The sequence below is a fragment of the Peromyscus californicus genome, unplaced genomic scaffold (assembly GCF_007827085.1).
Source record: "Peromyscus californicus insignis strain IS unplaced genomic scaffold, ASM782708v3 Scaffold_9__1_contigs__length_137607984, whole genome shotgun sequence".
Classification (NCBI taxonomy): domain Eukaryota; kingdom Metazoa; phylum Chordata; class Mammalia; order Rodentia; family Cricetidae; genus Peromyscus; species Peromyscus californicus.
In genome coordinates, this window is record NW_026294617.1 from 38,958,140 (window position 1) to 39,102,318 (window position 144,179).

Here is a 144,179-nt window from a genome sequence, read left to right on the forward strand (position 1 = left end):
AATATAAGGAGAAGTGGGTGGGGGTGGTAAGGGTAGAGGGGAAGCAGGGGGAGGGGATGGGAAGAGAGGAGAGAGAAGAAACTGATCAGGATAAAAAAATTAAGGAAAATTTTTAATTAATTAAATTAAAAAAGGAAATTGAAATCTACTCAGACAGTGATCTTTAGAGGCAATTACAAATGAAATTACTATTCTTTTCCAAACTGAAAATGAACTCATCTAAAAGCTGACTTTTGTATGTGGCTTACCATTTATTAAACTTAAAATTTGTAGATTCATATAGTCACTGTATAATCATGGGAAAACTATATACCGATTAAACAAACACTTGTTGCATCCTGGTATTCCATATAATCAGATTAGATAAAAGATTTTAAAAATTGATTATAACTTGGCATTTGTCAGTTCCTTTGTGAAAGTTCTTCACTTAACCATATTTTACCAGTTCTGCCATAGAGTACTTTCCTCCTAAGAGGGCCCTCCCACCTTCCTCAATAACTGGTAGGCAGAAGCTGTTCCTGGCACTCTTAATTGTTGCATGTGTCAATCTTTACTCAACCCTGCTTTGATCACTGTCTTTATACCAGACTATAGGTAAAAAGTCACTCTCCAATTCTGGGAACTAAAACTCCATGGATAATGGATGGAAGAGGGCTAAGGAGGCTGCGGACAAGCTGAAGGGAACGATCCCATTGCATCCTGGAAACATCAACCCACTATCTACAATATTAGCTTCCTTTTGCATGTTGTCCTTCCCTCTCTCCTCTGAACTGCACAGAACTCACAAGGAATTTGATGGACCTTATCCTCCCTCCATCCAGTCAGGTAAGTGCCATTTACCCTCAAATTTTCAAAAACAGAATTTATAATTAATAAAAAATAAAAAAAAAGTTTTCACTCTCTGGCTTCTGAAATGCCATTTTTTTCCTAATAGGAAAGAATATTTTAAAAAAAACTATAAAATTAAGGACTTGTTCAATGGTTTTCATGGAAACATAAACATGAAGGGCATGCCAATAAACCTTGTCTCAAGAGAATCAGAGGAAAAAAATAGAGGTAAAAGGTAACAAACCATTGTCCATTGTTCTTTATTCATTGTCTATGCCCGGTTGACTCTTACAAACCCAAGAGAAAAGAAGCAAGGGAGGAGCTGGAAGAGATTGAGGATGACTTGGGTATAAACTGACAGAAGAAACAGCCCCACACTCCAATACCTCAGTGAACCACAAGCAGTATAAATGTAGAAGAATCCACAACAGCCTCACAACTGCAGACAGAACAAAGACAAAACCCTTGTAGCAAGCAGAATTCCAAGATGGCTCCTCAAGATTCCCAGTCACTGGGAGACTCATCTAGTCTAGTCAGACAATAATCTTAGTACTCTCTGAAGAAATTTTGTAGGTGGAATGAAGTTTTCAAACAAGGGCCTTCAGACAAAATGATTAGATGGGTTAGCCTCATTGACCCCATGATCCCTTGAAGCAATGTGTTTTCTCCACTTAGGCACATGAGACAAGTCTGAGAGGAGAAAAAGGGAGACCATGTAAGAAGCTCTCAATTGCCCCTTGAATTAGAGAGGGTCACATGGCAACCTTTAAGGGAGATGTTCCCACTCAAATAACTGAAAGAAACAAAACAAAATAAACAAAACAAAGTGTAGTGGGTAGCCATTCCAGCTTTAATCTGGAAGTTCCAACCCCCATTGACTTCAGCAACTGTCAGGCCTACAAGCAGGGGCCAAGGGAGGCGCCTGGAGACCCGAGATCTGAATGAGCCAGCGCTCTCTCTCTGTTCTGAGACCGTGGACTGTGGAGGTGGGCCAAGCAGAGCTCCAGAGAACACCGCTGGACTGTGATACACCTTCCCCAGACCCCGCGACCTACCTATCCCTTAATTTGTAAGTTACATCATTAAATAAATCTCCTTTTAACTATGTGGAGTGGCCTTAACAATTTCACCAATACAAAGCTAAGTCAGGCCTGGTGGGGCACAGCTGAAATCCCAGCAACAGGGAGTTGAAGGGAAGAATCCTGAGTTCACAATGAACCTGACCAGAAAGCTCCAGGGCAGTCTGACTATGGGACAAGACCTTTCCCTAAAATATAAATGAAGCAAGGAAGGAAGAAGGAGCAGAGGGAACTGGGGAAGGAAGAGCATGATGGGGAGAGGGAGGAGTGATAGGAAAGAGGAAGAGAGATTGAGGAGGGGCAGGGGAAGAAGAGGGAAATGGTCAATGTCTTTAGACATCAGGATGCCTTAGTTCTACAGCCATAGGAAACTACAGAGGCCCAGCACAACCTCCAAAGGTCTGCACCTAGCAGCCCTTCTGCTGGTTGATTTTTACTCTCCATCATTCTCTAGATTCCATTGCTACTAGAAATACTGGGATGATATTATTGGGGATTTGAGTATTTTAAGCCCAGACTGAAGCTGCATGGCTCCAATTTTTCTATAGGGTTTGGGAGGACATCCCAGCTGCTGATGTAAATCGTTTATCACTGACAGGAGTTTTCATGCAGTTTCACTTGCCACCCAGTTGATAAAGTGTACTGGGCACCAGGCACTGTCAAGGTATAAAATGGGAATAATACATTCACTGATACAGAATAAGGAAGATGCTGTTCCTGATCCTGCTGCTCCAGCTACTGCTGTCCTGTCCTTCTACCCCAGGGAAGAATGGGGACCAACTGCAAGCTGCTGTGGGTGCTTTACCCGGTCCTGGCCACCCAAGTCAGCACAGGACTCCTCTTTCTCTGCTCTTAAAGGGATCACATACTTAGACAAAGCCATGCCCTAGGGCTTATACCACAAAGCCATTGGCTGAATGGAATGAATTCCCACAGCACTTCCCCTTTTTGTCTAAGAAGTTCTAAACCTAACGTGAAACCATAAACATTAAGAACAATTAGCATGTATTATCCAGAAGAAAGAAAGGGTAATAACAAACAAAAATGGAATTACCACCAACAAGAACAACATCAAGCAAGAAACACATACTAAATGCCCAGACCATAAATAATTGGAAAATTACAGAGATTACACCAATATCTATTCTATTCTGAAGAATCTAAATCTTGTAACCGATATGCTCTTAGATAAGATACAAGAGGATTGTAACTATAACTATCTATTCTTCAACCCCATAAAAGATGTGAGAAGGAAAATGATATTACCTAAGTAAGCAGGAAGTGCAAGCAAACAACTTTCTAAGTATGCAAGAAATGACAGAAACAGCTGGCTGCCTGGACAGTCACCATATGCTTCTCTGTAACATTGGGGCATCCATTTTTGGTTACAGGCCTAGAATATCTGACAGACCATTTTCAGAAGTAAGAAAATTTGAAAGACTGTCCTATCCTGTCTTGGCAAGGTTCAGCAGTCACTTTCCCTTATATCCTGCTCATTCAGATTAGACAGCATGTTTACTGTCAGCAGTAGAGGCAAGGGCAGTTCTTTCCCCAGCAGGTCAGTTTTGCCAAGAAGAATACAAACTCCATATACTTGGTGCTGCCAGGAGCAATTGTGTCTCATGTCAATAATATTTCTAAATTATGAAAACATTGAAATGGATATTTTCTGGGTCTTTGAAGTGTTTGAAGATTACCTATCCATCTGAAAAGTATCTCTGTTTATCTAGAAAACCTAACTAATATGACTGTAAGTTTGACAAGCATGGGTCACTGTAGTAGGTATTTGCTATGCCCATTACTTTGGGCTATCTGGCCTGATAAAGGTGGTGTTCCTTGCCTGTAATGGAGTTTGGTTATAGAAGGAACAAATAGGACTTTTTTATTACTTATTTTTACAATTTCCTTAACTTGTTGCCAAGTGGTGGAGAAATCCATTTTTAAACCTTTGCTATTAACATGGTGGGTTTTTTTTAATGAAATTGTGAGGTCTCCAGCACATTTCCTATTAATAACTGATCAATTTCTTCACTACCTTGTGCTAGAGAACCTGGCAGACACATATGGGATATGATATGTGTATATAGGATGATTACTATTTCTGATTATTTCATGCAATTGTATAAATAGCTAATTTAATTCTGTTTTATCAGGAATAAATTCAACAGTTTCAACATGTAAAACAACTCTTTCTGCATATTAAGAGTCAGTAACTATATTGAGAAGTTTTGTAAAGTCCATTAGTACCATAAGAATTGCATACAATTCTAACTTTTGTACAGAATTGTAAGGGCTTTGAACCACTTTACTTAAGTTTCCTGGTTTATATCCTGCCTCTCCTGATTTATTTGCATCAGTATAGAATGTAGGGTCTCTAGAGATTGGTGATCTTTGTACAATCTTAGAAAGGATCCAACTGGTTCTTCCTCCCCCACAGGGTTGAATGCCTTACAGATCAGAGAAATAGGAATAGCCACCACTAACCTTGGCTCACCATACCAACTTAGCTTCCGAAGAGAACCAACTTCTTTCTGTCTAACCTGTGCCTTTATTGCCTTACTGTTGTGCCTTCTCATAGGCTCTTAGCCCAGCCACCTCACTTCCTCATCAATGCCTGCCTGTACAGACTTCCAGGTCTCTATGGTTGGTACTGGGATTAAAGGCATATGTCACCATGCTTGGCTGTGTCTTTGAACACACAGAGACTCTGCCTCCCATGTGATCATAATAAGGGCATGTGCTACCACCGCCTAACTTTTGTTTATGGCTGGCTCTCTATGTCCTCTGATCTCCAGGCAAACCTTATTTATTAACATAGAAATAAAATATCACCACATTTCAGCACAAATAAAATATTACATTTCCCCTTTTTTTTCTAATAAAAATAAAAAATAATTAAACAAGTTATAACTAATATAAGAAAAATTATATACAATAAATACAATAAGTATATACAATATATACAAGCAATAAACATATCAACAATGTCTAGTCCATTTGCATTTGACAAACTCAGAGAAAAATATCCCATTATCTATCCTATTTTGGTAAGTTGAAAATGTACCTGATTCTCTTTCTATCCTAACTTACATTACCAACAGAAAACTATCTTATAATGTCTTTCAAATCTATACACTTTATACTTCCTTAGTGAGTTTCTTTTCTGAAATTCTTAAAAAGGAAAACTATAACTATAACTAGCTAATCTTCAACTCCCTCAGAGACCTAAGAAGGAAATAATATTACCTAGTGAAACAGGAAGTGCAAACAAGCAGCTTCCAAAAAAATGCAAGTTGACAGAAACAGCCAGCTGCCTGGACAATCACTCAATTATTCTCTGGAATGTTGAGGCATCATCTTCAGCCTATAGACTTAGCATATCTAACAGACTGGCTCTTTTTATAAATTTTTTTCTTGCTTTTGAGATAGCTATTGTTAATTTCTCCAAAAAGAATTACTGCTAGCTATTTGCCAATATTCATTATCTTTTCATAGAGAGAAAACTTCCTCATCAAAGGTACTACAGTTTCTGCTGGGTCCATTCCTGTCAATCGATGAAGTCTTAATTTACCTTTTAAAATCAAATCAGGAATCTTTTCACATATGTCTTTGATTTCTTACTCTGTTTATGTGGTAGAAATATCTATTCCAATGTAATATCTTCCTTCTGCATCAAAATCCCTGTAGGGGATTGCCTAGAGGATTATATAACCAGAATGCAGTTAAACTCTGGATTCACATGCTCCACATGTGCCTCTTGTATTATCTTTTCAACTAGAGCCAATTCCTTTTCAGCTTCAACTGAATATTCACCTCAGACTATTTAGGTCCTTGTCATCTTCTAGGATACAAGGCAAATTTATCCATTCATCAGGACTTATCCCAATAATGGGCCATAAATTGGAAATGTCTCCTAGCAATCCTTAAAAGACATTGGGAGTCAATAATCAATCTCTCCTGATTTGAACTTTTTGGGGTCTAATTTTTTGTAGACCTATTTCATATCCTAAATAAGTAATAGGATCTACTCTTAGTATTATTTCTCAGTGAGGCAAAACTTTGCTTCTTTGAACATGTTTTGTAAATATCGACTTTTGAATCAGCTAATAAGATATCCATATAATGGTAAATTATAGATTGTGAAAATTGTACATGAGTTATTTCCAATTGTTTATGCAGAAATATTGGCACAGGGTGCAGCTATTTAACATTCCCTATGAGAAAACCTTCTATTGATATCTCTTAACAGGCTGAGAATTATAAGTAGGTATTGTGAAGGCAATTGTTTTGCTATCCTTTTCTTATAGAGGTGTAGTGAAAAAACAGTTTTTTAAGTCAATAACTATAATAAGCCATTCTTTAGGCAATAGAGAAGGCAAAGTCATCCCAGGTTGTAGAGAGTCCATCAACTGAATTACTTTACTTATGGTTCTCAGCATTCTCCATAATAACAAATACAGGAGAATTCCAAGGGCGGGTTGATTCTTCAATATGTCGAGCATTTAGCTGCTACTGAACATACTGTTCTAAGACCTGTAGCTTCTGTGATGTCATAGGCCACTGCCCAACCCAGACATGTTCGTCAGTTAGTGTTTTAAAGATAGGGTAATTGGTACCTCTTAAAGTTCAATGGCTATTATGCCCTTTTTTGTACAGCCTGAATAGTTGGTGACTGCTTTTTTATAACGTCTTATAATAGCATTTCCCAGAAACATGAATTGGTCTATGGTCTGCTTCTGAGATTGGAGTATTAATCTGGGTATTCCATTGCTGTAACAGATCATGACCCCATAGATTCACTGCTACATTAGCCACATATGGCCTCAGCCTTCCTTTCTGTCCTTCTGACCCTATGCATTCAACCCACCTCATGCTTTGTTTTACCTGAGATAGGGTTCCAATCCCTAGGAGCTGAACATCTACCTTCTGAAGTAGCCAATTTGAATGCCATGATTCTGGTGTAATTATAGTCACATCTACTCCTGTCTCTAGAAAGCCTTCAATTATAATGTTATTTATTGATACCCTTAGCTTTGGTCTTTGCTCACTTATAGAAGTCTGCTAAAATATTTGTTTTATGGTTGGGCACCAGATAATGTAAGAAATCCATGGATATCTGGGAAGAAGACTTATTGATTATGGGATGAAGGGGGATCATACACTCACAAATATAAAATGAAGTGATGCAGTTGCCTCTTTGTCTCCCAGGGAAAGATGTAGAAAAACTCCAAAACAGTTCACTGAACCATGCATCAGGAAGCCTTCCACATTCAAGAGAGATTGTGACCCCCTCCATTTTCCCTTTTAAGAGGTCATGTAGGCAGGCAAGAAGCACTGCCTCTATCAGGCCAGATAGCCCAAGGTAATGGGCAGTGTGAATTAACCTGCAATTCTTACCAACCTATATAGCTTAAACACTAAAGCTTCACATTACAAAAATAGATAATCTGTAAAAAGATGTGCAGCTTAAGGACAATGACATCAAAATTATAACATTATAGAAAAATACCTTAATCAGAGGTAGAAATGTATATGCTTAATTTGCATCAATATGCAAAATAATACACTAAACAGAAGTAGAAACATACATACAATATGGCAAAATAATTTCACATTTGTATCAATATACAAAAGTGTTTTAAACAGAAGTTGGAAAACATATATAATATGACAAATACAGTTTTGACTTTGTATCAGTATACAAATTATCTTAAACAGGAATAGGAAAATAATTTTATATTTGTATCAAAATACAAGAACCCATACTAATGCAAATTATCTAAAATTGACAATTGCTATTTTAGTTTACAGGTAGATATAACAATCTACCATATTATCCTATTTATCCCCTTTTTTTTCTGTTCCAAAAGAGATTCCTGAGTCTAAACTTTATTGTTCTACCCCCAACCCTATAACAACTTATAAACAAACCCTAACTCAGTACTGGATCAAGCAGCATGGGACAGCTTACAGTTGGTCTCCATTGCTACCCTGGGCAGAAGGACAAGACAGTGACAGCTGGACCAGCAGGATCAGCAGTGGCATCTTCCTTATTCTGTATCAGTGAATGTATTATTTCCATTTTATACCTTAATAAATTCTTGAGAGCCTTGAACAGACTCTTGTGGATTCTCATAACAAGTGGGGCTCAACATTGTGTTTGTGCCCCACATTGGGTGCTAGATAATGCAACAATCCACAGAGGTCTATTATTAATTTATTGAGGGGGTGCAATATGGATACAGACTCACTAATACAGAACAAAGAAGACACCGCTGATAATCCTTCCTCTGGTGGGGTAGGGACCCGCAAACTGCTCCACGCTGCTTGCCCTGGTCCTGGCCTCTCAAGAGCACAAATGATGACTCTTCCTTAGCACTTCAGAGGTCACATATTCAGACAAAGCTACACACTAGGGCTTGTACCCCAAAGTCATTGATGAACAGAACAAAGTCCCACAACAGAGTATAGTGTAGAATTCTCTCTTATGGTAACTTTTGAATGCATGAGGAGTCATTGAAAGCTGCTGAGGTTCAACACGATGTGGCAGATTCAGAGTCTCTCTGCAAAGGTCAGGACAGTCATAGGTGAGGATGAAGCCTTTGTTGCAGTGGAGACCACAGGATACTGGGAATTCCAGGTTCCAAAAGTGTTGGTTATCTGTATAACAATCATTCTGCTGTTGTGCCAGTATGCATATCTTACTATACCAGTGATGACTGTAGCTCACAAGTTTCTTTCCAGTAGTGTACATGGAACCCTGATGCATGGTGGAATCTAGCTAGCAGTGCAGAAGCTTGTAGATCGGCTCTAGCTTGATTTCACCATGCCCTATGACTCAAATTTCTTCAGCAATAGAGTCTCACCATCAAGTTCTGGAGTGTATCCAAGAGCAATTGCAATAGCCTGTAAGGTTTAGGGTGAACTATAGGAGCCACTGACTACCACTTTGTAAAGAGTCCTCCCTTACCTGGCACTGATTTTTTGCATTGATAGATGATGGTGTCTGGAAGGAACATTGTTTCCCTGATATATAACAACTCCATTTAAATTCTTTTCATAATAAATACATATTTTAGGAAGCTTTTAAAATAGTAGATTTCTATAAGGCATATGAAAGGTTTTGTTTGTTATCCCTCCTCATACTCCCTTCTTAGGCTGCCTGTCAATCCTTCACTCTGTAAACCCTTCCTATTCCATTATTACTTTCCCTCTTCATACCATTAGTTTTCTGGAAATCCTTCCATAGCCATATCAGTTTTCTGATTTCTATGTGTACACCAGTTTAAACACATTTACTAAAGATTAAAAAAAAGCATGCACATGTGAGTGCAAACATGCAGAAGTGTGTTTCTGGGCCTGAGTTACTTCACTCAGAACCATTATTCCAGGAATCATCCACTTACTTATGGATTTCATAATTCTATTTTTTTAATGGAGTGATATTCCTTTATGTATATTTCATTATCAATTGATCAGTTAATGACTATCTCTGCTTATTCCATTTTTTTATTGAGTATAGAGTAGCAATGAAAATGGATAAAGAAGTGTATTTTGGGTAGGATATAGAGTCTTTTGGGAATATGTCCAGGAATGGTATAGATGGAACATATGGTAGATATATTTTTAGATTTTTGAGGAAACTTCATACTGATTTCCATAGTGGTTGTACCAGTCGGTGGTTGCTCCAACAGTAAATAAGTATTTCCCTTTCTCCATTCCCACTCTAGCATTTCCTTTTGTTTGTTTGCTGCTCTTAGTCATTCTTATTGAGATAATGTGAAGTCTCAAATTATTTTTTGTTTTGAGTATTCCTCACAGACAAGGATGTTCAAAAAAAAGTTCTCTGCCATTTTCCAGTTGTGTTTTTTCTCTTGAGAACTCTATTTAGTTACAGGCCCAGGTAGTAAGTGGGTTGTTTGTGTTCTTATTTTGTTTTGTTTTGCTTTGTTTTCATTTGCATAGGCTAGAACATGTACTAATCATAATGGTTCCTTTTACTAATTGGGATTTGACTTGCTCTCTCTTTTCTTTTTTTTTTTTTGTTCTGGTTTCTTGTGACAGGGGTTCTTTCAGTTTAACCAGTATTCCTGGTTATACTGAAACTCACCCTGTAGTCCAGGCTGGCCTCAAATTCAGAGATCTACCTGCCTCTGCCTCCTAAATGCTGGGACTACTTGCTCTTAATTCAGGTTTCAACAGTACATCATTAAATAGTTTCTGAATGTATGAACTTAAAGCAATTTATAACTATCTTTGATTTGTACAATAAGTTTCCTTTTGTTTTGTTTTTAATTTCATTTGATTTTATGAAAATTTATTTTGTTAGTGAATTAAATTTTTTTCAGATTATGAGTTAATTGTTGCAACATTTCTTCTCCTTCCAACCCTTCCCATAAACCCCTTCCCACTATCTTTCAATGCACTGGCCTCCAGATAATCTGAGTCTGATTGAAGAGAAAGTAGAGAATATTCTTAATCTGATTAACACAAGAAGAGACTGTCTAAACAGTACACCAATAGCACAGGCACTAAGCCCAACAATTAAAAATGGGACTTCATGAAACTGAAAAGCTTTTCTATGACAGAGAACACAATCATTTGGAAAAAGTGACCGGCTACATAATTGGAAATGATCTTAAACAATTGCACATCTGATAGAGTGTTAATATCCAAAATATATAAAGAATTGAAAATGACCTCAAGAAGACAAATATTCAAATTAAAAAATTGAGTACAGTTTTGTGTCCAAAACTGTCTTTCAAGTAGAAAGAAATGGGCTACAGCCATCAGATGAACAATTGTCTCCTGCTCTGTGGAGCCCCATTTTACTTTCATAGTCTCCCATTTACCCAAATTCCCAGAGAAAGAGACCAAGTCTGGGGACATCAATAGTGTGGAGTTTTCTGTAAAAGATCCACTTAGAAACAAACCTACATCACTCCTCTTAGGGGAAGTATTTGCATTCTCAGCATATGAACAGTTTGAGTCCCCTTTCCAATCATGGACCTACTTCAGTTTAGTGGCCATGAGCTTTTTTAGTTATGTTTAGCATAGAGAGTTTTTCTCTCTCTTCCAGGTTCAAAAGGATAATTTTGCTAGAGATGGTAATCAGAGTTGGCAGTTACTATCTTTCAGATGGAATATCTCATTCCAGCTTCCCTTGAAGCTTAGTTTCTGATGAGAAGTCTGCTCTTCTGTTGGGTTTCATTTTACACATAAGTTTATTCTATTGTTTGTTCTGTATACTTGGTGTCCCTATTATAATTTGATGTAAGGAGGTTCTTGTCCCATTGAGACTGGTTCAAACTTGTTAAACCAGTTTGTGAGCAGGCAGTATCTTCTTATTCCAACAGACTGCTTGTTGGGTTGTTTTCTGCCTGGGCATCAGCAGGGGTCAGTCTTCCCTCATGAATTTCCTAGCTATTGTGTGCATTGCTTCTCCAGGACATCTCCTTCCTCCCAGCACTAATCTCCACTGTTTTCACCATGTATTGGCTAGACTGGATTCCAGGTACAGATTTCAATGTCTGAGGTCCTGACATGGCCAGACCCACATCTAGAATAGATCGAGAATTCTCCCCCTCTTTTCTATTGTTGGTGCTTTGAGTTTGAATCTATTGTTTCCCTTATAAATCTCATGTTCAGGATTTTCCTATTTTATCTAGTCTGTCATGTCTCTTGATTACCATGAGCATACATGGCCTTTTCAGGTCTCTTATCTTTTCTTAGAAAGACTCATCAGATAAGTCTGTTTTGTTCACATTTGTGCCTATGTAGAAGAATGTCATTTCTCCCTACTGGCCACATTCCCTCACACAGGCAACTCTTATATATGAGTGAACCATAGTTGAGATGAACGAAAATGTTCAAGCTGAAGAAAAGCCCTAATGAAAATGTGTTTGGAGATGAAAGTCACATTTCCAGCTAAATCCATATAACACACTTAGCTTCCATTTCAGAAGGTTTATTTGGCATTAAAAAAAAAAAAGCACAGGCAAGTTCAAACAACCATGCACAAGAAGTAGAAGCCCTAGGACATAAGAGAATTAAACATTAATTTTAATACTTCCCAGCCAAAATGCAGATATTTATGAGTTGATTTGTGCTGACAAGAGCATGGGTCCCATCATCATAGGGAAGCAAACAGCTCTGGAAATCACCAACAACTCAGATAACTCCCTGGATATGCAGCCTCTGTGTGCACAATGATTCACTACAGAAATTCAAGAGGATACTATAAATAACTCCACCTGCAATCTACAGTTGGCTGTGTACTATCATGTATCAAGAGACAATCTTTGTCAGTGAATGCAATCCACATACGCACCTTCAAGTTTGATATTACAAAAGTGTAAGCAATTATTTAAGCTTTAGGAATAATTTACAATCCAAATATTAATCTTTTCCTCCAATACACAAAACATTTTTTTTAAAAAGCAGTATACAATTTTCATGGGAAGTATGTGAAAAGAACAATTAACTTAGTTTACCTAGAGCAGACCAAAATAATGTATGGACAAAACATGACTGGAAAAAACATGGCAGAAGTACAGTATAAAGCTTAGTCCATAAGAATGTCATTGTAATTGTTCTTTATCAGATTTTCTCCTCATTCACGGTTTCTTTTGTTTACTCTTTTTGAAGTTTTTTTTTTTTTTTTTTTTTTTTTTTGAGACTGCATGCCTCTGTATAGCAATGAGTAGAGGAGAATTAGCTATAAAGACCAGCCTGGTCTTGATCTCACAGATTATTGCCTCTAAAATGCTGGAGAGTAATATGCCAATCCACCTAGTCCTCATGACTCCTTTCATAACACATCCTTGAATCTCATCACATCTTTTCATTATCCTACCATTTTTGAATACTCAGTCCTAACAAACAATAATTAATGGGAATAATGACATGAATATTCTCATTTTAGCAAAATTTTTAAGATTAAAAAGATGAAGTAATTTCCTCAAACATACACAATAATCTTCAATCAAATTGAAACACAGCTTTATCCATTCATCATATGGACTGCCTAGCTACATGTAATATTTGTTTATAAATTTTCTTCTAACCAACTAATATACCTATCTCTCATTCTTAATCCTAGATGTAAAAACACTGGAGCTCTAGTAAATGACATGGCTCCATGGATTCCTTCCTCTATGTGGTCATGAGTAACTGGAACCCCAACATTTCTAAGCCGTGTGACGTACATGAGACCATCATCTCTTATAAGGTCATGTTCACAAGTGAGGATGTAAGTCAGGGGCAAACTCTGTAACTGGGAGTCACTGGCCAGCAAAGGGAACATCCTGCCTTCCACAAGTGCTGGATAGGAATCATTCAGTTTTCCAAGAACGGGCTCAGTGTAAACATGGTTCTTTTTAAACTTCTCAGGAAGGAAGTCACTTCAGTTAACAAACTTGAACAGGTGTCTTGATCTTTCAGGCATATGTTCATTTCTCAGTGCAGCCTGGAACAGAGCTTTGTCTTCACTCACATACAGGCATGCCAACTTAATTGTCATCTCTCTGGACAGAATTGGGCCATGTTCCTACTCTCGATGAGATGGCAGAAGGGTGTCAATCAACTGTAGGCCAGGGTATATCAAGGCTTGTGCCTTAATTCTGTCTTTGTATTCTGGATCATTCTGTAGCTAGACATATAATAAGTACTCATGAGTCAATAGCTTTCAAACAAAAGGATTGGTAGATTCATTTTAATATTCTGTGGTAAAATAAATTTATTAAGCTGAAATATTATTGGTGATTTTTCCTATAAAATTTACTCTAATTTAGAGACACAAGAGTGTGTCATCCCACTTTCATTTGTTGCAGAAATAATGCATATTCTGTTGCTCACATGTTTATTTACATATGACAACCAAACAGGAATATGATCAGGAAGATCAGGAGCACCCTAGTAAAAATGATAAAATAACTATAATGTGTAGCTTGAGTTTTCCTGCCTGGCCCACAGTCAGGACAAATCTCTCTCACCCGCCAGTCCCACAGCCTCTCAGACCTGACCAAGTAAACACAGAGACTTATATTGGTTACAAACTGTATGGCCATGGCAGGCTTCTTGCTAACTGTTCTTATAGCTTAAATTAATCCATTTCTATTAATCTATACCTTGCCACATGGCTCGTGGCTTACCGACATCTTCACATGCTGGTTCTCATCATGGCGGCTGGCAGTGTCTCTCCGACTCAGCCTTCCACTTCCCAGTTTTTTCTCCTCCTTGTCCCGCCTACACTTCCTGCCTGGCCACTGACCAATCAGTGATTTATTTATTGACCAATCAGCAACACATTTGACATACAGACCATCCCACAGCACTTCTCCTTTTCTTTTCTTAAAAAGGAAGGTTTTAACCTTTACGCATCTCCAAAGTCAGCTTGGTATATTTGGGAATTTGGGCGTAGCTTCTCTTACTACTTCCTGCTGGAGGGGGGCGCTGTATCTTCTGGGGAAACAAAGAAAATTTTAGGATCATGGAGTAGTCCGTGAGGCTGTATCGTCTGAGCCAGTTGCCTTGAAACCATTCTGGATGTTGGATCATCTGGGCCTTGGTGTCACCTTTCAGGGGGTCTTGGCTGGTCAAACCTGATGTATCTTAATCTGGAACAAATCCATAGCCTCTGGCTTTCTGTGGGAACAAAAGCAGAATCTCCTTTCCAAAGCAACATATCCTTATATCCAAATTTTGAAGTCAAGGTATCTTTAAAATATACATTTTGGCATAACTCAACAGCTTTTACAATCAAATGTTTTTCTGCAGTTAAAAATCCCAAAGACAACACAATCCAGATTCTCTGTGTAATATTCATCTTCACGTGGCTTATTTTTATACTACCTTTACTGTCTCTTTAAAGACTTTATCTTTTAAAACTATGTATTTGTTTCTATAACTGTATATATCACCTTTTTTGTCTCTTTCAGTATCTTTTACACACATTGTAAACTATTACATCTGAATCTGTCTTATTGTGAATCTATTGCCTTAAACTGCAGCAGCTGTGGCTACTGGCTCTGCCCACCTCAGCTTCCCAACATGGCGGCGGTAGATTACCACCAGCTCTGGGAGCTATCGTGGGTCTCTATGCTTTTATCCAAGCAGCGTGTAGCCCAGAAACCTCTTTTTTTGTTTTGTACTAGCAAAGGCTAAATCCACCATGCAGCTTAATGTGCCACTTGCAGAGGCCTCATTCCCGCCATACTGCAGGTCGAGTGCACACGCTAGGAACCCACCAGTAGCTCAAACCGGCAGCTGCCGCTCATGACAATTAGGAATTGTTTTTAGCTCCGTTTTAGAATCTTTTTTTTAGTTTTTAGGTGGAAACTCTTGCCCCATGTTGGGCGCCAGATATTGGTGAAATTATTAAGGCCACTCCACATAGTGAAAAGGAGATTTATTTAATGGAGTAACTTACAAATTAAGGGATAGGTAGATCGCGGGGTCTGGGGAAGGTGTATCGCAGTCCAGCAGTGTTCTCTGGAGCTCTGCTTGGTCCACCTCTCCCATCCAGGGTCCTGGAACCGAGGTATAAGATATTATGGTAGATTATTGTATGTACTAGTAAACAAATTTAGTAGAATATCAGCCTTAGATAATTTGCACTGTTATGGATTCTTATATGTTGATACAAATGTAAACTATTTTTATATTCCTGTTTAAGATAATTTGTATATTGATACAAATACAGAACTATATTTGTTATAATGTACATATATTTCTACTCTTATATGAAATATTTATATATTCATACAAATGTAAATTTATATCTGTCATACTTTATGTATGTTCTACTTCTGTTTAGGATATTCGGTATATTGATATATATTTAAGATTATTGTCATATTGCATATCGCACTATATACTCCTACCTCTGTTATAAATATCTTGTGTTTGTCACAATTTTGAAGTCATTGTTCTTTACCATACATTTGCTTATAGACTGTTTACCTTGTTTACATGAAGCCTTAGTCCTTAGGTTATTTCAGTAGATAAGACTTATAGATTTATAGTCACCTATGCTTGTCATCTCTATAGTTATGTTAGTTAGGTTATCCAGATATACAGATACATAGGTCAGATGGACAGGTAATCTTCAAACACTTCATAGACCTAGAGAATATGGCATTTAAACAACTTAGAATTCTGTTGACGTGGGACACAATTGCTCCTGGCTTTACCAATTTGATCCCGAGAGAACGTTGGGCTTCTAAGACATTTCCATTTGGAAGTTTGTCTTCTTGGCACAAAATGGTCTACTGGGCAAAGAACTGCCCTTACCTTGATGGCTGACAGTACGAATGCAATGCTGTCCTTTCTGGACAAGCGGGACACAAAGAAAGCGACCACTGTACTCTGCCAAGACAGGGTAAGATGGTCTTTCAGAATTCCTGCTTCTGAAAATGGTCTGTCAGATACTTTAGGCCTGTAGCCAATTTGAATGCACCAACAATGCTGAGAAACATTAGGTGACTGTCCAGGCTGCCAGCTGTCTTGGTCTACTCTCGCAAGATTCCCGAAAGTTGCTTGCATCCATCTACCATTTCTCAGGTACCATTATATTCCTTCTCAGGTCTTTGATGGGATTGAAGACTAGCAGTTATAGTTACAACTTAGTAGATAGAACATATTAAGTATTAGATTCAGGTTCTTTAGGATAGGACAACTTTTGGAATGATCTTTGTAACATGCCATTTACCTATACTCTATACTTCTCTGGATTTTAGTATGTGTTTCTTGCTTGATATTGTTTGCATTGGTTGTAGTTCCATCTTATCTAGGTCATTATCCCTCATTATTCCTGGACAATATTTGATAACCATTCCTTTGTATATAGTCTTGTATTAGGTTAGAACTTTCTTATTTAGACAAAAAGGGGGAGATGTAGATATAGCCATTCCAGCTTTGATCTGGAAGTTCCAACCCCCATTGAGACTTCAGCAACTGTCACGCCTACAAGGCGGGGCCAAGGGAGGCGCCTGGAGACTGGAGAGCGGGATCAGCGGGCTCGGGCTTGGTTCCGGGACCCTGGACAGGAGAGGTGGACCAAGCAGAGCTCCAGAGAACACCGCTGGACTGCGATACACCTTCCCCAGAACCCGCGACCTACCTATCCCTTAATTTGTAAGTTACGCCATTAAATAAATCTCCTTTTAACTACATGGAGTGGCCTTAATAATTTCACCAATAATAATGAATTTTTTTTTGTTTCTTTTAATAAATTTAGCTTTTGTTGTTTTTGAAAGGGTTATGTTGTGCATCTCAAGTTGTGTGAGAACATATTGTCCCCATGTCTCAGTCCCAGAAATGTTCTACAAATAAGCATTTATTACTATGTTTAATTTCCCTAAAATAATTTTGACCCAAGTACTATAATGAGCCAAAACTACCAATATGATGTAATACAAATGCCAAAACCCACATATAAAGTCTGATGGAACTTAGCATGCTTAAGGAAACACCTAATATTTGTCTAAGTAGAGTGACATGATAGAAGTGACAGAAGATATAGAAAATAATTTATGGAAACCAGAAGAACAGAGAAGGAGGTGGAATGCTGCATGTGTAGCCTTGGTTTCTTATCAGAAATAAGAGGAGTCCTGAGTCTGTAGCTACATTCTTTTCTTCTTGTGCACTCCACAGCAGTGAATCTAGCTTTCACTTGTAAGCATGAGAATACTTAACCAGCACCAGCCTGTAGTTGTGCATCAGTGACTGTATATACTGCCATTCTTTGGGTATCTAAAGGTATGCAAAATGTTTTCAAGACCATGACTCATAAAAGCAAATGAAATGAAAGAATTCCATGAAACTCATTAGCTCATCACAAGGTTAACCATCTGACTAACTTAAAATTCCAGGAGAGTATAAAAGGACTCTTGTAAATTTAGGATGGAAATGAAGAAATAAAAATTTCCCTTAGAGACTCTTTCCAGGGTCTGTGTTCCTTCCCATTAGTTTTGCAATGGGAATTTTCTAGATAAAATGCAACCTCTCAGAAGAGTGGGAAAAAAAGTTCTGCCTTGAGCACAGCTTACAAACTGAGGCCCAGTTGTGATAACTCTTTCAGGAGCAGCAGGAGTGCTGCCCCCAAGGGAGTTAGCACATATGCTTGTACTTGAAGAACACTTACGTTATAATGTAGTTTTATCTTAATTTTATATTGAAATACAAAATGAAATGAATAAAAAATGAAATTGCTCTGTCAGTAAATTATTTGTTGATACCAGTTTGAAGGCCTCACTACAGATGGTCAGAACCAAGAAAGCTGGTCATAGCAGCATATGCCTCTTACCCATCTCTATGTGGATAGGATGGACACAAGGGGATCCCTGAAATTAATTGGACAGCCAATCCAGCTGACTCAGTGATCTTGGACCAAGTAACGGACCTAGTTCAAAAATTAGGTAGAGAAATATAGAGAAAGACATACCTCTGAGTTCTACATGCATGACCATACACATGAACAAACACTTGCAAATACATCCTTTTTTTGTATGTGTATACTCACATAAACACATGCACACACAAACACACAGACATTAAAAGAAAACTAATGCATTTAAAGTGGAGAAAATGAGAGAACTCTAGTTCTCTAGGTAGTAGTTGAAAACTCCACATGCTTTAAATCAAAAGAAGCTGGAATAAATGCTATGATATATTGACCATGGAGGAGGGTGTCTGGGATTCAAATTTCACTAGTCCTATGCTGCTGTGAGCCACTGGATCTCTTCTTCCTTCAATACTCACTGTGCTAAAACTAGTAAAATTTCATGGTGGAAATACTGTCTTTACCTCTAAGTTCTCAGTTTTAAACTTTTTTATAAAAAGTTTTTAAATAAAAACCATCACAAATACTCATTTATACCAAAAGCCACCAGGAGTGCCAAGGTGAGGGGAGGGCTGGAGACACAGGCGGAGGTGAACTGAGATGCCCATAGCAGGAAAAGAAGACAGATGTTCAAAAAGAAGTAAGCATTTCTTTCGGTAGGATTTCTCAGTCCCCCAGATGTCTCTGAAGTCCAGGATATTCATAGGATTTCCAGATCATGGAAGAGTGTTCCCATTCCATAGGTCTGGTACTGAATGAGTTAACTGGAAGTTCTTGTACTTGGTCAAGATTTTTGTAAATTACCAAGAACTTCATAGTAATAGTCAACCCAGAAAGAGAAAAAGAGAGAAAAAGACATGATTTTAATACAGCCTTAGGAGAGCCGGGAGTTGCCATTAGTTTTTAAAGCAGCTCTGTTACTTATATGAGAGCTGCTGGAACCAAGCTCCTAGCTAGCTGCAGGGCAGTTTGGAAGGTTTATGGCTCAAGTTAGCTTTTAGACTCCAGTGAGTCATAGCACAAAAAAGCTGTTTGTAGCAGGACACTGCTGCTACTGAGAACTTAGTGAACTTCATCAGCTCTAGTTTACGCTCTCAAAATTCTTGTAGTGTGATAATATTGTGTTATCTCTTTGTAAGATCTCAAATGAAATAATGGCACATTTCTCCCTTGAAGGGAAGGGTTAAAATCTTTGACTCTTATAGGCTGCCAGTGAAACCATCCTACAAGGTCAGCAGCCCTTAGGAATCCTCTAAATCTTTCTTACGTTTTTTAGGCGGCTTTTTGGGATTAAGATAGTTTGTTGCTTCCTTAGCTAAGCCTGTTTAAGTCAGTTTATGATTAGAGCTGACTAAAATGTCTTTTATTTTAAGCCCGTGTCCTGTAACTTCTATCAAAAGCTGTTTCTCTTTAGAATCCTTTTGACTCATGGTGCAAGAAATATTCTTAGAAAAGGGGGTTCATATCTACTCACTACTACAAGAGGTATTGGGTCCTCCAGGTCTGCAGCATCTTTTGGTGAAGTCTGTTAGTAGCCAGAAATTCAGGGGTCACCTTTATTACTCCCTGGGGAAATGGCCTCTACTCTGGACAGCCTCTGCCAAGCAACACCTCTCCTTTTTGAGTGTGCTCAGTTGATTACTCTTCTGAGTCTGGGTACCCAAGGACGCCAGGTCTCAAATATTATTAAGGACCAGCCTTAAGAATATTCTTTCCAGGGGCCCAGAAAAGAAGCTACAAACATTGAGAATTATTTTCAGATAAAGAATATAAATACATTGAGCTATTTGTCCATCTACTTTATTTCTCTGGGATAAAATTCAGTCTTCACAGCTTCAATTCTGTTCTCATGCCTAGGTCCTTTTTTTTTTTTATCTGATTTCTCTCTACATTTATCTGCTGTCCCCTCTAAGATCTATCTTAATTCTCTCATCTTAGTTCTACTCCATTTTGGTCTTTCTCATCTCATTCTTCCCCATCTGGCCCTTCCTCATCTTCCATCTCATTCTTCTAGTTCTCCATCTAGTTCCCCAGTCAAAAATCCTTTTTATCCTCTCCAAGTCTCTGAGGTACAGTTATATACCCATATAATAGCAATGTTCTAGCTAAAGCAAGTTCACCAGGCTTGAATTCTTACAGAGTCATAAAGGCAGACAAGAATTTTCCTCAGGCAGTGACCATCAGGCTTTCTTTTACAACCCAAAAGAGGAGTGGTAAAGGAGGAGGTCAACTAAGAACCAAAATTGGATAATAGATCAGAAAAAGGGAATTTATGTGCTCAAACTGCATTCCTAGGTTTGGTTAGGTAAATGTTAGGAGTCTATAATGTTTGTATAAACACCACTAGTGCTATATAAGAAAGGAGGGTCTGAGATTTATTTACCTTAATTCAGGAGATCATTTGGTCTTGGATGCTTGATAGGTATTTCAGATAAAATACACTGTTATGAGTTCTTAGAAGCATACATAGTATACAAGTTAAATCATTACAGGAATCAGTTAATAAATATATAAAAGCTAATATAGCACCAAAACTTCTTAAGCCATGGTTTGACCTTTGGAAATGTCCTTGACCTTTCCAAGTAGTAGCTTTTGTGATAGTAGCTGACTTCCATTATATTTTCTTGTGCCTTGCAGCATTTGAGTCTCTATCAGTTTTCTACAGGGAATCATGATCACACCTGACAGCAAATTTGAAGTCTCCAAAAAGATGATGGGGCCCCCTAATGATGATTCTATCAGGATGACGATAATATCACTAAGCTCACAAACACTACCCAAAGATTGGCTTTGGACTACAAACTGCTCAGGACAATTTCAAGATGGCTAGCAGAGATGATCCAGCTTCACAGACTACTTGAGTAAGGACTTGAGACAAGCCCTGCACTTTCACATTATGTAGAGACTAGACAAATGATACAGCTACCTCTCCCAGAACTTGACAATAAACTCAATATTTTTTTCTTTTCAGAATCTCCTAAAGATGCCTTCACCCCCAGACAGCAGGAAGTAATTTTAAGAATACAATGTCTATATTCCCAAGACGTGGGATGGATCATTTTTTGGTCTTTCGATGGGTTTTGGATAATTGTCATTGTTTAGGATGGTTGGTTATAAATTGTTATTGTTAATGGACAGGAAAAAAGCTAAACAAAGAAGATTAGATTTAAGGTTCTTGTTCTTGTTTGAAAAGAAAAAAGAGGTCTGTACAGACAGACAGTAAGTGGTCCAGCTGGGCAGAAAGAGGAAGTGAAATAGCTGGGATGAGAGAGGAAGTGAGATGGCAGGGCACAGAAAGGATATAGGCATGAGTATAAAGGAAGTAGCTCTCTCTGGAGGCTTAGGAGTTGGTAAGGTGAGGTTGGCTGTGGCTTATTCTATTCCTCTGATCTTTCAGTTTTCACCCCAATATCTGGCTCTGGGTTTTTAATTAATAAGACCATTCAGCAATTCATCTTACAAAGTGGAGGCTCATGAGCTGAAAATTCTTCAAGTTACTGGTATTGGGTTTTGGCCCTGTCTGACCAAAATATTTGCCAATGGTCTTATTCATCTCATAAGAAATTAAGAAAACTTTTACAAAAAAGTTACCTGATATGAAAGAAACAGATGTTATAGAAAGCCTTGCAAATACTATAGCATCATTTCACCAAGTAAATCACTTTAATTGATTTGTTATTTTAGTGTATATTATTCTTGTGCTAACAATCGTAACCTTAATGGCTTTAAAATATGCTTTGGCTTACTTACATAAGATAGTAAAACAAAGATAAGAAAAAAGGTATATATGTTGTGAGGATGCATAACCTCCAAGATAATTAATTTTTATAAAAAAGAAAGGGGGATCTGTGGGAGAACTCCTACTGGAATACATCTGGTCTGGCTCCAGAGTTGCTAGCACTGGGCTTAATTCATCTTTAGTTTCTCTATTACCTTTTGTTTCTCTTGTTGCTCTAGTCTGAGAGTTCCCAAGGGCGCAAAACTTGTTTTTGAAAAATCCAGCAAACTGTGATATTCCTTGATTGAGTATTTGTATTTGGCATTGGCCTTTTGGAGACCCAGTTATCACGTTTTGCGGATATGGAAATCAACCTCCTAAAAATGTAAATATGGAGAACAACAAAAATGGCCTTAGCTAAGGGAAGATGTCCTAACAGAGGCTGATTCCTCCTGCAGCTGGAAAGGCTAGAGACATCCTTAAGGTGTGCTGTATCTTCATTCCATAGACCGACATAAACTCACACTCATACAACAACACTTTCTTTTTTCAGCCTTCCAGTACATGCTCCTAATCCTCTGATATTCTTTGCTGATGTGTCAATTTTATAATACTCATTTTTCAGAGAGAGAGAGAGAGAGACAGAGAGAGACAGAGACAGAGACAGATAGAGACAGAGACAGAGACAGAGACAGACAGAGAGACTGAGGTGTGTGAAAATTGCCTTTGTGCATGTGGCAGTCAGAGGACATCTTGCAGGAGTAACACTCTCCCTCCAAAATGTTAGACCCAGTGATGGAACTCAGAATGTCAGGGTTGGTATCCAGCATCTTTACACAGTAAATCAACTTTTCAGTGACTCATAACTCATTTTGTCACAGATATCTCAATCCTAATGTTCCCATGTGATATTTGCTTATCTAGTATGCAGTGCTTTTACCTATCTTATTTCAAGTTACAAGCCAAATTTAATTTTCAAAAATGAACTGAAGAATTAAAGTGTACCAAGTTAATGATTCTGTACTAGCCAGAACCACAGGCTAACAGTCTAGCAACAACTATTCCATTTATTTGAGTATGTATTAATTAGTTTGACCATAAACATGCACACTTGTGTTTGCACATACTAACACCTAGGCAAGACAATCATTTCTTAAACTCACAAGGCAATTTGCCTTGATTTCAATGATATTTTCCCACCTTATGTTGAACACTGTATTCATGATGCCTAAAAGCTTTTTCAGTTGGGGAGAAGGTGGTCTGTCTTTATTCTTCACTTAGTTTTTTTAAAATTTCTTCATTTCTGACACTTTCTGAGCCATCACAAATCTGCCTATTTATCCATATGTCTTTATTGAATTAATCCATTCATCATCATTTCATCTTTCTAAAAGATTTGGTGGAACCTTCTGAACTTCAAGATTCATATGAAGACATCACAGTGCTGCTCCCTACTGAAGTGACACATTTTAAATCTCTAACTCTTTATGTTAGTTTTGGGCCACACAGTTTAGAATAGTGTCAGGTCTTTGTTTTTTCTGATTGTATATTAGAGAATAATACACCACCACCTGAAGATCACAACTTTTAGGATTTGGTTAATTTTTGTTCCTACCACGTGGGTCCCTGAGGTGAAATCAAGCCTTCCAGCTTCGCACCAGGTGCCTTTACCTTCTCAACCATCTCATCAGGCTGCCATGTTTCCTTAAAGCATGAGAAAACATGTCTTTCGTACTTTAGTCCATCTATATTTTGTTTTTCTACTAGAAAAACTATGACTTGCTTTAGAAGTTTCTTTTAAAAAAAAATCTGTTATACTGAGACCCTGTTCACACACTGATTACTTCACCAAACAGAATGTCAAAGTGATTCAAGAAAAATTTGAGTATTTCATGGGCTTATATGAGATGGCATTTCATAATGGTTGAATAATCAAAGGGATAGTTGTTTTAAAACGAATTAACTAGTCTTGAAAAAGCAAACATATTATTGATTGAAGTAAATTTCAAATAAAAATAGAAGTATTCAGTAAAATTCAATAAATACAAACTTTGGGACTTCATCTACTTTATAAGAGGAAGCTAATCTATGCAGTATAACTGATACAAAATAGTAATTTCGGAGTTGGGCGGTGGTGGCACACACCTTTAAACCCAGCACTCTTGAGGCAGAGCCAGGTGCATCTCTGTGAGTTCAAGGCCAGCCTAGTCTACAGAGCAAGATCCAGGACAGGCAGCCAAAGGCAAATCCCACTGTCACACCTTCCAGGCCATGATGCACTGAAAGTTCCAAACCAGGAGCTGTTATATCCTCTCTTCCCTTAAATTGTTTCTTGTCAGATATTTAGTCTCAGAGAAAAAAAAGTAACCAAACACTCATCAATGACAGTGATACAAAAATATTGAAAATTTTAGTAGTTTATCTATAGAAAATCAGTAAATTATGAACCCAGAATCCCTTATTGTAATGAATAGAGTGGTTCATAGATGATGTTGAACCTTGTCCTAACATTGGCAAGGTAAGCCTGGTTGAGCCATGGTCAGCATGACAGTTTTCTAATACCAGGTTCTTGAGTTGCTGAGGCAGGGTGCTCACAAGTTCAAGGCCTGCACAAACTACAGAGAACCTCAGGGAATCTTATCAAATACCTATTTCGAAACAGTAAGTTTAAAAGGGAAGGTTTCATAGTGCTGTGGTAGAGTCCTTGCCTGGCAAGCACACATCCCTGGATTCAATGTCCATGCTCCTCCTCCCTAAAAATAAGTAGGGTTTTACAATCCTCCCTTAGCACTAGACAATGATAGACACATCTAAAGCAATGTTCAAAATGGATAATCCTGTTTAGTTTAAATTTCACAGATAACAGTTTAAAAGTACTGCAAATACACATAAAACACTGCTTCTTTTATGTTAGAATTAAAACATATATAATACATACAACGTACCAGTTGAACCACTGTTGCTGCCAAGGTTCCCCCAGAACTGTCTCCCATAATGCAGATTCGAGTGGTATCCACTCCATATTCTGCAAGCACTTTATCCTGGAGAAAGAACTTGATCACAAAAATACAATCTTCAAGGGCAGCTGGGAATGGATACTGAGGAGCAAGTCTGTAGCTTTAGAGGAAAATCAAACAAAAACACAACAAAGCCCTTGTTAAAATTGGACAATTAGATAGCTCTCATTCTTGCCAACAGATACACTGATATCTTGGCCTCACTTTGAATCATAAATCTCACCATTTACCCCCAAGCTCATTGGAAACTTCTTTCTTAAAGTGAGGCATAGATTCGGGTTCAGGGTTTCAGGTAATGGTTCTTAGGAGAAATGAGTGAGACAGGTGTGTTCATCCTGTGAAGCCTTTATGCTTCAGTGGCCCTCAATGTGCTGGTGACTCAAAAGCAGTTCAGAGTTATCAATAGGATTCCCCAGAATTTTTAAATACAGATAATATCAGAGTAAATTATTGACAGATGACTTCAATTATAAATGTATGTAGGACCATTATTTATAAAATTGTAGAATTTCATATCACAAATTGAACATCAGAATTTAAGCCAACATAGTCATTATGAAATATGAACATTCTAAGTATACCAATGGAATTTACTCAAATTTTTGAAGTGTTTCGTAAGACTAAGTACTGCTATGTATTTTCATTTTTGCTTTGTGTGTGTGTGTGTGTGTGTGTGTGTGTGTGTGTGTTCTCTTTGAGGGACACCTCAATTGGGCTATCACATTTTTATTTCTATCACCTTAATATCTATTAGAATTTGTGAATTATTCACATGCTTATATTAAACAATATCCATCACATGGTCCTTGCAGATATTTATATTTTAATCTGTGTCTTAAATATTTGAAAGTTAGCATATTATGAACAATGACATACAAATATCATTACTCTTCACAATAAAGAACAACAAGTACTTAAAATCATGTAGAATTCTTAAGCATTGTACAATATATCACACCATTTAAAAATCTTATTAAAAATGATTATGTGTTAAATTTGGCTAAAATTATTGCAGGAAAGGCATACTGTTCTTACTATTATAATATAGATATTTCTCAAAACTTAAGCAATTTGTCTGGTTCCATTAACAAGTAATTATGAGCAGGACAGAACTAATCTTTCTAGTATGTCCTACCTGCCCCCAATGTACTCTGAACTATGAAATTCCTTGAGGTGATTCTTGTCTGAAGTCTAGAATTCTGTAAATCTATTTCTATACTATTTCACTATTGAATTGTCTAGATGTGCAATAATCTTTTCATCCTCCTGATAGGAGTCTCAGTAGTTTAGAGGACACAATAGTTCATAAAATAAGAAGCACTTGCTCATATTTTTGTGTGTTATTGGAAATATTGGTAAAATTCATGAGATAATAAGACATTAATTACATAATGTCTTAAAATATTCAAATTTACCAACATTTTCACCAAAAAAAATTGCTAGAACCAAGAGCAGCACTAAATTTACACTGTTTTATAACCATGTCAAAACCCAATATCCCAAGCATATAATGAGTATGCATTCTATATATGTTACTTGCAGATAAAATAAGCTACTTGTGAAACTTAGGTGGGTGTGTAGTCCTGAGAAAACTAAGCTTATGTTGTCAGAGCTAGGGCTGTGATAAAAAATATTATTATTCTCTTACTCTATTCCCACAACAACAGCATTAAGCTTGTTTGCTGTCCATCTGTTCAGGTCGTCATAGGCTGACACCTCTGAAACAGTAGAAATAAATATAAATTATTGCACTGTAAAGAGAAAACAATGGAATCCCACCAACATATATGAATGTGAATGAAATGTAGATTGTGATTTTTTTGAGAGAAATCCTGCAATACCCACTTTTGTTGTCATATAGAACAACAGTCTGTCAGAGTTCAGGAAAATAAGATTGTCTACAACTCAATACCACATTATTTCACAAAAATCTTAGTAGAAGTATTAGGAAATCTGAAATTAAGTGAAAAATCATTGTAGCAAGTATTATAATTTTCGCAAATTCAGAGATTTTCTATGGTTAATTTTTTAGGAAACTTTTCAATGAATGGATGTCAACTTACATAAAGCAAGATGTACTATTAGTTTAATTATAGCAAATGAGTTTTTCCTTTATTTAATGCTTACATATTTACATAAAGTCATGCATATTTAATTAATTTATAAGTAAAGTTCATCTTACCTTTCTGTATCAAAGAGACAATTTAATTTTTATAAAAATCAAGTAATAGCAGGTTTTTACATTTTTATCTCTTTAAAAAAGTTAACTATGGATGGAATAGAGTTATAATCAACTTAAAAGAATTAGAAAGGATAAAAAGGAAAACGTTTTTATTAAACTTTTAATAGGTAGCAATGTCAAGATTCTCTTAATAGAAATATGTATTAGTTCACCCAAAATGCATATATTGGCATCCATCATGTTAAATATAAATATGTAAGAAATATGTAAGAACCACCAGCAAATAAACTAGAGAAAATAATAATTTTTAGTAAGAAAAATAGTAAGTTTATGAGAATTTTCAAAGTTCAAGGAAATATATGTAATCAAATATAGTTGCAATATAAAGTTAGACAGAAAGTGGGCAATATAAGAAAATAAGAATGGAGGGTCTATACTTCAATGTTTGACAAAAGATTTACCAGTAGTAGGTCAATATATCAATAATTCATGTGGCCATATTTTCTCATTATGAAAGATAGAGAAAGAAGGAAAGATAAAGGAAAAAACAGTGATGAACAACCAGGAATGAAAGGACAGGAATCTACATAGTTGGACAGGAACAAGAAGATGCTCACAATTTTGTGGCCAGAATATGTCATGAAGTGTAGGATCTGAAAGACAGTGTAAAGTAGAGCATGGTGGTCACTACTGGGGGACATTTGCCTTTCTTGTGTTGTTAGGGTTTTATTTATTTCCTTGGATACTCTGTAAGAGGAGACTATGTTGTATCTGTTACAGAATTCACATGATCCACTAATGGCCAGTTATGCAGCTCATTTCACAGTTGAGTTTATTGAACTTAAGTTCAGCAACAATGTTAGAGATGGAAAACAGGATGGCATGGGGGCTAAGGGTGGAAACAAGTAAACAACAAAGAAGAAGAAAAACATGGAACCAACAAATAAAGGATGACATATTAAAATGTGGGAATATTAATATTTGTAACATCTAAACAATCTTATCTTACATGGTTTCAGCTTTTCTTTTGTTTTACAGTTGTAGTTGCAAATGAAGGGATAAAGCAAAGAAGAAAAAAATTTATTCATACAAGCTAACAGTAAAGAATACTAATGTAGCAAAGGGCATTGCTTTCAGATTACACAGCTCAAAGACAGAATCCAAAGGAGAGAAAGAGACAGACATGTCTCTGATAATAAAGCACACTTAGCTAATAACTAGAAGACCAACCAGGGTCAACAGAAGTCAAGGCAGAAAGGACAGTACATTCTTAGGAGTCTGTAAATGGTGTACAATTGAAGGTGGAAGAAACACAAACCAGATGATTTGGAAGGAACTATCCCAAGGTAAGCAGAGAGACACATGTTGGACAAAAGATAAACACATTTTCCCCAGGATACGGGTAGAGAGTAGTGAAGAAGGGATCAGTAAGATGCCGGTAAGTTTCAGACAGTGCAAGATGGGTAAGGGAAAAGTAGACTAGGAGATGTCAAACATATGGACTTCTGTGCTCCAAGGAGCAGGTAAGGTTGGAAACAGGATGGAAATTTAGAAATATCATTGGAATAAAATAGAGGGACTAACTGCTTTTGAGAGGGGGCATTTTCTAGAAACAGTGAGAGCATGGATGGCCTGCTCAGCAGTAGTATGAGACTGAATCCCCTGGTTTCTGCTAATAAGACTGATACTTCCTCCCCTTTCTAACTGTGTGACTTTGCAAGCATTCTTTAATCCATTTATTTCTTTACCACTAAAACACTGATGATAACTATCTGAAAAATGCTCACTCAGTTGGCAGCTCAGCTGAACACAGTAGTATTTTTATTTATTTTATTTTTAGTTTTCATTTACTCTTCTTTCATATCTTACATACTGACCACAGTTTCCACTCCCTCTTCTCCTTGTGGGAGGCCAGCTTGGAGACTGGCTCCCACATTTTACCCCAGGGTACTCTTGAGGAGTGAGGGATATGTGATTTAGGTAGAAGGATAGAGGGGAGAGAAACAGAAACACAGGATAGCCTTAGGAGGGCCTAGATCCTAGTCCACCAGCCTCTTCTGGCTCTTCTGAAAGGCTATTTATAGAAATGCCAAGGGGTGGAGCAAAAGACCTCCCCCCAGCACAGCCAAGTGCAGACCCTTTCCAATCACCTAGTAACCATGCACATGGTTAAGCAATCCTCTGAGCAGCCCTGCTGAGTATAGCAAGCTCAGATCTCACTAGGAAATCTTTGTGGGCCTCCACATCTCCTTCCATTCCCTCCCCTCCCTCCTCTCTCTTCCAGATCCACTCCTATTCCTTTCCCTTCAGGAAAGAGTAGGCCTCCCAGGTATATCACCAAACATGATACATCTAGTTATAATAAGACTAAGCATATCCCCTCATTTTTGCTTATCTTGAAATGCCCACAGTTCATGAAAACAAAATACTGGATATATAATAAATAAATAATATATATATATATATATAATAAAGGTTCATTGAAGAAAAGGGTGTTATCACTTGTTAAGTACACAGTATGAAATCCCAACACTTTGCTACATAGTGAATCCATAAGACATCAAAAGTCTAAAATGGTCTCTCTCTCTGTCTTTCTGTCTCTGTCTCTGTCTCTTTGTGTGTGTGTGTGTGTGTGTGTGTGTGTGTGTGTGTCTACGCCTGTGTGTGCCTGTCTGTCTAAGCTACTTTCCTCTGGCTTAAGTAAGAAACTGATTACTCAGCATTATTTCATTTCATCACTTTGATACAACGTTATGCTTTGTATTCTAAGCAATTCTATATCATTGTTGTATCACAATCTATAACTTGAACAAATTAATTGTAGTATGGCAGTGATTATATTATTTCAGATCCAACAATTAAAGTGCCTGGTTCATATCAGTGTGTTATATAATTTATGTGACTAGATTATTTTAGTCTGAATTCAGAGTTTATTGTTTATAATTTCAAATCTTGGCTATCTATATGTTTATTTAAAATGAAGTTTTCTTAATGGACAATTTTTCCCCATGATTGTGGTGGTATTGTATTTCCCAAAATATTGTGTACCCTAATAAATTTATCTGGGGTCAGAGAACAGACAGCCACTAGATACAGAGGCTAGAAAATGGTGGCACTCACGCCTTTAATCCTAGCATTCCAGAGACAGAAATCCCTCTGGATCTCTGTGAGTTCAAGGCCACTTTGGAAACAGCCAGGCATGGTGACTCACACCTTTAATCCCAGAAAGCGAGCCTTTAATCCCAGAGAGTGGTAGTAGAAAGCAGAAAGGCATATAAGGCATGAGGACCAGAAACTAGAAGCACTTGGCTAGTTAAGCTTTTAGCTGGTTAAGTTTCAGGCTTTCGAGCAACAGTTCAGCTGAGAGCGATTAGGATGAGGACACAGAAGCTTCCAATCTGAGGAAACAAGACCAGCTAAGAAGTTGGCCAGGTGAGGTTAGCTGTGGCTTGTTCGGGTTCTCTGATCTTCCAGTTCACCCCAATAACTGGCTCAGGTTTGATTTTACTAATAAAGACTCTTTAAGATTCCTACTACACATGATGTTTTACTTACTAATATGAAATGCATGTGAGGCATTACCCATAAATTCCAATGTATCTCTCTTAAGAAGCACACATTACTCAAGTCATCATTATATTGATAAGAACTCTGTCAATCCACAGCACTTATTGGAATATGAATATATGAACAACACACACATCAGAAATACACTTACTGCAGCTTCCTGTGATGAAGCCACCACCATGAATGTGAATGACAGCTGGTCTCTGTCTTTCAGATTTCCTTTTTGGCAAGTACAGACGAACAGGAATGTCATTAAAGTTTGTGTCAATCACTGTAACGTTTTCATCTGAAACTGGTTTTGTGAAGTGCATTGTTGCTATAATTGAAAATAGTCCTTCATATTTCATGAGACCTATGTTTTCAAATAATGTAGCCTATAAAAAGAAGACAAAATTTTAAACATTAACATTTTTCAATAACAAAAATTGCACACACTCATGCAATGATAAAAATAAACAGTGTGATATACTTAGAGGACCCATTTTTATCTCTCACAGTGGTTTGGTAGTATAAAATTCTCAATGTGTTTATCTGCTCCAGACCAGCATAAGATTAGGTTCACGAACAATTCATAATGAATGACAGATGCGTCAATAAAATCCCATCCCTTTGAGAAAATATTGTTGGTTATAGGTTAATAAGAAGGAAGAGTCATTTTCTTGCATAGCAACAAAGAAAGAGACTTACAGACCAGTTTCCCTTATGAACATAGATGGAAATACTCAACAAAATACTTAAAAACACAATCCAAGATCACATAAAAAAATCATGCACCGTGGTCAAGTAGGCTTCATCCCAGAGATGCAGGGATGGTTTAACATAAGGAAATCAGTCAATGTAATCCACCACATACACAAACTGAATGAAAAAACTAACAAAAATGATCATGTCATTAGATGCCGAAAAAGTCTTTGAAAAAAATCCAACACCACTATATAACAAAATTCTTGGAAAGATTAGGTATACAAGGGACATACCTCAACATAATAAAGGTAATTTACAGCAAGTCTATAGTCAACATCAAATTAAATGTACAGAAACTCAAAGTAAATCTCATCAAAATGAGGAACAAGACAAGGCTGTCCACTCTCTCCATATTTATTCAATATAGTGTTTGAAATTCTAACTAGAGAAATCAGACAACTGAAGGAGATCAAGGGGATATAAATTGGAAAGGAAGAGGTCAAAATATCATTATTTGCAGATGATATGATAGTATACATAAGCAATACCAAAAATTCTATTAGTGAGCTCCTACAGCTGATAAATACCTATGAGTAAAGCAGAGAACCATCAGGAATTCTTTCTTTTTGTCAGTTGTGTTTGGTTCTACCCTATTTCTCTGAGCTATCCATCTTCTATAACCAGACAAGGCTTCTAGTAGTGGGACAGGGACACCAACCCAGCCACAAAACTGTCAACCCAAAACCTGTCCTGCCTGAAAGATGTGCTAGGGCAATGGCTCTGAGCTTGTGGGAGCTGCCAACAAATAACTGATCTACATTATACCCAAGCTCAGGTCCAAAACTGCCTAGATGGCCAGGAACTGGCAGCTGTGTAGCTCAGAGAAATAGGATAGAACCAAACTCAACTGACAAGGAAAACTAATGAAATGATTCCTAATGATACTTGTGGGAGAACAGCGCTGATCTGATTGAGGAATGCTGGTAGCAAAAGGCCATTGGAGTATGCAGCAGGTGACAACTAGTGTTCAAAAGTTCCATCTAACAGAACCAAGGGTTTTGGTAGAGGACTAAGCTCTCATGTAAGGCATGTTGGAGTTATTGCCTTTATTGGCTGTTTCTTGTTGCAAACTTCTTATGCAAGTACAGCTATGATATTCCCATTACCATGCATTTTCATAAAATGTATGAATGTAATCTCACTTCAGTCTTATGGGCACATATATCTGTTGGTGGTCAAGAAGATGTTTTTCATTTAGTTGTATAATTTTGAAATATAGAATGTATACTAGGATATGTGGTGATATATTGTGTACCTCAATATATTGTGTACCCTAAAAACTTATTTTGGGACCAGAGGACTGAATCAGCAACTTAATTAGACATAGAGGCCAGACAGTGGTGGCACATACCTTTAATCCTATCACTTGGGAGGCAGAAATATGTCTGGATCTCTGTGAGCTCGAGGCTACATTAGGAACAGAGCCATGCATGGTGGCACACACCTTTAATCCCAGCACTTGAGATCTCATGTCTTTGCTTGGGAAGGATACATACATTTAATCCCAGGAAGTGATGGCAGGAAGCAGAAAGGTATATAAGGACCAGGAACTAGAGGCTTTGTAGGATTTGCTTGGGAAGTACATATGCCTTTAATCCCATGGCTGGGTGGATAACAGTATATAAGGCATGAGGAGATAGGAACTAAGCAGCAGTTAAACTAAGACCCATTTGTGGAAACATGATGGGCTGAGCGGTTGGCAAGGTGAGATTGGCTGTGGCTGTTCTATTTCATTGATCTTTCAGCTTTCACCCCAATATCTGGCTCCAGGGTTTCTATTAATAAGACCTTTTAGCAATTTGTATTACAGATATACTTCATAGCCAGATCCATTGTCCCATGAGACTGTTGACACTTAAACACAGCTTTGATCCTTTTGCTCAGACTAATAGAGAAAATAATAATCTTGTCTCAGTCTAACACAAACTGCAAGCATTTAGCTCATTTTTACCTCAGAGCAAGTTCAAACTAGACTAAAGTCCTTTGTATATCAATCATAAGTTTAAAACTTACAGGTATGATCAAGGTTAGAGTTGCAAAAGTGTTACAGAAAAACTTAGGGTAACTGTCCAGGTAGGCATATGTCCCTGTCATTGGTAATATTTCATCTTTCTCGGGTCTTTGATGGAGTTGAAGACTAGGTAGCGATAGTCAAAGTGTTCCTTAGTTACGATAAGAGATAAATTAAGTATAAACTTTAGAGTCACAAAGATAAAATAGATAGTAGAATATTTTCTCTAATTTTGACAAATACAAATGAACTAGATATTCTTACTTGATAACTGTTTTTGTTGTGTGTAATTTTGCTATGTTAAAGTTAAAACCTTTTTAATTAGACAAGCAGGGGGAAATTTGGAATATTCCTATACACTGTAGGAATATATTTTTCTGTGATTGGTTCAATAAAGAAGCTGACTGGCCAATAGCTGAACAGAATAAGGTTAGGTGGGAAAGCCAAACTGAGAATGTGGGGAAGGAGAAGGGTGGAGTGTGGAGTCTCCAGCATATTCAGCTAGAGAAGCAAGATGAATATGCTGAACTGAGAAAAGGTACCAAGCCATATGGCAAAAAGTAGATAAAAATATGAGTTAATTGAAAATGTAAGAGTTAATTAGTAACAACCATAAGCTATTGGCTGAACATTTATAATTATATTGTGTCTCTGTGTCAGTTATTTGGGAACTGGCGAGCGAGAAAGGAAGTTCTGCCTAGGTGCATTTGACAGAGAACTGCATTCAACACCCCAGGCCTGGAATGCCTGTGCCCATGCTGCAGTAGGTGTTCTTCCTTAACTTGCTGTTCCTAATGTGAAAAAGGCTGTTTAATTTAAGTGCTCTGCTGTATGGCAGAGACTCTTAGGCTTATTAGTTTTGAATGCTCAGCCTAGTTTAGGCATGCTGGCTAGCTCTTTTAACTTAAATTAACCTGTGTCTCATTACCTACCTTTTGCTTCGGGCCTTATTACCTTTCTCACTGCTGTATATCTTATTTTCACTGCTTTTCTATGTCTGGCTGGCTAGCATCTGTCTGGCTTCTTGCCCTGGGTGTGCACCTCATTCTCTCCTCCTTCTTATTTCATTCATCTCCTTCTTCTTTTCAAGCTTATATTTCTTTTCCTATTTATTCTGTCTGCCAGCCCCACCTATCCTTTCTCTGCCTAGCTGTTGGCTGTCGAGCTTTTCATTAGACCAATCAGGTGCCTTAGGCAGGCAAAGTGAAACAGATGCAGCAAATCTTTACATAATTAAACACACATCGTTACATTGTTAAACAAATGCATCACAAACAAAAATAACACACCTTTATACAGTTAAAGTAATATTTTGGAGCATAAACAAATGTAACATACCTTTGCATAGTTAAAATAATGTTATACAACAGGATAATTGAGGTGATTGAGACATCTTGATATCTGGTCTTGTTATTGTTGAGTAGATGTTTCATTCCTTGATTTTTGTTGCTCCCTCTGGATCTTAGGAAAGTGTGGTAGTTGTGGATTGTCCAGTAGATGATGTTTCTGCATGTTATTAGGAGACAGAGAGGATTAAATGTGGGCTAGGAGAAAAGGCTAAGTGGGACTTCAGGAAAGAGGCAAAGGGATCTTGTCTACATGACAAAATGAAGCCCCAGGGCATATGTATGGTAGGAGGAGGGGATTCTACCAGTAGATTATATTATGGTAAAGTAATCTGAAGAAACAAGGGTGAGCATGATGAGGGGATCTTCCGTCTGAACTGAGAGCTGAGGTCTCCAATGAATGGATTTGAGGTGAGAGGAGGGGCATGTGTAAGCAGGTTGTTATCTGGCAGAAGGTGAGAATGTAAATATCATAACGGAGGAGAAGAAGGACACAATGAGTCATCTATCTGAGTCCCTGCCACGTGTCTGCACTGGGAATCCTGGGTGGAGAGTGTTTCTAAGTGTCAGGGGCTGACACAAAGGAATGTCCATGGCTTAATAGGAATGGCTGATAGGGTCCATAAGAAAGAGTGAATCCGAGTCTATACCAAGATTTATTGGCATCCCCTGGGATTAGAGACAGGGTAGGAGTAAAGGTATTTGCAGACAGGCTGATAGAGGGATGAAGGTGAGTCCAGAATGATTGCAGTGCAGTATATCAAGGAGAGTGAAAATTATCTGCCTGAGTTCAAGTCTATAATGTTGGTAAGGTTAGGAGAAGGATTTAAAAAGGTGGAGGGATAAGTGTGACTGGATTGTACTATAAACTTATCCAACTGTTAAAAATAAATTAATGTTAACAAAATCACCCAAAAATTATAGATGAAAACAGAGACATCACAACAGAAACTAAGGAAAGTCATGGAATCACAAGGACGTACTGGAAATATATGTGCTCCACCAAACTGAAAATCTAAAATAAATGAATAATTTCTTGATATATACAACCATCCAAAGCTAAACCAAGATCACATAAGCAATTTAAACATACCCATAACTCTTAGTGAAATAGAATATGTAATTAAATGTCTTTCAACCCTACCTTCCCACAAAAATCCTGAGGTCAGGTGGAATCAGCATAGAATTTTACCAACCTTCAAAGAAGAATTAATGCCAATATTCCTTAAATTATTCCACAACATAAAACAGAAGAGAGATAACCTAATTCTTTTTACAGGGCCACAATTACCCTGACACCCAAGCCACAGAAAGATCCAACAAAGGAAGAAAATTACAGACCAATTTCCCTTATAAACCTGGATATAAAAATTCTCAATAAAACTTTGCAAACTAAATACAAAAAACACATTAGAAAATCATCCTCTAGGTAGGCTTTCTTACAGAGATGTGTGGATAGTTCAACATATAGAAATCAATAAATGTAATCTACCATATCAACAGGCTGAAGGACAAAATCCACAAAATTATTTTATTAGATACAGAAAATGCCTTGGACAAAATCTAAGACCCCTTCAAAATAAAAGTCCAGGAAAGACTAGAGATATAAGCAATATATCTCAACATAATGAAGGCATTTTTTCATGCCCACAGCCAACAATAACTGAAAAGGAAAAATAAAATAAAATCATTTTCACTAAAATCAGGAACAAGACAATGATGTCTACTGTCTCTAAATCTATTCAATATAGTACTTGAAGGTTTAGCAAGAGCAATAAGACAACTGAAGGAGATCAAGCGGATACAAGTATTAAAAAGAAGTAAAAGTGTCTTTATTTGCAGATCATATGATTGTGTACATAAATGATCCTAAAAACTCCACCAGGGAGCTTCTGCAATAGATAAATACTTTCAACAAAGTAACAGGATAAAACAATAACTCACAAAAATCAGTAGCCTTCCTGTACAAATGAAGAAGAGTTTGTGGAAAAAATCAGGAAAATGATATTTTTCACAGAGCCTCAAAAAATTGAAATATCTTAGAGTAAGTATAACCAAGCAAATGAAAGACTTTTATGATAAAAGTTTTAAGACATTGAAGATATCAGAAGATGAAAAAATCTCCCATGCTCATGGATCAATTGAATTAATACAGTAAAAATGCCAACCATACCAAAAGCAATCTAATGATTCAATGTAATCCTCATCAAAATTCCAACACAGTTCTTCATAGAAATTGGAATGATAATTATCAGCTTCATATGAAAACACAAAATAATCATGATAGCTAAAACAATCCTCAGCACTAAAAACTTGCTATAGGTATCACCATCCCCAATCTCATATTGCATGACAGAGCTTCAAAAATAAAAACAGCATGGTATTGGCACAAAAACTTACACACTGAACAATGGAATCAAATTGAAGACCCAAGCATAAATCCACACACCTGTAGCAATCTGACTTTTGACAAAGAAGACAGAAATATACATTGGAAAAAATATAGCACCTTCAGCAAATGGTACTGGTCAAAATGGTTAGTGGCATATAGAAAAATTTAGATAGCTCCATATTTATCATCCTGCATAAAACTCAGTTCCAGATGGATCAAGAATCACTGCATAATGCTAGATACCCTGAATCTGATGGAAGAGAAAGTGGGGAATAGTCTTGAACTTATTCTGGAGGAAGAGGAATTCTGAACAAGACACCATTAACACAGACACTAAGAACAACAATTAATAAATATGAACTCATGAAACTGAAAGAGTTCTGTAAGGCAAAGAACAATGTCATTTGGACAAAGTACTGGACAACAGAATGGGAAAAGATCTTTATGGAATATATGTTCAATGGAGAGCTAATATCTAAACTATATTAAGAATTAAAAATCTGAACATCAAGAAAAAAACTCCACTTAATTTGGGGTATATAACTAAAAAAAGTTCTCAAAGGATGAAACACATATGGCTGAGAAACACTTGAAGAAATGTTCCCATGTTTAGTCATCAGGGAAATGCAAATTAAACTACTTTGAGATTCCATCTTACATCAGTCAGAATGGCTAAAGTCAATAAAAGAAATGGCAGCTCGTGCTGGTGAGGGTATGGGGAAAGAGACACACTTATGCTTTAATGATGGGAATGCAAAAATGAAGAGTCGCTATGGAAATCAGTGTAGTAGTTCCTCGGGAGCTGAACATTTTTCCAACTCCAAATCTAGCTAAACAACTCTTGGGCATATACCTGAAGAACTCTACATCCTACTACAGAGACACTTAATCATTTTCATGACTTCTTTCTTCTTTTTTTTAATAATTTAATTTAATTCTACATATCAGCCATGGATTCCCTTGTTCTCCCCCCTCCTCCCCTCCTTCCTCCCAGCCCACCCCATTCCCATCTCCTCCAGGGTAAAGACTCCCCTGAGGATTGAGTTCAACCTGATAGATTCAGTCCAGGCAGGTCCAGTCCCCTCCTCCCAGGCTGAGCCAAGTGTCCCTGTATAAGCCCCAGGTTTCAATCAGCCAAATCAGGCACTGAGTACAGGACCCGGAAAGCCAAGTGGTGGTGAATACCTTTTATCACAGGAGAGAGAGGAAAACAAATATCTGAGTTCAAAGCCAGTCTTGACTACAGAGCCAGTTCCAGGACAAACAGGATTACACAGAGAAATTCTGCCTTGAAAAACCAAAACCCAAACCAAACCAAAACAATCAACCAAACAACTAACCCCCCCAAAAAAAAAAGAAAAAGAAAAAAAAGAAAACTGAAATCTCTTTCAAACATTTTAAGTAAAAGAAGTTTCAAATATACTTATAGCATGGCATCCCAATTCCCCAGTAAAAAACATATTACCACAAGTGAAGTCATTTTTATAAGAGCATCTGCCAATCTCACTCTCCAAGGTTCTTCAATATTTTCTGGAAGAGGTGAATAAACACAATAAGCAAATAGAATACAGGAGAATCCAAAGCACAGAGTTTTGTACCCCATGATAAATCTTTACCAAACTTGTGTGTGGTGACAGTCAACAGCATCTCATATATAGACTAGGGAGTGGTAGGAAAAAGGTAGGTGTACTATCTGAGATAAAATGATAAGGTTAGCAATAGTGACTTGACATTCACTTCTCAGATCAAGCCACAGATGAAACTGGTTATTCAACCGCACACCTTTGTGAAATAGAAATTAAGACAGAATGAATGCCTAATAAAGTGTGTAGCAATGGCAGAAACTTGTGAGATCAGTGAGCTCCTCTTTCATCACATAACACCAGCAGAGCAGAAGCATTTAGGTCCCTGATTAGAGCACACCAAAAAAAGGACCAAATGACCCCGGTGTTCTCTCGCTATTTTGCAAAGATTAGTGATTAGTTTAAAAACAAGGTAAAATGATAGGTATCATTTATTCAACCTTAAGGCAAACACCTGCACCACAGGTCATCAAGACACAGCTATACCAATCTTGGGCATATATCATAATGATGCTGAATCATACCACAAGGACACTTGCCCAACTTTGTTCATAGCAGTGTTATTTGTAATAGCCAAAACCTGGAAGCAACCTAGATGTTCCTCAACCAAAGAATGGATAAAGAAAATGTTGTACAATACACAATGGAGTATTACTCAGCTGAAAAAAACAGTGGCATCATGAAATTTGCAGGCAAATGGATGGAACTAAAAAATATCATCCTGAATGACATAATCCAGACCCAGAAAGCAAAACGTGCTGTGTACTTCCTCATAAGTGGGTATTAGGTGTAAAGCAAAGGATAACCAGGCTACAATCCACAGCTCCAGGGAGGCTAGGTAATAAGGAAGGCTCAAAGGACAAGGAAATAGAAGAGATCTCCTGGGTAAACTGGGCAAACCGGTGGGGGCTCCGGAAGGGATTGAGGGATGGGAACATGAGGGATTGAGTTGAGCAGGTAGGGGGCAGAGCAGATGGGGAGAGTAATGAAAGAGATGTGTCTATGGGGCAGGGGCATTTCAGGGTTAGGGAGAAACCTGGTGCCAGGGAAACTCAGAGGAATCCACAAGGATGACCCCAGCTATGACTCCTAGCAATAGTGGAGAGGGTACCTGAGCTGACCATCTCCTGTAATCAGATTGGTGACTACTCTAACTATCATTAGAAACTTTTATCCAGTAACTGATGGAATCAGATGCAGAGATCCACAGCTAAGCCCTGCACTGAGCTCCTGGAGGAAGTCCTGTTGAAAAGAGGGAGGAGGGATTGTAAGAGCCAGAGGGGTCAAGACCATGATGGGGGAACCCATGGTGGGGACAAGTGATCTGAGCTCTTGGGAGATCAAGAGCACTGGACCAACAGCTAGGGAGCACACCTTGGACCTTGCTAGGCCCTCTTCACGTGTGTGACAGTCGTACAGCTTGAGCTCTGTGTGGGGCTCCTAGCAGTGGCATCCAGATCTGGCCCCTGGTGCTTGAGCTGGCTTTTGGAAGCCTATTCCTCATGCTAGATTGCCTTGCTCAGTCTTGATGCAGTGGGAGGAGCTTGGTCCTGCCTCAACTTGAAGTGCCAAACTTTGTTGATGCCCATGGGAGGCCTGTCCCTTTCTGAAATAAGGAGAAGTGGGTGGGGGTGGTAAGGGTAGAGGGGAAGCAGGGGGAGGGTATGGGAAGAGAGGAGAGAGAAGAAACTGATCAGGATAAAAAAATTATGGAAATTTTTTAATTAATTAAATTAAAAAAGGAAATTGAAATCTACTCAGACAGTGATCTTTAGAGGCAATTACAAATGAAATTACTATTCTTTTCCAAACTGAAAATGAACTCATCTAAAAGCTGACTTTTTTATGTGGCTTACCATTTATTAAACTTAAAATTTGTAGATTCATATAGTCACTGTATAATCATGGGAAAACTATATACCGATTAAACAAACACTTGTTGCATCCTGGGATTCCATATAATCAGATTAGATAAAAGATTTTAAAAATTGATTATAACTTGGCATTTGTCCGTTCCTTTGTGAAAGTTCTTCACTTATCCATATTTTACCAGTTCTGCCATAGAGTACTTTCCTCCTAAGAGGGCCCTCCCACCTTCCTCAATAACTGGTAGGCAGAAGCTGTTCCTGGCACTCTTAATTGTTGCATGTGTCAATCTTTACTCAACCCTGCTTTGATAACTGTCTTTAAACCAGAATATAGGTGAATAGCCACTCTCCAATTCTGGGAACTAGAACTCCATGGATAATGGATGGAAGAGGGCTAAGGAGGCTGCGGACAAGCTGAAGGGAACGATCCCATTGCATCCTGGAAACATCAACCCACTATCTACAATATTAGCTTCCTTTTGCATGTTGTCCTTCCCTCTCTCCTCTGAACTGCAAAGAACTCACAGGGAATTTGATGGACCTTATCCTCCCTCCATCCAGTCAGGTAAGTGCCATTAACCCTCAAATTTTTTAAAACAGAATTTATAATCAATTAAAAAATAAAAGAAGTTTTCACTCTCTGGCTTCTGAAATGCCATTTTTTTCCTAATAGGAAAGAATATAAAAAAAAAACTATAAAATTAAGAACTTGTTCAATGGTTTTCATGGAAACATAAACATGAAGAGCATACCAATGAATCTTGTCTCAAGAGAATCAGAGAAAAAAATAAAGGTAAAGGTAACAAACCATTGTCCATTGTTCATTATTCATGGTCCATGCCCGGTTGACTCTTACAAGCCCAAGAGAGAAGAAGCAAGGGAGGAGCTGGAAGAGACTGAGGATGACTTGGGTCTAAATTGACAGAAGACACAAGCCCACACTCCAATATCTCAGTGAACCACAAGCAGTATAAATGTAGAAGAATCCACAACAGCCTCACAACTGCAGACAGAACAAGGACAAAACCCTTGTAGCAAGCAGAATTCCAAGATGGCTCCTCAAAATTCCTAGTCACTGGGAGACTGATCTAGTCTAGTCAGACAATAATCTTAGTACTCTCTGAAGAAATTTTGTAGGTGGAATGAAGATTTCAAACAAGGATCTTCAGACAAAATGATTAGATGGGTTAGCCTCACTGACCCGGTGATCCCTTAAAGCAAGGCATTTTCTCCACTTAGTAACATGAGACAAACCTAAGAGGAGAAAAAGGGAGAGCATGTGAGAAGCTCTCAATTGCCCCTTGAATTAGAGAGGGTCACATGGCAACCTTTAAGGGAGATGTTCCCACTCAAATAACTGAGAGAAACAAAACAAAACAAAGTTAAGTCAGGCATGGTGAGGCACAGCTGAAACCCACCAACAGGGAGTTGAAGGGATGAATCCTGAGTTCACAGTGAACCTGACCAGAAATCTCCAGGGCAGTCTGACTATGGGACAAGACCTTTCCCCAAAATATAAATGAGGCAAGGAAGGAAGAAGGAGCAGAGGGAAATGGGGAAGGAAGAGCAGGAGGGGGAGAGGGAGGAGTGATAGGAAAGAGGAAGAGAGATTGAGGAGGGGCAGGGGAAGAAGAGGGAAATGGTCAATGTCTTTAGACATCAGGATGCCTTAGTTCTACAGCCATAGGAAACTACAGAGGCCCAGCACAACCTCCAAAGGTCTGCACCTAGCAGCCCTTCTGCTGGTTGATTTTTACTCTCCATCATTCTCCAGATTACATTGCTACTAGAAATACTGGAATGATATTATTGGGGATTTGAGCATTTTAAACCCAGACTGAAGCTGCATGGCTCCAATTTTTCTATAGGGTTTGGGAGGACATCCCAGCTGCTGATGTAAATCGTTTATCACTGACAGGAGTTTTCATGCAGTTTTCCTTGCCACCCAGTTGATAAAGTGTACTGGGCACCAGGCACTGTCAGGGGACAGTCAGTTCCTTTTAATACCATGCAAAATGGGACGAGGGGTGTGGTAGAAATTCAGATCTCCCACTCTCTCACTATCTTTCCTCTTATGTGTATTTCTGGGATGTTTGTCTACAGTCAGTGGGATGTAGTAACATGGATTTATTTTCATGGCTTCTATTGTAATATTTGAATACTTTTATCTACATGGATGTTTTTCTAGTCTGTATCATGCTTATTTTATTCCTATGGCCCTAACCTATGCAAAATCTAGCATGGGGATTCATCAAGGAGTGTTCTTTTTGCTAGGATTGTTTTAGCTATGCTGGGTATTTTGTACTTCTTAAAAACTTAAGATGATTTTTATCTATTTCAGTGGAGAATGACAGACAGTTTTAATAATCTGCATTGAATCTACATTTGGCCTTTGTAAAATGGACCTTTCCCAGTAGCAATTATTGATATCCTTAGCCATATTTTTTTTTCTTTAGTTTCTCGGTTTCTTTAAAGTTTTAGTTGTTTATTGTAAAAGTCTCTCAATTTCACTGTTAAATGAATCACAAGGTATTAATTTCTCAAACTATTGATGATGAGATTATTTCACTGATTTATTTCTCAAAACGATTGCCAGTTGTAGAGGAAGGCTACTGATTATTGTACTCTAATTTTGTCTCCTTCCATTTAATTGTATATACTTATCAGTTCTCAGTGTTTTCTGGTAGAGCATTAGGATCACTTACATGTCAAATCATGTCCCCTGCAAATAAGGAGGCTTTGACTTCTCATTACTACTCACATCTCTTTTATTTGTTTATCTTGTCTTATTTGTCTAGTGAAGACTGTAACACTAAATTAAATAAAAATATAGAAATTTCATGCTCTTCTAATTTTTTCACAAATGTCTTTTTTATATATCCTTTATTATGTTGAGATATGTTTCTTCCCATTTAAATAATTTTATCATGAATGGTGTTATGTTTCATCAAAATCTATTCTTATACCTACTAAGAAAATCCTATGATTTCTTCCCTTGAATTCATTCGCATTATTTACAACATGTATTGATATATGTATATTGAAACATACCTTCACCTCTACAATGAAGTCCTTTTATGGTAAGTGAACTTTTGCACGTGTCCTTGAATTTGGTTTACAAGTATTTTGTAAATATTTAATCATGGACATTAGTTTAAAATTTTCTTTTTTTTTGGCCATGGAATCTTTAACTGATTTTGGAATTGTATGCTACTAGTTTTTGTCAACTTGACACAAAGAAGAGCCACCTTGGAATAGGATACCTAAGTTGAGGAATTGGCTCCATAACATTAGCCTGTGGCCATGTCTGTGAGACACTATCTGAATTAATTATTGGTGGAGAGGCAGACTACTGTGGGCAAGCTATCCCTGGGCAGGTAGTCTTGAGTTATATAAGAAAACAAAATGAGCAAATCATGGAAAGCACTCCAGTAGGAAGTATGCCTCCATGGTTTCTCATTCAACTGAAGCCTCCAGGTTCCTGTGTAGAGTGCTTAGTGTGGCTTCCTTCAGTGATAACACACACAGACACAGACGACACACAGACGCACACAAACACACACACAGACACGCACACAGAGTGAGTGAGAGAGAGAGAGAGAGAGAGAGAGAGAGAGAGAGAGAGAGAGAGAGAGAGATGCACACATGCACACACAAACACATAGTTAGGTTGGTTTTTTTTATCAATTTATTTTTCATAGCAATAGGAAGCAAACTAGAACAGAAATTTCTACCTGTGAGTGGGATATTTCTGTAGTGTTATTTGGGGAATGGGGCGGGAAGTTTTGGAGCTATGGGCTAAACTATGCCATTGATTGCTCAGGGATCAATAATCTGTTATGACAGGAAGATAGGAGTGTTGATTGAGGTCCAGATGAAGGAGGCTTGCCTTGTGATGTTTCTGAACAAAGCAAATAGTATATCACAGTCAGTTATATGATATTTTGATCAGCAATCTGTGGGAGTGAAAGCTTTCCTATATTGGATAGCTGGTGCTTGGATGTCTGAGGTAAAATGTAATCATCTGTGATTAATAAGAGACCAGCAGCACTGTGCTGAGATCTGGGTGTCAGCAAAGAGAAGCTGTGGTACAGTGAGGAGCAAAGGATGTATTTCAAGCTTCCAACAGAACTTGTCAAATACAGTATTGCTATGAGAATCCACGAGAGTCGGTGAAAGAGTCTCAAGAATTTATTAAGGTATAAAATGGGAATAATACATTCACTGATACAGAATAAGGAAGATGCTGTTCCTGATCCTACTGGTCCAGCTACCGCTGTCCTGTCCTTCTTCCCCAGGGAGGAATGGGGACCAACTGCAAGCTGCTGTGGGTGCTTTACCCGGTCCTGGCCACCCAAGTCAGCACAGGACTCCTCTTTCTCTGCTCTTAAAGGGATCACATACTTAGACAAAGCCATGCCCTAGGGCTTATACCCCAAAGCCATTGGCTGAATGGAATGAATTCCCACAGCACTTTCCCTTTTTGTCTAAGAAAGTTCTAAACCTAATATGAAACTATAAACAATAAGAACAATTAGCATGTATTATCCAGAAGAAAGAAAGGACAATAACAAACAAAAATGGAATTACCACCAACAAGAACAACATCAAGCAAGAAACACATACTAAATGCCCAGACCATAAATAATTGGCAAATTACAGAGATTACACCAATATCAATTCTATCCTGAAAAATCTAAATCTTGTAACTGATATGCCCTTAGATAAGATACAAGAGGATTGTAACTGTAACTATCTATTCTTCAACCCCATAAAAGATGTGAGAAGGAAAATGATATTACCTAAGTAAGCAGGAAGTGCAAGCAAGCAACTTTCTAAGTATGCAAGTAATGACAGAAACAGCTGGCTGCCTGGACAGTCACCCAATATCTCTCTGTAACATTGGGGCATTCATTTTTGGTTACAGGCCTAGAATATCTGACAGACCATTTTCAGAAGTAAGAAAATTTGAAAGACTGTGCTAGCCTGTCTTGGCAAGGTTCAGCAGTCACTTCACTTGTATCCTGCTCATTCAGATTAGACAGCATGTTTACTGTCAGCAGTAGAGGCAAGGGCAGTTCTTTCCCCAGCAGGTCAGTTTTGCCAAGAAGAATACAAACTCCATATGCTCAGTGCTGCCAGGATCAACTGTGTCTCATGTCAATAAATTCTAAATTATGAAAACATTTAAATGGATATTTTCTGGATCTTTGAAGTGTTTGAAGATTACCTATCCATTTGAAAAGTATCTCTGTTTATCTAGAAAACCTAACTAATATGACTGTAAGTTTGACAAGCATGGGTCACTGTAGTAGGTATTTGCTATGCCCATTACTTTGGGCTATCTGGCCTGATAAAGGTGGTGTTCCTTGCCTGTAATGGAGTTTGGTTATAGAAGGAACAAATAAGACTTTTTTTTTTTTTTTTTTTTTTTTACAATTTCCTTAACTTGTTGCCAAGTGATGGAGAAATCCAATTTTAAACCTTTGCTATTAACATGGTGGGGTTTTTTTTTATGAAATTGTGAGGTCTCCAGCACATTTACTATTAATAACTGACCAATTTCTTCACTACCTTGTGCTAGAGAACCTGGCAGACACATATGTGATATGATATGTGTTGTATCTATAGGATGATCCCTATTTCTGATTATTTCATGCAATTGTATAAATAGCTAATTTAATTCTGTTTTATCAGGAACAAATTCAGCAGTTTCAATATGTAAAACAGCTCTTTCTGCATATTAAGAGTCAGTAACTATATTGAGAGGTTTTGTAAAGTCCATTAGTACCATAAGGATTGCATACAATTCTAACTTTTGTACAGAATTGTAAGGGCTTTGAACCACTTAAGTTTCCTGATTTATATCCTGCCTCTCCTGATTTATTTGCATCAGTATAGAATGTAGGGTCTCCAGAGATTGGTGTTCTTTGTACAATGTGAGGAAGAATCCAACTCGTTCTTTTTTCCCCTCAGGGGTGAAAGCCTTAGAGATCAGAGAAATAGGAATAGCCGCCAACTAATCTTGGCTCACCACACCACCGTAGCTTCCCAAGAGAACCAACTTCTTTCTGTCTAACCTGTGCCTTTATTGCCTTGCTGTTCTGCATTCTCATAGGCTCTTAGCCCAGACACCTCACTTCTGTATCACTGCCTGCCTGTACAGACCTCCAGGTTTCTATGGTTGGTACTGGGATTAAAGGCATGTGTCACCATGCTTGGTTGTGTCCTTGAACACACAGAGACTCTGCCTGCCATGTGATCAGAGTAAGGGCGTGTGCTACCACCGCCTGACTTTTGTTTATGGCTGACTATCTATGTCCTCTGATCTCTAGGCTAACTTTATTTATTAACATAGAAACAAAATGTCACCACCTTTCCCCTTTTTTTCTAATAAAAATAAAAAATAATTTTGAAAGTTATAACTAATATAAGAAAAACTATATACAATAAGTATAATAACTATATATAATATATACAAGCTATAAACACATCAACAATGTCTAGTCCATTTGCATTTGACAAACTCAGAGAAAAATATTCCATTATCTATCCTATTTTGGTAAGTCCGAAATGTACCTGATTCACTTTCTATCCTAACTTATATTGCCAACAGAAAACTATCTTATAATGTCTTTCAAATCTATACACTACACTTCCTTAGTGAGTTTCTTTTCTGAAATTCTTAACAAGGAAAACTATAACTTTAACTATCCAATCTTCAACTCCCTCAGAGACCTAAGAAGGAAATAATATTACCTAGTAAAACAGGAAGTGCAAACAAGCAACTTCCAAAAAAAATGGGAGTTGACAGAAACAGCCAGCTGCCTGGACAATAACCCAAGTTTTCTCCGGAATGTTGGAGCATCATCTTCAGCCTGTAGTCTTAGCGTATCTAACAGACTGGCTCTTTTTTTGAATTTTTTTCTTGCTTGTGAGATAGCTATTGTTAATTTCTCCAAAAAAATTACTGCTAGTTCTTTGCCAATATTCATTTTCTTTTCATAGACAGAAAATTTACTCATCAAGGTACTACAATTTCTGCTGGGTTCATTCCTGTCGATCAATGAAGTCTTAATTTTCCTTTTAAAATCAAAACAGAAATCTTTTCCACATATGTCTTTGATTTCTTACTCTGTTTATGTGGTAGAAATATCCATTCCAATATAATATCTTCCTTCTGCATCAAAATTCCTGTAGGGGATTGCCTAGAGGATTATATAACAAGAATGCAGTTAAGCTCTGGATTCACATGCTCCACATGTGCCTCTTGTATTTTCTTTTCAACTAGAGCCAATTCTTTTTCAGCTTCAACTGAATATTCACCTCAGACTATTTAGATCCTTGTCCCCTTCTAGGATACAAGGCAAATTTATCAGTTCATCAGGACTTACCCCAATAGTGGGCCATAAATTGGAAATGTCTTCTAGCAATCTTTGAAAGACATTGAGAGTCAAATATCAATCTTTGGTGATTTGAACTTTTGGGGGTCTAATTTTTTTGTAGGCTTATTTTATAACCTAAATAATTAATAGGATCTACTCTTTGTATTTTTTCAAGAGCAATTTGTAATCCTCAGCAAGGCAAAACTTTGCTTCTTTGAACATGTTTTGTAAAGTATCTACTTTTGAATCAGCTAATAAGATATCATCCATATAATGGTAAATTATAGATTGTGGAAACTTTATGTGAATTATTTCCAATTGTTTTGCATAAATATTCACACAGGGTGTAGCTATTTAACATTCCCTATGAGAGAATCTTCTATTGATATCTCTTAACAGGCTGAGCATTATTATAAATAGGTATTGTGAAGGCAAAGTTTTCGCTATCCTTTTCTTGTAGAGGTATACTGAAAAAACAGTCTTTTAAGTCAAAAACTATAATAGGCCATTATTTAGGCAATAGAAAAGGCAAAGTCATCCCAGGTTGTAGAGAGTCCATCAGCTGAATTACTTTATTTATGGCTCTCAGCATTCTCCATAATAACCAATATTGGAGAATTCCAAAGGCTGGTTGATTCTTCAATATGTCAAGCATTTAGCTGCTCCTGAACAAACTGTTCTAAGACCTGTAGTTTCTGTGATGTCATAGGCCACTACTCAACCCAGGCATGTTTGTTAGTTAGCCATTTTAAAGATAGGGTCATTGGTACCTCTTAAAATTTCAATGGCTATTATGCCCCGTTTTTGTACAGCCTGAATGGTTGATGACTGCTTTTTTATAATGTCTTATAATATTATTCCCAAACACACGAATTGGTCTTTGGTCTGCTTCTGAGATTGGAGGAGTATTGATATGGGTATTCCATTGCTGTAACAGATCATGACCCCATAGATTCACTGCTACATTAGCCATATATGGCCTCAACCTTCCTTTCTGTCCTTTTGACCCTATGCATTCAACCCACCTCATGCTTTGTTTTACCTGAGATAGGGTTCCAATCCCTAGGAGCTGAACATCTACCTCCTGAAGTAGCCAATTTGAATGCCATGATTCTGGTGTAATTATAGTCACATCTACTCCTGTCTCTAGAAAGCCTTCAATTATAATGTTATTTATTGATACCCTTAGCTTTGGTCTTTGTTAATTTATGGAAGTCTGCTAAAATATTTGTTTTATGGTTGGGCATCTGATAATGTAAGAAATCCATGGATATCTGAGAAGATTTATTTATTAAGGGATGAAAGGGGGATCACACACTCACAAATATAAAATGAAGTGATGCAGTTGCCTCTTTGTCTCCCAGGGAAAGATGTAGAAAAACTCCAAAACAGTTCACTGAACCATGCATCAGGAAGCCTTCCATATGCAAGAGAGATTGTGACCCCCATCCATTTTCTCTTTTAAGAGGTCATGTAGGCAGGCAAGAAGCACTGCCTCTATCAGGCCAGACAGCCCAAGGTCATGGGCAGAGCGAATTAACCTGCTATTCTTACCAACCTATATAGCTTAAACACTAAAGCTTCACATTATAGAAATAGATAATCTGTAAAAAGATGTGCAGCTTAAGGACAATGACATCAAAGTTGTAACATTATAGAAAAATACCTTAATCAGAGGTAGAAATGTATAGTGCAATATGACAAACATATGCTTAATTTGCATCAATATACAAAATAATATCCTAAACAGAAGTAGAAACATACATACAGTATGGCAAAATAATTTCACATTTGTATCAATATACAAAAATGTTTTAAACAGAAGTTGGAAAACATGTACAATATGACAAATACAGTTTTGACTTTGTATCAGTATACAAATTATCTTAAACAGGAATAGGAAAATAATTTTATATTTGTATCAATATACAAGAACTCATACTAATGCAAATTATCTAAAATTGACAATTGCTATTTTAGTTTACAGGTAGATATAATAATCTATCTTATTATCCTATTTATCCCCCTTTTTTCTATTCCAAAAGAGATTCCTGAGTCTAAACTTTATTGTTCCACCCCCAATCCTATAACAACTTATAAACAAACCCTAACTCAGTACTGGGTCAAGCAGCATGGAACAGCTTGGTTCCCATTGCCACCCTGGGCAGATGGACAAGACAGTGGCAGCTGGACCATCAAGATCAGCAGTGGCATCTTCCTTATTCTGTATCAATGAATGTGTTATTTCCATTTTATACCTTAATAAATTCTTGAGAGCCTTGAACAGACTCTCGTGGATTCTCATAACAAGTGGGGCTCAACATTGTATTTGTGCCCCACATTGGGCACTAGATATTGCAACAATCCACAGAGGTCTATTATTAATTTATTGAGGGGGTACAATGTGGATACAGACTCACTATAGAGAACAAGGAAGACACCGCTGATAATCCTGCTGGTCCAGCTACCATTGTACTGTCCTTCTGCTTCTTGTGGGGTGGGGACCAACTACAAGCTGCTCCATGCTGCTTGACTTAGTCCTGACCACTCAAGAGCACAAATGATGACTCTCCCTCAGCACTTCAGAGGTCACATATACAGACAAAGCTACACACTAGGGCTTGTACCCCAAAGCCATTAATGAGCAGAACAAATTCCCCCAACAGAGTATAGTGTAGAAGTCTCTCACATGGTAACTTTTGAATGCATGAGGGGTCATGAAGAGCTGCTGAGGTTCAACACGATGTGGCAGGTTCAGAGTCTCTCTGCAAAGGTCAGGACAGCCGTAGGTGAGGATAAAGCCTTAGTTGCAGTGGAGACCACAGGATACTGGAAATGCCAGGTTCCAAAAGTATTGGTTATCTGTATAACAATCATTCTGCTGTTGTGCCAGTATGCATATCTTACTATACCAGTGATGACTGTAGCTCACAAGTTTCTTTCCAGTAGTGTATATGGAACCCTGAAGCATGGTGAAATCTAGCTAGCAGTGCTGAAGGTTCCAGATCAGCACTAGCTTGATTTCTTCATGCCCTGACTGAAATGTCTTCAGCATTAGTCTCACCATCAAGTTCTGGAGTGTATCCAAGAGCAATTGCAATAGTCTGTAAGGTTTGGGGGTGAACTATAGGAGCTACTGACTACCACTTTGGAAAGAGTCCTCCCTTACCTGGCACTGATTCTTTTCATTGATAGATGATGGCGTCTGGAAGGAGCATTGTTTCCCTGATATATGACAACTCCATTTAAATTCTTTTCATAATAGGTATATATTTTAGGAAGCTTCTAATATAGTAGATTTCTATAAGGCATATGAAAGGTTTTATTTATTATCCCTTCTCATACTCCCTTCTTAGGCTGCCTGTCAATCCTTCACTCTGTAAACCCTTCCTATTCCATTATTACTTTCCCGCTTCATACCACCTGTTTTCTGGAAATCCTCCCATAGCCATATCAGTTTTCTGATTTCTATGTGTACACCAGTTTAAACACATTTACTAAAGATTAAAAAAAAGCATGCACATGTGAGTGCAAACATGCAGAAGTGTGTTTCTGGGCCTGAGTTACTTCACTCAGAATCATTATTCCAGGAATCATCCACTTACTTATGGATTTCATAATTCTATTTTTTTAAATGGAGTGATATTCCTTTATGTATATTTCATTATCAATTGATCAGTTAATGACTATCTATGCTGATTCCATTTTTTTTGTATTGAGAATAGAGCAGTAATGAAAATGGATAAACAAGTGTATTTTGGGTAGGATAGAGAGTCCATTTGGAATATGTCCAGGAATGGTATAGATGGATTGTATGGTAGATATATTTTTAGATTTTTGAGGAAACTTCATACTTATTTCCATAGTAGTTGTACCAGTTGGCAGTTGCTCCAACAGTGAATAAGTATTTCCCTCTTTCCATTCCCACTCTAGCATTTCCTTTTGTTTGTTTGCTGCTCTTAGTCATTCTTATTGAGATAATGTGAAGTCTCAAAGTATTTTTTGTTTTGAGTATTCCTCACAGACAAGGATGTTCAAAAAAAAGTTCTCTGCCATTTGTCCAGTTGCATTTTTTTTTCTCTTGAGACGTCTATTTAGTTACAGGCCCAGGTAGTAAGTGGGTTGTTTGTGTTCTTATTTTGTTTTGTTTTGCTTTGTTTTCATTTGCATAGGCTAGAATATGTAATGGTTCCTTTTACTAATTGGGGTTTGACTTGCTCTTTTTTTTTTTTTTTTTTTTTTTGGTTCTGGTTTCTTGTGACAGGGTTTCTTTCAGAATAACCAGTATTCTACTTGCTCTTCTTAATCCAGGTTTCAACAGTACATCATTAAATAGTTTCTGAATGTATGCACTTAAAGCAATTTATAACTATCTTTGTTTTATACAATAAGTTTCCTTTATGCTTTTTTTAAATTTCATTTGATTCTATGAAAATTAATTTTGTTACTGATATAAATTTTTTTCAGATTATAAGTTAATTGTTGCAACATTTCTTCTCCTTCCAACCCTTCCCATAACCCCCTTCCCACTATCTTTCAATGCACTGGCCTCCAGATAATCTGAATCTGATAGAAGAGAAAGTGGAGAATATTCTTAATCTGATTAGCATAGGATGAGACTGTCTAAACAGTACACCAATAGCACAGGCACTATGCCCAACAATTAAAAATGGGACTTCATGAAACTGAAAAGCTTTTCTATGACAAAGGACACAATCATTTGGTAAAAGTGACCGGCTACATAATTGGAAATGATCTTAAACAATTGCACATCTGATAGAGTGTTAATATCCAAAATATATAAAGAATTGAAAATGACCTCAAGAAGACAAATATTCAAATTAAAAAATTGAATACATTTTGTTTCCAAAACTGCCTTTCAAATAGAAAGAAAGGGGCTACAGCCATCAGATGAACAATTGTCTCCTGCTCTGTGGAGCCCCATTTTACTTCTGTAGTCTCCCATCTACCCAAATTCCCAGAGAAAGGGACAAAATCTGGGGACATGCAAAGTGTGGAGTTTACTGTAAAATATCCACTTAGAAACAAACCTACATCACTCCTCTTAGGGGAAGTATTTGGATTCTCAGAGATAAGAACAGTTTGAGTCCCCTTTCCAATCATGGACCTACTTCAGTAGAGCTGGTTTAGTGGCCATGAGCTTCTTTAGTTATGTTTAGCATAGAGAGTTTTTCTCTCTCTTCCAGGTTCAAAAGGATAATTTTGCTAGAGATGGTAATCAGAGTTGGCAGTTACTATCTTTCACATGGAATATCTCATTCCAGCTTCCCTTGAAGCTTAGTTTCTGATGAAAAGTCTGCTCTTCTGTTGGGTTTCATTTTACACATAAGTTGTCACTTTTGTCCTGTTTATTCTATTGTTTGTTCTACATACTTGGTGTTCTCATTATGATTTGATGTAAGGAGGTTCTTGTCCCATTGAGACTGGTTTCAAACTTGTTAAACCAGTTTGTGAGCAGGCAGTGTCTTTTTATTCCAACAGACTGCTTGTTGGGTTGTTTTCTGCCTGGGCATCAGCAGGGGTCAGTCTTCCCTCATGAATTTCCTAGCTATTGTGTACATTGCTTCTCCAGGATATCTCCTTCCTCCCAGCACTAATCTCCACTGTTTTCTTCATGTGTTAGCTAGACTGGATTCCAGGTACAGATTTCAATGTCTGAGGTCCTGACATGGCCAGACCCACATCTGAATGGATGGAAAATTCTCCCCTCTTTTCTGCTGTTGGTGCTTTGAGTTTGAGTCTATTATTTCCCTTATAAATCTCATGTTTATTATTTTCCTATTTTACCTAGTCTCTTATGTCTGTTAATTACCGTAAGCATACATGGCCTTTTCAGGCCTCTCATCTTTTCTTAGAAAGACTCATCAGATAAGTCTGTTTTGTTCACATTTGTGCCTATGTAGAAGAATGTCATTTCTCCCTACTGGCCACCATCCCTCACACAGGCAATTCTTACATATGAGTGAATCATAGTTGAGATGAACAAAAATGTGCAAGCTGAAGAAAAGCCCTAATGAAAATGTGTTTGGAGATGAAAGTCATATTTCCAACTAAATCTATATGACACAATTAGCTTCCATTTCAGAAAGTTTATTTGGCATTAGAAAAAAAGCACAAGCAAGTTCAAACAACCATGCACAAAAAGCAGAAGCACTAGGACATTAGAAAATTAAACATTAATTTCAATACTTCCCAGCTGAAATACAGATATTTATGAGTTGATTTATGCTGACAGGAGCATGGGTCCCATCATCATAGGGAAGCAAACAGCTCTGGAAATCACCAACTCAGATAACTCCCTGGATATGCAGCCTCTGTATGCACAACGATTCACTACAGAAATTCAAGAGGATACTATAAATAACTCCACCTGCAATCTACAGTTGGCTGTATACCACCATGCATCAAGAGACACTGTTTATCAGTGAATGCAATCCATATAGGTACCTTCAAGTTTGAGCTTACAAAAGTATGAGTAAATATTTAAGCTTTAGGAATAATTTGCAATCCAGATATTAATCTTTTCCTCCAATACACAAAACATTGTTATAAAAAGCAGTATACAATTTTCATGGGAAATGAGTGAAAAGAACAATTAACTTAGTTTACCTAGAGCAGACCAAAATAATGTATGGACAAAACATGACTGGAAAAAACATGGCAAAAGTACAGTATAAAGCTTAGTCCATAAGAATGTCTTTGTAATAGTTGTTTACCAGACTTTCTCCTCATTCATGGTTTCTTTTGTTTACTCTTTTTGAAGATTTTTTTTTGAGACTGCATGCCTCTGTATAGCAATGAGTAGAGGAGAATTAGCTACAAAGACCAGCCTGGCCTTGATCTCACAGATTATTGCATCTAGAATGCTGGAGAGTAATATGCCAACCCACCTAGTCCTCATGACTCCTTTCATATCACATCCTTGAATCTCATCACATTTTTTCATTATCGTACCATTTTTGAATACTCAGAGTACATCTTTCCTAACAAACAATAATTAATGGGAATAATGACATGAACATTCTCATTTTAGCAAAATTTTTAAGTTTGAGAAGATGAAGTAATTTCCTCAAACATACACAATAATCTGCATTCAAATTGAAATGAAGCTTTATCTAAAAGCCATTCTCATTCATCATATGGACTGCCTAGCTACATGTAAGATTTGTTTATAAATTTTCTTCTAACCAACTAATATACCTATCTCTCATTCTTAATCCTAGTTGTAAAAACAGTGGAGCTCTGGTAAATGACATGGCTCCATGGATTCCTTCCTCTACGTGGTCATGAGTAACTGGAACCCCAACATTTCTAAGCCGTGTGACATACATGAGACCATCATCTCTTATAAGGTCATGTTCACAAGTGACGATGTAGGTCAGGGGCAAACTCTGTAACTGGGAGTCACTGGCCAGCAAAGGGGACATCCTGCCTTCCACAAGTGCTGGATAGGAATCATTCAGTTTTCCAAGAACGGGCTCAGTGTAAACATGGTTCTTTTTAAACTTCTCAGGAAGGAAGTCACTCCAGTTAACAAACTTGAACAGGTGTCTTGATCCTTCAGGCATGTGTTCATTTCTCAGTGCAGCCTGGAACAGAGCTTTGTCTTCAGTCACATACAGGCATACCAACTTAATTGTCATCTCTCTGGACAGAATTGGACCATGTTCATACTCTCGATGAGATGGCAGAAAAGTATCAAGAGATTGTAGGCCAGGGTATATCAAGGCTTGTGCCTTAATTCTGTCTTTGTATTCTGGATCATTCTGTAGCTAGACATATAATAAGTACTCATGAGTCAATAGCTTTCAAACAAAAGGATTGGTATATTCACCGTAATAACCTGTGGTAAAATAAATTTATTAAGCTGAAACATTATTGGTGATTTTTCCTCTAAAATTTACTCTAATTTAGAGACACAAGAGCGTGTCATCCCACTTTCATCTGTGAAGAAACAATGCATATTCTGTTGCTCACATGTTTATTCACATATGACAACCAAACAGGAAAATGATCAGGAAGATCAGGAGTACCCTAGTAGTGATGATAAAATAACTATAATGATCTTTTTGTTTGTTTCTTTAAAGAAATTTAGCTTTTGTTGTTTTTGATAGTGTTATGTTGTGCATCTCAAGTTGTGTGAGAACATAGTCCCCATGTCTCAATCTCCTAAGTGTTCTACAAATTAGCATGTATTGCTATGTCTAGTTTCCCTAAAATAATTTTTGACCTAAGTAATACAATGAGCCAAAACTACAAATATAATGTAATGCAAATGCCAAAACCCACATATAAAATCTGATGGAACTTGGCATGCTAAAGGAAACACCTAATATTTATCTAAGTAATATGGCATGATAGAAGTGATAGAAGAAATAGAAAACAATTTATGGAAACCAGAATAGCAGAGAAGGATGTGGAATGTTGCATGTGTAGCTTGTTTAGAAATAAGAGGATTCCTGAGTCTGTAGCTACATTCTTCTTGTGCACTCCACAGCAGTGAATCTAGCCTTCACTTGTAAGCATGAATGCTTAACCAGCTCCAGCCTGTCGAGCAGTTGTGTATCAGTGAATATATACACTGCCATTCTTTGGGTATTCCAAGGTATGCAAAATGTTCTCAAGACTGACTTCATAAGCAAAGGAAATGAAAGAATTTAATGAAATCTCATTAGCTCATCACAAGGTTAACCATCTGACTAACTGCAAATTGCAGGAGAATAGAAAAGGGCTCTTACAAGTTCAGGAAGAAAATGAAGAAATAAAAATTTCCCTAAGAGAATCTTTCCTGAGTCCCTGTTCCTTCCCAGTGGCTTTGGAATGGGGATTTTCTAGATAAAATGCAGCCTCTCAGAAGAGTAGAAAACAATTCTGCCTTGAACACAGCTTCAGAATTATGGCAGACTTGTGATAGTTCTTTTATGAGTAGCAGGATGGTGGCCCCCAAGAGAGCTAGCACACATATTTGTACTTGAAGAACACCAAGGTTATAATGTAGTTTTGTCTTAACTTTAAATTGAAATATATAATAAAATGAATGAGAAATGAGATGGCTCTCTCAGTAAAGCATTTGTTGATACAAGTTTGAAGGCCTGGGTACAGATGGTCAGAACCAAGAAAGCTGGGCATAGCAGCAGGTGCCTATTACCCAGCACTGAGAGGATACGGTGGACACAAGGGGATCCCCAAAGTTAACAGGGAAGCCTATCTAGCTGACTCAGCGATCTCAGGCCCAGTAAGAGACCCAGTTTCAAAAATATGGTAGAGGAATATAGAGGAAGACATCCAGAGTCAACCTCTGACTTCTGCATGTATGAGCATACACATGAACAAGCACTTGCAAATACACACATTATATATATATATATATATATATATATATATATATATATATATATATATACACATACTCCCATAACACATGCATACACACAGACATTAAATGAAAACTGTCGCAGTTAAGGTGGAGCAAAAGAGAGAATAATATTTCTCTAGGCAGTAGTTGAAAACTCCATATTCTTTAAATCAAAAGAAGCTGGAATAAATGCTATGAAACACTGCCCATGGAGGAAAGTGTCTGGGATTCAAATTTCACTAGTCTTCTGCTGTTGTGAGGCACTAGATTCCTTCTTTCAATATTCACTGTGCTAAAACTAGAAAAATTTCATGGTGGAAATATTGCCTTTATCTCTAAGTTCTCAGTTTCAAACTTTATTATAAAAAAAAAGCTTTCAAATAAAAACCATCAGATGTGCTGATTTATACCAATGTCTTTCATTCTAAACTCCAAAATTTGGATCCTACTACACTAAAAACAATTTCTAAATATCATAAGCCAAATCCCCTAGAGAGACACTGATGACCCACTAAAGGTCCTTTTTCACTGAGGAGGACAATCATGGAAGAACTGGCTGTGTCTAAATTTACCTAGAACACTGAAGATCCTAGGAAAAGCAATGGAAGTCTTGACCTTGGCAAGTCAGGTGGATCACAGGGTCTAACCTGGCCCAAAGCATCTGAACCCCAGTGCATTGAAAAGCTAGTTGGTGGCCACATGCCTGCTTTTCAAAATCTTTCCATATCTGACAGCCTTTTGTGATACCACATCTGGACATTGTGGGAATATTGTCACTCTTACAATAGAATCAAAAAATGGCCTAACACTGTACAAAGATTGAGACCTTCTTCCAATTACCCTGATGCCACCAATCTTGGAAGGAAAAAGCTTATGACTATAAAGCTGACTCCTGTCTCTTCAGCTACACAAAAAATATGATTTTGTAAAGAGGACTGGAATAAATATGGTGTCTTAAATTGCTTGACTTAGTTCTAGATTTCTCTTCCATACATTCTGAAAGAATTTCAGTAGCCACTCTTATGAAATGCAAAGGCAGTTTGGGTAGCTGAAACATGAACCTAATTAGTCTTATCCATAAAAAACAGGAGTCAGATATTGTAATAACCTGAAATATCAGTGAAGCAGAAGAGCAGCCACCAGTGACTTTTTACCTCTCTAGATCCTCCAACCAAAAGGGCCAAGATCATGTCTCTGTCCCACCTTATTACTTCCTCTCTCTACCTCCAGATTGCTGGGATTAAAAAAGCATGAACCACCACCGCCTGGCTTCTATGGTTAACTAATGGCTAGGTCCACCCTTTGATCTGCAGACAAGCTTTATTTGTCAGAACACAAACAAAATATCACCAACAGGTAGGAGTAAAACAATGGTTACAGTTAAATTTGGCTCCCAATGTGGCTGGTGAACCATGGGGCACAGGGTGCAGCAGAAGGGCATGAGGGCAGTAGGAGCAGTGTGGGCCCTAGCATCCCAGCACAACAGAGAATAATCACCAAGGTAACTCCATGTAGTAGTTTCTTTTTTCAGGCTTTCAGCACATGCTCCTAATCCCCTAATCATCTTTGCTGATATGTCAATTTTATAACCTTAGTTTTTGCAAGAGAGAGAGAGAGAGAGAGAGAGAGAGAGAGAGAGAGAGAGAGAGAGAGAGAGAGGATAGGAAGGGAAGGGAGGTAGGCAAGCAGACAGACAGAAAGAGACAGTAGGGGAGTAAGTCTTTGTGCATGTGGTGGTCAGATGATATCTTGCAGGAGTTACTCTCTCCCTCCAACATGTTGAACTCAGATGGTCAGAGTTGGTGACCAGCATCTTTGCACAGTGAATCAACTTTTCAGTGACTGAAATCAACTCATTTGGGCACAGACATCTCAATCCCAACGTTCCTAAGCCTTCCATGTGATGTTTGCTTATCTAGCATGCAGTGCTTTTGTCTATCTTACTTCAAGTTATAAGCCAAACTTAATTTTCAAAAATAAACTGAAGGATTAAAGTGTACCAAGTTAATGATTCTGTACTAGCCAGAGCCACAAACTACCAGTCTGGCAATAATTATTCCATTTATTTGAGTATGTATTAATTACTTTCACCATAATCATGCACACTTGTGTTTGCACATACTAACATCTAAGCAAGAGAATCATTTCCTAAACTCACAGAGCAATTTGCCTTGATTTCAATGATCATTTCCCATCTTATGTTAAACACTGTATACATGATGCCTAAAAGCTTATTCACTTGGGGAGAAGGTGGTCTGTCTTTATTCATCACTTTAGGGTTTTTTTTTTTTTGGTCTTCTCTTTTAAAATTTTTTTTATTTTATAATTTAATTTAATTTTACATATCAGCCACGGATTCCCTTGTTCTCCCTTCTCCTGCCCACCCCCCCCACCCCCGACTTCCCCCCAGCTCACCCCCCATTCCCATCTCCTCCAGGGCAAAGACTCCCCTGAGGGTTGAGTTCAACCTGGTAGATTCAGTCCAGGCAGGTCCAGTCCCCTCCTCCCAGGCTGAGCCTAGTGTCCCTGTATAAGCCCCAGGTTTCAAACAGCCAACTCATGCACTGAGTACAGGACCTGTGTCCCACTGCCTGGATGCATGCCTCCCAAACAGATTAAGCTAATCAACTGTCTCACTTATCCAGAGGGCCTGATCCTTTTGGGGGCTCCTCAGCTATTGGTTCATAGTTCATGTGTTTCCATTTGTTTGGCTATTTGTCCCTGTGCTTTATCCAACCTTGGTCTCAACAATTCTCGCTCATACAAACCCTCTTCTTTCTCGCCAATTGGACTCCTGGAGCTCCACCTGGGGCCTGGCCGTGGATCTCTGCATCCGGTTCCCTCAGTCATTGGATGGGGTTTCTAGCACAACAATTAGGGTGTTATGCCATCCTATCACCAGAGTAGGTCAGCTCGGGCTGTCTCTTGACCATTTCCAGTAGTCTACTGTGGGGGTATCTTTGTGGATTTCTGTGGGCCTCTCTAGCACTTTGCTTCTTCCTATTCTCATGTGGTCTTCATTTACCATGGTCTCCTATTCCTTGTTCTCCCTCTCTGTTGTTGATCCAGCTGGGATCTCCTGCTCCCCTAAGCTCTCTTTCTCTCGAACCTTGCCCTTCATTACCCCCACTCACGTCCATGTTGTTCATGTATATCTCATCCATTTCTCTGTCATTGGGCAATCCCTGTGTCTTTCTTGGGGTCCTGTTTTCTAGGCAGCCTCCCTGGAGTTGTGAGTAGCAGTCTAGTCATCTTTGTTTTACATCTAGTATCCTCCTATGAGTGAGTACATACCATGTTTGTCTTTCTGAGTCTGGGTTACCTCACTTTAGTTTTTTTTAAATTTCTTCACTTCTGACAATTTCTGAGCCATCAGAAATCTGCCTATTTATCCATATGTCTTTATTGAATTAATCCATTCATCATCCTTTCATCTTTCTAAATGATTTGGTAGAACCCTGTGAACTTCGAGATTCATATGAAGACATCACAATGCTGCTCCCTACTGAAATGACACATTTTTAATCTCTAACTCTTTATGTTAGTTTTGGGCTCCAGTTTAGAATAGTGTCAGGTATTATTTTCTGATGGTATATTAGAGAATAATATACCACCACCTGAAGATGACAACTTTTAGGATTTGGTTAATTTTTTTTCCCACCATATGGTTCCTGGAAGTCACATTCAGGTCCTCCAGCTTGGCAGCAGGTGCCTTTACCTACTGAGCCATATCATCAGCCTGCCATGTTTCTTTAAAACATGAGAACACAAATATTTTGTACTCTAGTCCATCTATATTTTGTTTTTCTACTAGAAAAACCATGACCTGTTTTAGAAGTTTTTTTAAAAAATTCTGTTATTCTAAGAGCCTGTTCATGTACTGATTACCTCACCAACAGAACGTCAAAGTGATTCAAGAAAAAATTTGAGTAATTTATGGGCTTATATGAGATGGCATTTCAAAATGTTTGAATAATCAAAGGGATAGTTGTTTTAAAATGAATTAACTAGTCTTGAAAAAGGAAACATATATTATTGATTGAAGTAAATTTTAAATAAAATAGAAGTATCCAGTAAAATTCAATAAATACAAACTTTGAGACTACATCTACTTTATAAGAGGAAGCCAATCTATGCAATATAAATGATACAACATATTCATTTTGTTCTACAAAAGCATTTGGGGGAATATGAGTCATGTGTTGGACTGGGATTGCTTGTCAAAATATCACCAATTGGGCAGTGATTATTTAGCTCAGCTCAGCAAGAATTTTAATATGAGCTGACTTAGTTTTATTACAGTAGGAATTCTTTTATAAAAGCATGATTTATTGTCCAATGTTATCTATGACAATCTGCATGTTTGCCACATTGCCATGGTTACTAGTCAATATCAACTCACCTGAATTTAGAATCATGCAAGAGAATGAAGCATATCTCTAGGAATGTCTAAGAGAGTATTTTAGAAAGAATTAACTGAGGAGTAAAGATTCACCCTGAACATGAAGGCATCATCTTACAAGTCGAAGTTTTCAGAAGAGAAGAGGATTGATAAATCAGAAGTGAAGCTTAGTACCGGCAAGCATCGGTTTCTGAATTCTAGACTTGAGAGATAAGAGTAAACAGCTTTACATTCCCACAGCCAAAGGCCACTCCCACTGTCATGCCTTCAAGGCCATGATGCACTGAAAGTTCCAAACCAGGAGCTGTTATATCCTCTCTTCCCTTAAATTGCTTCTTGTTAGATATTTAGTCTCAGAGAAAAAAAGTAACTAAACACTCATCAATGACAGTGATACAAAAATATTGAAAATTTTAATAGTTTATCTATAGAAAATCAGTAAGTTATGAACACATAATCCTTTATTGTAAAAAAGAGTGGTTCATAGATGATGTTGAACCTTTTCCTAACATTGGCAAGGTGAGCCAGGTTGAGTAATGGTCAGCATGACAGTTTTCTAATAAGAGGTTCTTGAGTTGCTGAGGCAGGGTGCTCACAAGTTCAAGGCCTGCACAAACTACGGAGAACCTCAGGGAATCTTATCAAAAACCTATTTTGAAACAGTAAGTTTAAAAGGGAAGATTGCATAGTGCTGTGGTAGAGTCCTTGCCTGGCAAGCACATATCTCTGGATTCAATGCCCATGCCCCTCCTCCCTAAAAAATAAGTAGGGTTGTAAAACCCTTCCTTAGCACTAGACAATTAAAGTCACATCTAAAGTAATGTTCAAAATGGATAATCCTGTTTAGTTTAAATGTCACAGATAACAGTTTAAAAGTACTGCAAATACACATAAAACACTGCTTCTTTTATGTTAGAATTAAAACATATATAATACATACAACATACCAGTTGAACCACTGTTGCTGCCAATGTTCCCCCAGAACTTTCTCCTGTAATGCAGATTCGAGTGGTATCCACTCCATATTCTGCAAGCACTTTATCCTGGAGAAAGAACTTGATCACAAAAATACAATCTTCAAGTGCAGCTGGGAATGGATACTGAGGAGCAAGCCTGTAGCTTTAGAGGAAAATCAAGCAAAACCACAATAAAAATCCCTTGTTAAAATACAACTAAATATCTCTCACCAACAGATACACTGATATCTTGGCCTTACTTTGAATCATAAATCTCACCAATAACCCCCAAGCTCATTGGTAGCTTCTATCTTAAAGTCAGGTATAGATTCAGGTTCAGGGTTCCAGGTATTGGTTCTAAGGAGGAACAAGTGAGACAGGTGTGTTCATCCTGTGAAGCCTGTATGCTTCAGTGGCCCTCAGTGTGCTTGGTGACTCAAAAGCAATTCAGAATCATTGATAAGATTACCCCAGAAATTTTACCGCAGAAAATAACAGAGTAAATTATTGACAGATGACTTCAATTAGAAATGTATGTACATCCATTTTCTACAAAATTGTAGAATTTCATATTACAAATTGAATATCAGAATTTAAATCACTATAGTCATTATGAATTATGAACATTCTAAGTATACCAATGGATCTTACTCAATGTTTTGAATTGTTTCATAAGACTAAGTACTATTATGTCTTATCATTTTTGCATTTTTACTTTGTGTGTGTGTGTGTGTGTGTGTGTGTGTGTGTGTGTGTGTGTGTGTGTGTGTGTCCTGTCTTTGGAGGACACCTCAATTGGGGTATCACATTTTTTAACTTTATCACCTTAATACCTGTTAGAATTAGTGGATTATTCACATGCTTATAGGAAACAATATCCATGACATGTTTCTTGCAGATATTTGTTTTTCAGTCTGTGTCTTAAATATTTGAAAATTAGCATAATATGAGCAAATGACATATAAATATCATTACTCTTCACAGTAAAGAACAGCATGTACCAAAAATCATGTATAATTCTTAAACATTGTGCACTATATCACACCATTTAAAAAGCTTATTAAAAATGGTATGTGTTAAATTTGGCTAAAATTATTGCAGGAAAGGCACACTATTCTTACTTTTATAATTTAGATACTTCTCAAAACTTAAGCAATTTTTCTGATTCTATTAACAAGTAATTATGAGCATGACAGAGCTAATCTCTCTAGTATGTCCCACCTGCCCCTGATATACTCTCAACTATGGAACTCTTTACAGTGATTTTGTGTGAGGTCTGCAATCCTGTAAGTCTATTTCTACACCATTTCACTATTGAATTGTCTAGATGTGCAGCAATCTTTTCATCCTCCTGATGGGATGGATTCTCAGTAGCTCAGAGGACACAATAGTTCATAAAGTAATTAAGTACTTACTCATATTTTTGTATGTTATTTGAAATGTTGGTAAAAGTCATGAGATAATAAGACATTATTTGGATAATGTCTTAAAATATTGAAATTTTTCCAACATTTCCACACAAACAATACTAGAATCAAGAACAACACTAACTTTACACTGTTTAACCAGGTCAAATGAAATGCAACATCTCAAACATATAATGAGTATACTTTTTGTGTATGTTACTTGCAGATAAAATAAGCTACTTGTGAAGCCGAGGTGGGTGTCTAGTCCTGAGAAAGCCAAGTCTATGTTGAGAATGCAAGGGCTGTGGTAAGAAGTATTATCGTTCTCTTACTCTATTCCCACAACAATAGCATTAAGCTTGTTTGCTGTCCGTCTGTTCAGGTCATCATAGGCTGACATCTCTGAAACAATAGAATTAAATATAATTGGTCCACTGGAAGTGAAAAACAATGGAAACCCACCAATACCTATGTGTGGTATTGTAGATAGAAATGTAGACTGTGATTAATTGACAGAAACCCTGCAATCCCCACTTTTGTTGTCATATAGAGCAATACTCTGTGAGAGTTCAGGAAAATAAGATTGTCTACAACTCATTATCACTTTATTTCATAAAAATCTTGGTAGAAGAATTGGGAAATGTGGAATTAAGTTGAAAATAACATTGTAGCCAGTACTATAATTTTCACAAAATCAGAGATTTACTATTTTTTTTTTAGGGAACTTTTCAATGAAGGCACATCAACTTACTTAAAGCAAGATGCACTTTTAGTATAATTAAAACAAATGAGTTTTTCTTTTGCTAAAGGCATACATATTTATGTAAAGTCATGCATATTTAATGAATTTATAAGTAAACTTCATATTACCATTCTGAATAGAAGAGACAATTTAATTTTTATTAAAATCAAGTAACAGCATGTTCTTACATTTGTAGTTCCTTAAAAAAGTTAACTATGGATGAAATAGAGTTATAGTCAACTTATAAGAATTAAAAAGAGGAAAAAAGGAAAATGTTTTACTAAGCTTTTAATAGATAGCAATGTCAAGATTCTTTCAATTAGCAATATGTATTAATTCCACCAAAATGCATAAATTGACATCCATCATGTTAAATATAAAAACATAATAGCCACCAGCAAATAAACTGGAGAAAAATTACAAATTATAGTAAAAAAAAGTTTATGAAACTTTGCAAAGTTCAGGGGAATATATGTAACCAAATACACTTGGAATATAAAGTTTGAACAGAGGCAGAAACTGGGCAAAATAACAAAACAGGAATGGAAGATCTATACTTCAATGTTTGACAAAATATTTATCAGTAGGTGGTCAACATATCTTAAATGTTTATCAATAATTCATGTGGCCATATTTTCACACTATGAAAGACAGAGAAAGAAGGAAAGAGAAATGAAGAAACGGTGGTGAGCAACTAGGAATGAAAGAACAGGAAGTAATCTAAATGATAATCTACATAGTGTGGACAGGAACAAGAAGACGCTCACAATTTTGTGGTCAGGACACGACATAGAGTGTAGGATCTAAATGACAGTGTAAAGCAGAGCATGTTGGTCACTACTGGGGGACATTGGCCTGTCTTGTGTTGTTGGGGTCTTATTTATTTTCCTGTTTACTCTTAAAGAAGAGAATATGATGTATCTGTTAAAGAATTCACATGATCCACTAATGGCCAGTTATGCAGCCCATTCCACAGTTGAGTTTATTGAACTTCAGTTCAGCAACAACTTTAGAGATGGAAAACAGGATGGGCATGCAGGCTAGGGTGGAAACAAGTAAACAATAAAGAAGAGAAAAACCTGGAATGAACAGCTAAAGAATGAAATATTAAAATGTGGGAACATTAAATATTTGTAAAGTCTAAACAATAACTTATTTCACCATGGTTTTAGCTTTTCTTTTGTTTTAAAGTTGTAGTTGCAAATGAAGGGGTAAAGTAAGGAAGGAAAAATAAATTTATTTCATACAAGATAACAGTAAAAAACATTAGTGTAGCAAAGGGCATTACTTTCAGATTACACAGCTCAAAGACAGAATCAAAAGGAGAGAAAGAGACAGACATGGAAACATGTCTCTGAAAATAAAGCACAACTAGGTAACAACTGGAGAGAGCAACAGAGTCAACAGAAGCCAAGGCAGGAAAGACAGTTCATTAGGAGTCAATGAAGGGGGTACAGCTGCAGATAGAAGAAACACAAATCAGATGATGATTTGGAAGGAACTATCCCAAGGAAAGCAAAAGATATAGTCATGTCTTTTCCCAGAATGTAAGTAGAGAATAGTGAAGAAGGGATCAGTAAGATGCCAGTAAGTGTGAGATGGGTAAGGAGAGAAGTGCTAAACATACGGACTTAGGTGCTGGAAGGAGCATGTAAGGTTGGAAACAGGATGGAAATTTAGAATAGCATTGGAGTAAAAGAGAGGGACTAACTGGTTTTGAGAGGGGGCATTTTCCAGCAACAGTGAGAGCATGGATGGTCTGCTCAGCAGGAGCATGAGACTGAATTCCCTGGTTTCTGCTAATAAAACTGTTACTTTCTAACTGTGTGACTTTGAAAGAATTCTTTAATCCATTTGTTTCTTTACCCCCACAACACTGGTGATAACTGAGAAATGCTCACTCAGTTGGCAGCCCAGCTGAACACAGTAGTATTTTTATTTATTTTATTTTTACTTTTCATTTATTCTTCTCTCATTTATTATATCCTGACCACAGTTTCCCCTCTCTCCTTTCCTTCCAGTCCCCCCTCCCTCCCCCCCCTCCAGATCCAATCCTACTCCTTTTCCTTCAGAAAACAGCAGGCCTCCCAGGGATATCAACCAAACATGGTACATCAAGTCATAATAAGACTACGCACATCCCCTAATTTTTGCTTATCTCGAAATGCCCACAGTTCGTGAAAACAAAATACTGGATATAATAATTAAGTTACAGGGTCATTGAAGAAAAGAGTGTTATCACTTGTTTCTTATGTCTGTTAAGTATATACAGTACAATATCTCAACACTGCTCTGTAGTGAATCCGTAAGTCATCAAAAGTCTAAAATGATCTCTCTCTCCCCCCCCCCTCTCTCTCTCTCTCCCTTTCTCTCTCCCTCTCTCTGTCTCTCTGTTTGCCTGTGTGTCTGTTTGTCTTAGCTACTATACTCACCTGCAGAGGGGAATACAGAGGTTCAAGTCAGGAACTGATTAACAGCATTATTTCATTTTATCACTTTAATACAAAGTTATTCTTTGGTTGCTACGTGTTTCTATTATTGTTGTATCATAATCTACAACTTGAACAAAGATCCAACAATTAAAGTACCTGGCTCATGTCAGTGTTTTATATAATTTATTTGACTAGATTATTTTAGTCTGAATTCAGAGTTTATTGTTTACATATTCAAGTCTAGGCTCTCTATGTGTTTATTTAAAAGTAAAGTTTTTCTAATAAAACAATCACATTTCCACATAATGCTTTACTTACCAATATGAAATACGTGTGAGACATGGCTCATAAATTCCAATGTATCTCACTTAAGAAGCACATATTACTCAAGTCAACATTATATTGATAAGTACTTTGTCAATCCACATCACTTATTTGAATATGAATATATGAACAACACACACATCAGAAACACACTTACTGCAGCTTCCTGTGACGAAGGCACCACCATGAATGAAAATTACAGCTGGTCTCTGTCTTTCAGATTTTCTTTTTGGCAAGTACAGACGAACAGGAATGTCATTAAAGTTTGTGTCAATCACTGTAACGTTTTCATCTGAAATTGGTTTTGTAAAGTGAACTGTTGCTAAAGTTGAAAATACTTCTTCATATTTCATAAGACCTACATTTTCAAATAATGTGGCCTATAAAAATAAGACAAAATTTTAAAGATCAAACATTTTTAATAATAACAAATACACACACACGAAATTATAAAAATAAACAGTGTGATAATACTCTAGAAGACTAATTTTATTTCCTAACAGTATTTTGGTAGCATGAAATTCTAAATATGTTTATCTGCTCCAGACCAGCATAAAACTGAGTTCATGAACAATTCATTATGGATGGCAGATGGGTCAATATAATCCCATCCCTTTAGAAAAAAATGGTAGTTATATCTTAATAAGAAAAAGGAGTCATTTTCCTCCATAGCTGTTAATGAGTTACCCTTGCTATAGTAAATAATCTCCTCCCAATGCTCAAGAAGAAACTCTATTAAACTCATTGGATCACACAGAAGAATCAAGACATGAAAGTAAGAGGGGAACTTGTTGAAAAAAATGGATTCCAGTAGACACAGAGAGGGGTGAGAACAGGGGATTCATCAGGTAAATGCATAAATCTGTCCAACAATAATAAATAAATGTTTGGAGATATTAAGCTGCTATTGATCTCTCAGAGGTACCAACAATCCTACCTTTAAAATAGTTAACTGACAAACCTGTCTGGGTTGGGCAATGGCCTATAACATCACAGAAACTACAGGCATTAGAATGGCTAGTTTAGGAGCAGCTAAATGCTCAACATTTTGAAGAATCCACCAGCTTTTTGAATTCTCCTAAATTTGTTACTAAAAGGCAATCTGGAAAATGGAGAATTCTGACAGATCTGAGAGCCATAAATAAAGTAATTCAGACAATGGGCTCTCTACAGCCTGGAATGCCTTTGCCTTCTCTGTTACCCAAAGGATGGCCTATTATAGTTATTGACTTAAAAGACTGTTTTATCACTATACCTCTACAAGAAAAGTATATGGGAAAATTTGCCTTCATGGTGCTTATTTATAATAATTCTCAGTCTGTTAAGAGATATCAATGGAAGGCACAAGCCAAGGAAATTGTAAAAAAAAAAAAAAGTTCTACTTGTTCCTTGTAAAATCAAACTCTATTACCTGCAGGAAGTAACCCTAAAGGTATAAAAAGAAATGAAATTTGGCCAATGGATATGTCTCATTTTTCAGAATTTGGAAAATTAAAATATGTACACGATACAATAGATATGTTTTCAGAATTTCAATGGCAACTGCACTGAGTTCTGAAAAGGCTGATTCTATAATTATACACCTATTAGAAGTCATGACCATTATGAGAATACCTGTACAAATTAAGGCTGACAATGCTCCAGCATGTCTCCAGTAAAATGAAATAGTTTTTTTGCATATTATAGTACAGGACAATTTGTTGTAGAAAGATCTAATTGAACTCTAAAAGATATGTTTAATAAACAGAAAAGGGTGATAAATGCCCCGAGAGATAGATTGGATAATGCCTTATTAACTTTAAATTTTATAAATGCTAATGAAAAAGGAAGGACAGCTTCAGAGAGACATTGGACAATAGAAAAAAACCTACTAAAACTATATCAGTCTGTGTACTTTAAAGACCTCAGACTGGAAACCAGGATATGGATTACATTGGGGAAGGGGTTTCACTTTTGTTTCCACAGGAGAAGAAAAGCTATGAATATCATTAAAATTAATAAAGATTTTACTTGTACAGGAGAGACCTCTTAATGTCTGATGTGAAAATTCTACAAGTCAAAAGGAAAACTCACTAAATAAGGGTTGAGGTAGGGTTTTGTTTTTTTCTTTACAGGAAAATAGAAATACCCATCTTCAAGAAGTCAAAAGACATTGGACATCTAGACATCTAAAGAAGAAGGGAAAACTTTCCAGAAAAAATTACCAAGCAAAGAAAAATCTGACCTAATGGTTCCAATATTCTCTCCTAACTTTCCAAGACCTAAAAAATTAAAATTGCTTTACTTCTCTAAAATTTTTCAGTTCTGACTCAATTAAAAATTAAAGCTGGCTTTGAAGTTGGAGTGTGGCTTTGTACTTCTCTATATCCAAGCATGTTGTTAAAAGAAAAATTCTTTTGTGGGACAAAAGAAAACCAAAATCTAAGGACCCTTGTTGTCACAATCTCCCTCATCTCATACTTATTTTTGATTCTTTAGAACCTTTCTTTAGATATAATCTTATCCTACAATTTAAACTTTGTGATATGATATTAATAATGTTAAGTTTTCCACAGTGAACAATAAATTTTCCTAACTGTGATCTTTGAAGTCTCCAAAAAGATGATGGAGCCCCACAACAACAACCCTACCTGGTTCATAATAATGCCATTGAGCCTATAAACACCACTCAAAGATTGGCTTTGGACTACTAACTACTCAAGACAATTCCAAGGTGGCTAGCTGAGATGATTCACCTTTTTACACCGATCTAGCCAGAAGTTCAGAGAAGCATTACCCATTACTCTGAGATGGGCAACAAATGTTACAGCTAGCCCTCAAGAGATTTAACCATTGTTTTAGTTTTCTACAGGATCTCATCGAGATACCATTACCCCCTTGACAGCAGAAATCAATTCTAAGATATCCCCTCTCCCAACAGTTTTTTGTTTTACTCAAGGTTATGCATAATTGTCATCTGTGAGGGATTGGTTATAAGTTGTTGGGAGAGGAACAATAAATTTAGACTCAAGAATCTCATTTGGAATAGAAAAAAGGGGGATAGATAGGATAAGGTAGATTATTATATCTACTTGTAAACTAATTTAGCAACTATCAGCTTTAGATAATTTGCATTAGTATGGATTCTTGTATATTGATATAAATCTAAAATTATTTTTCTATTCCTATCTAAGATAATTTGTGTATTGATACTAATTCAAAATTATATTTGTCAAATTGTATATATGTTCCTACTTCTGTTTAAAATATTTTTGTATATTGATGCAAATTAAAGATATTTTTGTCATATTGCACTACACATTTCTACTTCTGATTAAGATATTTTTTGTATATTGTCACAATTTCAAGGTCATTGTCCTTATGCTGTACATCTTTTTAAAGATTGCTTATTTTTATACTGTGAAGCTTTAGCTTTAAGCTCTATAGGTGGATAAAAATTACAGGTTTATAGTCACCCATGTTTGTCAAACTTATAGTCCTGTTAGTTAGATTTCCTAGGTGTGCAGAGATACATCCCACAAAAATAGGTAATCTTCACATACTTCAAAGACCTAGGGGATATGGCATTTAAATATTTTAATAACTTAGAATTCCGTTAACGTGAAATACAACTGCTCCTGGCAGCACTCATCTACTTCCAAAAAGATGATGGGCGTCAAAGACACTCCATATGGAGTTTGTCTTGACAAAACTGGCCTTTTGGGCAAAGAACTGCCCTTGCCTTGGCTGCCTACAGTAAGCATGCTTTCCAATCTGGACAAGCAGGACACAAGGAAAAGCTACTATTAAAAGCGACTATTACCAAACCAGGGTAGAACAGTCTTTCAAAGTTTCCTGCTTCTGAAAATGGTCTGTCAGATATTCTAGGCCTATAGCCAAAGTTGAATGCCCCCACGTTGCAGAGAAACATTGGGTGACTGTCCAGGCAGCCAGCTGTTTCTGTCACTTGCAGGTTTTTGGAAGTTTCTCGCTTGCACTTCTTGCTTACTCAGGTAATATTATTTTCCTCCTAAGGTCTTAGATAAGGTTGAAGACTAGATAGTTACAGTTATAATCCTCTCATATCTTAGCTAAGGGCATATTAGGTCCAAGACTTAGACTCAGGATAGGACAGCTATTAGAGTAATTGCTGTAATTTGTCAATTATCTATGATCTAGACATTTAGAATGTGTTCTTGCTTGATGTTTTTCTTTTACATTGTATTTCCGTTTTTGTTTATGTTATTACCTTTTGTTTCTTCTGAACAATACTTGATCTACAGTTCCTGTTGTATATAGTTTTGTATTAGGATTAGAACCTTCTTATTTAGACAAAAAGGGGAAGTATTGTGGGAAATCAATCCATTCAGCCAATGGCTTGGGAGTAACAAGCCCTAGGCATGGTCTTGTCTGTGTAGGTGACTGCTTAAGAGCTGAGGAGAGGTGCTGAGCTCTCTTGAGTGGTTGGAGCTGGATCAAGCAGTGGAGAGTGTCTTTGGTTGGTCCTCATTGCCTTTAGGTAGAATGGCAGCTAGATCAGCAATGGCGTTTACTTGTTCTGTATTCGTGAGTGTGATCCCCATTTTATTCCTTAATAAATAAGTCTTCTTCCCATACATCCATGGATTTCTCACATTAATTGTTCGGTCAAGAACCTGTGGACAGACAGGTCATAGGCCACATGAGAGAACCTACTACTGCCACTCTGTTAAATTGACTTGTAAATATGGTCAAACATCATTGTCTGAAATTTTCAAAGAACTATGAAACAGGAAAAGCATGGAGTACAAATAAATAAAATTAAAAAAATATATAAAACATGCTGTTTTTGGAAGTAATAATAGTCTTATTGCCACCAAATTTTTATATACATATACTAATTAGTATATTATATATACTAATATATATATTTTATATACATATACTAATTAGTATATTATATATACATATATATGTATGTATATATATATATATATATATTAGTTCATTTTTGTTTTTTGTGTTTTTTTTTCAGACAGTGTTTTTCTGTGTAGTCCTGGCTATCCTGGAACTCACTCTGCAGACCAGGCTGGCCTCAAACTCAAAGATATCCACCTGCCTCTGCCTCCTGAGTACTGGGATTAAAGGCATGCACCACCACCATCTGAAATATTTTTTTTTTTTGTTTTTTTGTTTTTTGAGACAGGGTTTCTCTGTGTAGCTTTGCGCCTTTCCTGGAACTCACTTGGTAGTCCAGGCTGGCCTCGAACTCACAGAGATCTGCCTGGCTCTGCCTCCCGAGTGCTGGGATTAAAGGCATGCACCACCACCGCCCGACTGAAATAATTTATTTTTAACTATAATTTTATTGAAAATAAAATTATCTGAAAAGTGGAATTTTAGTTATGTTCCATTATTTTATTTTATTTTGTTGGTCATTCAATTTAGTGTTATAAAATGATCTCTCTGTGTGTGTAAACATGTTGATCATTCGTGCTTGTGGAAGTTAGGTATAAACTTGGGTATTGGTCCTTATCTTTTGAACTTGTTAAAGACAGGTTCAGTTGCTCCAGCTGTGTATGACTATCTTTCTGACCCAGCAGCTTCCTTGATTCTCCTGTCCTCTCCTCCCCTCCCACTGCAGGAGATGCACACTACCATCTCCAGCAGACTGTGGGTTCTGGAGACCTGAGGGCAGACCCGAACCCTTGCTCAGCAAGTGTTTTACCCACTATGCTGTCTTCATAATCTCAAGTTTAGTTTAATATTTTAAAATGTCATTCAATTCCTATATTAATCATAATTCATGTCCCCCTTTTCAGATATAAAATAATATATTTTCTTTTTTTAAAGATGACTTGAAGGAAAAATATGCCACTTTTTATTTATATCATTGAATACAGGCTCTCTTTAGTATTTTTGATAAATCATTTAAGACATTACTGACCAGTTTCAGTTAAATCATTGTTATATTTTTATGTGACTAGAATATTCCAGAGAATATACTATTATTTCTGTTTCTGTCTCATGATGCTAAGGTTATAAATCAACACAGATATTATACTCATCTACATTAATGGTGAGAATACTGACTCCAGGAGCTCCTGTGGCTAACCATTGTTACACAGATAGTAACTGGAAGAACAAGGTGAAGTGCCATGTGTCAGTGGTATATATTATCTTTTTTTGTATAATTAGCTGATACATTATAGATCTAAAAAATAAAAGTAAGAAAAATGCTAAATTCTAGAAGAATGTAACAAGTAGAAGATCAAAATGGCAGTTATATAAACAATTTTCTTTAAGTAGTGACAGGTGCTGTTGATGGAATCAACACTGTGGTTTTGTCACATTCAAGACTTTTTTCTTTAATACTATAAAGCTCTTAACTTAAAAATAAATATGCATATATAGAAACATGCAATAAGAACATCTACTAAGAAAAGTGCCCAGGGCCAGATGGTTTTAGGGCAGGATTCTACCAGACTTTCAAAGAAGAGTTAAAGCCAATGTTCCTCAAATTAATACACAAAATAGAAAGAGAAGGAATATTGCCAAATTTATTTTATGAGGCTACAGTTACCCTGATAGGTATACCACACAAAGATACAACAAAGAAAGAGACTTACAGACCAGTTTCCCTTATGAATATAGATGGAAATACTCAACAAAATACTCAAAAACACAATCCAAGATCACTTCAAAAAGATCATCCACCATGATCAAGTAGGCTTCATCCCAGAGATGCAGGGATGGTTCAACATAAGGAAATCAGTCAATGTAATCCACCACATACACAAACTGAATGAAAAAACAAAGAAACATGATCATCTCATTAGATGCTGAAAAAGCCTTGGGCAAAATCTAGCACTGCAGTATGGTAAAATTCTAGAAAAAAAATAGGGATAAAAGGGACATAAGACAACATAATAAAGGTAATTTACAGCAAGTCTATAGTCATCATCAAATTAAATGGAGAGAAACTCAAAGTAATCTCATAAAAAAAAAAAGAAACAAAAAGGCTGTCCACTCTCTCCATATCTATTCAACATAGTATTTGAAATTCTAACTAAATCATCAGACAGCTGAAGGAAATCTAGGGGATATAAATTGGAAAGGAAGAGATCAAAGTATGGTTATTTGCAGATGATATGATAGTATACATAAGCAATCCCCAAAATTCTACCAGGGAACTCCTACAGCTGATAAATACTTATGAGTAAAGCAGAGTATCATTAGGAATCATTTCTTTTTCTTTTTCTTTTTTTTTTGTCAGTTGTGTTTGGTTCTACCCTCTTTCTCTGAGCTATCTGTTTTCTATAACCAGACAGGCTCCCAGTGGTGGGACTGGGAAACCAACCCAGCCACAAAACTCTCAACCTAAAACCTGTCCTGCCTGAAAGAGTGCTGGGGCAATGGTGACTCTTAGCTTGTGGGAACTGCCAACCAATGACTGGTCTAACTTTAGGTTCAAGCCATTAGAGGAAGCCCAGGCTCAAAACTGCCTAGATGGCAGGAACTTGATAGCTCAGAGAAATCGGGTAGAACCAAACACAACTAACAAAAAATTAATGAAATGATTCCTAATGATATTCTGCTTTGCTCACAGATTGGTGCCTAGCCCAATCATCATCAGAGAGGCTTCCTCTGACAGCTGATGGAAGCAGAGCAGAAACCCCCAGCAAAACAGGTGTGAAGCTTGTAGAACCCTTCAGAAGAAGGGAAAGAAGGGTTGCAGGAGTTAGAGGGGTTGAGGACACCAGGAGAAAACAGCCTACAGAATCAACCAAGCAGGACTCATAGGGGTCCACAGAGACTGAAGCAGGAATCACAGAGTTGGCATGGGCCTGCCCTAGGTTCTCCGTGCTTTGGTTATTTAGCTTAGGGTTTTTGTGAGACTCATAACAGTAAGAGATGGGGTATTTTGAATCTTTTTCCTGCTCTTGGGATTCTTTCCTCCTTCTAGCTTACCTTGTCCAGCCTTGATATGAGGATTTGTCTTATGGCATCTTGTTATGCTATGTTCTGTTGATATCCCTGGGAGGCAGGCTCTTTTCTAAAGGGATACAGAGGAAGAGTGGATCTGGGAAAGAGAGGAGGTAGGAATACTGGGAAGAGTGAGTGGAGGAGACAGTACAGTTGGGCCGGGAAGTTTTGTATGAGAGAAGAATAAATTAAAAAGAAAAAGAATTAATAAAACAGCCATTCCTCTCTAGTTCTCAAACTATTTATATATTTGTGTCTTGGAAGAAAATGTAGATACGTATTGTCTTTATAAGCTTAATAGATGTGAATATCTCTGCTTGGAAACAATGTCTTAGGTTTCTTTAGAGAGCTACTATCTCTCCATTCAAGTATTTGATGAATCAGCTGCTCAAAATGATAGCCATTTCTTTGTTAAAAAGACAGAGTTAATCATAAAGTATCTTTATTGAAACCTACTTGGAAAGTTTATCTTAAGCCTTTAAACAAAAACAAAGAAATTTGGAAGTGAATTATCACCACAAATCACATCAGAAAGTGAATTATTTTTATTATCTATTCTTATACACTAATCTTCTTGAATATTTCTGAGGTTTCTGTTTGACCATTGAGGTTATATTGGAGTAAGGGGAAGTTGAAGATATCTCAAGGGACAGGGAATACATTATATTGTTATGGAGTGACAATGGAGAGACTGGGACAGGGGGATTAAATGACAAGGAGGAGGGAAAAGTGAGTTAAGAGAGGGAATATATGAAGGAACAACTAAAATTTGAGGGGTCATTGGAAAGCCACTGTTGTAGAAGATCCTTAAAATTTATACATACATGAAAGAAATCTAGAAAACGAGGCATCTTTTACCACCAACTGAGATGTTCAGTGTCAGAAATAGGTTCATTTAATTGATTAATTTGCCAAATGGGCACCAAGAAAAACCTCACAATAATTCAAACTATTGCCAAGACTAATGGTTGCTCTCCACAAACAGATGTTAAAAAGATATCACCTACATATCTTGGTCAACACAAAGAAGTCTAGCTATTGCTTCACAAGAGCCCTCTCCTCTACTGACTATTGTTCACGGCACTGGAAGGAACTCTGCATACTACCAGGTGAGAAAGTACAAACCCTGTGATTTTCAACGGTGACCTGCCTGCAGCTGGAGTTTTCTCCAGTCCCACTCAGGCCTGCAGCCTCTCAGACACAAGTAAGCACACAGAGACTTATATTACTTATAAACTGTATGGCCGTGGCAGGCTTCTTGCTATCTAGTTCTTATATCTTAAATTAACCCATTTCTATTAATCTATAAGTTGCCACGTGACTTGTGACTTACTGGTACTTTTTTACATCTTGCTTCCTCTGTGTCAGGCTAGTGACTCCTTACTCAGCCTTCCTGTTCCTAGAATTCTCTTCCCTGCTTATCCCACCTATATACTTTCTGCCTGGCTACTGGCCGATCAGAATTTTATTTATTAACCAATCAGAGCAACACATTCATAGCATACAGAACGATATCCACAGCACCTGTCTGCATGATATCCTTGTGCAATAGTTGTACAATATTGTAAAAGTAACCAACCACCCTCTGACTGGATTTAAGGCCCACTCTATGAGATGGAACCCGTGCCTGATACTGCTCAGGTGGGTAATACCCTCAGATTGGATAGGTAATGGGCCTAGGGGAAAACCAAATGCTATCGACTTGCTAAAGGATAATAAATAACTCCTAATGAAATTCTGTTATGCACATAGATCAGTGTCTTGTTCAGCCATCATCAGAGAAGCTTCTTCCTGTGGTAAATGGGAAGAAATATAGAGACCCACAACTGGACAACGTGCAGAAAGTGAGACACTTTTGCTATATTCATTCTTGACTGTGATGTCTTCATCAAACCCTTTCTCTCAAGACTCAGGGTGCTATGTGGAAGAGGAGGTTAAAGATTGTAAGAGGCAGAGGAAAAAGATGACACCCAGGAACCAGTGTCTTCCACACACAACAGAACTGACACACAGAGGAACTCAGAGACTGTGGAAGCATGCAAAGGGCCTACACAGGTTCAAACCAGATGTGGTCCCAGTGCTGAGAGGGGGAAGTGGAGAAGAACTCCTCTCCTATCACTAACCAAGAAGCTATCTCCAACCATTCCCTGCTTGCAATGAAAAAATTAGTGTTCTCCAGTGGTGTCTCACTATCTCTATCAAACACACTTGAGGGTAAGCCCATGGTCAGCACAAAATGAACTCTACAGTGTTTTGTCTAATATTACATTTTTAGGCCATTTTTTTATATTACTGGTCTTTTCCTTGTGATTTATGGCTTCCAGTTTTGTGTTTTTATAATTGTATGTGTATGTTGTGCTTTTCTGTTTGTTGGATTTCTAAAGAAAGAGAGAAAGAAGGGGTGGAATTGGATGGGTGAGGAGGTGAGGAGTGTCTTGGAGGAGATGGGAGAGGGGAAACCATGATCAGAATATAATGTATGAATTTTCAACAAAAAGTATGATTGTGTTTCACTGTATAAAATATAAAACACTTTAAAACTAGACTGATCTCAAATTATGCATTAATTTTATATGCTAAATTTTAATTGCATTTTAAAAATGTATTTATTTTTATTTTATGTGTATTGGTGCTTTGTCATTGGTGTGTGTCCCCTGGAGCTGGAATTACAGATAGTTGTGAGCTGCCATGTGGGTGCTGTGAGGTGAACACAAATCCTCTGGAAGAGCAGTCAGTGCTCTTAACCACTGAGCCATCTCTTCAGCCCCTCGAAGCTGACTCTTTATATTCATGTTTAAAATATGAATAACAGTGACTTTTTCAAAGTGAAATTGTAGTAAAGAGATCTGAGAAAATAGAATAAATGCCTCTATCACTTCTGCATGCAGTTAAAACACATTTCATCTAATTGTAAATATACTGGTTGTACTAACTTATAATAACAGCTTCATTACCATCATAGGGAAAACTCCTCACATATTTAATATTGACAAATGTACCCAAATCCAAATTTATTTGGAGGCCTCAGTAACACAAAGAGTACACAAAGTTTCTGTGAAAAGAAAGCTTGAGAACTACCTTGAAAAAGAAAATCACTAGAATGATAAATGATTAAATACAACAAAATTTTAAACTTAATGGACATAAAAGAGAGAGTTTTCAGAGACTGTAGGATCCTAGGTATTATTGAAAGCATTAAACATTTCCAAACTTTCTAGCAATTCCCAAATATTCTTTTCAGATAATACTATTTCTTTTATTCTGATGTTGACATATGGTCATTATATGTAGTGGTTTAGCAAACACTGTCTGTCTTCCTGTTTGTAGACAATCATTTAAGCAAGTTAGTTATTAAATATTCAGCAATATTATCTGATTTACATATGATAATGTAAACCAGGTGGTGGTGAATGTCTTTCTTCCCAGCACTCAGGAGGCAGAGTGAAACAGATCTCTGAATTCAAGGTGAGCCTTGTCTACAGAGCAAGTTCCAGGATAAACAGGATTACACAGAGAAACCCCATCTTGAAACTCCAAAACCATAACCAAAAACAGGAAAAAACCAATCAAACAATGATAACAAAAAAGAAAGAAAACTAAAATCTCTTCAAAATACATTGAAGTAAAGAAGTTTCAAATATACTTATAGCATGGCAACCCAATTCCCCAGTAAAAAATATATTACCACAAGTGAAGTCATTTTTATGAGAGCATCCATGAATCTCACTTTCCAGGGTTCTTCAATATTTTCTGGAAGAGGTAAATAAACATAATAAGCAAATAGAATACAGGAGAATCCGAAGCACAGAGTTTTGCACCCCATGATAAATCTTTACCAAACTTGTATGTGGTAACAGTCAACAACATCTCATATATAGACTAGGGAGCAGTAAGACAAAGGTAGGTGAACTGTTTGAGATAAAATGATAATTTTAGCAATAGTGACTTGACATTCACTTCTCAGTTCAAGCCACAGTTGAAACTGGTTACTCAACTGTACAGATTTGTGAAATAGAATTTACAACAGAATATCTAATAAAGTGAGCAGCGATGGCATAAACTTGTGAGGGCAGTGAGCTCCTCTTTCATCACATAACACCAGAAGAGCAAAAGCAATTAGGACCCTGATTAGAGCACACCAGAAAAAGGACCAAATGATCACTTTGTTTTCTAGCTATTTTTCAAAGAACAGTGATAACAGTTTAAAAACAAGGTAAAATGTTAGGTAATGTTTAATCAACCTTGAGGCTAACACCTACAGCACAGGTTATCAGTTCCTAGCTATACCAATCTTGGACATGTACCCAAGAGATGCTCAATCATACTACAAGGACACTTACTCAACTATGTTCATCGCAGTGTTATTTTTAGTAGCCAGAACCAGGAAACAACCTAGATGTCCCTCAACCAAACAATAGATAAAGAAAATGTGGTACATTTACACAATGGAGTACTACTCAGCTGAAAAAAATCAGTGGCATCATGTAATTTGCAAGTAGATGGAAGGAGAAAAAATCATCCTGAATGAGGTAATCCAGCCCCAGAACGAAAAATATGCTGTGTACTTACTCATAAGTGGGTATTAGGTGTAAAATAAAGGATAATCAGGCTACAATCCAAACTCCAGAGAGGCTGGGTAACAAGGAAGGCTTGAAGGACAGGTAAACAGAAGAGATCTTCTGAGTAAACTGGGCATGGGGGTGGGGGCTGGGGAAGGGATGGGGGATGGAACATGACAGATTAAGTTTGGCAGGTAGGGGGCAGGACAGAGGGAGGAATAACGAAATAGATGTCTTGATGGGGGAGCATTTCGGGGTTTGGGAGAAACCGTGTTCCAGGGAAACTCCCAGGAATCCACAAGGATGACCCTAGATGAGACTCCTGGCAATAGTGGAGAGGGTGCCTGAACTGGTCAGCTCCTGTAGTCAGATTGGTGACTACTTTCTCAGAGAACCTTCATCTAGTAACTGATGGAATCAGATGCAGAGATCCACAGCCAAGCCTGGTCCAATCTCTGGGAGGGAGTCCTGTTGGAAAGAGGGAGCAGAGATTTCATGAGCTAGGGTGTTCAAGGTCATGATGGGAGAACCCACAGGGACAACTGAGCTGAGCTCTTGGGAGCTCAAGGGCAGTAGACCAACAGCTAGGGAGCAAATGTGGAACCCTGCTAGGTCCTCTGCATGTGTGTGACAGTTGTGTAGCTTGGTCTCTCTGTGGGGTTCCTAGCAGTGGGATCAAGACCTGTCCCTGGTGCTTTTGGGGAATCTCTTTCCCATGCTGGGTTGCCTTGACCAGTCTTAATGCAGGGGGAGAAGCTTGGTACTGCCTCAACTTGAAGTGCCATGCTTGTTGATGCCCATGGGAGGCCTGCCCCTTTCTGAATATAAGAAGAAGTGTGTGGAGGTGGTGAGGGTAGAGGGGAAGCAGGGAAAACTGATCAGGATTAAAAATAAATGAAAATTTTAATTAATTAGGTGAAAAAAGAAAATTCAAATCTACTCAGACAGAGATCTTTAGAGGCAATTAGAAATGAAATTCCTATTCTTTTCCAAATTATGAATGAATTCATCTAATGCTGAATTTTCTATGTGGCTTGTCATCTATTAAGATTGGTAGATTTATATAGTTTCTCATATAATCGTGGGAAAACTACATGTTGATTAAACTTACTGCCTGTGGTATTCCATATCTTCAGATCAGACAAAAGATTTTAACAATTGACTGTAACCTGGCATTTGTCAATTCCTTTGTGAAAATTCTTCACTTACCTGTATTCTACCAGTTCTGCCATAGAGTACTTTCCCTAGAAGAGGGTCCTCCTACCTTCCTATATAACTGGTGGGCAAAAACTGTTCCTGGCACTCTTAACTGTTTCATGTCTCAATCGTAACCCAACCCTGTTTTGATAACTATCTTAATAAGAAAATATCGGTAAAAAGTCACTCTCTAATTTTGGGAACTAGAACTACATAGATCGTGGGTGGAAGAGGGCTAAGGAGGCTGTGAACAAGCTGAAGGGAACGATCCCATTGCATCCTGGAAACATCAACCCACTATCTACAATATTAGCTTCCTTTTGCATGTTCTCCTTCCCTCTCTCCTCTGAACTGCACAGAAATCACAGGGAATTTGATGGACCTTATCCTCCCTCCATCCAGTCAGGTAAGTGCCATTTACCCTCAAATTTTCAAAAACAGAATTTACAATCAATAAAAAAAAGAAAAAGAAAAAGGTTTTAATGGTTTGGCTTCTGAAATGCCATTTTTTTCCTAATAGAAAATAATATAAAGAAACCACAAAATTAAGGATTTGTTTAATGTAAAACATAAACATGAAGCCATGAAAGGCATGTGAATAAAACTTATCTCAAGAGAATCACAGGACAAATAAAGAGTAATAAAATATAAGAGAAATGCTTTTGTCCATTGTTCATTATTCATCCTCCATGCCTGGTTGACTCTCATAAGCACAAGAGAGAAAAAGCAAGGGAGAAGCAGGAAGAGACTGAGGTCCAAACTGACAGATGTAACACGAATCTTAAAAGTTTTTATTAATAAAAAAAACCAGAGCCAGATATTGGGGAGAAAACTGAAAAATCAGAGGAATAGAGCAAGCCTCAGCCAACCTCACCTTACCTGCCTCCAGAGCGAGGCTGTTTACTCTTGCCTAATATACCTTTCTGTGCCCTGCCATCTTACTTCCTCTCTCCACATAGCTATACCACTTCTGTCTGTTGAGCTATATCACTTCCTGTCTGTCTGTACAGACCTCCAGACCTCTATGGTTAACTAGTGCTGGTAATTAAGGTGTGGGCCACCACACCTGCCTCTGTTCCCAGTGTGGCCTTGAACTCACAGAGATCCAGATGAATCTCTGCCTCCCAAATGCTAAGATTAAAGGGGAGTGCTACCACTGCTTGACTTCTATGTTTAATATAGTGGCTGGCTTTTTCCTCTTTTTTTTTTTTTTTTTTTGGTTTTTTGAGACAGGGTTTCTCTGTGTAGCTTTGCACCTTTCCTGGAACTCACTTGGTAGCCCAGGCTGGCCTTGAACTCACAGAGATCCTCCTGGCTCTGCCTCCCGAGTGCTGGGATTAAAGGCGTGCGCCACCACCGCCCGGCTTGGCTTTTTCCTCTTACCCTCAGGCAAGCTTTATTTGTTAGAGCACAAATAAAATATCACCACAGACAGAAGACACAACCCCACACTCCAATATCTCAGTGAACTGCAAGCAGTATAAATGCAGAAGAATCCACAACAGCCTCACAACTGCAGACAGAACAAAGACAAAACCCTTGTAGCAAGCAGAATTCCAAGACAGCTCTTCAGAAGTCCCAATCACTGGGAGACTCATCTAGTCTAGTCAAACGATAATCTTAGTACTCTATGAAGAAATTTTGTAGGTGGAATGAAGTTTTCAAACAAGGGCCTTCAAACAAAATGATTAGATGGGTTAGCCTAACCAATCTCATGGTCCCTTAAAGCAAGGAGTTTTCTCCACTTAGACGCATGAGACAAGCCTGAGAGGAAAAAAAGGGAGACCAGGTGAGAAGCTCTCAATTGCCCCTTGAATTAGAGAGGGTCACATGGCAGCCTTTAAGGGAGATGTTCCCACTCAAAAAACTGAAAGAAACAAAACAAAATAAACAAAACAAAGCTAAGTCAGGCATGGAGGGGCACAGCTGAAATCCCAGCAACAGGGAGTTGAAGGGAAGAATCCTAAGTTCCCAGTGAACCTGGTCAGAAAGCTCCAGGGCAGTCTGACTAAGGGACAAGACCTTTCCCCAAAATATAAATGAGGCAAGGAAGGAGGAAGCGACAGAGAGGGTTGGGAGAGGGAGAACAGGAGGGAGGAAGGGAGGAGTTGGGGGAGAGAGGGAGAGAAAGGGGGTGGGGAGATGGGAGAATGAAAGGGAAATAGTAAATATCTTTAGACATCAGGATGCCTTAGTTCTACAGCCATAGGAAACTACAGAGGCTCAGCACAACCTCCAAAGGTCTGCACCTAGCAGCCCTTCTGCTGGTTGGCTTTTACTCCCCATCACTCCCTGGCTTCCATTGCTACTAGAAATACTGGAATGATATTATTGGGGATTTCAGCATTTTAAGTACAGGCTGAAGCTGCAAGGCTCTGATTTTTCAATAGGAGTTGGGAGGGCATCCCAGCTGCTGATGTAAATCTCTGATCACTGCCAGGAGTTTTCATGCAGTTTCGCTTGCCACCCAATTGATAAACAAAGTGTAGCGGACACCAGCTGGGACAGACAGTTCCTTTCAATACCATGCAAAATAGGGTGAAGGGTAGGGTGGAAAGACAAATCTCCCACCTCTCTTACTCTCTTTCCTCTAACGTGTATTTCTCTCGGTTGTTTGTCTAAAACAGGGAATGTAGACTCACCTGGATTTATTTTCGTGACTTTTTATTCTAATATTTTGAATACTTTTATCTATTTGTCTATTTTTTAAGTCTGTATCATGCTTATTTCATTCCTATGGCTCTTCCCTACACAACATCTAGCATGGGGATTCATCAAGGAGTATTCTTTTTCCTAGGATTGTTTTGGGTATGCAGGATCATTTGTGTTTCCTAAGAACTTAAGATGGTTTTTGTAATCAAAAGTTTTCCTGTCCTGACTGCCTGGCAGCTGCTTCCAAATCAGCTCACCGAGACTTAATATTACCTATAAATGCTCGGCCATTAGCTCAGGATTGTTACTAGCTAACTCTTACACTTAACCCATATTTCTATTTATGCTTTGCCACATAGCTCACGGCTTGTTACCCCATTTTTTACACATCCTGCTTGCTAGGCAACTGGCTGGCCTCTCCGGCCTTTCCCTTTTCCTTCCCATCATCCTTAGTTTGGTCAACCCCACCTTTACTTCCTGCCTGGCTGCTGGCCAATCCGCATTTATTAAACCAATTTGAGTGACAAATCTTTACAGTGTAAAACAGGATTATTCCACAGCAGGGTCTTATCTATTTCAGTGAAGAATGACACTGCAAGTTTAACAGACTGCGAGGAATCTGCAGTAGACCTTTGTATAATGGACATTTTCTCAGGACTAATTATCGATATCCTTAGCCATGTTTGGTTTTTCTTTAGTTTCTCAGTTTCTTTAAAGTTTTGATCTTTTCATTGAAAATGCCTCTCATTTCCACTGTTAAATGAATCACAAGGTATTATTTTTCTCAAAGTTTTGATGATGAGGTTATTTCACTGATTTATTTCTCAAAATGATTGCCAGTTGTAGAGGACTTTAATTTTGTCTCCTTCCATTTAATTGTATATACTTTTCAGTTCTCAGTGTTTTCTGGTAGAGCATTAGGCTCACTTACATGTCAAATCATGTCCCCTGCAAATAAGGAGGTTTTGACTTCTCATTACTACTCATATCTCTTTTATTTGTTTATCTTGTCTTATTTCTTTAGTGAAGACTGTAACACTAAATTAAATAAAAATATGGAAATTACACACTCTTCTCATTATTACACAAATGTCTCTTTATATATCCTTATTATGTTGAGACAGGTTTCTTCTCATCTAAAAAATTTTACCATGAATGGTGTTGTGTTTTATCAAAATCTATTTTTATACCTGTTGGTTATGCCGCCGAGCTGCCCCTCGTGGCTGGTCACCGCCCGCAGTGGCCATGCCCGCGGAGGAGCGTGCGCGTGGAGGAGCGTGCTGATTGAAAGAACCATAGCCATGGTTACCTTTTTAGAGCTTTATTGGGGTGGGGGAGAGACAGAGAAAGACAGAGAGAGAGAGAGAGAGAGAGAGAGAGAGAGAGAGAGAGAGAGAGAGAGAGAAGGGGGGAGAGGGAGAGAGGGGGACTGACGGGGGGAAGGAGCGCAAAGGAGAGGGGACAGAGAGAGCCCACAGAGGGCCCAACCGCTTTTTAGGCTGGGAAGCCGGCGAAGGCTGATGACGTAATTAAAGGACGTAAATAAGGACCAAAACCTTACATCCCAGACTTTCCCTTATTATAAAAAAAAGCAGGTAGATGGGACTAGGGGTGTCGTTCCTCTCAAAAACTGCTTCCAGCTGACTTTTGGACGTTGGTTGGCTCTTGGGGGAATGGAGAAGGGGAGTCTTCCGAGGTAGACAGGCATTGTGGGATGCTGTCTGTCATCTGTTTGCTCTGGAGACATGTATCCCTCTTGGCTGTGGCTGGGAACTTTCTGTTTGACAAGATGCTGATGACACAGAAAAAACTTAGAGAGATAAAAGAATCATTATTATTTTATGTTGACATTTATCTGAGGTAGATCCAGCCTGTCCCTATGGATTTTGAAACATGTTAAGCTTTATCAGAGACAGATTATTTTAAAGTACCTGTTTCCTTTACTGGTTCAGCATCTAGGAGACAGGTGATCAATTGTTAAAAGCACATCTCATAGTAATAGATGTTTACATTAAAGTTTTTTTGTAGCGCCAGACGCTTTTGGGTCTGGGGGTGTAAATACCTTTTAGCTGTTACAGTTTCTTATTTGATGATCTTTGGACTCCGGTTTTGTGGTGGTCCTGTACCATTAGCTGAACAGTGAGTTAGAACAGGAAACTGGGAAGAGAAAAGCTTGTGGTACATGAGAAATTTTTTTTTTTTTTTTTTTTTTTTGGAATTAGGGACAAGGCAAAGATCAGGGCCCTGTCTGTATGCACATGAGAAACACAGGCAGTGGATCTGGAATGAAGCAATGAGCTCTTATTTTAGGTGGAAATCTTTTTTATTAAGTAACTCTGAAAGTGCAATTAAATCAGGTGAGGTGGTAAGGCTGTCCTCTGTACCCGACAATAAAGGAGAGGTGGCATCCCAAAACTCCCAGGACTGAGTCAGTGGCTCTGGTGTCCAGAAGGAAAGAAGCAGATCGCTTCCCTGCTGCATTCTGGGTTCCCTGCCATGTCTGTAGCCAAGCCTAGGTCTGCTGAAGGTCTTAGCTTGATGTACCCATGCATCTTGGTGCCTGGGGGCAGTCAGCTGACTCTGTCTTTCTAGGTGGCACTTTTAACAAGGCTGTGGATGGCCTGGCAGGGCATTCGCTAGCCTGTGGCCTTTTCCTCACTTAAAACAGGGACCCAACAGCTTTAGGGAGTCAGCGAGTGCCAGCACTTGGCAATTTTGTTTTCGGGCTTTTATCTCTTCCCTGGCACACCTTAAATGCCACAGATGACTCTTTTGCCTGTGGGGTCAGGAGCCTTGCTCTCCAGATGCTTAAGTTTTAGTCGGGGAGGTCTGGGGAACAAGAGACGGATTTTACTCTATGTCCTGAATTTTTTTTTTTTTTCCTGCTGATTGATGGCTTAAGGACAGCTTTTGGAAGATCTGCCAGTAGGCAGACTATAAACCGATCCTTTTTGGAAGACTTGTCTGAGGCTATAAGCAGATTTTTTGGCTTAAGAGCCATCCTGACTACTGTAAACTTATTTGTATGGATCTTAGCTGCTTTTAGACCCGTCTGTGCTTCTCAAGGCAGTTTGAGAATGAGTGGGTGGAGTTAAGGTGAGTTAGGGAGAGTCCTAGAAGCCGCCCAAGCCCGCCCATTTGAGCCCGCCCACCGCCGGCGGAAGTCAGACAGAAAAGGTTGCACATGGAGACGCAGAAGTGGGGAAGGAGCAGGGTTTCAGAACTTTAGCAGAAAGCTTGGAGATAAAGTGACTCTTATTTGCCCGTTCTCTGGCAGAAGTTCCCGCGACTCTGTTATGCGGCCAGATTTACGCTGTTATGAGGCCAGGTTTACAGGTGCCCGCCCCTATCCACCAATATATCCGCCCTTTTGTCGCATGGCTGTAGCCGAGAGAAAAAATAAAAAATTAAAATAACAAACCGGGATCAGACTACAATCTTGGGCGTCCCCAAAGAGTGGAGAGAGATCCATGAGGGACGCGCGCGCGCTCGCAGTCTCACGGTCTCGCTGGAGGGGGGATGAGGCGGCAAGCAGCAGCAGTCAGCAGGTCCTTGGTGTTTGGTGGTGTATCCGAGTCTGAACAGCACCAATGTTGGTTATGCCGCCGAGCTGCCCCTCGTGGTTGGTCACCGCCCGCGGCGGCCATGCCCGCGGAGGAGTGTGCTGATTGAAAGAACCATAGCCATGGTTACCTTTTTAGAGCTTTATTGGGGTGGGGGAGAGACAGAGAAAGACAGAGAGAGAGAGAGAGAGAGAGAGAGAGAGAGAGAGAGAGAGAGAGAGAGAAGGGGGGGAGAGGGAGAGAGGGGGACCGACGGGGGGAAGGAGCGCAAAGGAGAGGGGACAGAGAGAGCCCACAGAGGGCCCAACCGCTTTTTAGGCTGGGAAGTCGGCGAAGGCTGATGACGTAATCAAAGGATGTAAATAAGGACCAAAACCTTACAATACCTACTAAGAATATCCTATGATTTCCTCCCTTGAATTCATTTATATTATTTAGAATATATATTGATTTATGTATATTGAACCACACCTTAACTTCTGCAATGAAGTCCTCTTATGGTGAGTGAACTTTTGCATGTGTCCTTGAATTTGGTTTACAAGTATTTTGGAAATATTTAATCATGGACATTAGTTTGTTTTTTTTTTCATGGAATCTTTAATTGGTTTTGATATTGTATGCTATCTAGTTTTTGTCAGCCTGTCACAAGCAAGAGTCACCTTGGAATTGGAAACCTAAATTGAGGAATTGGTTCCATAACATTAGCCTGTGGCCATGTCTGTGAGACATTATCTGAATTAATTATTGGTGGAGAGGCAGACTACTGTGGACTATGCTATACCTGGGCAGGAAGTCTTGAGTTATATAAGAAAATAAGAGGATCAAATCATGGAAAGCAAGCCAATAGGTGGCATGCCTTCATGTTCTCTCATTCAGTTCCAGCCTCCACGTTCCTTTCTAGAGTGCTTGGTCTGGCTTCCCTCAGTGATAAGACATACACTCACACACAGGTATGCATGCACTCACACATTCGCAAACACACTGGTAGGCTGTTTTTGGTAAAGGAAGCAAACTAGGGCAGAAATAGTTACCTGTAAAAGAGATAGTGCTGTAGTGTTCTTTTGGAGGAAGAATTTCGGTTAGTTTTGGAGCTCTGGGCTAAGAAATACCATTGGTTGCTCAGAGATTAATCATTTGCTATGACAACTAGGGAGATAGAAGTACTAAGGGAGGTCCAGATGAAGGAGGCCTGCCTTGTGAAGTTTCACAGAGAAGCAAATAGTACATATGAGAGTCAGTTATGTGATATTTTGATCAGCAATATATGAAAGTGAAAGCTTTCCTTTATTGGATATTTGTTGCTGGATGTCGGGGGTAAAATGTAATCAGCTGTGCTTAATAAAAGATCAGCATCATCGTGGTGAGATCTGGGAGTCAGCAAACAGAAGCTGTGGTCCATTGAGAAGCAAAGAGAATACTTCAAGCCACCAATTCATCAAATAGTGTATAGTATAGAAGTCTCTCACGTGGAACCTTTTGAATACTTGCAGGGTCACAGAAAGCTGCGGAAGGTCAGCACTATGTGTCAGGTTCACAGTCTCTCTGCAGAGGTCAGGACAGCCATAAGTGAGGATGAAGCATCAATTGCAGTGGAGACCATAGGATCCTGAGAATGCCAGGTTCCAAAGGTGGATGGTTATCTGTATAACAACCATTCTGCTATTGCACCAGTAGGCCTATCTTGCAAGACCAATGATGACTGTAGCTCACAGGTTTTTGTCCAGTAATGTATATGGAATCCTGAAGCACAGTGAAATCTAGCTAGCAGTGCCAAACCTTCTGGATCAGCACTAGCTTGATTTTTCCATGCCCTATGACTCAAATGTCTTCAGCAATAGAGTCTCACCATCAAGTTCTGGAGTGTATCCAAGAGGAATTGCAATAGCCTGTAAGGTTTGGGGATGAACTATAGGACCCACTGACTACCATCTCAGAAAGAGTTCTCCCTTACCTGGCACTGATTCTTTTCATTGATAGACGATGGTGTCTAGAAGGAGTACTGTTCCCCTGATATATGACAACTCCATTTAAATTCTTTTTATAATATGTACATATTTCAGGAAGCTTCTAAAATAGTAGATTTCTATAAGGCATATGAAAGGTTTTGTCTGTTATCCCTCCTCATACTCCCTTCTTAGCCTGCCTGTCCATCCTTCACTCCATAAACCCTTTCTATTCCAGTATCCATTTCCCCCTTCATACCAACTGTTTTCTTGAAATCCTCCCATAGCCATATCAATTTTCTGATTTCTATATGTATACCAGTTAAAACACATTTATTGAAAGATTCAAAAAAAAGCATGCACATGTAAGTGAGAACATGCAGAAGTGTGTTTCTGAGTCTGAGTTACTTCACTCAGAACCATTATTTCAGGATCCATCCATTTAGTTATGAATTTCGTAATTCCATTTTTTCTTTAAATGGAGTGATATTCCTTTGTGTATATTTCATTATCCATCCATCAGTTAATGTATATCTATGCTGTCCCCATAACTTTGGTATTGAAAATAGGGCAGTAATGAAAAATGTATAAGCAAATATATTTTGCGTAGGATATAGAGTCCTTTGGGAACCTGTCCAGGAATGGTATAGATGGATCGTATGGTAGATATACTGTTAGATTTCTGAGGAAACTTCATACTGATTTCCATAGTGGTTATACCAGCTGGCACTTTCTCCAACAGTGAATAAGTATTTCCCTCTTTCCATTCCCACTCTAGCATTTCCTTTTGTTTGTTTGCTGCTCTTAGTCATTCTTATTGAGATAAGGTGAAGTCTCAAAGTGTTTTTTGTTTTGAGTATTCCTCACAGACAAGGATGTTGAAAAAAAATTCTCTGCCATTTGTCCATTTATATATTTTTCTCTTGAGAACTCTATTTAGTTACAGGCCCAAGTAGTAAGTGGGTGTTTGTGTTGTTGGTGTTTAGGTCTTGTTTTGTTTTCATTTGCATAGGCTAAAATATACCCAAATTATACTTATACTGGTTCCTTTTACTAATTGGGGTTTGTCTTGCTCTTCTTCTTCTTCTTCTTCTTCTTCTTCTTCTTCTTCTTCTTCTTCTTCTTCTTCTTCTTCTTGGTTTTGGTTTGGTTTTTCGAGACACGGTTACTTTGTGCAGCTCTGGTTATACTGAAACTCACTCAGTAGACCAAGCTGGCCTCTAAGTCAGAGATCTACCTCTCCGTGCCTCCTAAATGCTGGGACTACTTGCACTTCTCAATTCAGGTTTCTAAAGTTCATCATTAAATTATTTATTTGAGGTATATCTAGTTTCTTAATGTATGCAATTAACACTGTTTATAAATATCTTTGTTGTTTTCCATAAGATTTTTAAGTTTTGTTTTTAATATCATTTGATTATATGAAAAAATATTTTCCTGAGTTTTAAATTTTTTTTTTGAGATTTTAAGTTAATTAAAACATTTCTCCTCCCTGCAAAACTTCCCATGTACCCCTCCCCACTATCTTTCAATGTAGTGGCCACCAGATGAAGCATGACCCTAATTTGTCTTATTAAATTAAAAACCCAGAGTTAGATATTGGGGTGACAGCTGAAAAATCTAAGAAGCCACTAGAGACTTTTTACCTCTAAGAAATCTGAGACTGAAATGGGGTGTGGACGAGAGTCCTATCTGTAGAAATCCTCAGACTGAATGGCCCAAGATCCTGTCTCCACCCTCCTTATATTCCTGTCTCTACCTCCCTAGTTCTGGGATTAAAGGCATGCACCACTACTGCCAGGCTCTGTTTCTCTTTTAGACTGGATCAATCTTGTGTAGCTCAGGGTGGCCTTGAACTCTTGATCTTCCTGTTTTCTTCTCTCAAGTGCTGGGATTAAAGGAGTGTGACACCACAGTCTGGCCTCTATGGTTACCTAGTGACTAGCTCTGCCCTCTGATCTTCAGGCAAGCTTTATTTGTCAGAACACAAACAAAATATCATGCAATATCCAGATAGTCTGAATCTGATAGAAGAGAAAGTAGAGAATATTCTTGATCTCATTAGCACATTAAGAGACTGTCTAAACAGTACACCAATAGCACAGGCATTAAGACTGAAAATTAAAAATGGGACTTTATGAAACTGAAAAGCTTTTCTATGACAAAGGACACCATCGTTTAGACAAAGTGACAGGCTACCAAATTGGAAATGGTCTTTGACAATTACACTTCTTACAGAGTATTAATATTCAAAAATATATAAAGAACTTAAAATAGCATCAAGACAAATAATCCAGTTAAAAAATAGAATACAGTTTTATGTCCAAAACTGCTTTTCAGATATAAAGAAATAGATTACAGACCTCAGATGAACAATTTTCTCCTGCTCCGTGGAGCCCCATTTTACTTCCATAGTTTCCCATTTGCCCAAATTAGCAGAGGAGGGACCAAGTCTGGGGACATCCAAGGAGTGAAGTTTTCTGTAAAGTATTCACTTAGAAACAAACCTACATCATTCCTCATAGGGGAAGTATTTGGACTCTCAGGGATAAGAACAGTCAGAGTCCCCTTTCCAATCACAGACCTACTTCAATAGAACTGGCTGAGTGGTCATGAAGTTCTTTAGTTATGTTTATCTTATTCCAGCTTCCCTTGAAGCTTAGTTTCTGATGAAAAGTCTGCTCTTCTGTTGGGTTTCATTTTACACATAAGTTGTCACTTTTGTCCTGTTTATTCTATTGTTTGTTCTACATACTTGGTGTTCTCATTATAATTTGATGTAAGGAGGTTCTTGTCCCATTGAGATTGGTTCAAACTTGTTAAACCAGTTTGTGAGCAGGCAGTGTCTTCTTATTCCAACAGACTGCTTGTTGGGTTGTTTTCTGCCTGGGCATCAGCAGGGGTCAGTCTTCCCTCATGAATTTCCTAGCTATAGTGTACATTGCTTCTCCAGGACATCTCCTTCCTCCCAGCACTAATCTCCACTGTTTTCTTCATGTGTTAGCTAGACTGGATTCCAGGTACAAATTTCAATGTCTGAGGTCCTGACATGGCCAGACCCACATCTAGAATAGATGGAAAATTCTCCCCCTCTTTTCTGCTGTTGGTGGTCTGAGTTTGAGTCTATTGTTTCCCTTATAAATCTCATGTTTATTATTTTGCTATTTTATCTAGTCTCTTATGTCTGTTGATTACCATGAGCTAACATGGCCTTTTCAGGCCTCTCATTTTTTCTTAGAGACACTCATCAGATAAGTCTGTTTCTTTCACATTTGTGCCTATGTAAAAGAATGCCATTTCTCCCTACTGGCCATCTTTCCTCACATTGGCAACACTTACATCTCTGATTTATCTTATCTTTTTTTATTTTATAATTTAATTTAATTTTACATATCAGCCACGGATTCCCTTGTTCTCCTTCCTCCCGGCACCCCCCCCCCCCCCGCTCCCCTTCCCCCAGCTGACCCCCCATTTCCATCTCCTCCAGGGCAAAGACTCCCCTGGGGATTGAGTTCAACCTGGTAGATTCAGTCCAGGCAGATCCAGTCCCCTCCTCCTCCCAGGCTGAGCCAAGTGTCCCTGTATAAGCCCCAGGTTCCAAACAGCCAGCTCATGCACTGAGGACAGGTCCTGGTCCCACTGCCTGGATGCCCCCAAACAGACCAAACTAATCAACTGTCTCACTTATCCAGAGGGCCTGATCCAGATGGGGGCTCCTCAGGTATTGGTTCATAGTTCATGTGTTTCCAATCATTTGGCTATTTGTCTCTGTGCTTTTTCCAATCTTGGTCTCAACAATTCTCGCTCATACAAACCCTCCTCTTTCTTGCCAATTGGACTCCTGGAGCTCCACTTGGGGCCTGGCTGTGGATCTCTGCATCCAGTTCCCTCAGTCATTGGATGAGGTTTCTAGCACGACAAATAGGGTGTTATGCCATCCTATCACCAGAGTAGGTCAGTTCGGGCTATCTCTCGACCATTGCCAGTAGTCTATTGTGGAGGTATCTTTGTGGATTTCTGTGGGCCTCTCTAGCACTTTGCTTCTTCCTATTCTCATGTGGTCTTCATTTACCATGGTCTCCTATTCCTTGTTCTCCCTCTCTGTTCTTGATCCAGCTGGGATCTCCCGCTCCCCTAAGCTCTCTTTCCCTCCACCCTTGCCCTTCATTTACCCCACTCACATCCAGGTTGTTCATGTAGATCTCATCCATTTCTCTGTCGTTGGGTGATCCCTGTGTCTTTGTTGGGGTCCTGTTTTCTAGGTAGCCTCCCTGGAGTTGTGAGTAGCAGTCCAGTCATCCTTGTTCCACATCTAGTATCCTCCTATGAGTGAGTACATACCATGTTTGTCTTTCTGAGTCTGGGTTACCTCACTCACGATGATTTTTTCTAGATTCATCCATTTGCCTGCAAACCTCATGATGTCATTGTTTTTCTCTGCTGAGTAGTATTCCATTGTGTATATGTACCACATTTTATTTATCCATTCTTCAGTTGAAGGGCATCTAGGTTGTTTCCAGGTTCTGGCTATTACAAACAATGCTGATATGAACATAGCTGAGCAAGTGCCATTGTGGTATGATTGAGCATTCCTTGAGTATATGTTCAAGAGTGATATAGCTGGATCTTGGGGGAGATTGATTCCCAATTTTCTAAGAAAGCACCATATTGATTTCCAAAGTGGCTGTACAAGCTTGCATTCCCACCAGCAGTGGAGGAGAGTTCCCCTAGCTCCACATCCTCTCCAGCATAAGCTGTCTTCAGTGTTTTTGATCTTAGCCATTCTGACAGGTGTAAGGTGGTATCTGAGAGTCATTTTGATTTGCATTTCCCTGATGATTAGGGATGTTAAGCAATTCCTTAAATGTCTTTCAGCCACTTGAGTTTCCTCTGTTGAGAATTCTCTGTTTAGCTCTATAGCCCATTTCTTAATTGAACTGTTGGGCATTTTGATGTCTAACTTCTTGAGTTCTTTATATATTCTGGATATCAGCTCTCTGTTAGATGTGGGGTTTGTGAAGACCTTTTCCCATTCTGTAGGCTGTCGCTTTGCCTTGTTGACCGTATCCTTTGCTCTACAAAAGCTTCTCAGTTTCAAGAGGTCCCATTGATTGATTGATTCTCTCAGTGTCTATACTACTGGTGTTATATTTAGGAAGTGATCTCCTATGCCAATGCATTCAAGACTACTTCCTACTTTCTCTTCTATCAGGTTCAGAGTAACTGGATTTATGTTGAGGTCTTTGATCCACTTGGACTTAAATATTGTGCACGGTGACAGATATGGATCTATTTGCAGCCTTCTACACGTTGATATCCAGTTATGCCAGCACCATTTGTTGAAGATGCTTTCTTTTTTCCATTGTACAGTTTTGGCTTCTTTGTCAAAAATTATATGTTCATAGGTGTGCAGATTAATGTCAGTGTCTTCAATTCAATTCCATTGGTCCACATGTCGGTTTTTATGCCAGTACCAAGCTGTTTTTATTACTGTATCTCTATAGTAGAGCTTGAGGTCAGGTATTGTCTCCAGAGGTTGTTTTATTGTACAGGATTCTTTGGCTATCCTTGTTTTTTTGTTTTTCCATATGAAGTTGAGTATTATTCTTTCCAGGTTTGTGAAGAATTGTGTTGGTATTTTGATGGGGATTGCATTGAATCTGTAGATTGCTTTTGGTAAGATTGTCATTTTTACTATGTTAATCCTGCCTATCCATGAGCATGGGAGATCTTTCCATTTTCTGATATCTTCTTCAATTTCTTTTTTCAGGGACTTAAAGTTCTTGTCATATAGGTTCTTCACTTGCTTGGTTAGTGTTACCCCAAGGTATTTTATATCATTTGTGGTTATTGTAAAGGGTGATGTATCTCTGATTTCCTTCTCAGCCTGTTTGTCAATTGTATATAAGAGGGCTACTGATTTTTTTGAGTTGATCTTGTATCCTGCTATGTTGCTGAAGGTGTTTATAAGCTGTATCAGTTCCTTGGTTGAATCTTTGGGGTCACTCGAGTATACTATCATGTCATCTGCAAATAGGGAAAGCTTGACTTCTTCTTTTCCAATTTGTATCCCCTTAATCTCCTTATGTTGTCTTATTGCTCTGGCTAGAACTTCAAGTGCTATATTGAAAGATGGATTAAGAGAGACAAAGAGATTATCTAAAACTGTTAACATGGTGTTTAAGCCCACCAGCCCTTAAATTAAAAAAAAATCCCATGTATAGAATACTAACTATATTTAAAATGATATTGTAATTTCATTCAATGAGCAATTCCACTTCTTGACCACTATCACATTCTATAACTTTCACACAACACAACAAACAATATCGACAGTCATGTGCCCGTGGTTACACAAGATTCTTGAGAGTCTGTGTGACCATCCATGGAGTATATTCATATATTCACACAGTTACTCTGAAATACTTAACTAGGGTGAAAAATGTATAATTAGAAAAGTTATCAGCTGTGAAAATGTGCTTTGAATAATAAAAGCTAAGAGGTACTCTTGAACTCTAATCTTGCTTACATTGAAACCCATGAAAAGTACACTATTGACCCCTAATGTGATTATATTTAACAATTCTTATGACCCAAACTAACATAAAAGTTTGCAAGACAAATAATCTACCTCCACATGTAAATACTATTATTTTTACATATTAACCTTACTCCATTTCATTCATTAGAATCTCTGTCTTTTTTTGGAAAATATGACCACTTCATCCTTACATTTGTCTATATTATCCCTAAATATCGTAACTGAGAGATAACAGCATAGGCATAACTATCTTTATTTTATGATCAAATGTTAGAAAATTAGAAAAAAATAAATGACTTTCTCAAGGAAAACAATAATATTATAACTTTGATTCAAACCATCTTTGACTTATCTTATTCCATAAGTCTTTCCTTTATACTCAATAACTTCAATAAGATTATTTTAGATTGCAACCTACTAAATGATCTGTGTAACAGAGCCCCAGACATTAGTAAGCATTGAGACCTTAGCACACAACTGACTGCATGATGGAAGTGCTACTCAGGCTGTAAAACTCAGCACATAGACAGCACCACCTGCCAAATCTAAAACAAACACCTAACCATCAAAATCCATGTAGTTCTGGGAACGGTCAATGTAATAACCTTGCTTTGTAGCTTCTGGAGTTCTGCTCCTGGCTAACTGTTCTTATTAATTGAACTATGTCAACTCAGAACATGGTTTTTGTGCTTGAAAGCTTACCCTGAGAAAGGCTCAGTGCTACACTGAGGTCCTGAACATCCAGTGTACTCACCAGTTGGCTAGTAAAGACTTTCTATAGTTTTAAAACCATGTCTTAGCAGTCTTCTCTGGTGAATACCCCATGAAAATCTGATGCTGGTGCACAGCATTTATTCATAAACTGCTATCCAGTTTGTTCATGTATTTAACTATGTAAACTATGTAACTATGTTCCTGGATGTAAATGAAAGGATTATGCTATGAAAGTTAGAAATCCATGGAGTCCTACTGTATGTTCATAATTAAATCAAGTGGCTACATTTGAAGATTTGTAGCATATATGATCTTATTTTCTCTTTTGAAATGATACTAATAAATGAAAATATAGGAAGATGATAAATTCTGTTGCTGGAAATAGTTAGTTCACAATGATTTTATCATATATCACAGAGTCCTGGAAATGAATCAGAACTGATTCCCTCTAATTTGTTTCATACCTCTCAGAAAGTGAATTAATAAACTGGAGCAGGTATTTTTATTTCCTTGGCTTGTGTTTAGACTTTCCCTTATTGTTTTCTGAAACATTTTTCTTTGGTCAGTGAGTTGTATTGCAAACCTAATTGCCAGATACAAACCATGCTCATTTTCAAAGGTAAAAAAAGTATAATTTAAGTACCAATTGGATATAAACCAAAATAAAGCTTCTCCTTCATTTTTTCTTTTTTATATTTGTGCCATGCCATACCAGTAAAAATATTAATATTTATGAAAATCAGAGGCTTCAAAAATATGGGACTGAGAAATTTTATTCTAAACATAAATGTACTATGATATAAAGATACAGAAATTAGTACAGTATTTAAGGAACATTTTCAATTTCTTTAAAACTTTTCAGGTACATAAAATAATGCTAACTTTAAGTGCCAAAATTTTGTTGTGAATGCTTCAGTTGGAGCTGAGTACCACATGATCTCTTGTTCTCTGTATTTTGGTCACTTGTGGTTTTCTCTACTGGTCTCTGTTACAAAGAGAAATTTGTTTGATTAGAGGTGAGAACTATACTTACCTGTGAGTATAGGATAAATATTTAGAATGTAGTTATGAAATATGCTAGCCTAGTGAAGTGGTAATTGTAGGATCACTTCCAAGATCTGTGACTTCACTAGCCCCAGTAGTTGGCTAGGTTCCAGTCATGGTTTCCCTCTTATTGAGGAGGCCTTATGTTGAATTAATGAGCTGTTGGTTTCCATCAAAGTATTTGTACCACTATTAAACCCTTATGATTATTGTACCATGCTGGTTGATTTTTGGTTTGTAGGTGTTATAGTTTTCTACCTTGGGAGCTTGCATGGTACCTTCAGATACCATGAAAGCTTGTCCCCAGAAAGAAGACTTTCAGGGCAGATTCAATTCATGTTCTCTGGCTGCTGTGTCCAAAATGCTAAGGCTCAGGGATCATTGCAGAAGAGGCAGATGAAGGCTCCATGAAGGCACCAGCTTGATTTCTCCATGGGCAATGAGTTGTATGGGTGTTGTCCTCAGCAATGGTCCTTAGCCTTTGCTGTCAATTTGCAGAGTTACCTTTTGTCTTAGCATACACCTGGGTGATTGGGGATTTCCATGGGAACTCTTGGCCAGCAACTCAGTTGAATGTGACCTAGTCCTGCCACTGGAAGCCTCTTTTGGCTACAAGAGATAGCCAGCTGAGACTCTGTATCACCCATTACTAGGAGTTCTCAGCATCCTTTGTGTATATGCCCAAGAATGATATAGAAGGGTCTTGAGGTTGGTCAATTCCCATTTTTCTGAGGCATCACCATATTGATTTTCATAGTGGCTGTACAAGTTTGCACTTCTACCAGCAATGGAGGAGGAGTGTTGTTCTTGCTCTACATCTTTGCTGGCATGAGCTGACACTTGTGATCTTAGCCATTCTGACAGATGTAGGATGGAATGTCAAAGTACTCATTTGCATTTCCCTGCTGGCAAAGGATGTTGAACATTTCTTTACGTGTTTCTCAACATTTAAGACTCTTCTATTGAGAATTTTGTTTAGAACTATATCCCCATTTTAAATTGGATTTTTTTTTGGTTTGTTGATATCTAATTTCTTGAGTTCTTTATATATTTTGGATATTAGTCCTCTAATAAATGTGGAGTTGACAAAAATATTTTTTCTATTCTGTAGGCTTCCATTTTGTCCATTTACAGTGTTCTTTGCTTACAGAAGCTTTTGAGTTTCATGAGGTCCCATTTATTAATTATTGGTCTCAATTCCTGAGCAATTGGTGTTCTATTCAGGAAATTTTCTGCCGTGCCAATGTGTTTAAGGCTATTCCCCACTTTCTCTTCCATCAGGTTTGGTGTATCTGGTATTATGTTGAGGTACTTTCTGCACTTGGACTTGAGTTTTATGCAGGGTGGTAAATATGTATAGGAAAGCTACTGATGTGGTTTTTTTTTTAAATTAATCCTGTATCTAGCCACTCTTAGGTCCAGTATTTCTCTGTTTAGGCATGGTCTGGATGATCTGTCCATTGGTGAGAGTAGGGTATCGATGTCTCCCACTATCACTGTGTGATTTAAGCTGTAGTAGTATTTCTTTTAAAAACTTGGGTGCCCTTGTGTTTGGGGCATAGATGTAAGAATGGAAATGTTATGTTGATTGATTTTCCTTTAATGAATATGTAGTGTTCTTCCCTATCTCTTTTGATTAGTTTTCGTTTGAAGTCTATTTTGTTAGATATTAAAGTATGTATACCAGCTTGCCTCTTAGGTCCATTTGCCTGGAATATCTGTTTTAACCCTTTATCCTGAGGTGATAGCTACTCTTGATGTTGAGGTTTGTTTCTTGGATGCAGCAGAAGAATGTATGCTGTTTTTGAATACATTCTGCTAGTCTGTGTCTTTTAATTAGAGAACTGAGACCATTGATATTGAGAGATATAAATGATCAATGTTTGTTAATTCCCTCTATTTGTTGTTGTAATTGGTGGTGGTGGTGGTGATGATGGGGGTGTGTGCTTTTCTTTTGATTTTGCTTGTGTGAGATTATTTTGTTCCTGTGATTTCATGTGTGTAGTTAACCTCCTTAGGTTTGAGTTTTCCTTCTAGCACCTCTGCAGGGCTGGATTGGTAGATAGTTATTGTTTACATTTCATTTTATCATGGAATATCTTTTCTCCATCTATAGTCATTGTAAATTTTGTTGGATATAATAGTCTTGGCTGGCATCTGTGATCTTGTAGAGGCTGCAGCGCATCTCCCCAGGCCCTTCTAGCTTTTAGAATCTTCACTGGGAAGTCAGATGTCATTCTAGTAGGTCTTCCTTTAGATGTTACTTGCTCTTTTCCCATTGCAGCTTTTAATATTCTTTCTTTTTCTCTGTGTTTAGTGCTTTGATTGTTATGTGCTGAGGGGAGTTTTCATTCTGATCCTACCTGTTTGGTGGCCTGTATACTTCTTGTATCTTTATAGGCATGTCCTTCTTTAGGTTGGGAAAAGTTTATTTTATAATTTTATTGAAAACCATTTCTGGGCCTTTGAGTTGGGTTTCTTATTCTTCTTGCATTCTTATTTTTTCTTGGTGTTATCTTTTTATAGTGTTTCAGATTTCCTGGATGTGTTTTGTGTCAAGAGTTTATTGTATTTTTTTTGTGTGTGTGTGTGTGTGTATGTGTTAGATGTGTACATTTTTTTCTTTCACTTCTTCAATGCCTCAAATTCTCTCTTTGATCTGCTGTATTTTGTCAGTGAATCATGCCTCTGTGCTTCCTTTTTGAAAGTTTTCTTTCCCAGAATTCCCTCAGAATGGGTTTTCTTTATTGACTCTATTTCCAATATCAGGTTTTGAACAGTTATATTTATTTCCTTACATTGTTTGTGTTTTTCTTGATTTCTTTAATGGATTTATTCATTTCCTCTTTAAGGATATATATTATATTCATAAAGATTTTTTTCATGGCCTTTTTCTTGTACTTCTGCTCTGTTGGCATATAGCTGGGCTCTGGTAGGACAGCTGGGCTCTAGTGGGCACATACTGTCCTGGCTATTGTTGATTGTGTTTTGACACTGGCATCTAGGCATCTGGGTTTGGGATGATTATAGGTTTAGGTGCTGATTTCTGAGTTTGTCTATGTTGAGCTGGTATTTTGTTCCTTGGTTTCTGTTTCCTCTCTGGATTTTCAGAGCGTGTGATGGCTCTTTGTTGCCTCTTTTCCTGGCTTGTTCAGAAGACGTTCAAAGGGAATGCCTGCTGGTTTTGGAATCTGAGTAACTGAGATGAGTTGGGGGAAGGAAAGTTGGAGGAAAGGTCTTTGTGATTGATTGAAGGTGTGGTCAGAGAGGAGAGGGAGACCACAGCAGATTTCCTGCTACAGAGCTAGGAATGAGACTGGGGGATTGGATCTCAAGAGCAGTGGGAGAGGTGTGGGCTTACCTTCAGCCTACTTGTTGCCCTGGGATGTGTGACCCTTTGGTTAGAAGGGGTGCCTGCTGGATTGGGGTCCAGAATACAGTGACAAGTGGTGGGGACAGAATTTAAGAGGATGGTCTGTGGGATCCCCGGGAGATGTGGACAGGGGGAGATAAGGGTGCATCCGGTTTTCTGTTGCAGTACTAGTGATGGGACTGTGGGACTGGGTCTGGGGAACACCTAGTAAGACAGGAAAAGTTCTGAGAGCAGTCTATCTGGTTTTGTGGCAGGTGTGGTCTGGAGTTTAGCAGAGCATGCCTTCTGGCGTTTGGGGCTGGGATACAGCTATGACTGGAGGGAGGGAGCTTAAGAGGGGACGGTCTGTGAGAACCACGGGAGGTATGGGAGAATATGGGAGGTATGGGCAGAGGGGACAGAGGGCTGCAGCTGGTGTTCTGTTGCAGTGCTAGGGGCAGACTGAGGGATTGGGTCTTGAGGAACAAAGAGTTCCAAAGATCTTTTTAAATGGGATAAATCCAGACTCATCAGACCTCTATTTATGTGCCTTGATTATCTTCCACAGCATGGATCTTCCACAGACAAGGATTTAGGTCCACTCAGTACTGCTTCCTATTTCATTGTTCAAGCTTACTTATGAGGGATTTGGGTTTAATCATTCAATTTTTATTGATGGCATATTTATACTATTTCCCACGTAACAGTGTTCCTGTGATTCTCACAGGAGATATTCCATTGATCTAGTCCTTACTTTGCTGAAACCTTGTTTCTCCTTGTTCATGAAGTCAAAAGAACTTGGTCCTTCAAATACGGTTCAGTTAGGTGCAAACACTTTAGTTTTATAAATCGGTTAGTTAAACACCATTTAAGTTAAAACCACACACCTCCATCTCCCTCCCATGTGGTAAATGGCAGATGTACCTTCATAAGCCAGGTTCAGGTATTTGGAAGGCTTGTATACTTTACCACTGGCTAGATGAGAGAGTCTCTGTGGCCTTTAACAGTACAAGGTCTGAGATGGCAGATGTTATCAGTAGTAGCCACATATGGAGAGAGACTAAGGAAGGTGTTATGTTTCCAGCCTTTGGAATTGCATCTTTGGAATAAAGGAGATTGGCAAGTCACTGTTCCTACTACAGGGATGAGATGCAGGTGTTCTGTATCTGTCAGTCATGGTTTGACTTCAGTTGAGAACACACCTTTAACTTCCTGTCCCATCCTTTGCCCACTACTTCTGTGGGTACCCATTGTTGGCTTAACCAGATTTTTTAGCGACAATATCCAGTTGAGGAGGGCAGTCCTTTCTGAACAAACTTGGCCTCTCTAGCAGCATCACTGAAAGACTGAATCCCTATAATTGGATTAAGATAATTGAGGTATGTGCCAAACCAAAAGCAAAGACAAAAAGAATATCACCCTCAGTCTTAAATTATTTCTGCTTTTTCATAGCCTTGTCAGACACTTGGGGAAAATGGCTATTATCTGTATGCACTTGAGGAGTTGAATTAAAAAACAAACAAACAAAAAAAAAACCTCAATGAAATTCTATTAATAAATAGATGAGGATCCACACAGAATGTTATAAGAAGTGGGTTTAAACATTTGTATGTGATTTAAAAACGTAAAAGAAAAATTTTGGCACATGACTGGGTATTGTTTAAAAGAGAGAAATTCCAGAATTGCACTCAACATATAACAGAGATGACTCATTTATAATGAAAAAAGAATTTGGATAGAAATCTAAGGAGCCTGGCATTTCTTGCACATGCCAAACAGAGAATGGGGTGTGACTGCAAAGTTCCAGAAGGGGTGAGAAAAGTGAGAACACGAGAGAACTTGTTTTCACAGAGATGCAGTAAGAACTGCAGAGATCTTGGGAGGTCCTGTTTGAGAGAAGGTCAGAATTTGGTCTGAACTTTCTTACAGAGTGGGACTCAGTGAGGACTTGGCTAAAGCCTTTATTTGGAATTTTACTTGTTGTGGTGAAAATATTACTCATTATAATAAACATTTCTGTGGTAGATTTTTTTCAGAAACCTATGGCTTGGCCTGAAACAGTGCCCAAACCTCCAAAGACATTTCCTTGGCATTGATTCTGAGTGATGAAAACTCCAGGGAAGGCTGCAACAATTACCTCTGCCCCAAGCAATTTTCATACTATTGCATGAAGTTACAAAACAAAAATATGTAAACAAAAATACAAAATGAACTTGTCATTGCAGACAACCCCTTACCTTTTCTCATTTCCATGAGGAAAACAAGTTAGAGGTTTGACTAGCTGAAGACCAGTGATGCCGGTGCCTCCTGGATGAGTCTGGGAAGATACTCACCTTCTTGTGTAGGAGATAGAATTATCTTTGTACATTCCAGGCCATGGAAATGATCGTTTTCACTTGGGCATTGGAAGGGCATGTGCCACTGCCAGAACTAATTGTCTTTTAGATCCTATGGCTGGGTCTACAGAACAGTGCCTTGGGCATCTCTCTATCTAGTTCCCCAAATTCTGGTACTCTTAGATTGTTTCTCTGGAAAACACCCAAAATATCCCCCAGATGAGGGGTGTTCTTGACAATCCTGAAAGAGTACTCCTCACAATTCATGAGGTCATTGGAATGTTCACTACAATGACCAACAGAAACTTTATAGAAACTAACAGAGCATTCATTTCTTTTATGAATAACAACCAATACTTGCTGTACACTTTAATATTCTTAGCCATTTTTTTGAGAAAAATCAAGTTTGAATCTCTTATTTTAATTTTTATAGTTAATCCCCAGACATGATTATATTTTAAAATGTAATTTGCCTATACAGTACAACATTTCATTTTGTCATTTTCCAACAAAAATTGTTTTGTTGATGCACTGACTCTTTCTCCCATTCCCCTGACCTTCCAACTGTCATCACAGCCATCTTTCCTGCTTCTTGTGCCCCGTTGCCCTCCCATCCCTTCATCAAAACTCATTTTCCTCACTGTAGAAAATAAAGTTTGTTTTTTTATTTTGTTATGCAAATTCACCAAATGGAAATATATGTGCACTAATACAAAGATTTATATAAAAGATATGAAATTCACAGTTATATTGAAAAGTAAGTACATAGTTTCTGAAGGTTATATTCATTTAACAGAATATTTTAGCAACAATGTTTATTCAGTATGATTTGCTGATATCTGTGTTTTTACTCTAGAGGATGCAGGTAGGTACATGTGTGAACATTTGCACACATACATATTCACCAAAATATTTTATATTTTATTGAGATGTAGCTATATTTATTCTACATCTAATTTGCATATGATGTCTTCATTTTATGACTGGAAAATGTAAACTTTTAAATATGAAAACTAAAAATACTGACTTCTTTAAAAGATAGAGAAAATGTCTCTTGTAAGAGATAACTAAAGAGATCTATATCGTGGATATAGTGGGATAATGTTATTTCCTGTGTAGTATTTGGGGACATTAAATAAAAAGTAAGAAAAATGATGTGTAGACCTCAAGTCAGAATTAATTTTTAGTAATATACATGAAATATCACAAATTTATAAGTTAGAAGGGAAAAACATTCATAATACTTTCATAACTGAGTTTAACATCTATGTGGGGAGGCAGAAACTGATAAAACATGATGATTGTCTTAAGACCTTAAACCATTAAATGGCAGTTAGCCAAATCATTAATGTTAAACAAATACATCATAGTAATTGTTAGTAAAAGGAATTACTGGGCACAGTACATGGGATCTCTTTGTACTGTGTAAACATATTTTTCTTTAAACCTAAAAATATTCAAGAATTTGGTAAAGGTTCTAAAAGTGATGGAGACAAATTAATTTGAAAACGATGGAGGACCTTGATAAATGCCTCCACCTCCAAATAGGAAACAGCAAAATCATCAAAATAGCCATATAGTAAAAGAAAAATTAGCAACAGTAAAGCATTGGTTTCTGCATATCCTGCTCTTCTCTTGTTTTTGAGTAGAAAGAAATAAGGTTTAAATCCAAGTGCAAAGCAGCTAGCAGCCCATGGGAAACATCCTGGGAGAAGAAGGGGTCAGATACATTGTTTTCTTGTTTCACAAGAGCAGCTGATGAGCTCTCCCAGCTAAACTTTATTTTTGAATTGAGGGTCATGTGTCATTGCCAGAGTAAGAGAAAATCTCAGGAGACTCGCAGGAGACTCGCACCATTTTCCAGCTGCAAACTAGGGCAAGGCCCTTTGTTTATCTTCTCTTAGCCTTCACCCTAAATTCTTGTGACCTTAGACTACTCTCTTGAGTGTTAAAGACCTCCACTGATAGTAGGTGTAATCAGGAAACCTCATCAAGGGACCCAGGCTACCAAATTATCTCCCTTATTGTCAAATTTATAAGTGAATGTTAATATATGTACTAATGATAACACACAACAGTCCCCAAGTGCTGTTTATGTGCCAGATGCCAATGATATGACTTATTTAGTTCAGTCATAGTATTATTTATATTTTGTCATCTTTCTAAAACACAAGTATTTGGTTTTTATCTAACTTCCTGAGGTTGGGAATGAGAGGATATTCAATTTTTAATGACTCTTGGGTCATCTGTTGGACATAGTGGTTCCTTATCATTGCTAGAAAAAATGACTACAACCAGTGACGTGAAACAACACAAATTTATTATCTTACAGTTGCTTAGATAAGAGGTCTGAAAGACATCTTTCTAGGCTAAAACAAAGTGCTTACAAGACTCCCCTGCTTTCTAGGATATCTAGTGGAGAATTGATTATTGATGGTTGCTTCCTCCATTTCCAGATTTTAGAGGTTTTCTGTATTGCTTAAGGTCTCTCTTCCTCTTGAAAGATCAGAATGGCTTTTTGGGACTTCCTTTTTTATTGATTTAAAAATGTATCTACTTACTTTTGTTGTATGTGCCTGATGTATATATATGAACATGAGTGTGCCATGGCACATGCATGGAGACAGAGGACAAGCTTGTGAAGTTGCTTCTCCCATTCCACCTTTATGTGGGTTCCTGGGGTTGAACTCAAGTTGCCAGGCTATAAGAAGTGTTGTACGAGCTGAGACATCTTGCTAGCACAGAGTGACATCATTCTTATGTGACAGTGGTGTTTCTGTCTTTGTCATCTCTCAGGAGTACTTATGATTATACTGAAACATCTGTGATATTCATAGTATAATTTCCCAATTTTATATGAAGTGTTTAGCAGTTAGCTAGAACTGTAGATTGGGAATGCCGACTTTATTGAGGATTTGCTTAAAATAATAAATTACATCACCTCAATCAAATTAAAACCTGTCAGTGCATTATATACCACAGCCACATTTCTGTTACCCATGAATTATGTTTGTAAAAGCTTTGGTTGCCATGTGACATATAGAATATGTTTTACTAATGAATTTTATTATGAATACTTATTATAAATATATTAAAAATCCTATTATAATTTATGTGGCTAGCCTTCCATATGTATTTTTTTCATTTTTCATTTTACTTATTATTTTATTCTGAGGCAAGGTCTTGCTGTGTAGCTCAGGCAGGCCTGAAACTCACTATATATACTAGATTTGGAAAGAACTCAAGAAGATACCTTTGCAGTGGCCTCCCAAGTGTTGGGATCAGAGGTAGGTATCATCATGCATGACCTTCCTTCATGTTTGCAAAGCCATTGAGGCAGACAAACACATGAAATAGCTTATCAATTTAGGACATCATTGGGCTTAGGCTACATACATATTACTCCCCTAACAGTGCTCTTGAAAACTTATAACCTTTATCTGCATGTGCCATATGCATGTACCCTTCTCCTAACAATGGATATAGACGCCCAAGACCTTCCCCTATGTCAGGCTGCACGTACCTGCTTTAAACAGTGCAAGTAAGTTATTCCTTTTAACAGCTTCTTAATGATTTCCCACTTCTATTTGAACATATCCTGAAACATATTCTGAAATCAAGGAAGATGGGCCTATCTATGCTAAACTAGCTCCAGGTGTGGGCACAATCAGAAAATGGGGTCTTCTAGGTATCTAACTTTAACTCTGCCGGCTGATGTTAGTGTAAGAGGAAAAGTGTAAGAGTGAGCACTCAGCTGGAAATGCTTTACTCAGATTGATTACCCAATTTTTTTCAGTTTCATACTGTGGTGGTTTGAAAGAAAATGGCCCCCAAAGGGAGTAGCAGTATTAGGAGGCAAGGCTTTGTCTGCCTTTCGTCTTCCCATCTTGCTCAGTTTGGCTCTCCCACCTACCATTATCTTGTTCAGCTATTGGCCAGTCAGCTTCTTCATTAAACCAATTACAGCAATAAATCTTCACAGTGTACAAAAAACAATTACTCCATAGCAGGAGATGTTATTGAACTTTGTCCTAAAATGAGTAAAGAAAACTGAGCTTTTTGGTGTAGACCTGGAATCTCAGAAACGGGTTGCTGATGCAGGAGAATATCAAGTTCATGGCTTAAACAGACTCTAGAGAAAGTTCAAAGCTAGCCTGGGAACCATATTAACAACTTGTCTTAAAACAAGATGTTTAAAGGGGTGGAAGAATATATAGTTCAGTGGTAAATCACTAAGGTTAAGGCCCTGGGTTCAGTGCCCAATACTGAAAACAAAATAGAAGAGTAAGATAATAAAAGATAAATAAAAGTTATTTAACATTACATAATTGAATAATTAGAACTCCCAACTATAGTAAAATCATGTACAAAGAAGACCCCCTTTCTTGTTTATGTTTCATAGTTCAGGAAATAATAATGCAAATGAAATAACTGAAATCTTGATTTTCTTTTGGTGTTAGAATAATGGCATTCAGGTTTCAAACACGTGTAACACATACAACACACCATCTGAGTCATTGCTGTCACCAACGTACTCCCAAAGCTGTCTCCAGAAACACAGATGAGAGTGGGATTGACTCCATACTTTTCAAGAATTTCGTCCTAAAGAACAAACTTGACCACAGAAACATAATCTTCTTGAGGGCAGCTGGGAACGGATAATGAGGAACAAGTCTGTATCTTTAGAGGAAAATCAAGTAAATAGAAAAGGCAAAAAAGCAATTATGATGAAACTTACTTATGTGAGTATCTTTCAGTTTCACTAAAGGACGTATTGACAAAATTTGGCCCTGCTTTAAGTCTTCAATTTCATTAATTAAGTCCAGGCTTACTAATAACTTCTGTATTAAAATAAGAAGTGCATTCTTGGTTAAAGGATCTAAGGTGCTGGTTCTATGGGGGTATGAGTGACACAGGATATGTTCACCATCATAAAGTTTGTGGGATTCAACAGATTATCCTTGCACATAGTACCACAAAAGCCATTTATAATAATGGATAGGGTTATATAGGAAATTTTAAAGATTCATTTATTTGTATTTATGTATATGAGAGTTTGATTGAATGTATGTATGTCTACCATATATGTGCCCAATACACATGGAGGTTATTTAATATGCTGTTTATGAGAATCTGACTCAATATAAACATTTTAAATTGCTAATAGTTAATTACAGCAGCGAATTTTAAACATTAAAAGTTCCTTTGTAAGTCAAATTATTTCTGCAACTTTTCTTACCTCTCTATATGGCTGTGTGTGCATGCACATGCACAAATATGAATGCACTCATGTGTATGAGTGTGTTTTTTCTATTGAAGCATATCTCAATTGGCCTGTCTTATTGTTTAACTCTATCAGTAGTGGGAATCTTAATATTCACTCAATTAGCCAATTTTTCTTGTACTTATAATAAGTAATATTATCAAAATGGATCTTGAAATATTTTATAGTTTAATCTGTGTTGAAAACATTAAAAATTAATACAATTTAAACAAAGTAATGTCAAAAACATAAATATTCTTCACAGTAAAGTACAAGAGATATCTAAAATATCTGCAGAATTCTTAAGATGGGAACAAAATATTATGTCACATAAAAAGCTTATTTTAAATTACAGTGTTGTAAACTTGGTTTAAATAATAGCTAGAAGGGAAGAATGTTCTTACAAATGTAAATTAGAAACATCTCAAAAACACGTAATTCTTCTATTAACATTGAAGGTGCAGTTATGGAGAAGCTCTCTGATATGTTCTGCTTTGCCCCCTAGTACTCTCAGCCAAGAAATTCTGGACAGTGTTTTTGTTCTCAATCTATAATACTGGAAGTTCATTTATACACCATAGAATCAGTAGGACACAAGACAAGTTTCTGTATCCCCATTTTTGGGGTTTTAAAAATACAGGTATACCCAATAGATCAAAAAATAATAGGCATATAATTACTCATTTTTCTGGTATTTTGTTGGAAATTTGGGCAAAATATTTCTATTAGAGAATTCATGTTGTGCATCTATGACCTATTATTGATCTGTGGGTATGGCCTATTCAGTAAATGCATTTATTGATCTGAAATTCAGGATCAATGTTATAGATGAAAATATAGAACCCTCTTTCAACAGATGGGCATGGGAGCTAATGTGGAAGAGTAGAACCCAAAATAGAAGAATATTGAAAATCAGTAGCTGAAAAGGTATATGGAATTCTGTGGAATAGAAACATTTAGAAAGTATATGCATTAATTTACTTTAGTACAGCTTTTTGATTTTCATAACTGTAGATGCAATGAAGGGAGAATGAGAAAAAGGAAGTGGGAGGGGATAAAAGGAAGTACAAAATAGCTGTGTACTAACAGTGTATAAGAAAGCAATAACTGGTTTAATTTGAAAACAGAATGAGAGAGAAATTAAAAAAAACAGACACTCTTGAATGTGGAAATGAATTTGAGAAAAGGAAATATGATAAGATAATAACTAATAAAGTAACTGAGGTCAAGGGAGCTCAAGGTAGGAAAGAGAGCACATGTTTAGCAGTCACCAAACAGCACATTTTCAGGTAGAAGAGTAAAGAAAACACAGCGGAAAATATGACATAGCAGAAAATATGCTCCAAAGCAAGCAGAGAGATGCAGCCTCTCTTCACCAAAAAGAAAACATACCTTTTCCCACAATATAAGCAGAGAGACATGGATAAGAGATTAATAAGGTGGCAGTAAGTTTAAGACAGTGTGAGATGGGTAAAGGAAGAAGTGGACAGGGGCATGGATGCTGAATGTTTCAGCTTCAGGCCTGAGAGGAGGTGGTGAGCTTGGGAAGGGGGAAAATTTTGAAATTATTCTGAGGTAAAATAGAAGGACATTTGAGAGACAGCATCTTTCAGTAACATTGAGAACACAGAGGTCTAGCTGGTGCCCAAATGGAGCCTACACCCCTACATTCCAGTCTCTTTGGTACAGGAAGATACTCTGCAGGCTATGGAAAGAAGAACCTGGACACTAGTCCAGCCACAAAACCCTTGACCTACAATTTATCCTTCCTGCAAGACGTGCTGGGGCAGTGGAACTTCTGAGAGTGGCCAGCCAATGTTTGGTTTAATTTGAGGCCTATGCCACAAGAGAGAGCCCATGCCGTCCAGTGTCTGGATGGCCAGGACCCAAAGGCTGAATAGCTCAGAAACCTAGAGTGCAACCAAACATAACTGACAAAAAATACTGATTCCAGAAGACATTCTGCTGTAGTCATAGATCAGTGCCTTGTCCAGGCATCATCAGAGAGACTTCCTCCTGCAGAAGATGTGAGCAGGTACAGAGACCTACAGCCAGACATTAGGCAGATAGATTGGAGGTCCCCATGGGGCGGGGGTAATCTTTCCCCTCGCAAATCTGGGAACCCTACAAAAGAGGGGGGTAGATGTGAGAGTTAGAAGGTATAGAGAGCACCAGGAGAACACTTCCCACTGAATCAACTAAGCAAGACTCATGTGAGCTCACAGACTAAAGTAGCAAGCACAGACTCTAAAAGGGTTTTCATCAAGTACTCTGTTCTAGCTGTCAGCTTGGTGTTTTTGTGGGACTCCTAAAAGAGGGAGTAGATGTGTCTCTGACTCTTGCCTGCTCTTGGGACTCTTTCCCTCCTATTGGGTTGCTTTGTCCAGTCTCGGTATGGGGGGATGTTGCCTTGTCTCAGTGTATCTTGTTTTGTTGTGTTTGGTTGTTTGTTGAGGACATGCTTTTTTGAAGGGAAATAATAGAGGTGGAAGTTGGGTGGAGATGGGGAGTTGGGAGAGATGGGAGATGAGAAGGGGAGATGGGAGGAGGGGAAGAAGGGAAAACTGTTGTCAGGATGTCTTTTATGAGAGAAGAATCTATCTTAAATAAATAAATATAGAAGAGAAAGGTACTGTTCATCAGGAGTGTGAATCTTAAATCCCTGGGTCATGCTGAAAGGCCTAGGAAGGGCTATTGTTTCCATCTCTTTCTAATAATGGAACCATGAGAGCATCTCTTACCGTTGTTTCCTCGACACTACAACTGTGATGACTATGCCCATCTGAAAGTGGGCTCACCCAGAAGAACAAAATCTACCTGCGCAGCCAAACACAATGTCCTTTTCTTATTTTGAAATATTCACAGATCATGGAAGCAAAGTCATGGATATGTTAAGAAGCTACAAATTTTTTTTTAAGAAGGAATTATAGCTTCTTTCTTACATATTTTAAATGCACAATGCAATTTCCCTTTGTTGTGTAGTGAATCGATGAAGCTCAATAGTAGTGCAAAATATATGTGTATGTGTTTGTGCATGTGTGTGTGTGTTTACATGTGTACGTGTGTATGTGCGCGCGCACGTGTTTCTGGGTGTGTGTCTATCTTTCTCTCAGTAACAAAGAGTACCAAAGCGGGGATGCATGGATCTCCCTGGGAAGAGGAAATAGAAGAGATCTCCTGGGTGGACTGGGGGTGGGTGGGGATGGTCTTAAAAAGTAATGTGATAAAATGACTCCTAATGATATTCTGCTATACTCAGATCAGTGCCTTATTCAACCACCATCAGAGAGGTTTCCTCCCACAGTAGATGTGAAAAAATACAGAACCCTGTGGCCAGACATTTGAGAAAGACAGAGAGAAACTTGTAACACAGCACAAAATGGGATGTCTCCATCAAATACCTCTCACCAGAGCTCAGGGAACCTCAAGGAAGGAAAGACAGAAGAAGTGTGGGAGCCAGAAAGGATGGAGGACACCAGGAGAACAAATCCTTCTAAGTCAGCTGAGCAAAGTTCATATGAACTCACAGAGCAAGAAGCAGCAAGCTCAGGACCTGTATCAGTCTGCTACAGTTCCTCTTCATATATATCATAGCTTTTAGTTTAGTATTTTTATGGTACTCCTGAGTGTGTGAATGAATGAGGGGTCTCTGATTCCTGTGCCTTCTCTTGGTCTTTTTTTCCTTCTGTTGGGTTCCCCTGTCCAACTTTGATGTGATGGTTTTGTTTTATCTTGTTCTATTTTTTGTTGTCTTGTTACCTCTTAGAAGCCTGCTCTTTTCTAATGAGAGACAGAAAGGGAGTGGATCTGGATGTGAAGAGAGGTGGGGAGGAACTGGGAAGAGTGGAGGGAGGGGCAACCGTAATTAAGATATAATATATGAGAAAAGAATCTATTTTTAATAAAGGAGAAAATAAAATAAAATTACAGTCTGAAACTCAATTGAGTTTCATTGTTATTTCTACCCACCAACTAAAAACTGTGTTTACCTGAGCCCTATGCTTTATTTTACTTATTTAATAGTAATAATAACAGTGACTCCCTCAAAGTGAAGTACTTTATGAAATACAACATGACAAAGCACAATAGTGATTTCATAAACTTTTCATTGCTGGATGGCACCATAAAGATCCTTTCGTTTAAGTAATTATTTCATTATAAGGTTAACTTTTATAAACACAGTTTTGCATCATCATCTTCTTCTGATCCTATCAAATAATTAGTTATAACTCTATGTATGTTAATTTAAGTTCAGTTATCATTCCAGATTTTACTGAATTATGCTCTATATCACACACTCTTCAATTTTCATAGTAAAGTACTGTCTTATTAATTTCAGTACCATAATGTACTGCTTTGTTTTAATCTCAAAGTTAAAGTAAATGAGTCTCAAGAGAAATTAAGTAAACGAAGATCTAACTGGCTTTAAAGCTTGTGTGCTTCCCACTTTGTGTTATTTATAGTTTGAGTGCATTGTGGCTGAGTAGTAAACTTTCCCTCACCATTCTGTCGGCTCTGTGAATTTGGTTCCATGACATTACTTTAAAATCTATTTCTCTCAGGAACCATCTGATGTATTTTAATTCTGTTTTGACAATAGCAAAATACTTATTCTGTAAAATTCAAGTAGAATTTAATTAGTCACTAACATGATACGTTTTATGATTCCTATGCCTATACAATATATATATGTGTATACAATATATACTCACATATATATTACAGGCATCATAATATAATTTTATTTTGCATTTGAAGAAGAAAAAGCCAAATTCAACTGTTACCACTAGGTTTTTATAATATATTCACATTCTCGAGGAGATGAAATCTGAGGATATATGATCTACTCAAAGAAGTTAAATGAAGTAGTTTCTGGTAAATGAAGTAGTTTTCTGGTATGGGACATACTCATCCACATTTTCCTCTTTTGTCTAGTGCACAGAGTAAGATATTGGAAATTAGTGAGTCAAGATAGCTCAGCAAACTTTGGACTCTGAGAAAAAAATGCATCATGAGAGCTCTGCTGTCACTTCTGTACCACAGAACTCTGCATCTTCCTGATCTATTAGACTTGGTTGTGTCATCGCTGATCATACATTGTCTGTTCCTGTCTCTCTGAACCTACGTATTGTCACTGTCACCAATAAAACTTCCAGACAGAAGCATATTTCAGTAAAAATGGAACAAAGAATATTCTTCGTTGTACACTTGAGTTCAAAATCTTGTACTGAAATTTAAAAACAAACAAACAAACACTAAATCCACCAACTTAAAACTGAAGATAAATAACAGCAGAACAAATGTCAAGTGCGACCTGACAGTCCCTTCGGGTCTTTGAAACAAGTCAGGGAGTGTGTATCAAGAGCACACTTCTTTAAAGCAAACTCTGCTCTGCTTGTGAATTACAGTGCAGCTTTCCAGAAGGTTGTAGATGGTATATTTCAACAGACTAATGTAAGATCAGATAGGAGAGTCAGCTGTCTTCTATAAAGAAATACAGAATGTAATCTGAGAAAATGGAAAAAAATACCAATATCATAAAGTTTTCCTATTTTTATAAGATATGTTTTATTTTAGATAAAATAGATCACACATTGATTTGCAATAGAATCAATATCAGTGGGTTAAATGTTAATAATTAACATTGATAAAACTTATAAATTTCTCCCACATTCCAAAGCTCATTAGAGTCCTCAATAACAGTAAGAATGTACAGTTTCTGAGAATAGAAATTTTGAGAATGACCCAAAAGGTAGAAGTCATTAAAACAGTAAAAGAACTAAATATACATAAAAATTGAAATGTAGTTGATACATAGGTATAAGTTTTAAGAGATTTGAGGCTAGCTTTTCACAGACATGCCAAATATATGCAAACTATTTCACAATTCCTAGAGTTTTCCTTTTAGACAGTACTATTTCTATTATTCTGATGATAATACACAGTCATTATTTCCATATTTATATGTTTAGTAAGAATGATATCTCCCTCTGTTTTGTATATATTCAGGAATTATATTAGTGATTAGCTGAATAAACATTAATTTAATCAATTGCCTGTAGCTAGAGGTGGGGACTTGTGAGATTTCCTCCATCCTTGCTAGCATCTCAACTTGTGTTTTCATTGTGCAAATCTTCTTTAGGTGACCTTACTGTTAAGATTTCAAGAATGCAGCTTCTCTGTCATATATAGAAGATAATATCATTTCATTAGAGGTCCTGGCCTCTGACTCCTACAATCTTTCTCCTTCCTATTTTGTGATGTTCTGTAAGTCATAGGTGGAAGGCTCCTTGTGGTAGGTATATCAGTTGGGGATAGGCATTCTACAGTTCAGTTGTATTTTGACCATCTGTAGATTTCTATAGCTTTCTCCATCTGCTGAAAGAAGAACCTTCTGTGATGAGGGATAAGAACTTCACTTATCTGTAGATATAAAAACAGCTATTTAGAATATAATTAGGAATTATAGTGGTTTAAGAAAGTGGCAATAGTAGGTTCTACTCTAGGGTCTGTCACCTCACCAGTCATGGGTATTTGGCTGGGTTTACAGCACCAGATCTGAATCCCCTTCTACTGAACATCTCTTAAGTCCTCAAGAGTTTTTTTTTTTTAAAGAAAATTAAAATCTACACTATCAGTTGAGCTTTTGATAAGAAAAGAAACAGAGTCCTTATCCAAATTGCAAAATAAAGCCAACAAATCCACAAATGCAATTCAGGTTAGTTAAACTTAAAATTTGCAAATCCATGTAATTATATAATCATGAGAAATGTCTGTATTCGTTGAGCAAATATTTGTGGCATCCTTGTGTATCCTGTGTCCAGGCTTCTATCCATCCATGGTCTATCATATCATGAGGTGATGGAAATGTGAAGAGATAAAGCTTAGCTGAAGAAAGTAGGTCACTGGGAGCACATCTGTGAAGGGGAGGGCTTGTGTCACTCCTGTGCTTCCTAGACACCATAAGGTGAGCAGCTTTGCCTAACCATGGATTCTCTGTGGCACCATACTCCAAAAACACCAAAGGCAACTATCCATGGCTTAAAACTTCTAGAATTGTGAGCCAAAGGAAGCTTCCTTGAAATTGATATCTGTGAGTACTTTATCATAACAGCAGAAAGCTCAATTCCACAAACAATATTACATAGTAAATTTTATTTAAAGATGTGTGTTACATTCTTATGATAGCAGCTCTACTCTGAATTCCAACAGAAAAGTACAGTGTTGAAAATTCTTTCTCCAAGGGGGGAATATGGGGAGAGACCACTAAAATTAAGGACCAGATGAGGGGTAGTATGGAAACCTGATACACTAGAAGTTTCCTAGATTTTACACACACACACACACACACACACACACAGAGCCAGATCAGCTTAAACCTGGAGCAAGAGGAAAAGCCTGCTTGTTCATATCTTCCAACACCAAAATCAAAGAGTAATGATCTCTGGACCTCAACACCATTTCTTCTTTTTCCCTTCATGTTCTACTGAGGTGTCCAGTTCCTGGGAAGTTGCCACTCATGCTCAAAGTGGAGTCTTACTCCTTAATTAACCATCTTTGGAATGCCTTCACAGAAACATAGTGTTGTGCCCCAATCTCCTAGGCGATTTAAATAGATTCTATCAAGATGGCAAGGAAGATTAACCATAATGACATTCCAAACTTAATTGAGTGTCACAAACAATATTCAGGTCACATTTCAAGCTTGTATAGAAAGAAAAATTAATATGATAAATAAGAAATGCGACCTCCTATTACCTTTCCTGTGTGTAGTTGAATAATAAAGTGTTTTGAGAAACAAATGCAATCCAATATATAACTCATAGCCCTAAAACCACTGCCACTGGGAAAGTATTTTTATAAGAAGGTGATGCCGGCAGTGGCGGCTGCGTGTTTCCGGAAGACGTGGCGGCTCGGGCCCGGCGGCGTCCCCGTGGCCCGTGGTGGCTCTTCTCTGGACTAGGCTTCGCAGCGTGGGCCCCGAGGCTCCGCGGTCCTCGCTGCCGCCGCCATGATCTCCCTCATGGATACGCAGAGTTCTGTTTGTGGCTGGCTTGGCTTTTATAACTGGTCTGGACAGAACATTCAGATTCTTCTTCCAGAAACACAAAGTGAAAGCCACCGGGATTTTTCCTGGGTGGTGTGTTCGTGGTCCTTATTGGTTGGCCTTTGATAGGCATGATCTTCGAAATTTATGGATTCTTTCTTTTGTTCAGGGGCTTCTTTCCTGTGGTCATTGGCTTTATCAGAAGAGTGCCTGTCCTTGGATCCCTCCTAAATCTACCTGGAATCAGATCATTTGTAGACAAAGTTGGAGAAAGCAACAATATGGTATAACAGCAAGGCAACTGAAGACTTTAAATACTATATTATTTATAAAACCCTTTGAAGAATATTCAGCACAAAGCTTTATTATAACATCCAAAAACCAGCATGCATCAATCACATCTGCTTCCTCCACTGTTCTCCATCCTGAGTTAGGAGAGGAGATGCCCCCTATTACGCTATAACTAAACTTGCCTTGGTTCCTCGAAAGCATGGTGCTGGGGAGGCTTGTCATTCCCTTCTGTTGCTAGTCTGCCAACAGGAACAGCAGTGGTTTCCTTCCTTCCCCGGGCGTTAGTTTTCTTGTTGGAGGTGGAGCACTTCACAGACGTAGACCTATTTCTCTTACCACTAATGATTACACTATTTATTCTTAACAGTGGCAAAGCTTTTTAATGCAGAAAATCATAATTAAAATTCTATTTATTTACAAACCATTTCTGCAAGACATTACAATGTGTATTGTCTTTAGTTCAATTTCTTGGTGCCAGGAGAATCCCAGGCTTGCTGGTCTGCAGAAGGAAGCACTGGTTTGTAGTGGGATGGTTCATTCTCGTGGATTGCTGTTGTGTTTGGTACTTGCATCTGACTTTATGGTGTAACCTGTGAAAACTTGATAAACGGAGAATCCTACCTCAGTAGCTCATGGGATAATAAAAGACCTGGCGTTGTGTCTGATGTTCCTCAAAAAAAAAAAAAAAAAAAAAAAGATGATGCCATTTTCAGTATAAAATATATGTAATCTCAAATGTTGGTAAATTTTTATTGAATTTTCTAGAATATTTTTAGGGTTGTAGGGCAATCCTATAAATAATATATTTCATTGATCTAGATTAGATTGTCCTTTTTAATTATCAAACTATTCTAAGATTCTGATGAAACCAGTAACTTTGAATCTTAAAAAACCAACTATTCTAAGCTTATAAAATACTCAAAAACTTTTTGAAATTACTATCCTAATATTCTGTTGATGATGACATCACTGCTCAAATAGAGGCTCCCAGAACAGTAGAAGGATTTATTTTTATTGGGGAACCTACAAAGCAAGTAGGTATTATTGTAAAAAATACATAGATTGGAGTTCCAAATTTGTGTAATATATTGTTTGAAATGAACCTAAGACTGTAGCTTGAGTTTTCCTGACTGGCCCACAATCAGGACAAATCTCTCTCACCTGCCAGTCCCACAGCTGTTCAAACCTGACCAAGTAAACACAGAGACTTATATTGGTTACAAACTGTATGGCCGTGGCAGGCTTCTTGCTAACTGTTCTTACAGCTTAAATTAATCCATTTCTATTAATCTTTACCTTGCCACGTGGCTTGTGGCTTACCGGTACTTTACATCTTCCTTGTCCTGATGGCGGCTGGCAGTGTCTCTCTCACCCAGCTTCCTGTTCTCTCAATTCTCCTCTCTGTTAGTCCCGCCTATACTTCCTGCCTGGCCACTGGCCAATCAGTGATTTATTTATTGACCAATCAGCAACACATTTGACATACAGACCATCCCACAGCACAAGACTTACTGAATTCCTTGCATTAAGGTGCAGAAAAAGACCCAAACATATGCTGTTTCTTCTGCCTTCAGCCTTACTGCCTCAAGATGGACTCTTGAGCCTGGCACATGTTGATTCTGCTCCACAGGTTGGCCAGTGAGCTCAAGTGATCCACTTGTCTCCACCCTACTCCTTAATCTTGGCCTAGCGGCATCAGTCCTTAAGTTTAGCTGTACTTTAGTGCTGAACATCTGTACTCAAGTCTTCATTTCTTCTGGAAAGTAATCTACTGAGCATGGTCTCAGCATCGGATTTCACAGTTTTTAAGTTTCCTCTATATTTCAATGTAAAATAAAAAGGTGAAACTGAAGCAGAATATCCTTGTGCCTTAAGCACTAGCAGCATGTGCTAACTGACCCGGAATCAGTCTTGCTCTCACTAGAAGAAGCTGTATTTTGACTGTCTTAGATTTGGTACTGTGGATGCTGTGATTTCCTCCCCCACCCTTCTGAGACACTGCATTTTATTTAGAAAATTTCAGTTCTCTTACCCCATAAGGGAGAAACCTGGTGCTAGGGAAATTGCCAGGAATCCACAAAGGTGAGCCCAGATTAGACTACTAGCAATAGTGGAGAGGGTGCCCAAACTGGCCTACCCCGGTAATCAGATTGGTGAATATCCTAGCTGTCATCATAGAGCCTTCATCCAGTAATTGACGTAAGCAGATGCAGAAATCCCCAAGTACCAGGCTGAGCTCTGGGAATCCAGTCGAAGAGAAGGAAGAGGGATTAAATGAGCAAAGGGGGGGTCAAGAAAGTGATGGATAAATCTATAGAGACAATTAAACCAAGCTCATAGGAACTCATGAACTTTAGATTGACAGATGTGGAACCTGCATGGGACCAGACTAGGCCCTCTGCATGTGGGAGACAGCTGTGTAGCTTGGTCTGTTTGAGGGGCCCTGAGAGTATGATCAGGATCTATTCCTGGTACATGGACTGGCTTTCTGGAGCCCATTACCTATGATCAGACACCTTGCTCACCCATGATGCAGTGGGGAGGGGCTTGGTCCTATCTTTACTGAATGTATCAGGTTTTGCTGACACTCCATGGGAGCCCTTACCCTTTTGGAGGTGGGGATGAGGTGTGTGTCATGGCAGGGGGAGGGAGGTTGATGGGGAGCAGGAGGACAGATGAGAATGGGATCTGTGGTTGGTATGTAAAATGAAAAAAAATTAAATACAAAAAAAAAAATTTCAATTCCAAAGCTAATGGGAAGGATCAAGGGCCCTGAAAAGATTCTCTTAGGGGAATTATTGCCTCTTCATTTTCTTCCTGAACTTGGATTATCCCTTATCTATTGTCTTGCAATTTGGAGTTAGCTAGAAAGTGACCCTTGTGATATGCTAGTTAGATTTCAAGGAATTCTCTTATTTTGTGTAATTCCTTTGCTTTAATGAGAGCATGACCTTGAAAACACTTGCATATTTTGGAATTTCCTGAATGACATCAGATACAGTCATTGATGCAGATGGTACTGCTATAGATGCTGGTGTTGCTTAAATAATTACGTTTTGGAGGGTCCCTCCAGAGTCTCTCTTATAGCTTATAGGACTGCAAAAGAAAAGGAAAGAGAAGTCTTTTACATTTGTAAATTCAAGACTCTTCTTATTTCTGGTAAGAAACAAAAGCTGCAAACTAAACATTCCAAATCTTTTTATGCCCTTTTCACCTTCATAAATCATTCTGAATATTTTCCATCACATTACTTTACTAAGATTTACAGGCTGAATGTGTATGAGTAATATTTTCTTTAAAATGTTAATTTTCTTTTTTATATATATTTTTATTTTATAATTAACTTAATTTCACATATCAGCTGTGTATTTCCCCATTCTCCCTCCTCCCACTCCCCAGGCCTCCCCCCCAGTCCATCCCTGATTCCCACCTCCTCCAAGGCAAGGTCTCCCCCTGGGGAGTCAGCCCAGCCTGGTAGACTCAACCTAGGCAGGTCCAGTCCCCTCCTCCCTACACCAAGGGTGAGCAAAGAGTCCCAGCATAGGCCAAAAAGCCAGCCCATGCACCAAGGACAGGTTCCGGGCTCCACTGCCTGGGGGCCTCCCAAACAGTTTAAACTGTCCTACTTATACAGAGGGCCCAGTTCAGTTCCATGGGGGCTCCTCAGCCATTGGTTCACAGTTCATGTATTTCCACTAGTTTGGCTATTTGTCCCTGTGCTTTTTCCAATCATGGTCTCAATATCTCTTGATCATACAATCCCTCCTCTTTCTTGCTGATTGGGCTCCCGGAGCTCCACCTGGCGCTCGGCCATGGATCTCTGCATCTGCTTCTATCAGACACTAGATGAGAGTTCTATCATGACATCAAAATACCCAACAGTCCAATTAAAAAATGGGCTATAGAGCTAAACAGAGAATTCTTAACAGAAGAAGCTCAAATGGCTGAAAGACATTTAAGGAATTGCTCAACATCCTTAATCATCAAGAAAATGCAAATAAAAACGACTCTGAGATACCATCTTACACCCGTCAGAATGACTAAGATCAAAAACACTGAAGACAGCTTATATTGGAGAGGATGTGGAGCAGGGGAACACTCCTACACTGTTGGTGGGAATGCAAACTTGTACAGCCACTTTGGAAATCAATATGGCACTTTCTTAGAAAATTGGGAATCAACCTCCCTCAAGACCCAGCTATACCACTCTTGGGCTTATACCCAAGGAATGCTCAGTCATACCACAAGAACACATGCTCAACTATGTTCATAGAAACATTATTTGTAATAGCCAGAACCTGGAAACAACCTAGATGCCCTTCAACTGAAGAACGGATAAAGAAAATGTGGTAATATACACAATGGAGTACTACTCAGCAGAGAAAAACAATGACATCATCAGGTTTGCAGGCAAATGGATGGAACTAGAAAAAAATCATCGTGAGTGAGGTAACCCAAACTCAGAAAGACAAACATGGTATGTACTCACTCATAAGTGGATACTAGATGTAAAGCAAAGGATAACCAGACTGCAACTCACAACTCCAGGGAGGCTACCTAGTAAAGAGGACCCTGAGAAAGACACAGCGACAGAGAAATGGATGAGATCTACATGAGCAAACTGGGGGTGAAGGGGGGGAAATGGAGGGCAAGGGTTGGGGGAAAGAGAGCTTAGGGGAGCGGGAAGGTACCAACTGGATCAGGAGCAGAGTGCTAGAACAGGGAGGGAGATACCATGATGAATGAAGATCCCAGGGGAATAGGAAGAAGCAGAGTGCTAGAGAAGTCACCAGAAATCCACAAAGATACCTCCACTGTAGACTACTGGCAATGGTCGAGAGAGTGCTTGAGCTGACCTGCTCTGGTGATCAGATGACCAAAAATGTTAATTTTTATTCAGTTTACTTAATATACAAATTTTTATTAGTTCCTTGAGAATTTCATGGTATATATTTTGGTCATACCCTTCCCCAACTTTCCATATATCCATCTCCCTTTTCTACCCACCAACTTTGTATCCTTGTGATTTTCATTTTTTAACTCATCAAGCCCAATTTCTGTTGTCCATATACTCCCAGATGTGTGGGTCCTTTCCACATTGGTGTGAAGGACCTATCAGGGGCCAAACCATTAATGGAGACTGACTGTTCATCTCTAAGTACATATTAGTTGCCAGTAGTTTTCTCAGTGGTGGGATTTAATGCCCACTTCCACTCTCCGTGCTGGGATTGTGTCTGTTGTGAGTTGGTATTGGTTTTATGCATGTTGTCACACTGCTGTGAGTTCATACGTGCAGGTGTCCAGTCTTTACAACACTGTTTCCTTGTAGCCAATCATCATTTTTGCTCTTTCTATCTTTCTGTCCCCTTTACCATGAAGATCTCTGAGCCTTGGGAATATATGTAGATGGCCCATTGAGGGCTAAATGTTCCTCAGTCTCATTCATTCTCTACTTGAAGATTAGTTGAGGGTATCTGTGTTAATTATCAGCTACCAAAAGGAAGTGATTCTTTGACAAGGGTTGACAGATACACTGCTCTATAGGTTTAGTAATAAGTCATTAGAAATCAGTTTAGAACTATGTCTGTTTAGTAGAATAATAGTAAGTTCTTCTCGTGGGCCCATGACCAGTCTAGAAGTAGGTTCTTGCCTGATAATGCTATAAGGTAGGAGTTCCATCTTGTAGAACAGGCTTTAAATCCAATCAGAAAATTGTTCCTCATGACATTTGAGTGACAGTTGCATCAATATGCAGGTCTTTCTGGCCAGTCATTATTGTAGACTTTGTGGTTCACAGCTTGTAAGATGGATTACTTTTCTCCTCCAGTAGAGTACAGGGCACCTTCCTGAGTGATGAAAGCTGGCCAGTAGGTTATAAAGGCTCTAGGTCACTACCAGCTTGTTTTCTCCATGTTCTATGACCCAGATATGTGGTGTCTATAACAATATGGTATCACTGTTAGTTCTGGAGGGAAACCAAGAGCATTGGTAATAGATTTTAATGTTTGGACATCTATGGGACATATCTGGTCAACAACTCCAAAAGAGGTAACACATTCCTTGGAATTGGATATTTTTATTTATTAGTCAGTGTTGTCTTAACAGGGGCATTGCCACTCTGTTATATGGTAACTCCATTTAAACTCTTTTCACACTTATATATACATACATTTTAGAAAGCTCCTATAATAATAAGTATCCATATGATATGTAAATTTTATCATTGGAATTTTATTATTTTCATTGTTTCTTCATATTTTGATTAACAGGTTTTAAAAATGAATTGATACAGGGTGGGCAGATTGGAATGCCTGCAATCCAAGCATTTTTGAAGTTTATATAAGAGGATAACATGTTTCAGAAAAACCTGTTATAGCTAATAATATTCTCTCACAAAACATTAAAAAGGAATTAAACTAAAGATTTTCCAAAACATAGATATCTTGACATTCACTATTCCTCTCCTGATCATATCAGTTGTTTGCTTGTTATATACAAATAAATGTGTAGGCACCAAAGTGTACATCATTTCTTCACTGATGAAAGTGGAATGAAACATTCTCATGCTTTTCTAAAACCATGTATAAGTATTATGAGAACAATTACTCTTGTTTCCATTTTATAATTTACCTCCGGTTATTAAAAAAATTTCTAATTACCTTGTTTGAAATATATCACATCATTGGTACTTATTATATATTTTCAGCTGCAGAATGATCCATAATTCAAAAATAAAATTGAAGCAGAAGCCTTGATTTACCCTGGTTTACAGTTCTTTGATGCCTTTATGCCATCTCATTGGGAGTATGAACATGGTCTAGCTCTTAAGGAAGATGGCAATTAAGTTGGCATGCCTGCATGTGACTGAAGATCAAGCATTTCCCAGGGTCATGAAGAGAAAAGAACACATGTCTGAAGGATCAAGACACCTGTTCAAGTTGTCTAACTAGAGTTACTTCCTAAGAAGTATAAAAAGAATCATGTTTACACTGAACCAGTTCTTGGAAACTGAACCAATTCTTGGGAAACTAAATGCTTCTTGTCCAGGACTTATAGATAGTAGAACAGTCAGTGACTCTAAATTACAGATTTTGCCTTTAACTTACATTCTTATTTGTAAATATGACCTTGAAAGAGATGATGTCCTCAGTCATGTTGCACAGCTTAGAAGTGTGTACATTCCAGTCACTCATCACTACATAAAGGATGGAATTAATGGAGCTGTGCTACTTATAACGTCACCATCGTTTTTATTCTTAGACTTGATTAATAAATTACAAACAGTTATTTAGAAGAAAATCTATAAATCTGTAGCACATGTGTTTAGGGAAGAATTTAGTGATGTAATCCAAACATTTTGAAGAATTGTAAGTTTATTGAACACAACGATGATTTGAATTGGGGATAAACACCTTTAAATTATAACAAAGATTACTGTGTATGTTTGAGGAAGTTACTTAATTTTTCTAATCTTAAATATTATTATTTTTTTTCCCAAATGCATTTTATTCTTTATTTTTTTTCCCTTTTCTATTTTAATAAAAAGGAAAAAAAAGAAAAAGGTTATAACTAACAAAAGAAAAACTATATACAAAAGTACAATGACTATATACAATATATACAAGTAATAAATGTCTAAACAATGTCTAGTCCATTTGTATTTGACAAATTCAGAGAAAATAATTTGTTTTTAAATATTATTAAAGAGAAGTTACTTTATAATTCCCATTAAGTATTATTTATTGTGATTGATAAGTTATAAATATTTACCAGTAGCAGTATAATAATAAAATGTGAGCATAGTTATATGCATGAAAGGCATGCCAGTTTCCATTCAATGATAAGAATGGGAAGGTAAATGCGAAGAAAGTTTAGGAGAGAAAAATTTCAATAATATTGGTATTGAGTGAGCATTAACTGTATTTCAGGCAAATTTTTCAATTATGTGTTATTCATACATTAATTTGATTTCCTTAATGTTAAATTAAGTTAGTCATTTGTCATTCATTTTGTACATAATCTGCATAATACATCTTGCAAGGATTCTTTGCTTACAGATGGAAAAGGTTAACATCTGGACTGTCAATCACTACAACAGTTTAATTATTTCACTTTGATTTAAAGTTTCAGTAACAGTAAAATTGAAGGTACACATTCAAACTGCATTCATTACTATTCAGTAATTACTGATCTGGGCTGACAACTACCAAACTACGTAGACTCATCAGAAAGATAAGTAGTATTGTTTTGAACTTTTGAAGTAAATCATTTGCTCACATGGAGATGGCATATATAGGCAATGATCTAAGCTGACAGTCCTCAGACCTACTTGTTTCTATGTTGTGGTAGTACCCATAGTCTGGTCAGCTCATGCTAAGTGCATAACCAAATGTGCTACCACAGAGAGGCATTGGATCAATATCTAACTTTCTGAGCATCCACCTATGCTGCTGTTTGCATATAGTACTTGTACCTTGTTTGCTGCTGTTTGTATTATTTGTACCTGATTTGTGCTCTTTTCCTCCATACCCACCCATCTTGAGTTCTCTTCCTTCTCTCTCTCTTTTTTCCCTCAAATTCTTCAAGTCCATTTTGTGTGACCCAACCATTCTTGAGAGGTTTTTTTTAGCATTGAGTCTGTGTCCCTCGAGTGTGGTTGACATACCAGTGATCACACCATTAAAAACAAACAAAGCAAGCAAGCAAACAAACAAAAAACCAAAATGGACTCTCTCTCCTAGCATCTATCAAACACCCACAGATCTTGAGCTAGTGCTGGAATTTCATTCCCACTTCCTTCCTTTCCTGCTGGATTTCTGTCTGGTTTGATCTTGTGTAGGCTTTGTGCTTTCTGCCTTCTGTAAGTTCGTATGTGCAACTGCTCGGATGTGTCCAGAAGACACTGTTTACTTGTAGTCATCCATCACCTCTAGTTCTTACAGACTTTCTACTCTTTTCACTGAAGTCTTGGGAAGAGGTATGTGATATAGATGCCCCAACTAGGTTTGAACATTCCACAGTGTCTCATTCTTTGCATACTGACTGGTTGAGTTTCTCTGCTATGTTAATTTCCATCTACTGCAAAAAGACACTTCCTTAATGAGGACGGAGAAAAATGCTGCTCTATGGTGTTACAATAAGTCAGTAGGAAGCAATTTAACACTATGTCTGTTTAGCAGAATAATTGTATTCAATTATCTCCTAAGTCTCTGGCTCTGTTACCAGTGTCAGGTGTGGTTCTACAATACTTTTAGATAAGTATATAGGATGACCAAACATTTTGGAAATGTGGGAGATGTGGTTACCTCTTGAAATTGAACATGGTCTTAAAAGAATCTTAGTTATTTACTTAACACCATGGTTGAAAACATGTTTAACAATTCACTTTACAGGTTTCAGAAACACAAAAATTTAAAATCATTTTTACTTCATGCTTAGAAATATTTTGCATATTCATAAAAATACTTTTAGAAGAACAATAAATGAAAGTCCATAAATTTATTTATTTGGAATTCAGCAGAAATTCTAGAGCTAGTAAAAATATAGTGACAAAAATATTCAGCAATAAATATGGATGAACTATTCTCTATAAAATTTTATCATAGAGAAATAAAAAATAAGGCATAATGATGTAGTTAAATCAAATATGATTAATAGATATTTATTAAAATTTTCAGAGAGGCTTGTAGCTAGAGTTTTCCTGGTCCTGCCTGGCCCACAGTCAGGACAAATCTCTCTTGCCTGCCAGTCCCACAGCCGCTTAGACCCAACTGAGTAAACACACAGAGACTTATATTGCTTACAAACTATATGGCTGTGGCAGGTTTCTTGCTATCTAGTTCTTCTATCTTAAATTAACCCATTTCTATTAATCTATAAGTTGCCACATGGCTTGTGGCTTACTGGTATCTTTACATGTTACTTGTCATGGCGACGGCTGGCAATGTCTCTCTCTGCCTCAGCCTTCCACTTCCCAGAATTCTCCTCTCTCCTTGTCCTGCCTATACTTCCTGCCTGGCTACTGGCCAATCAGTGTTTTATTTATTAACCAATCAGAGCAACACATTTAACATACAGAGCATCTCACAACAGAGGCTTCATTTTGAAATAGGTAGTGATTAATGCAGAGATTTTCAGCTTTTCAAATTGGTGAGTATAAGTAACAAAACATTGCATATTCAACCACAGATGGATCATCTATATTAACTTCTCACAACCTAAGACTTAGGTAACTTCACAGAAGAGGGAACAGAATGAATGTAAAAGCCCACATATGGGAAGAAGAGTTATGAAGTGTTTCATGTCATAGTTATTGTGTCTCAGGCCATGATACAGTTATTGTCCATGACAAGTCACAGTACCTACAATTTTTACATAAGACCTACAAAGAATCAAGACAATATTCAATGTTTACATAAAGCTGACTAACATAGATGGAAAAATTCAGCATGGGAAAAGTTTCATTGTAAGTATGTAATAAGATTTCAAAAATTCAGAAAGAGTCAGCAGACCTAGAGTGGATATCAAACATGAATAAGGGCAAAACCTGTGGTAACTGAGAAGTCCAAATGTCTTAGCTGCTTCACTGGAAGTTAAGACCCTGGATGGGGAACCATCATGAACTGTGGTTAGGCCTACTGGTGCTCACAAAGTTTCACATTTGGAATTTGACTCGGGGAAAACCAGTAAGGTATGAGTTGACTCCAGGGCAAGGTCACTGAGGCACAGAGGGAGTTCTACAACTTGCAGCAAAAGCTGCAGACCCAGGCAGGAGGCTCACACCTGACACAATCCAACATAGGACCTTCAGAAGAAGACTTGACATGTAGCCTCTGACTTTAATGAAAAGACACCTCAACTCTCCTACACCTTCTGCCTCAACTGAACATTACAAATACCACCACCGAAAGAAAAAAGGGGAGCCCATATATATGTGTGTGTGTGTGTATGTGTGTGTGTGTGTGTATTCAGTCAACAAACTTACTAACTACAGATAATCATGTTCCATAGCAGAAACAAAAGTAGCCAGAAAAAAATGATAGTATGTCTTATTCATGGATTTCTAATTCCATAGTGTTGTATCTTAATCAGGATGATCTGAAGAACTTCCTAAGAACTTAAAAGAACAATTACAATGATTTTTTCACAACTTAATGAAGACACAAGTGTACTTCCAGAGAACTGAAACAAGATATAAAATGAATAAATGCTTCAATTGCTGAAGAAACGCAAAACTGAAAAGATATTGAAAATTAAAACCCCAATAAGCCAAATTAAAAGCTTGGATCAATAGAATTCATCATGTGTGAAACAAAGTACAAAAGGTAGAAGACAAAGAAGAGGAATTGGATAATACACTAAAGATCAGTTAGAAATAAAAATGTTGGTCTAGAGAAACGGCTCAGTATTTAAGACCACTTGCTGCTCTTTCAGAGTACCTGGATTACATTCTGGCCACCTACACCAAGGTTCACAGCATCCATAACTCCAGTTCTAGGGGATCAGATGTGTTTTTCTGACTTCTGGCACCAGGCACATGCAGTATATACGCATGTAGTAAAATAGATAAATCTAAAAGAAAACATGAATAGAACATTAGAGAACTCTGGTACACCATGAAAAGACTAAAATTTTGAATTATTGAAATAGAAGAAAGAAAAATGCATAAAGCATAGAAATATTTTTAATAAATATATAAAAGAAAATGTCCCTGATTTAAAGAAAGAGATGTCCAACCATCTACAAGCCTGTAGAACCCCAAACAGACATGATGAGTAAAACCCCTCAGAATTTATTATAGTTGAAACTCTAAAAAACATAAAGAAAATAAAGGGTAGTGAAAGCTACAAGATGAGGAGGTCAAGTAACACATAACACTTAAAAACACATACCCATGAGAAGAACACCTGTTTATTCGAACAGAAATTTTTAAAGCAAACAGGCCTGGGAAGATGCATTCCAAGTTCATAAGAGTACAGCTATCAATCCAGCAAAACAATCCATTAAAATTGAAGGAGAAATCAAAACTTTAAATGAAAAAATAAAATACTAGAGAATTTATGAGCACTATGACAGTTCTACAGAGGATCTTGCAACGAACACTTCCCTCTGAAGAGATGGATGAAACAGGGCACAAACCAAGAGAGCGACAGGAATCAGCACAGATAATTAGTAATCCCCTCTCTATCAGTGGCTTCAACTCCCCAGTGAAAAGACAGAGAGGAGCAGATTGGGTTAGAAAACAGCATCCACGATTTTGCTGCTTCCAAGAAACATATCACAACACCAAAGATGAACACCGCCTTAGGCTAAAAGGGTGAAAATAATTTATTTAGAGCAAATGAAACAAAAAATAAGCTGGCGTATCTATTACAGTATCTGACAAAAACAGACTTCAAGCGAGAAGTAGGCAGAAAAGATAAAAAGGCTATTTTATCTCATAAACAATCCCTCAAAAAAAATTGTGATTTTAAATATAGATCCAGGTGCACCCAGTTCCGTAAAACAAGTTCTTCTAGATGTAAAGCCCTCACAGAAAAGTCTGAGTGCAGTGATAGAGTGGCCGCAATACCCCAGTTTCCCCAGTAGATGTCACCCAGACAAAAACAAAGCAGAGAAGCTGTGGGCGTGACTAACATCCTAATCAAATCGACTTAGCAGACATCTGCCGACCATGGCACCCCAACATCAAAGAATGCACCTTTTCCCCTTCAGACACCCATGGGATTTTCTCCAAAATTGAGCGTGTATTAGAATCCAAAGCAAGTCTCAATAAACATAAGAAAAGTGAAATAACATCCTGTATTTTAGATAGCCATAATGGAATAAAATTAAATATTAACAGAAAGTATACAAGCTAACAACTGTTAAACAAAATGTTGAATGATGTATGGATCACAGAGGAAATCAAGACAATTAAAAATTTTAGAATTGAATAAAATGAAGACACACCATATTAAAATCTCTGGCACAGATGTGGGCAGTCCTAAGAAGAGAGTTTAGAATACTAAATACCTACATCAACAATTTTGAAATATGTTAAATTAATAACTTAATGTTGAACTTTAAATCCTGGAAAAAGAAATGCAAACCAAAACCCAAAAGAGTAGATGAGAAGGAATAATCAAAGTTAAGCATAAGTTTCTGATATAAAAATAGAAAAAAATACAAAGATTTAGTGAAATGGAAAGCTGAACCTTTGAAAAGATAAACAATATCAACAATCACTTTGCTAAATTAAACAATAAAAAAGAGATAGAAGACCCATTTTAATAAAATTAGAAATTAAAAAGGAGACATTATAATATCCACCAATGAAATTCAAAAAATCATAAAGATATACTATAAAAACGTATATTCACAAAATTGAAAACCCTAAAAGAAATGAATTCCTGCATGCACACAATCTAATAAAAGATAAAGAAAGATGAAATAAAATAAATCCCAGGACCAGCTAGATTTACTTCAGATTTCTACCAGAACTTCAAAGAAGAACTAATACTAACATTGCTCAAATAATTCCAGAAACTAGAAAAGAAAGGAAAGTTTCCAAGCTCTTTTTATGAAGCCAATATTATCATGATATTAAAATCAAATAAAGACCTCATAAAAGAAAATTACAGATCAATCTCCCTGATGAGCACAGATTAAAAAAAATCCTCAAAAAATTTAATATGAACCAAATCATATTAAATAAAAAGATCTTTCATCTTGATAAGATTGGCTTTAAATAATGATATAAGTAAATATTATTCAATATACATAAATCAGTATAAACAATCCATCACATTAATGGAAAGATATCACATAATCATCTCAACAGAAGCAGGAAACGCCCTTGACAAAATCCAATATTCAAAGCTAAAGAGGAGGCTCAATATTTGAGAGCGTGTAGTACTTACGCAGAGAACCTGAGTTTGGGTCCCAGCACCCATGGCAGATAGCTAACAACTGCTTGGAACTATCACTTTGGCTGAAGGACGTATAATGTCTTATGGCTAGAGTGCTCCATTTGTGACACTGTGATTTGAACTTCTCATTTACCAATTTGACATTTACGAGGAGAACAGGTTCAGCTATCAAATGGAAATGGTTCATTCCAGATTGAACTCCATCTGGGCATCAGATGTGTGTGTGTGTGTGTGTGTGTGTGTGTGTGTGTGTGTGTGTGTGTGTGTGTGCGTGTGTGCCTATTGTCAAGTCAGCATCCAAAATGACAGCATTTACAAGCTGACAATAATATGATATACATAGCAAGACATTGTTAACAACAAATAAGCAGAGAAAAAAATATCATGATTAACTGGAATTCCAAGGCTCACTAGGATCCATACACAAATGACTAGATTACTAGAATCTACCACATGACCCCAGTATGGGAATTCTTTTGTTTATTTGTTTGACTTTTTATTAGAAAGGGAAAAACATATTATTTGCCTTTTCATGTAGAGTAAATGACTCACAGGCTGGAATATTGACATTATGACCTGGTTACCCAGGAATCTTTATAAAAGGGAAAACAGAGTCCACTGAGTGATGGCCTCCATTCATGTAGTGTATAAGCAATTTTTTTTTTTTTTTTACAATACTGGATATAGAAATTCTGAGAATGAACCAAATTATATGGGGTGATGTTGACCACACAGATTTCCAGGTCTCCTCTCCATTATACCTTCCTAGATTTGTATCAACTGAGCCTCCCCAAATAGTGTCACCAACTGGGGACCAAGCATTCAAAAGCTCAAAACTATCAGAGTACATTTCAAACCACCACAGTAGGGGAAAAGAGTCTTTAAACATTGACAGTGTGAGTGTAAATTAGTGTAGTCATGGTGGCAATCAGTGTGTATGTTTCTTCATAAAACCAAAATTAGGACTATCTTCAAATCCAGATATACCACTGTTGTTCGAATCTTAGTGAGGTCTCAGAGGATTTCAGTCAGAGGATTCGTGGAGTTGGTGAGGTAATTGGTGGTGGCTGTGGCTTGTTCTGCTTCTCTGATCCTCAGGCAAGCTTTACTGGGGTACACAACATACTACCACATGCAACCCCTTAGTTCATACCTAAAGGGCTGCAGTGTAGTTATTTACTCATCTGTGCCCAATATTATTGTATCCACAATAGCTAGAGATGTAACTAGCTTAGATGTTCATCACTTGATGAATGGACAGTGAAAGTATAACATTACACAACAAAATTTAATTAATCTCTAAAGAATAATGAAATAAAAGTAAAATGGATGCAACTGGAAATAATCATATTGAATGAATGTTACTGGGCCTAGAAAGACAAACGGTCATATGCTTTCTCTAACATACAAGTATGTTTCAAATTTTAAATTGCGTGTTTAATTTGGATTGTCTGTAGAGCATGAAGCTAGAAAAGCTCATGATGTGGATGAAGGAAAAAGACACGGGGAAGAGTAGGAAATATGTGGTATGAAAGCATATGGAAAGTATGCGTGGAGTGGAAATTTTTAAACAAGTATGGGAAAAAAGGGCGGGGAGAGAAGAATACATAAGTAAAAGGGTAACTCAAACTAAGAATTGTGAAAAGGCAAATGGAAAGCCTCTGTTCTCAAACTAATTAAAAACATAGGTAAAATTTTGAGGAGAGGTTCCTTGCATAAGTGGGCAACATTGCTCCCCTCCCAGAAGTCATTAGATTATTAAACAAAAATTGTAAGTTTCTGACCTGGACCAACAGGTTATTCTTCAGTGACAGGGTTTTAAAAAGTGGGAGGAGCAAGAATGAGAAAATAAAGAAGACAGGCAAGTTGGGACCAGGAGGCTTTTGCATAAGCGGATGACTTATGCCAAACAAGATTATTAACAAGTACAGCATCGTGTGTGTAGTTTGTAGGAGTAAAGAATGGGACAGAGTCAACAGAAAGCTATTACACAATGGGACGAAGCGTGCAGGAAACTAATCAGGCACTGTTGCACAAGGGAAACAGACCGAGAACACAGTGTCATTGGGATTTATCAGTCTCTTCAGGTTGAAAAGCCCAGTTCCCAGGAACTGAAACCTTAACTCCTTCAAGGACCTGGCCCAAGCCCCATACTGGACCTTGCCAAATCTACCCCTGGGCAAGGACACTGAACTAGGTTCACTTTGTCGGTTCAACAGAGCTTTCTCCTTGGAGAAAGCCTTGAATCAGTCTGTCAACAGTTTCAGGCAAAGTATATCTCCCTATACCTTGTCTAAGGTTATCGAGTTTTTTTTTTCTCTTGTACTTGATTGTTCACTGAATAGAGATGGTTGAAGATATCGCATATATTGGTTGCAGCATGTAGAAAAATCAAGTTGGAACCGAACTCCTAGAATCTTCCTCCATGTTGGCTAGCATTCACAGTACTAGAAGGTACTATGTAGGCCACCAGCAAACAAGTCATTAAGCTGTCAGAATGTACATATTGCCTACTGAGTTGATAAACAAGGTGTGTATACTGGTACATATAGCTAAGGGTGTCAATAAACCACTTTCTATTTAGATTTCAGGCATGTTCCACAAGAGGGAATTCATTCCTTATACTATAAGGCTGGTCAAAACATCTGGCTCATTCAAAGAACTCAGAGGGGCATCTAGTTACAGTTGTTTTGGTATATGGACAAATTGCATTATAAATATTTATATATACACCCTTAGATTAGTGCTGCTTCAGACTAGGGCAGAAAAGATGTTTTTTGTTGTTGTTTTTTGTTTTTTGCATTGGACTTTGGTTAATGCAGTGATTCATAGCTGGACAAAGTAGAGACAGTATGTGATCATGACATGCACTACCATAAGATATCTATATCACCCCCTCAAGTCTTAGGGAACACTGAAGAGGAAGTAAAAATATAAGAGCACACTATTATCTTCTTGAAATCCCTGCAGATGTGGTTATTCTCACAAGATCTCTATAAAATTGAGCCCATTGGTATTACATCATAGATGGAGGAGGGGATCAGAAAACACAACCCTTAGCAGAAGAACTATTAACTATTAATGGCTACTAGTGGAGATCTCCACAGTTTTCTTCATTTATGTAGTGTATTTTAGTTTGTCCATGTTCTGGTAAATAATTTGAAACCTGTGTTCATACAAATAACTCTAACTGAACACAACAGACTGAAAACAAAACCAAAGAGAGCCAATGAGATTTCTCAGTGAATAAACCCACTTGCCACCAAGTTGGAAGATTTGAGTTCTGTCCCTGGACCCCCATTTGAATGAATTCCTTAGAGTTGCCCTCTGTCGTCTAGATACACCTTAGCATGAATGTTGTTTGTCTTTCTGTCTTTCTGTCTGTCTCCCTGTCTGTCTGTCTCTATCCACCTCCCTTCCCCATCTCTCTCTTTTTCCCTCTCCCTCTTTTTCTGTCCCTCCTTCCCACTCTTTCTTCTCTTTCTATAAGACACAAATAAACATAATAAAATATTTAAAAAGTAGAAGATACTCATTGGAAAGAAGAAGAAGCGGTTCAAAGGGAATGGGTGGGAACAGAGACAGTAATAAGGGTTAATATGATTCAAACACAGTATTCACGTGAATGAAGTGATCAAAGAATAGTAAAAATACTTATATATTTTATCAAAAATATCTGCATTTCCTTCTCATCATGACATTATTCAAAATAGTTATGGTGTAGAATCAAATTAGGTATCCATGCTTGGGTTAATGACTAAAGATTTGCTCATCCATTAAAAAAATACTGCAAACAGTAAGTAAAGGAAAAGAAAATCGGTCTCATAGTAGAAAAAAGAGTATTAGTTACCTGGGACAACAGTGGCTGGGCAGCTTACGGCAATGTTGATCAACGGATGTAAAGTTCAGTAACGTCAGGAGAATAATTTCAAAAAATCTTTTGAAAACAATAGTGATTCTAGTTAATAATTATATGGTGCAGATGTGAATATTGTTAATAATAAAATGTAAGTGCTAATCAGTTTGAATTAATCAGTTCATAATATGTACATAGGTCAAAACACATGTTAACATAAAGTATATACAATTATTAAAAAATAATACCATAACAAAATCGGGTAGAAATGAATGATGCCACTGTCAAAAATCAAAAATAAATGAACAAAAAAATTAATGTTTTCATGAGATAGTTGATTATATCACATTGAATGAAACATCGATTCCTTCTGTCATCAGAAACAATGTGACACTTTCCCTAAAGTTGTGTTTGAGAATTACTTCAGACACCAAAGTCACTGTGAGAATCATGTTCTCATAAACTAGTTCCAAGAATCCAGCAAGTATATTGCTCATTCATCCTGGAGCAGCTTTTTCTGACAGCATCTTTTGTCTTGATAAACTGAACTTTTGCTAGATCTTGCACCCAAGTAAATAATATGCCAGGAGATCTTTTATAAAAGTGTACTCAATTAGCTATCCAACTGTGGACACAACCCATTTAACTTGCCTTTAAGAAAAAAATGTCCCATTCCTAGCCAAGAAGCTATTTGATAATAATACCTGTTGGAATGGGGAACATCAGTTTCCTTCAGAGGAGAGACACTGGATGTATCAAGCACACACCAGGTCAGGTTTCATGCTCAGGAGCAGGTGGACAACACAAATTCGACTCTATGTCATAGTGGCTTTTTTTATTTTGTTTCTGTGTAAGAGGCAAAGACCATGGAGTAGGGAGGACAGAGAAAACGGGAGGCTCTGGAAGGATTTGGAGACAGATAAGAACATGCACAACTATATTGTATGAAACTCTAAAAAACAAATAAAACTAAAAATAAAAAATCACAGAACTAATACTGTTTGGCGCTTCCTATGTAATCAGTTTTTAACCTAAGCTAAATGCATAGCTTTAATCTTAAACCATATACTTTTCTATGCCCCTGACCCAAAATGTTCTCCCTCTCCACTCTTTCTTTGTGTGTGTGTATGTGTGTATGTGTGTGTGTGTGTGTGTGTGTGTGTGTGTGTGTGTGTGTGTGTGTATGTATGTGTTGTGGGAATCATTAGCTTAGAGCAGTCAACATGTTAAAAGAAAGCTTAAATATAACAAATATTCATCACAAACATGGGAATCAACCTGTGAATGCAGGTTAATATCTGCTTGTGGTTTTGAGGACTCTTCTGAGTCTGTTTGGGTCAATAAAGTAATTCCCTCCCTTGTGAAACTATTGAGGAGTCCTATAAAAAATAGTCTTCATTCCTTTCTCATACTATGCTTTCTGTGCTGTTCAATAAATATGCACCAAAGCCCTTTGTTAATATAGACACACATAATGGCCAAATATTAGGGACAAATATTAGACACACATAATGGCCAGGCCACAGATCATAAACTACAAGCAGACATAAGAAACAGTGAGAAAATTGAAGAATTCAAATTTGGCTTCATTCCTGGTTTAAGCTACTCGAATATGAAGTCTCTTTTTAACATTCCTTAAAGTGACATCAACCCAACCCATTATTTTAAGGCTTGCCCCATCTTAGGCAATAATAGTATAATCAGAACTACTTGAATATAAACATCTGTGACTTTTTTCAGGAAATTGGACAAATGTCTACCAACACTGATAAGATATCAACATTAGAACAAATAATGATTCCACAAAGCTCTAATTTGGTTAACCAATGTTCATTGGGTTAGTTATAGGAGCATGGATAGAGGATAGCTTATAGGATCATGAACCACTCAGAGGTATTTACATCACCAAAAAGTCTACACAGGATGGGAGATGACTTCCAATGGTTATATCACTGGACCTCCTTAAATGGCTTGTAGAATTTCAACAGACTGGAGAATCATCTGCAGACAACTCAACTGATCTGTAAATCTCCCCACCAATCAATTTTTTAAATATATTTTTTATTCTTTGAAATTTTCATACATTTAAACAATATACACAGACCATGTCTGTTCACAACTACCCTCTTCTAACAATCCTCAACTTTAAGTGTTGTCACTTTTAAAGACTTTGGGAACTTCTAAAGACAGAAGGTGATAAGTATCAGATGTGGGGGTCAAGAGGAGTAGGAAATTTATTAGAAGAGTTATTAATGTTATGCATACACAGACAGTATGGTGGGGCTTCTGAAAATAGTTAAGGCCCATTAAAATAGGTGGGAAGATTTGCCCATTGTTGGTGGCAACATGGCCTAAGCAGAGGATCCTAGATTGAGTGAGAGAAGAGGAAGCTTGCTGAGCACTAGCATACGTGGATTAATTCATTGTTCTCTGTTCTTAACTATTGATATGAACAACTGATTCAAGTTCCTGTCACCTTGAATTCTATACACAGATAGACTATGACCAGGAATTATGAGCCGAAGAAACCCTTTGTCCCTTAAATTGCTTTTGCCAAGTTGTTTTATTACAGCAATAGGAAATGTAGCCAAGATAATACTGGTGGAATTTAACCCACTTCACTACTCTACCTAACGTAGTCATTAATGTTGTCCTTGACCTTGAGATGGACTATGCCAGACAATCTTTAAAAATCTTCTCTATTTACTGATTACACATTCTAATCTTAAAAATTTGAGAAAAAGGGCCTTACCTGACTGCATGGAAAGGACAGGATGCATGAGGTCCATGTAAGGCAGTGGTTTTCAATCTTCCTAATGCTTCAACCCTTCAATACAGTTCCTTATGTTGTGCTGACCCCCAACCATAAAATTATTTTGTTTCTACTTCATAACTATAATTTTGCTATTGCTATTAATTGTAATGTAAATATCTGTGTTTTTCAATGGTCTTAGGTGACCACTGTACAAGGGTGATTTGATCCCCAAAGGGGTCATGACCCAGTGGTTGAGAACCACTGATATAAGATCTATGAAGATGAGAGGAGAAAAGGAAGGAAGAACTTTGCAAATGCAATCTAATGTTTTAAAACTTGGTTGACTTTCCAGTACATACATATGGTAATTTTCCCTTGAGATTTTGAAGTCTCCTTATCATTCTCACTTCTTCCATCCATATTCTGTATAGTTCTAGTTCCCCAAATGTGCTGGAGATTGACCTTTCTCCCAGATATTCTGATGTTCAGACAGATATCAAAGTACTGTTGGTAAAGGTTGCAGCACAGAATGGCATGGAACAATTAAGAGTGTGCTAACAGTTTCTGTCCTCATGTAAGTGGAGAACCCTTGAAGTGGCCTGTAATGATGACACTATTCAGTGGAAGTATTTATAAGAAGTCTTAGAACAGTGGACAATGAAAAGACAGAGGAAATTTCACAAAGGAATGGGCAAATTCCAAGGTTTACTCAGTATTTATCATATGGTATACAAGTATACAGCAAATATTTTCTTAATCAATATTTAGAGTTTCCCCAAAATTATATGAGTAACTATGTGAATTGGCAAATTTTAATTTATGGTGAAAACTGCATGAATGTTTCTGCATCTGATGAATTCATTCTGTAATTTTGGCAATAATATCACTTTCCCTTTTCCTAGCCTAAATCTCACCTGATTCACTAGATTTTAGTTTTCTAAGCCATCTGTGTTCTACCATTCAGGCTGATTAAATGGCACCTAACACTGCATCTTTTCCCCCTCCTTTCTTGTTTATTGAAATTTTTTTCCTCAGAATGTATTCTGATCGTAGTTCCCCTCCTCCAACTCCTCCTAGATCCTTCCTACATCTCCATATCCCCACTCAGCCAAATTGATTCTTTCTTTCTTTCTTTCTTTCTTTCTTTCTTTCTTTCTTTCTTTCTTTCTTTCTTTCTTTCTTTCTTTCTTTTTCTTTTCTTTCTGTCTCTCTCTCTATTTCTTTTCTTTTTTTGAAATCAAACAAAACAATCAAACAAGAATAGAAAAAACAAGCAAAGAATAATCACAAGAAACACACACACACACACACACACACACACACACACACACACGAGAAAGAGAGACAGAGACAGAGACAGAGAGGGAGAGAGAGACTTACAAACAAAACCTATAAAAACACAAAATTGCAAACCATAATAAACCAGCAAAAGGCCCATAAGACAAAAAAAAGGCCCAAACAAAACAATATAAGAAAATGAGTCCACAAAAATACCACTTGGCTCATTTTGTGTTTAATATCTACTGCTGAGCAGGAGGCCTACCCTTAAGTGTGATTAATAAAACTACTGAGACACCATTGGAGGAAACTAAGTTTTACTTTGCAAGCTGGTGCCAATTTCAGATAGCTTCTTGATTAAGAGTGGAAACTTATGTCCACTTTCCCCTGTCAATACTAGGACCCCATCAGGCTTGAACCTGTGCAGATCCTGTATATGTACATCAAGTTCTTAAAATCTTTGCAAAATGGTATTTCCTGGCCTTTTGTGTGCTCTGTAAGAAGTCCTAATTAAGTGGGGTTTTTTTTGGTCATTGTACAGTTAAAAAATAATTATTAGCTGCTGTCATAATATTACTTAATATTGGTGCATATTTGGACATATGGTCATAAATTTAGTTTCATTAAACATGCAATTACAAAACTCAGTAAAGTATGACTTAATGATTGTGAGTGTTGCTAAAATAGTCATTTGACCTCAAAGTGTTTACTTATTCTCTTTGACTTTATATTGAGTAGTCTGCATATCGGATGACACTTATTGTAGCTGTAATTTTCTCTGGTCCCACTTGGCCCTGTGATCCTGCAGCCACTTATAAAATAATTACACAGAGGCTTATATTAATTGCTAGTTCTATGGCCTATTGGCTCAGGCTTTTCACTAGTTAGCTTTTACAACTTAACTCAGCCCATCCATTTCTGTTAATCTATGCATTGCCACATGGCTTCGTGGCTTACCAGTACTTTCACATCTGGCTTCTCTTGGTAGCGGCTTGCAGTATCTGACCCACTCTCCTTTCCTCTCTTTAGTTGGATAGTACTGCCTAACCTTTTTCTGCCTCACCATTGGCCAAACAGCCTTTTAATCAACCAATCAGAGTAACATGTATTCACAGCATACAGAAAGACATCCCACAGCACTTCCCTTTTTCTGTCTAATCAAAAAGGAAGATTTTAACTTTAACATAGTAGAACTGCATGTAATAGAACAATTATCAAGCAAAAATTGCAGTTATGACATCTAGTTTATTTGTATTTAGCAAATTTAAAGAAAATATTCTATCATCTATCATATATTTGTGAGCCTAAAATTACACATATAATTTATTTTTATCATAAACAAGGAAAATCATAATTATAACTAACTAGTCTTCAACTACATTAAAGACCCCAGAAGTATATAATATTACCTGAGTAAACAGGAAGTGCATTGCAAGCAACTTCTTTAATTCTAATTAATAACAGAGACATCTGGCTGCCTGGACAGTCACCCAAAGGCAGACATGTCTCAATGTCCAGAAAAGTCTAATTCTTAAAATATTTTAAATGCCGTACTCTGTAGGTCTTTGAAGTGTTTGAAGATTACCTACCTAATTGAAATATATCTATGTATACCTAGAAAACTTAACTAACATGATTATGTTCAAAAATCATAGTTGACTATTAATCTGTATTTCTTCATTATATTTTACAATTTTAAATGAATTACATAAACATAGCATCTTAAATAAGAGTAGAAATATGCATACAGTATAACAAAATTAACTCTAAATTTGTATCTATAAACTAAATCCATAGCAATGTAAAACATTTTAAACAAGTTGTTGCTCTTTGAAAGTGGATTCAATAATCTGTCCTTTCATCCTACCATATTTATAAAAACTTATCATTGTAGAAAAAGCTGACAATGGGATACAAACTCTGTGCTTTGGATTGTCTTTTATTCTCTTTGCTTATTATATTTATATACCCATGCCTGAAAATATGCCTGAAGAATGCTGGAAATTTGGGTTCCTGGATGCTGGACTAAAAATGTTGTCATTTACAGTAATATATTTTAATATAATATTTTATTAGTTCTTTGAGAATTTGATAATGTATTTTAATATATCTTATTTATTATTTGAGAATTTAACACAATGCTTAAAAATCATTTTTTTCATGGGGGTTGGCGGAGTATTGTTACAATTATTTATGAAAATTCCTTCACTAATAAATTCAAAAAGACTTCAGTTTTCTTTTATTGTATGCCAATCAAAAAATCTTAATGCTTTAGTTAATGTTTAACATGCTAATTGAATGTGCACAAAGAGAAAGACACAATGATTTCTGAGAAGCTATTTTGCAGCTAAACATTTATCATATGCTGACATCAGAATGAAAGAACTAGTCTTGTCTAAATCAATATTTGAGGAATTTTTAAGAAGTTTAAATATATTCAATGTTTTTTGGAAAACCTAAGCTCTTTTATGCTACTAAAACTAACATATACACACCCATTATAATATCTTTATGTATATTTAGTCATTTACTGTTTTTTCCTTTGTGTAGTTCTTAAACTTCCTATACTCAGGAACTCTGCACATTATTTGTGTTACTATGAACTCCACAGAGGTTTTCATTTTTCAGTCTTAACTGTGTTAATAACTAACTCACTGATAATGATGATGACAATAAAGATCATTACAACTTTACACATTGATGTATTTGCATTGACATAGAATATATTTTTAGTAACAGGGATATGTCAAGGTGGTAGCCCCTTTTCCATTTTCTCAGATCTCTGCAACACATTTGTTTAAGGAAAGTAGCTGTGCATTAATTATTCAGTTCTAATATTCTATCTGTGACATCTCCCTGGAAAGCTGCACTGTGTTCTTATGAGCAGAGGAGAATTTGTTTTGAAACAGAAAGTGTGTTACATGACATGTGTCAGAGACCCACAAAACTCAAAGACCACACCTTGAGATCTGCTGCTGTTGTCTATCATTAGGCCTATGTTGATGTAATTCAGATTTTATAGTGACAGTGCCTTATCACAGAGGATATACCATGTCCCTTTTTACCAAAATACAGCTCTGTCTGGAAGTCTTACGGATATAGTGACAATAGGAAAATTTACGGAGAAGACAGAATGATCAGAGAAGACACAGCAAGGTGCGGTAGATGAAGACGATGCCTCTTATCGCTACAGAAGAGACAGCAGACTCCCCATGCTGGACAGCAGTCCATGTTCATTTCTGTCTCTGTGACAACATGCTGTGACAAATGCAGCCTATTGCTGGGAAGTCAGGTGACTGGACTTTGAAATTGCCAGTCATCTCACATCCAGAATCAAGAGCAGAGAGAAATGTATGCATGCATGCTTAGAATTCAGTTTTCCCTATACTTACATAGTCCAGGGCCTGAGAACAGGGAACGGTGCAACCCACTTCAATGCTAGACCCTCCCACTTATATTAATGTAATCAAGACTCTATCATACAGGTGTAACCACAGGACAATCTGATTTGGACAATAACTTACTGCGAATCTCTTTTAAGGTGACTCTGGGTTGTGTACAATTTCCAGTTAAAACTGAGCATCACAACACCTAACAAAGTCCAAAGTTTGCAGTCACTTTTGATTTTGTTTATTTCTCCTTCAATTTCTAATGTCTTACTTTCTTTATGATAAAGGAGAAAGGGAGTGAGCCAATGACATTCTATAAAGATTGATATATTAGCTTCTTTGAGTAGCTCATGTACTGTAAGACTTCAAAATGACTAACAAGCATTTGCTCAACTATATGAATATATTCTAAAAACACAACTTTGGGGTTTGAAATTTTACTTTTTTTAAGTGAAAAATGAAATTATGATACAAGTAATAGATGCTTTTGCTTATACTCTTATATGTATGAATGAAATATGAATAAGTTAAATTATCATCCTAGTGATTGACAACCTTCTGCCTAGAGCTCAATTGATATGCATTTGATTATTGTTACTGAATTATGATTTCATAATTCCTTAGAGGAGCAATTTTAGATTTATTTATTTACCTTTATATATATGAATGTTTTGCATGTATGTACACATTATGTGAACTACATGTGTACCAGGTATCCAAAGAGGTCAAAAGAGAGAGTGTCAAATTCCCTGGAACTGGTGTTAAGGATAGTTATGAACCACTCTGTGGGTGCTGGGAATCGATCCTCTGTCCTCTGAAAGAGCAGCCAGTATTCTTAACCACTGAGCATCCCTCCAACTCCATGAGAAGTAAATTTTAAAATATATGTTATGTGGTATGCACTCACTCATAAGTGGATATCAGAAGTAAAGCAAAGGATAACCAGACAACAACCCACAACTCCAGAGAAGCTAGCTAACAAGGAAGATCCAAAGAGGGACACATGAACTGCCCTGTGAAGGGGAAATAGATGAGATCTCCACGAGTGAACTGGGGGTGAGGGGTGGGCGACGGAGGGTAGGGGATGGGGGATGAGAACATAAGGGAATGGGATGGTTGAGCTGGAACAGGTATGGAGTGGGAAAGCAATGACAGAGATACCATGATGGAGGGAGATATCATGGGGAGAGAGAGAACACCGGTGCTATGGAAGGAATCCTCAAGGATGACCCCAGCTTGGACTACTAGAAATAGTGGAGAGGGTGCCTGAACCGAACTGGCTTGCCTCAGTGATCAGATTGGTGAATACCCTAACTGTCATCACAGAACTTTTCTCCAATGACTAATGGAGGCAGATGCAGAGATCCACAGCCAAACACTAGGCAGAGCTCTAGAAATCCAGTAGGAGAGAGAGAGGAGGGATTCTATGACCAAGTGCATCAGGACCATGATGGGGAAACCTGCAGAGATGACCAAACCAAACTAGTGGGTGGGACCTCATGAAAATTGGATCTATGGTTGTAGAGCCTGCATGGGATTGGACTGGGCCCTCTGCATGGCCAGACAATTGTGTAGCTTGATCTGCTTTGGGGGCTCCCTGGTGGTACAATCAAAATCCATCCCTGGTGCATGAGGGGGCTTTTTGGAGCCCACTACCTATGATGGGATGCCTCGTGCAGCCTTGAGGCAGAGGGGAAGGGCTTTGACTTGCCTCTACTGGATGTGCCTCTCCATGGGAGGCCTTGCCTTCTTGTGGGGGGAATTTGGGGTGGGTTGGGAAGGATGGGGGGCAAGAGGATGGAAGAGGGGGATCTTTGATTGGTGTGTAAAATGAATGAAAAATTT

The 144,179-nt window shown here is 37.7% G+C and overlaps 1 protein-coding gene and 1 pseudogene across 1 annotated transcript; both read right to left on the bottom strand.

The window, feature by feature from the left end:
• Positions 1–12,954: 12,954 nt before the first annotated feature.
• On the bottom strand, positions 12,955–38,829 carry LOC128106277 (arylacetamide deacetylase-like 2; annotated as a pseudogene).
• Positions 38,830–55,252: 16,423 nt separating this feature from the next.
• LOC128106551 (arylacetamide deacetylase-like 2) lies at positions 55,253–79,467 on the bottom strand. Its single transcript, XM_052732112.1, has 5 exons — positions 79,330–79,467; positions 67,858–68,080; positions 64,535–64,604; positions 62,788–62,959; positions 55,253–55,855 (listed from the first exon to the last, which is right to left on the bottom strand). Exons 1-5 carry the CDS (start codon positions 79,465–79,467, stop codon positions 55,253–55,255), a joined length of 1,206 nt encoding a protein of 401 aa, XP_052588072.1.
• Between the last annotated feature and the right edge of the window lie 64,712 nt (positions 79,468–144,179).

Bases quoted from the DNA above. Each gene is read 5' to 3' on its own strand.
- LOC128106551 (XM_052732112.1), bottom strand. From the start codon at position 79,467: ATGGGGTGCAAAACTCTGTGCTTCGGATTCTCCTGTATTCTATTTGCT. The intron at 64,605-67,857 runs GTAAGTGTGTTT...CTATTGTTTCAG, and splicing joins CTTCGTCACAGGAAGCTGCA to AGATGTCAGCCTATGATGAC. The intron at 62,960-64,534 runs GTAAGAGAACGA...TTTCCTCTAAAG, and splicing joins GCTATTGTTGTGGGAATAGA to CTACAGGCTTGCTCCTCAGT.